This window comes from Xenopus laevis, chromosome 3S, assembly GCF_017654675.1.
Source record: "Xenopus laevis strain J_2021 chromosome 3S, Xenopus_laevis_v10.1, whole genome shotgun sequence".
In the NCBI taxonomy this organism is placed as follows: Eukaryota; Metazoa; Chordata; class Amphibia; order Anura; family Pipidae; genus Xenopus; species Xenopus laevis.
In genome coordinates, this window is record NC_054376.1 from 8,786,849 (window position 1) to 8,931,027 (window position 144,179).

The following is a 144,179-nucleotide window of genomic DNA, read 5'->3' on the forward strand; positions in this document are numbered from 1 at the left end:
CGATGTTGACAAACAAGCAGATCTCTCCCTGATATGCTCACCTGAAGTTGGCGATATTGCTCTGATCATAATGAAGGGTAAGGGGTGGTAGGATCGCGGGGCTGCATAAACAAACAGATGCGACCATGATCAGACACGATACATTCACTTGGGGGTGCCTAACATTTGGCATCCCAAGGGCTAAAAAAAACTTTCCTTCTCCTTTAAATGGACACTAAGCAGGGCATTTTTGGCCCTTTAGTGCCCATTGTTAATGACCCTTATAAACTCTTGATATCCCTGCAATATTGCTTCAACCAAAAGCTCTTTTCTTTGGTTCAGTACCAAAGAACTTTGGTTTCAGTGTAAAACTGACTGGCAAACATCACACAGTAATCTACCTATGTTACATAATAATGAGCCGATTGAAGTAGAGCTAGAAATGATGGCTTATTAGACCACAGTTATGGTTGTTGTTAGTGTTGGGCCAAGTTAAATGGGTGCCCCAGCAAACCAATGTGTGTCCTCACCCCCTCACATGTGTTCCAACGTGCAGCAGGAGGAGGAATTGTTAAGACTGCTGGCATTTGACATCATACAGGGCCTGAACTATGGGAGCCCTGAACAATGGAACGCTCTATGCATGTGTCTCTTCTGACTATCCCTATTTACTTTGCAGAGGTAGGGGCCCAAAAGAGATCCAGCCCCAGATCAGCGACTATCTCTACATCACTTTAAAAGGGCAACTAAATTCTAAAATAGAATAAGGCTAGGAAGGCTTTATTTTGTATACTAAACATAAACATGAACTTACTGCACCAGAAGCCTAATAAAACAAATGATTTATGCTTTCAAAGTTGGCCACAGGGGGTCACCATCGTGTAACTTTGTTATACATCCCTGCAAGACCAAGACTGTGCACATGCTCAGTGTGATCTGGGCTGCTTAGGGGTCGTCAAAAATGATCAAAACAGGACAAGTCAAATAATATCTGCCAGAAGCAGATACAGCAAGACTGATTAAGAATCAGAATAGTCAGACTGCACTGATTCCTGTGTTGTCATGTAATCTAATGTGGATTTTATAGTTTTTGTACAGACTTTCTCCAATCTTGCTCCATGATCTTTGTCCCTGCAGCTGGAGTTGGAAACAGTAAAGGGGGATGTAAAGGCAAAAATAAAATCCAATACAAATCCCTACACAGTCACCGACTGCTCTACAGGGAAACAAACAAAGCTGCTTGAGTTCTGCATGGCTGGGAAGTAAGGCGGGGGCTCCCCCTGCTGTTCGTAAGTATGATTATTTCCCTGCAGAGCAGTTAGGGACCACCTGACAATTCCTATTCACATCAGTAAATTAAGGGAGAATTTCACTGCATACAGACAGGTTTTTTTCTTACAAAAACGGTACACATTAAAGAAAGTAAAAATGGGATTTTATTTTTTTGTTTTGACATGCCTTTTAAGACATGGTTTTTGGGGGCCCATTATAAACTGTTGGGAAGAAAGGGGAATGACTTTCCTCTTATAATACAATATAAGTAACAAGGGAAATGATTTTGAAATAAACAGCCTTTTATTTCTGCTTTTGTCTCCGTAAATATTTGATTAAAAAGATAACAAGTACAGTACAAACCACAACCATATGTGTGTGTAGCTAAAGCTTTATCCCTATGCCTTCTAGGAATCACCAAATCCCCACAGTTTAGTGCTGAAAGTACTTTTATTAGGCTGTAAAAAGCATTTTTTATAGTTTTGTTTTAATGGATGTTATTAAAGGGATATAACTTGAATGGTCCAAGTAGAACACTTGTGGATATGCTTCAGCACTGTAGCCTTTAATCACGCCGGTAGACTAAGGTTTGAAATGAATTGTACAGGAAACTTAAAATATGGATACCTTTCCTCAACTGTTCTTGGAAAAATTTCCACGAGAACATGGTTTCTGAGTTTTGAGATTGGTTTTGCTCTTGATATCCAAGTCCCTCTTAAAGGCAATAAAGACAGACCTATACAATATGTGCAATAAGGACAGATGATAATGAGACCTTTTCCACTGCCATATATGCTCTGTCATGTTGTGCTGGGTGAAAACAAACAAACAAACAAATTATGACAAACATGTCAAAACAATGTTTATTTCTATAATTGTGTTTAGAATATATGTGTGTATATACCAGATTGTTTATTAGTGCCAGAGTTCTTACCTTTCATTTATTTGTTTGACCTTATTTATATTAATGATGGACATGTTCATTTTTCCACTGTGCTTTTAGCTACACTTGGGGGACCAAAAACTAACAAGCATCATCTCTTTACACTGAATTAAGAGCAAATTCTATAAATTGTCATTATTCATAAACTCAGTTGGCCAGCGATCTAACGTTGCATGAGAGTCAATGGGTTGGATAAATAGTTTTAGGGATAAAGGTTACCCAGTTATAGCTGAACTGCATCTCTACACATAGATCAAGAAGATTTAGGGACATTGAACCCAAACATAAAGATGCCACATTGAGTTCCCTGGTTCACCTTTCAGTGGTAGGTAACAGACTGGGTGATTTTATGGAACGTTTCCATTGGTCCTCGTTATTTATATTTTTTTAATTATTTTCATTTTTCTTCTGACCCTTTCCAGCTTTCAAATGGGGATGGCTGACACCATCTACGCATGCACGCCAAGCGGCACTTTTATGCTTTGCGCGTCACAGTAGAGGAGTGGGCCCCCCCCCCAGTCCGACTCTGATACAATCACTTGGGGGTGCCGAACATTTGGCACCCTCAAATGCACAAAGCCTTTCCTTCTCCTTTAAGAATACTGTACATCCCTGATATTGTTGGACTACAGATCCCAGCATGTTCTTACCGATGAAAATATGTTAAGTACTAAACAATATCTGAGTAAAGTGAGAAACAGTGTGTGGATCCCCTTTAAATAAGAAAATGGCAGGTTTAAGTTAGTTATGTGAATCAATACTGCTCTCTTGTGGCCAAGAAATAAAAGGACCAGACTTGTGTAAAAACAATATAAGGGGATTGTATTTGGCCAAGAGCCTCTCAGTTGGCTGTGTTGGCTTTGCACATTCAATAAATACATGTAACAAGTATTATTGTTAAGTGCTGATTATATGAGGATTCGTAAGAATATCAGCTAGTGCCCCAGGCATCCCATCCAGCCTGGGGACAGAATAACACAGCGTGTGCATTAATTACCCATATACAGCCCAATTTAGTGGTTTTTACCACTTAAAGGGTGTCACGTAACGTGTGACGTATCAGAGACTGGCACAAAACAGGGACACACCACACTCTGTAAATAGGGTTTACACAGGGGCTTTATTACAAATATAAAAAGCAGGGAATTAGCATGTCCCCAATTCCCAATAACACTCCCCGGCCGAATATAAAATATAGAGCTTCCAGTGATGTGAGTCCACAGGTTTCCAACCCCAAAGTCCTCCTTACCCAGTCTCCAAGATACAGACACAAGCAACACAAGCTCAGGGAGTTTCTTCCAATGGTAAGGGGAACAGTTCCTTTGGGTAAATCCACAGAATAACAATAGCTCAAGGGAGTCCAGTTATAAACAATCCTCCAGGTAGGGAGATCCAAACTGTTCAAGGGAGTCTTCCTGCCGCAGCTAGGGTAGATTCCAATGAGGTGCCTGCTGCAGCCAGGGTGCTCCCCAGTTTCAGAAGATGCCCAAAACCAGGAGCTACACACAGGCCCGGACTGGCAATCTGTGGGTTCTGGCAAATGCCAGAGGGGCTGCTATAAGGTGCCTCTGTGTTTGGGCCTCTGTGTGGGCTGATTGGGCCTCAGTGTACCTGAAATGCCAGGGCCTATTTTAATTCTCAGTCCGGACCTGGCTACACATGTAGCTTACTTAGCTGCAACCACACCCGCAACAACCCCCACTTCACAGACCAACACAACTTTGTTTTTGTTAAGGGAGGGATTTTGCCAGACCCCACTGGTATGAACTGGTATGTTATCTACGTAGCTTTAGTGGGGTGGGGGCTGGGTAGTGTTCTGTGCCTTTCCCTGTCCTTTCTATACTGAAAATGTGGGAATTATGGGAAAAATTGCAAGCATAGTCTAATAGCCAAACCACATGTCCTTTTATATTTCAGCATTTGTCACAAAGGGATCCTTTTTTTTTTCTAAATTACACTGTTTACACTGCAAATAATTCACTCTACAATATAAAATGTCATTCCTGAACCAGCAAGTGTATTTAGTTGTAATATTGGTGTGTAGGTGCATCTCAGGTCATTTTGCCTGGTCATGTGATTTCAGAAAAAGCCACTTTAGGCTGTTGTTTCTCCTACTCAATGTAACTGAATGTGTCTCAGTGGGACCTGGATTTTACTATTGAGTGCTGTTCTTAGATCTAACAGGCAGCTGTTAGGGAGCTGTTATCTCGTTACCTTCCCATTGGTCTGTTGTTAGGCTGCTGGGGGAGGGGGAGTGAGAGGGTGATATCACTCCAACCAGTGGCGGAACTACCTCAGGGCCCCCCGGCAGCCTGCGCGCTTCTGAAATGCAGGCCGTACGAAGGGGGGCGGAGGCCCGGCTGCGCGTCATGCACCAGGGCCCGCCCCCCTCTAGTTACGTTACTGACTCCAACTTGCAGTACAGCAGTAAAGAGTGATTGAAGTTTATCAGAGCACAAGTCAAATGACTGGGGGCAGCTGGGAAACTGACAATATGTCTAGCCCCATGTCAGATTTCAAAATTGAATATAAAAAAATCTGTTTGCCCTTTTGAGAAATGGATTTCAGTGCAGAATTCTGCTGGAGCAGCACTTTTAACTGATGTGTTTTGGAAAAAAAACTATATTTTCCATGACAGTATCCCTTTCAACTATTACTCATTAGATCCAAACACCAGGAAAACGTCCCAACTCCCAGCATTCTCCAGCTCATTATCAAAGTGGAAAAGCCTGATAGGAGCTGTAAAATGACGCTGCTAAAATGACACCGACTCTTGCTTCCCTTAGTTTTTCAAATTAGGCATCACAAGTAGTAATGCTCTGGCTTGGCAGGTTCAATTACCCCTCCAGTGGATCACAGGAACGTGGTGGATTTGACTCTCTTCCCTACCAGGGCCGCTTTATTCATAGGGCCAATGGGAAAACTGTCTACTGATATTATGGAGCCCACTGAATTTATGGCAGACTGTTGCCGCTCCCAATGCCCTCCTTCCTACCAGCTGACTCTCGTTGAGAAGGACTGTGTGTAGCCATCTTTAATTTTTCTGCAGCATACAGAGCATATTTTAAACCTATCCACTGATCCTACTGGCACGTATGGAGTTAATGAAGTGATAATTAGACATGTTTCAGTGATCTTACTGACTTACTTAGATTGACGGATTGCGTATTTGCCATTTCTTTGGTGATTATACTGGCACAGCTTGGGTTCATATGCTGATTATCCATTTTCTGTAGCAATTGTACTGGCACATCTGGGATAATGATGCTGATTATTTATTTTCTATAGTATTCCTGGGATTTATATGCCCGTTATCCATTTTATTTAGGGATTAAATTGGCCTCGTTATTCATTTTGTATAGTAATTATACTGGCACATCTGGGTTGTCCTGTAGTAAAATGGGTGTTGTATTAAGGGGTGTGGCCAAAAAAAAACAGGTGTGGCTTTGCCACATCAATTGCCTCCTTGCCCAGGGCCCGCCAAGACCTTAAAAGGTCCCTGGTGCCCAACAGCTTATTTTAAGGTGGCCGAAACATCTTTCCTTTTTTATTTATAAAGGAGTGCCTCCTAGTGATGGACAAATTTGTCCCATTTGGTTTCGCCGAAAAATTCACAAATTTCCCGCAAAATTCACAAAATTAGCGAAACGACAAAAAAAATGCCAAAAAATGAGAAACTCGAAAATTGATACCTGCTCCAATTTTGGACACACGTCCAAAATTTATCGACGCCAGGAGATTCACAAATTTATTCGCCAGCGGCGAAACGTGGAAATTCGCCAGGCAAATGTATTTGTCCATCACTAGTGCCTCCCGCTATAAGAACATTAGAGATGAAAGGAAGAACATAATGAGTGCATGCATTTACTAAGCAAGTGTCCCAGCCATGAGATCAGGCAATAGTCATACACATATTGAGGGGTCCAGGAGTGGGCTTCTGGTGTGGGGAATATAGAACTTAAATGGTTTTAGCCAGGGTCGGACTGGGTCGGCGGGATACCGGGAAAAAAACAGATGGGCCCCAGCCCTCGTGGGCCCCAGCAGCCCAGATCCACTTCCACCTGCCTGCCCCAACCAAAAGAAGAAGTACATGCCGATCGGGGTGGGGGGGTGCTTTATCCGGAGCGGGTTCGTGCAGGCCCCTAAGGTGGCAGCCCTGGTGAACCTGGACCCCCCCCCAGTCCGACACTGGTTTTAACCCCCGATACAACCCCCTGCTACTCTAAATACAACAGAGCCCAGGATCTCCACAGTGTCTGCATAACTTATTACTATATAGGAGTGACCTAATTTTGTGTGTGTTTGTTTTTTTCCATTCTATATTAGAATTAGGAATTAGGCCTTTCCTGCTGTAAGATGAAATGGAGCCATCTTGAATGTTAAAGGCCAACAATAATGATTAAGGTCTGTAGATGGAGCCAGAAGCCTGCATCCACAGTAAGCTGTAGTATATCACAGGTTTGTGTTATTCGTCTATTTGGAATAGTGAAAGCGACATCTGATTGGCTAATAGAGTTTATAGCACAGGAGCCATAGATTAGCCAATATGGTACTTTGTATTTTCATAGCTGCTAAAGGGACTTTCATTAACTTTCGTTAAATGTGTGTCCTTCTATACATGACTTGAGAGAGAGTGTCATTGGCTTTCACAAAATTTTGAATTTGTCAAGAGAATTCTGGGAGTTGTAGTTCTGCAACATTTTGGTGGTGCAACAATGCTATGGAAAGTGTATGTTGTTCAGGGATTGCAGGGCTAGAATAAGTGGGAACATCTGATTAATATTGATGGATTTTAGATGATTTTGATGTAGTATTTCCATCAATGTGTGCAAATAAATGCACCCAGGAAAGTGACTTTTATTACTGTGTCTCTTTAACTAGGTTTTATAACATCTTATACATATGGAGCTCCATCTATATTCTGTGACCTCTGCTTCTCCCGCAGGCCTGGTCCTTGTATAGTCAACATCTCCCAATAGCAAGTAGACTCCTTCAAAGTCATGAATGGTCTCAGCTTGGAGGAATATCTGAGGAAGGACAGTCAGAGAAAGCTCCAGGACTGAACTAATCTTATAACTACTCTTAAAATGCTGAGTAGCTTCACAAAACTTTATAGCCTGGTGCATTATGTAGGTTAGTTTTATTATCATATAGTTTGTGGTTGACAATAATAATATAATAAAGATTTCAGTTAGGGATGCACCGAATCCAGGATTCGGCCTTTATCAGCAGGAGGGAAATCGCTTGACTTTTTTTTTTTCCCACAAAACAAGGAAGTAAAAAATGTTTTCCCCTTTCCACCCCTAAACTGCATATGCAAATTAGGATTGGTATTCAGCCAAACCTTTCACAAAGAATTCAGTGGTTCAGCCGAATCCAAAATAGTAGATTCGGTGCATCCCTAATTTCAGTGTCTATATACAGTAGTCTTACAGATGTTGCTAGACTACAGTTTCCAACATTCTCCAGTATATCAGGAGATGTAGTCCAACCACCATAAAGGATGTTGCACTATAACTCCCATATGTAACAAAAGGCACTACGCAATGTCGGATTGGCCATTGGGATACCAGGAACAGGGCCGGAACAAGGGGTAGGCAGAGTAGGCACGTGCCTAGGGCGCAAAGCTGAGGGGGCGCCAGGCACGTACCTACTCTGTCGCCTACCCCGTGTCTGGTCCCGTCTCTCCCCGACTGCCGCTGGTGTCTTGCGCATAAATGCTCTTCTGGGCATGCGCGCACACATTGCGCGCTGGAACTAAATTTCGCACATGCGGAGTCGAGCGCGCACAGAGCCGGCGCCGTGGCCCGCCAGGTTGGCTAGGGTGCCTGGCCGGGTTAGCACGGCTCTGACCAGGAAAACTCCCGGCGGGCCCAGGTGTCAGTGGTCCCTCTTGCTTCTAACCATTTAGCATTTTTAATTGTCATTCCCTATTTCTTTATGGGAAAAAATGCTTAATAATGGAAGAATATAGTATGCGATACAAAAAAAAGGTTGAATGAGTAGAGGAGGAGGAATAATAGTTTGGAAAGTGGGTCCACGGTCTAAGGTTTTTTGGTGGGCCCATGGTCTCCCAGTCCGACACTGCACCAGGCACAGAGTAACAGCATTTCAAGCTCTTAAGGGAACATGACAAATAGCCTTACAGCCTGTTCAGTGCCCACTGCTGCATTTTTAGCACAATTTAGTGTGCTGCCGTTACAGGTTTCACTAAATAAGACATTACCCCAGGATTATGATGATTAAGATACTGTAGCAAATGATGGGGCTGCTTCAACAGCCTGTGTTCCCTTTGTATTAGCAGTAATTAAACCAAACTCATGAAAGGGAAGACTTTATTATCACATTTATTTAAATAAAACTGCAATACAATCTGTAAATAAATAAAACGGAGTGTCATGTTACCAAGAAAAGAAATACTTTTAAAGGAGAAATAGTATATTCCTACAACTTTTGTACAGTTAGGACACTCCAGACTCTTCCTGGAGTTAAAATATTTGAGTGCATCTGTTTTATTCCCACTACAACAAGGGCTTTTCTTTTTTACTTCTGGCCATCCCCTCCAGCTTACAAGAAGCTTGTAGACTTATTTAAACATCACAGTACCAGTTATTCAGCCATTGTTCCAGCAATATCTAGGACAGCAGATACGTGTTCACCCCTGAAACTCATTCTGGGCTAAAGGAGAAGGAAAGGTTAAGCTATATCAGAAAGGTCTATATAAATACACTAGTAAATCTTTAAAGTAATGTTGCTCTGAGTCCTCTGTCAAAAGAAACACCACATTTCTTTCCTTCTATTGTGTACTCATGGGCATCTGTATCAGACTTCCTGTTTTCAGTTTAAACCTCCAGGGCTAGGGCTTGAGCATGCTCAGTTTGCTCCTCTCTTCCTCTCTCCTCCTTACCTGCTGTAATCTGAGCCCAGTGCTATGAGTGAGCAGGGAGAGACTCAGGCAGGAAGTGATGTCACAGCAAGCTAATATGGCAGTTAATATCCTAAACAAACAGTGTCTAGAGCTGTTTACTCAGATATGGAAAAGCATTCTGAAGAATAAAAATGGTGTTCTAGCTTGCACTGTTGTGGCTAATCTATTGGCAATAAACTGCCTTGGTAGCTTTCCTTCTCCTGGCTTTAAGCATCTAAGGGCATGTTACCCAAATCTCTATTCTGTCCCACAGTTGGGGAACCAATACATCAGATGATCTTCTGGCCTCCTCTCCATAGCTGATGTCTGGCTTTACATCAGCCCTTGCTCTTCAAGGTTCTGCCACCCATACTAAAGACCAAAAGCTTTATAATGGTATTGCTTTATTCAAGAAAAATCTATTATTTTTGTTACATCTCGTACTGAACAGGGTGATTAAAATGCTCCACTTTTGTGTGTGAGGTAGATAAATATATTGCCAGTGCACAACTAATCCCTGCAAAATAGACTCCTTACTAACAAAACAGAAACAGGGAGGGGGTTGTACAGTATATTGGTAATCTAGTTATTTAAATCTCAAGTACCAATCATTTCAGTTTCAATCTCCCTGTTCAGATCAAGAACAAAGTTGCCGACACAGAACAGCTTCACTTTTAAGGTACCATCATTTATGTGAAATACCCTGTGATATTTTATCTTGGCTTCCTTCTATGTTGCCTTGTGGTCATTTTATTGTACAGAGCTAAATATTATGTCCATAAACTGCAATAATAATAATAATAAATAATGCTAAATAATAAATAACGCTAAGTATAACTTGTATTTCTTTTTAAATGTAATCGTAAGATGTTTTCTGGTAGCCCATTCAATACTGTGTTCTTTACATCTTTTGTCTCAGACATCCAATCAGTTATAGCTTCAACAATTGTTATGAGGTGTGTTCCCTGAAAAAGAACAAAGAAAGAAAAGTAAGAGCAATGTTAAAACCAAAGGCGATCGATATGATAAATGATATCTGCTGGTTCCTATCTCCATACATATAGATGGAGCAAACCTTGACATCACACAGAACACACAATACTACATAGTAACATTTGGCCACCTGCAAATTGTTTAGTGAAACTGCTGCAAAAAAAATTGCTGCAACAAAAAAGTCGCTTGTGAAAAAATTGTTGCACATCAAAATAATTTTGACGCCCATTGACTTTAATGCATTTGGACAAAAAAAAGTCACACGTGTAGAAACCGTAGAGCACATAAAAATTGTCGCGTGTCAACATTATTTTGACGCCCATTGACTTCAATACGTTTCACAAATTTTTTTAGCCATTTCACATATTTTTTGGCAAAGCGAAAAGGGACAGATTCACCCATCACTAGCCGCAGCCTGATATTCAACACCAGTAATGCATGTTTGATTAACATTCTTGTTTATTGTTTTGTTATTGTTTATTAAAACAAATAAAACATGACCTTTAGAATAAAAAAGGAGTCACATGGTGGAACATGATGAGCCATAGGTGTTCACTGTAAGTCTGGTTGAATCTTTGGAAATGACCACACCTGGGCAACCTAAATCACCAAATCAATTTAACTGATTTGATGACCTAAGCTTAAAATGCCAATCGCAGCCTCAGGACAATTGTCTGTTCCTTACATCACAGCTTATGGTGTTATACCCATACACAAACATCAGCAACATATCGTATATACTCGAGTATAAGCCGACCCGAGTATAAGCCGAGGTACCTAATTTTACCTACGAAAACTGGGAAAACTTATTGACTCTAGTATAAGCCTAGACACAACTACAGCCCGGTCTCCCAGCAGCGCACATTCTGCCAAAGCAACCCCCCCAGCGATCAACCGGACTTCTTTGCAAAGTTGATGGTGACAGAGAATTGCCAAATGGATTACTGTGTGCATTGTCGCACTGTCCCACTACCATGTGCAGAGGGCGCTGTGTGATATTGCCATCACTGTTAATCCTTCATATAACCAATAGAGGGCGCTGTGTGATATTGCAGTCACTGTTATTCTTTAATATAACCAACAGAGGGCGCTGTGTGATATTGCAGTCACTGTTATTCTTTCATATAACCAACAGAGGGCACTGTGTGATATTGCAGTCACTGTTATTCTTTCATATAACCAACAGAGGGCGCTGTGTGATATTGCAGTCACTGTTAATCTTTCATATAACCAACAGAGGGCGCTGTGTGATATTGCAGTCACTGTTATTCTTTCATATAACCAACAGAGGGCGCTGTGTGATATTGCAGTCACTGTTAATCTTTCATATAACCAACAGAGGGCGCTGTGTGATATTGCAGTCACTGTTATTCTTTCATATAACCAACAGAGGGCGCACTGTTATTCTTTAATATAACCAACAGATGGCGCTGTGTGATATTGCAGTCACTGTTATTCTTTCAAATAACCAACAGAGGGCGCACTGTTATTCTTTCATATAACCAACAGAGGGCGCTGTGTGATATTGCAGTCTCTCCCCAAGTGAACTGTTGGTATAGGAATGATTAAAAGTGACTGCAATCTCAGCTACTGCCCGCTGACCCGAGTATAAGCCGAGGTGGACTTTTTCAGCACATTTTGGATGCTGAAAAACTCGGCTTATACTCGAGTATATATGGTAATTTAACTACAGAGAATTGGCCGACATTCATTAAAATATGCCATTATGATTGGTTAGTACGGATGGGGAATCCCCTGTTATGAGTTTAGATTTACATGGTAATGGGCTCCGAATAAACTTGCCTTTTTTGATATATGGTTGCCTAATATTGGATTTAACACAATATGCCGATGGTTGATTATGATGACTTTTTCCAAATTTGGAACTTTCGAGGCCTACCAGTAGGGATGCACCGAATCCACTATTTTGTATTCGAACCCCTGAATCCTTCGCAAAAGATTTGGCCGAATACCGAACCGAATCCTAATTTGCAGATACAAATTAAGGGTGGGAAGGGGAAAACATTTTTTACTTCCTTGTTTTGCAACAAAAAGCCATGAAATTCCCCTCGCCGCATTAAGATTCGATTCGGTTCGGCCGGGCAGAAGGATTCGGCCGAATCTGAATCCTGCTGAAAAAGGCCGAATCCTGGACTCGGTGAATCCCTACTTACCAGTCCCGCATGTGATGCTCTATTCTTCATTACTAAACAATATAAAATGTAATTCAGCTAAAGCCGCTGGTGGTTAGTGCCCCACGTTAGCAAAACAAAAACAGCATGCTTGGGGGATCCAGGGAAGACAGAATTCTCTATAGATAAGAGGTTTTATTGGACAGTTTTTATCAGGGGAATAACTACAGTGGAGACAAACCCTGTAGCTGCAGGGGGGCCTAGAAGGTATAGGGGCCCCATGAGGCCAACCTCTAAACATTTTGGGGGCCTGAAAAATTATTTGCTGTGGGGCACAGTAATATCTCTTTGTGCCACTGGTTTTAATTTATCATAACCACCATAGTTTATAAAATAAACACAGTGATAGGAAAATATTGGTGTATTTAGTCATAATTTCAAGAATATCTAGGGGAGCAAATATATTTCACCTTAAATCTCACTTTAACTGACCTTCAAGCTGGGCTTTCTGGTGTCAAATGAGATCAAAGAACCATTCTCCATCATATTCACCCTAAATGATGTTTAGCTGAACCCCATCATAGCTGCTTCAAGCACCACAGTTTGGAAACCAGTGCCTTAAAGGAGAACTAACCCCTAACAATGTATATAGCTTAAAATGCCATATTTTATATACTGAACTTATTGCACCAGCCTGAAGTTTCAGCTTGTCAATAGCAGCAATGATCCAGGACTTCAAACTTGTCACAGGGGGTCACCATCTTGGAAAGTGTCTGTGACACTCACATGCTCAGTGGGCTCTGATTGGCTGTTGAGAAGCTAAGCTTAGGGCTCGTCACTAATTATCCAGCAGAAAATGAGCTTCCCTGGCTGTAATATAAGCTGATGCTACAGGTTTGCTGATTATTAAATTCTGATGCTAATTGCACTGGTTTCTGTGCTGCCATGTAGTAATTATCTGTATTAATTACTAATCAGCCTTATATTGTGACATTTCTATTCTATGTGTACTGTATATTGTGAGTGGGTCCCTAAGCTCAATAAGTGACAGCAGCACAGAGTATGTGCAGTGAATCAGCAGAAAAGAAGATGGGGAGCTACTGGGGCATCTTTGGAGACACAGATCTTTACCGCTAAAGGGCTGTGGTTGCCTTGGGCTGGTACAAAAGCCCAAAACATGATGTGCAACATTTCTATCCTACTTCTTTAGCTAGGCTTTAGTTCTCCTTTAATGTTTGCTACTACGTTGGAATATGCTGTGGTTATCGTTTGCTACATACTTACTACAAAATAACAATCTAAATCTGTCCCTATGTGACCAGTTTAAGAGCACAAAAATTCAACCAGATTCGACTGTACTTCCAGAAAACACAAAGAATAGAAACATCTGATTAAAACCTGCCAAGTTGTAGAGTTACTACTGATCACCTGCCTTTCAGTAGATAAAAAGCTTTTTCATGTTCATACACTGCAGGAGTGTCTCCCGGCACTGTCATACTAGACCCCCAGGGGCCAGTGAATACAGAGCTATTATAAACACAGGCATAAATCACTAACTTGTAAGCAGCAGGGCAGAGACAACACAAATGTAGCTCATAAATCACACTCCAGCAGGCTTCCCCAGATAACCCTGGGCCACAAGTACCTGTATCCTTGGAATGCATGAATTCTATTTGTCTCGCCTTATTCTGGGATTCCTTTATATAGCTTTCTACAAACTATGAACACAGTTGTTTTTACACAGGACAGTTCTGACCCAGGACAGATGGGTCAGACACTCCTACAATATTTGATGGGTGATGGGTCAGACACTCCTCCAATAAATGATGGGTGATGGGTCAGACTCTCCTCCAATATATGATGAGTGATGGGTCAGGCACTCCTCCAATATATATGAGGTGATGGGTCAGACATTCGTCCAGTATATGCTGGGTGATGGGTAAGACACTCCTCCAATATATGAGGGGTGATGGGTCAAACACTCCTCCAATATATGATGGGTGATTGGTCAGACACTCCTCCAATATATGATGGGTCAGACACTCCTACAATATTTGACGGGTGATTGGTCAAACACTCCTCCAATATAATTTCACGAGAGTTGAGAACAGAGAGGACGCTGAAGCAGAGTTACTGCTGGTGTGCAAATTTATTGTCCACACGGATAATAAATTTGCACACCAGCAGTAACTCTGCTTCAGCGTCCTGTCTGTTCTCAACTCTCGTGAAATTATATTACTAAATTTTGGTGCCGGGACGGAGCACCAGTGAGACAGCTATAGGACCAGCTATACTCTCCACCGTGTATATATCTACTATTTGTGACTCTTCCAATATATGATGGGTGATGGCTCAGACACTCCTCCAATATATGATGAGTGATCGGTCAGACTCTCCTCCAATATATAATGAGTAATGGGTCAGATACTCCTCCAATATATGAGGGGTGATGGGTCAGACATTCCTCCAATATATGATGGGTGATGGATCAGACACTCCTCCAATATATGAGGGGTGATGGGTCAGATACTCCTCCAATATATGATAGGTGATGGGTCAGACACTCCTCCAATATATGATGGGTGATGCGTCAGACTCTCCTCCAATATATGATGGGTGATGGGTCAGACATTCTTACAATATATGATGGGTGATGGGTCAGACACTCCTCCAATATATGATGGGTGATGGGTCAGACATTCCTCCAATATATGAGGGGTGATGGGTCAGACATTCCTCCAATATATGATGGGTGATGGGTAAGACACTCTTCCAATATATGAGGGGTGATGGGTCAGACACTCCTCCAATATATGATGGGTCAGACACTCCTCCAATATATGATGGGTGATGGGTCAGACACTCCTCCAATATATGATGGGTGATGTGTCAGACTCTCCTCCAATATATGATGGGTGATGGGTCAGACATTCCTCCAATATATGATGGTTGATGGGTCAGACACTCCTCCAATATATGATGGGTGATGGGTCAGACACTCCTCCAATATATGATGGGTGATGTGTCAGACTCTCCTCCAAATATGATGGGTGATGGGTCAGACATCACTCCAATATATGATGGGTGATGGGTCAGACATTCCTCCAATATATGATGGGTGATGGGTCAGACACTCCTCCAATATATGAGGGGTGATGGGTCAGAAATTCCTCCAATATATGATGGGCGATGGGTCAGACACTCATCCAACATATGAATTAAGGGCAATGGCACACATTTGACCCATTTTAACATTTGACCCTAACTTAGCTCTAATCACTTCTAAAGCTTTAAATAAGGTGCAATGAAGCGTAGGGATGGGTGAATTTTTTCGCCTCGTTTCCCCGAAAAAATTACGCCCATAGACTTGTATGGCGCCGTGCGTATGTATTCTTGTTTCCTAGGGGTATAATACTGTACATTGAACTAGCTCTGTATTTATCCTTCTGTGTGTTCTGGGGCATTATACATGCAGTTGGCCCTATATTCATCCTACCATGTAATATGGGGTATATTGTACATGGAACTGCCACCGTTTTTGTTATGTGTCCTGGGGTATTATGCATTAAACTGGCACTCAATTTATCATGCCATGTGTTGTATGTATTTGTGGAATTACCACAACATATAAATCCTGCCATGTGTTCTGGGGTATATGAAATTGCCCCTGGGTACCAACAATTTATTTGTATAGAGAATGCCTTTAATTCAGACTCCCCAAACACAAACATCACTTGATGACAGAAGGAATAATGGAGAATGCAAAACATAGGGAAATACTAGTTGAAAAAAAAGAGAATCTTGAGCATACTCTGTTTTAGTAGGGCAATTACCCTAAAGGTATGGCCAAGGGGTTTACAAATAAAAGGTTGAATGTTCTTTAATGGTCCTTGATAATGTTCTATATCAAAATTAAGGTGCACAAACTGTGAATGATGGCTGAAAACTACTAGTAGTAGTAGTTTTAATTCACATTTCATTCCAACAATCAAGCAGTGTTGCATAAAAAAAACTCCTTATTGTTGCTAATAAGTATTTGAAAAGGTTTTTCTTTTACTTTATTGTATGATTTTTAACTGGTAGCATCATGTATCCCTTTCGCAATGCCTGCAGCTGCATTGTAAAAAAAAAAAAAAAAAAAAGAGAGATATATATATACATGCAGGGCATAGTTTAAGACTCTGTCAGCTGCAGATACAATTTAAGATAAATACTGAGCACTGACCTTCCTACAGTGGAGCCAACTATTTCCAGCACTGTATATATATACATATATATATATCTATATATATATATATATATATATATATATATATATATATATATATATATATATATATATATATATATATATATGAGGTCTCAGTAGTTCTTGGTCAGTCATGCAGTTGAGGAATATTTTAGAATGGAAAGCATCTAGATATGCCAGACGCAACCCTAACAAATACCTAACTGCATTACCAAGCATTGTTTTGGCAATAACAGTATTCTGAAAAATATTATCTTGGGGTAGTCCATGCCCAGTGGCATAGTGGTATCCCAGTTAGGAGCTGCAAGCTACCTACTTGCATCCATGCCTTTATTTGAGGAGCAGTGTGGCTGATACATCATGGCTGATACATTAGATAGGTACAAGAAGGGGTTGGATGGTGTTTAGCAAGTGAGGGAATACAGGGATATGGGAGATAGCTCATAGTACCAGTTGATCCAGGGGCTGGTACGATTGCCATCTTGGAGTCAGGAAGGGGGAATTCGTAGTTTGTATTTAGTGGAAGGTCTGTCGGGTATGAACCTACTGAATGATTCCTGTACTGTGTGTATTGAAGGCTGCAGTTCCTAGAAAGAAGTGGTTCTGTAGAGATGCTTGGGGCAAACTCACTAACCTGCGGAGTTGCGCTAGCGCAGCCTTCGTCGCACTTAGCCAGGCGAATCCGAAGTTGCGCTCAGGGAGGCGAAAGGTGGCGAAGTTGCGCTAGCGTTAATTCCTCAAGCAAAGCAAAGTTATGCTAGTGATGCCTAGTTTGCATACGGCGCCAAGTTAAAGTACAATGGTATATGGCGAAGTAACGAAATGACGTCACACTGACGAATTTGCGCTAGCATTAGCCGCTTTGCGCTTTAGTGAATTTAGTGTCTCATAAATATTGGAGGAGGCCGGTTAGCAAGCTGAGATGAATAGATGTTTGACAGTTGACACTACAATATAAATATCCGATCTATGTAAAAATAAAAAAAGAGCTTTCTGTATAATAGCATCAATTATGCACGTTGGCTGCGAGTGCATAAATTATAAAGCCATAGGAAGCCTTACTGATTCAACACTTTCAGATTTCTTTTATCAAGCCTCATGAGGGAACACTGATACTTTGATAAAGAGGCATCAAGCACCTTTGTCTCAGCTGAGTTCTGCCAGACATGTATATCCCTCTTCTGCTACTGCATGAGATCTAATACGCATTTAGTTGCGTGTGGCGCTACAGGAGTCCTGTGCTATATGGGAGAGCAGGTTCACTTTAATATGGCGTGCCTCCACCTAAGTCAGGACAGGCTGAACTGTAATAACCCTCCCTGGGAACTTCTCTGATGCGCAATACACAGACACAGTGGAACGGCAGGACACTATTCCTTTAAATTACAATGATACAGGCAGCCTGTCAGTCAGGAGCAACTTCACTCAAATAACACAGCTGGTGATCTCTGAGCTGCTGAAGGGAATCCCCACTTATGTGGCAGTTGCTTCAAAGTCCTCCCTTTGGTTTTCTGTGCCCTGAGAAGAGCACGCTTTGTTCTTCAGAGCCCTGACAAGGACCCCCTTTCCTTCCGCACCCTAAAGAGAGCGCACTTTTCTGCCACTGGGGTTCCCCACTAAGTTTTCCACACACAAACTCTGGGAGTAAGTACACTGTACTGCACTGTACTCTGCTGATTCTATTTCCCAGCAGCCCCTTCTTTCTCCCACTTCCTTCCTGTCAGCTCACAGAGGGTAGGGCTCCTCCCCCTCCTTACACAGAAACAATACAGAGGAGAGACAAGTGTACACAGCTCAACTACATATGTATCACAGATATCTGTTTCAAAAAGCCATGTGCATGTTGTGTATGTACTGTACATGTATTTGGTTATATAATATCTGAGATATACTCACAATTCCCTGACCTGTACAAGTCAGCCTGTAATCTTGTGCCTTTTTATGGTCCCATATCTCCTCAGTGGCTTCTAATATCCTTATCATTTAACCTAGGGGGAATACATTAGCCCTTCTAATACATGAGTGATACTCCAAGTTTTCTGACCTTTAAAATTCAGGGTACATTACCCCTTATAATACATGAGTGATACTCAGAATTCCCTGTATAACTCAGCCTGCAGCCTTGTGTCTTTATATGGTCACATAACCCCTCAGTGACTTCTAATATCCTTATCATTTACAGTAGGGGGTACATTATCCCTTATAATACATGAGTGATACTCAGAGTTCCCTGTATAACTCAGCCTGCAGCCTTGTGCCTTTATATGGTCACAGAACAACCCCTCAGTGACTTCTAATATCCTTATCATTTACAGTAGGGGGTACATTATCCCTTATAATACATGAGTGATACTCTGAGTTCCTTGTATAACTCAGCCTGCAGCCTTGTGCCTTTATATGGTCACAGAACAACCCCTCAGTGACTTCTAATATCCTTATCATTTACAGTAGGGGGTACATTACCCCTTTACAGTATTATTACCCCTTATAATACATGAGTGATACTCAGAGTTCCCTGTATAACTCAGCCTGCAGCATTGTGCCTTTATATGGTCACAGAACAACCCCTCAGTGACTTCTAATATCCTTATCATTTACAGTAGGGGGTACATTATCCCTTATAATACATGAGTGATACTTCTAATATCCTTATCATTTACAGTAGGGGGGTACATTACCCCTTCTAATACATGAGTGATACTCAGAGTTCCCTGTATAACTCAGCCTGCAGTCTTGTACCTTTATATGGTCACAGAACAGCCCCTCAGTGACTTCTAATATCCTTATCATTTACAGTAGGGGGGTACATTATCCCTTATAATACATGAGTGATACTCAGAGTTCCCTGTATAACTCAGCCTGTAGCCTTGTGCCTTTATATGGTCACAGAACCCCTCAGTGAATTCTAATATCCTTATCATTTACAGTAGGGGGTACATTATCCCTTATAATACATGAGTGATACTCAGAGTTCCCTGTATAACTCAGCCTGCAGCCTTGTGCCTTTATATGGTCACAGAACCCCTCAGTGACTTCTAATATCCTTATCATTTACAGTAGGGGGTACATTATCCCTTATAATACATGAGTGATACTCAAGAGTTCCCTGTATAACTCAGCCTGCAGCCTTGTGCCTTTATATGGTCACAGAACAACCCCTCAGTGACTTCTAATATCCTTATCATTTACAGTAGAGGGTACATTATCCCTTATAATACATGAGTGATACTCAGAGTTCCCTGTATAACTCAGCCTGCAGCCTTGTGCCTTTATATGGTCACAGAACCCCTCAGTGACCTCTAATATCCTTATCATTTACAGTAGGGGGTACATTATCCCTTATAATACATGAGTGATACTCAGAGTTCCCTGTATAACTCAGCCTGCAGCCTTGTGCCTTTATATGGTCACAGAACCCCTCAGTGACCTCGAATATCCTTATCATTTACAGTAGGGGGTACATTATCCCTTATAATACAACTTGGTTTGTTGTATAACTCTGTAATGATAATCATTGATGATGCCTAATACCATAAGGAGTACAATTTACACTGTGTATATATTCCAAAATTCTAGGACTTGGATAATGGGATGAGATAGAGGCATAGCTGCCGCATCAGTTTGTCCAATCACAAACAAGATATCCAGCAAGACAAAGCATGAGTGGGGTCCTCTTATCCAACTAATAATTGTGCCTTTTATGCTCCCAGAGGAGATGCTTAGTTGGTTAAGTGCTCCATCGTCAGGTAGGGGGGTGACACTAGATCCAAATATCCAGTTAAAGAAGCTGGAAGTTCTTCTCTCAAGGTTACATCTGTTTCTTCACTACACATCCATTCCTATATGAGAAAGAGCAATGATAAAGGCAAGCAAACATTTCTCTATGCCAAGGTTCAGTTTGTTATACTGTTCTGTGAAGTGTCATATTCAGTAGTTCTGTTTTAGGTTTTAAAGGGCAAGTCTGCCTAAAAATTTGCCTAATAAAAGAAAACATTATTCTAAGCAACTTTGCAACATACATTCATTACACATTTTCTATGGTTTTTAAGTTATTCGTATTGCTATTAAAATCAGGGTTTGCCTGTCCCTTTCTATTCTCTTCACTGATGTCTAAGACTGTTGATACAAAGACAAGGCAGCTGATTAACAGGCCTGTCTTGGCTGGGGGAACCAAGAACACTGTTCAAAAAGTAACAACTGGGAGTTAAATTCGGAGAACTAAAGAAGTAGGTAGAAATGTTGTACATTATGTTTTGTGCTTCTGTACCAGCCCAAGGCAACCACAGCCTTTTAGCAGTAAAGATCGGTGTCTCCAAAGATGCCCCAGTAGCTCCCCATCTTCTTTTCTGCTGATTCACTGCACATGCTCTGTGCTGCCGTCACTTACTGAGCTTAGGGACCCACTCACAATATACAGTACACATAGAATAGAAATGTCACAATATAAGGCTGATTAGTAATTAATACACATAATTACTACATGGCAGCACAGAAACCAGTGCAATTAGCATCAGAATTTAATAATCAGCCCTGTAGCATCAGCTTATATTATAGGCCAACCTCATTTTCTGCTGGATAATTAGTGACGACCCTTAATATAAAATTGATGAGAGCGTTATTCCAAGCAATTTTGTAATTTACATTTATTATTTATTTTCTTTTTATTCCAAGATATTAAGGGATACATGTGCTGTTAATATGAATGAATTTTGTTCCAACAGCGCCACCTGCTGGTCAGTTTCTGACCAGTCTGACCACCAAGTAGTCAAGGAAGTTGTCAGGAGAAGATAAGAGGCTGCTTTGATCTTTTTCTCCGTAGGAAAGTTTTGAGAAAGGGTTCTAATTGTTTTCCTAAGCAGAAGAACATCAGAGCAGCCTCTTTCCAGGGCCGGATTTACATAATGGGCGCCCCTAGGCCCACTGCCCTTTATTCGTGCAAATTTTCAGCAATGGGGCTTGGTGCATGGGAAGTTTAAAAATGAGTTTAATAAATGAGTCAGAAACTGACCAGCAGGTGGCAAAACAAAATTCATTCATATTAACAGCACATGTATCCCTTAATATATTGGAATAAAAAAATAAATAAATAATGAATGTAAATTACAAAATTGCTTAGAATAGCACTCTCATAAATTTAACATTCACTTATTTTAAAGGTTTACTTATCCTTTAAGCCAATGCTGCTTTCAATATCAATTGTTTTTACAAATAACTTTAAAGCACTGAAAATGTATAATGAATGTATATTGCAAAGTTGCTTAGAATTATGTTTTCTTTTTTGGGGGTTGACTTACCCTTTAAATTCAACAAACACACTGAAAATGCCAATGTTTATTTCTCAATTACTTATTGAGAACTGATACCGACATCTTAGGCCTATAGTGATTAGGTCATGGCAAAATGGTACCCGACTGGCTCAGAAATGTTTAAAGTGAAAACTGAAATATTATTAATAAATAGTATTATTAACATGAAGGGGCAGATTTATCAAAGGTTGAGGTGAATTTTCGAATGAAAAAGAAATTCAAATTTAGTTTTTTGTGTACTTCGACTAGGGAATAGTCAAAATTCGATTCGCATTTGAAAAAAATTAAAAATTCGAATTTTGAAATTTATTGTGTACTGTCTCTTTAAAAAATCGAATTCGACCATTCGCCATCTAAAACCTCAAATACGATCGAATACGTTATTAATTGGATTCGTATGATTTGAATTTGGCCGAATACGGACCTATTCGATCAAAAAAAAAAACTTTGACTTATTTTCGGTTGGTAAAATATGCCCCGAAATGCTCTGTGTAGAAAACAATGCTCCTTTGTGCTGTTCTATAATATTATAGGGTTTATATGATCATTATTGATAAAACCTGACAATTATTCAAATATAGGGTTTTTATCCTTGATCTTCAGTCTATTCTAGACCTGATTTTACAGGTCCATTTTTTAAAAATATACATGTTAATCCTCATAATTGATTCATCTCCGTGTCTTTCACTGCACTAATTTGCAGTTGCTGTTGGAAAGGGATAATCAGACATCTGTCGCCGGCACAGAATTTTTATGTGAAAACGGCCCTAGCTCATTATAACGTGCAGCACAACATAAAAAAAAAAAAAAAAAACTTTAAATGAGATGTTGCGGCAACCGTTGCCAAGTCAGGAAGTCCCTCTTGGCAACAGAGCTGATAGGGAGAGCACTCGCATCTCTGCCACTTTAATCGGATTTGCCAATTAGTCATAAAAGGTGAAGCAACACATTCTGGAATATAATTATGACTTTGGCATTCAGAAGGCTATGGAAGATTGATTTAATTACTGGTTTAACTCTCTTTGCTTTATCTAGGCTTACCTAAACCTCGTTTTATGTCGAGACATTCATTCACTTCATATTCAGTGCTAGGATACGAGATATTTTTCTGCTCCCAGTAACCATCTTGTTGGGCTGCTCACTAATTAGTCTGAATGTACCTGCGAACATGAATGCAATACGGGTAAAGGGAAGTTAAAGGAGAACTAAACCCTAAAAATGAATATGGCTAAAAATGTCTTTTTTATATATTAAACAAATTGCTCCAGCCTAAAGTTTCAGCTTGTCAATAGCAGCAATGATCCAGGACTTCAAACCTGTCACAGGGGGTCACCATCTTGGAAAGTGTCTGTGACACTCACATGCTCAGTGGGCTCTGATTGGCTGTTGAGAAGCTAAGCTTAGGGCTCGTCACTAATTATCCAGCAGAAAATGAGCTTCCCCTGTAATATAAGCTGCCATGTAGTAATTATCTGTATTAATTACTAATCAGCCTTATATTGTGACATTTCTATTCTATGTGTACTGTATATTGTGAGTGGGTCCCTAAGCTCAGTAAGTGACAGCAGCACAGAGCATGTGCAGTGAATCAGCAGAAAAGAAGATGGGGAGCTACTGGGGCATCTTTGGAGACACAGATCTTTACTGCTAAAGGGCTGTGGTTGCCTTGGGCTGGTACACAAGCACAAAACATAATGTACAACATTTCTAGCTACTTCTTTAGTTAAGTTTTAGTTCTCCTTTAAAGGTGAACCAGCCCTTTAACCAACAAATAATCTACAGTGTATAATAAATGACCTATCAAACTGGCATATACATTCCGTATCAGTATGTGTTGCCCTTTTACATCTGACCCTTTGAGCCACCATTTTGTCATGGTCTATGTGTCACTCACTGATCACCTGACAGGAAATAATACAGATTTTGTAACAGGAAGTAGTATGAGTGTAAAGACACACTTTGGGGCAAATTCACTAAGCGCCGAAGCGCCGAACGCTAGCGTTAATTCGCTAGCGTTTGGCATTTTCGCTACTGCGCAAATTCACTAAGTTTCGCTAGTGTTACTTCGCACCCTTACGCCTGGCGAATTTTCGCTAGCGACGAAACTACGCAAATTCACTAACTTGCGCAGTGTACTGAACGCTACCTTTTACTCTAGACTTCCTTCGCCACCTCAGACCTGGCGAAGCGCAATAGAGTAGTTAGGGATTGTTTCCAAAAAAGTCAAAATTTTTTCTAAGTCCCAAAAAACGCTGGCGTGTTTTCTACATGATGGCTGATAGGCTGAAAAAGATCGAAAACATTTTTGGGGCTCCCCTCCTTCCCCCCTACATTTCCTGACTCATGGCAACTTACCTATACAGTGGGCACATGTGTAGGGCAAAATAAAATTTTTATTTGCAGATTTGAAGGTTTTCTTGGCATTTGTAGTGCAGATACGTATTCCTCCATTGAAATTTGAATTTCGCGCCGTATGCAAATTAGCCTTCGCTAGCGTAACTTCGCTTTACATAGCGAATCAACGCTAGCGCAACTTCGCAAACTTACGCTACCCCTGAGCGCAACTTCGGATTTTAGTGAATTTGCAGAGCGCTGGCGAAAATTCGCCTGGCGAAGTGCGGCGAAGCTGCGCCTGGCGCAACTTCGCATATTAGTGAATTTGCCCCTTTGTGTGTGGGCTCAGTGCAGGTCCGGACTGAGAATTAAAATAGGCCCTGGCATTTCAGGTACACATAGGCCCAATCAGCCCACACAGAGGCCCAAACAGCCCCACACCAGCCCACTAAATATTGACTTTGTATGGCACCTTATAGCAGCCCCTCTGGCATTTGCCAGAACTAGGGTTGCCACCTTTTCTGGAAAAAAATACCGCCTTCCTATATATTTATCTTTATTCCCTATTAATAACATTGGGATCATATCACTGACCTTCCTATATATTTATCTTTATTCCCTATTAATAACATTGGGATCACTGACCTTCCTATATATTTATCTTTATTCCCTATTAATAACATTGGGATCATATCTCTGGCCTTCCTATATATTTATCTTTATTCCCTATTAATAACATTGGGATCACTGACCTTCCTATATATTTATCTTTATTCCCTATTAATAACATTGGGATCACTGACCTTCCTATATATTTATCTTTATTCCCTATTAATAACATTGGGATCACTGACCTTCCTATATATTTATCTTTATTCCCTATTAATAACATTGGGATCACTGACCTTCCTATATATTTATCTTTATTCCCTATTAATAACATTGGAATCAACCATCATTTTTACCGACCAGGCTGCCAAAATACCGGCCAGGTGGCAACCCTAGCCAGAACCCACAGATTGCCAGTCCGGGCCTGGCTCAGTGCCTCATATTTGCCAGATGGGCAGTCTAAGAGTCTCATTATGGGATTGTCCAATGGCACATGCTATCAGGAAACATATATATTTTTAATGAAAAGTCGTTATTTATATAAAACATTGTTTTACCAATGAGCCGTGGTAGGTGATATATTTTATACTGAACTGCAATTTTCGCTGGGTATAGTTTTCCCTTCAAGGATCTCCTTGTTTGTTGGAAAAGCCGAAACAAACACAAGATACAATTTTTATCCATGAGCTGAATAAAATGGAGCAGAAGCCTTAGCTGAGCAACACCCAAATATACCCGCACAAACACAAAGCCAATAAATCTACAGTAAGAACACTTTACACTGAGCTTCTGGCTTCCTTCCGACCAAGAGAAAGCTTTATGACTTGCACTTCTAGCCCAAGATCTTTTTGATGACAGATCATTTCTGGGAATCCTTCATTTAGCTGAGCTGAGTCCTCTTCTTTTTTGTTTTCGCACACACCGAAAATACATGTGATTCCTTTATAAACACTGTCTTTGCTTAGCAACCCTTAAACCCGCTCCACGAAATCTCCACGGCGACCATAACAAATGGAAACAAATATATTTATTTTATTATATACTATACATATATATATATCTCTATCTGTTTGGAATCACTGCTCAGTTATACAGGCTGCTGTTATTAAATATTTGCTTGGTATGGAATTTTCCTTCTTAAAATGAAGAGATGGCAGCAGTATACAGCAAGCAAATGCAAGACTAATACAGGCCCAGATGACCCAGAATCCTTTTCAGTTGCTTCCAATGAAATGCTAAATTTTGTACTGTGTCCCAGTAAAATTTTCCCTTTGGCCCATAGCTATGTGCTCCCATATTGGATCACAGTCACCTGACATATATAAATCTTGCTCTGCCTACATCGACAGCTCAGCGCACAAGAGGAGCGGGCAGTGATAACATTCACTCACACTTTCCTAGCACAATTTAAATTGCACAAGTAGGGGGTAAAATGCCCCTACATAAATGAGTCCCTTTTGCCTAACTGTGCTGTTCTCTGCAACATTTGCAGAGTACAGATGCGGAAGTGGTATGTGCGCGGGTCCATTTTTTGGAACCTGTACCCGACCCGTACCTGCAACCTGCAATCCGCAACCCGGACCCGCAACCCGCATTCTTACCCGCTTCGACCCACTACCCAACCCGCAAGTCCCTGTCATTGTGAACCGGAAGTGACGTCATTGGAAGTAGGCGTGATCAGAAAAAAAGGCGTAAAACAGGAAGTGCTGTCATTGTAAACCGGAAGTGACTTCATCGGAAGTAGGTCTGATCAGAAAAAATGAGTAAAAATCATTATTGAGAAGACCCGCAAACACGCAGAACCGCCGACCCGCGTCTATACCCGCACCCGGAACTTCTACCCACAACCCACAGGCCCAGGGTACCGGAGGTACCTGACCCGCTGCAGGACTCTATTATGTGTAAGTCATTAATGCTGCAATATTAGGCAGTGCTGCTCAGGCAGCAATGAGCAAAAAGCCACCTCTAGTAAATTTTAAGAGCCAAATTTCCATTTTTTATAATTGCAATTCGGTGTTGTTAGTGCCAAAAGTGCAAGAGTGCTGTCTGCACTAGCAATGCAGCCTCCCCTTGACCTGCTCCAATGCTACAGTTTTACATGTGGGGCGAGAGAGAGGGCAGCATTGGGGCTACTGCCTCAGGCAGCAGTAGCCCCAGGATCGTCCCTCATTGTGGTCCTTAGCATACTTGCACCTATCTATTTAGAAAGGAGCCAATATGCTGCAAAAACAACAGAATAACGGGCCGATTCACAAAAGGCCGTTATTCCTTGACGCACAATTTTTGGCGTTAAAAAAAAACATGTTTATTCAAGGAACGATTCATTAAGGTATTTTTGCATGTGCTAATAGACATATCGCAATCATTAATTCTACTTACCGCATGTCAGTATTCTTATAGAATAGAATTAATCCTAATGCATAATTCACAAACATCTTTTAAGCGATAAAAGCATAAGATAATTACTGTGCACGTTAACACCTCCCAGGAGTAGGCGTTACGAAACAACATCAGATGGATTAATAGGAAGATGTAGAGAGGAGCTGTAGGGCAGAAATGAAAGGCCTTTCGGGGGAATGTAATAAAAGTCGATAACAGAAAAACTATTTGCAATGGGAAAAGTTATGCCTTTGCGCCAATTTAATATAGCTTTTGCGAACCCGGAAACTGTTTAGCGACCACTTCCGACAGTGGAAGAGCGTTTATGAATTTTATAGTTTGCGCCAATGCCCATTAAATGTAATAAAACTTCTTACTGAAAAAGTCGTTATGTTGGCTCCAAATGATTACGACACTTCAAGAACTTCTTAAGAGTGCGCAATTAAAATTCGAAATGCACAATTAAAATTCACAATGCAATAATAGTTTAAGGAACAATATTACATTGAGAGATGTGGATTTTTATTCTTATTGGTGCAAATTGTTTTTCTCTTTGTGACTTTAATTACATTCCCCCCATACATGAGGAGCTGGAGCCTTACCTACAGCCACTAACAAAGTTTCATGGTGCCTTGGGTAGGTCCAGAATGCATTATGTTAAGTGTCATGGAATTCTATCAAGTTTCCCAGGAAAAGGAAAGACTTTAAAAAAAGAGACTTCTACTCAGTCAGTGGCATCCCATAATGTTTTAGGTGCTATAGCAGGGATCCCCAACCTTTTCAACCCGTGAGCAACATTCAGATGTAAAAAGAGTTGGGGAGCAACATAAACCTCAAAAATGTTCCTGGGTGGTTCCAAATATGGGATGTGATTGACTATTGGTAGCCCCTTTGTGGACTGGTAGCCTACAGGAGACTCTGTTTGGCAGTACATCTGGTTTTTATACAATCAAAACTTGCCTCCAAGCCTGGAATTCAAAAATAAGCACCTGCTTTGAGGCCACTGGGAGCAACATCCAAGGGGTTGGGGAGCAACATGTTGCTCACGAGCTACTGGTTGGGGATCACTGTGCTATAGATTGCCCTAATCACGGGTGACAATATCAAATGGCTTAAAATAACGCACAAAATAAAGCATACTATAAAATACCGGACACAATTCACTGAAAATCAACTAAAATCGCTTCTTAAGTCAGACAAGTGAACTTTTAGTGAATCGATCGTTAATTCTAAAAATATAAGAAGTGATGCCATTTTTAAGGCATGCTAAATAACACTCACTTTTCGACCTTTTGTGAATTGGCCCCTAAATGTGCAAATGTGGGGGTGGCCACCTGTCCAGTTTTGAACTGGAGGCTGTTTAAAACCCCCTGGCTGGTTTTAAAGTTTGAAAAACACTGGGTGTAGACAGAAAAGGCATGAGCTCTCCAATTGGATGAGGCAAAATTGGAGAGACTGTTAAAAGGGAGGGAGCAATGGCTGTGAGATGTAAGGGGTCAGGCAGGGCCACTCCTGGCAAAGGGAAATTTGGTTCTTCTAGTGCAGGCAGTGCAATTGCACTCTCTGCATAAATAGCAGTGGGGCAGGTTGGTTTGGGGTGGGTAAGCACTGGGCGGGTACGGAGAGGCGCCATCAGGAGTCAACAATCCCTGAAATGGGAACAAGAGTTTGGTGGGCAGACTGGAGTCCAAAATGGCAAGGGGTGAACAAACAGTGGTGGAGAAGTGGAGGCATTCAGTCAGGACACCATCCCAAGTATTGCCTGGTGCACCAATGCTACTTGCCACCACTCAAGGACTGGGATCTGGATTCAAGAATTGAGAAAACTAACAGACAGGCATATAATCATTGTAAGTACACAGCTTCCCTTGGTGGTAGATCCCTAAAAATTAAGAAAACGTGTAACCAGGGTCTGCTGAATGAAGTGGGTTTCACGTGAGACTGAATATTATAGAATGTTCACACAGAGAGGTTCTTTCTGATAGACTGACAATGCTGTGAACTTTAGAAATGAAAACCCCAAAGTGACAGGCACATCAGCTTCCTAAAACGTAAAGCTGCAAATCTAACTGTCTCCTAAAATATATCTTTGTAGAATCCAACAACAGTCTTTACCTCTCGCATCATGTAGAGAACAAGAATAAAAGCCTACATGCAGAAATCTGTGCCAACATAAATAATTATCTCACTCTGAATAAAACCAAAATAGTCCCAACAGGGATTTTATATGCAGTGATTTTGTAAAAAGAAAAAAGTCAAAATACAGAAATGTCATTAAAATGACAACAGTATTCCAATTAATGTTGGCTTTGGATTAAAAATGGTTACTGTCTATAAAAATGTAGATGAAATGGGTACATACTGTTATTCAGACTGACTTTCTGGATGTTCGTTCCTAAATACGTGGTTGTGCGCTACTAGAGGATTCTAGAGCAGGGGTCCCCAACCTTTCTTACCTGTGAGCCACATTCAATTGTAAAAAGAGTTGGGGAGCAACAAAGCATGAAAAAAGTCCCTGGGGTGCTAAATAAGAGCCGTGATTGACTATTGGTAGCCCCTATGTGAACTGGTAACCTACAGGCGGCTCTGTTTGGCAGTACACCTGATTTCAATGCAACCAAAACTTGCCTCCAAGCCAGGAATTCACAAATAAGCTCCTGCACCCGATGGCTTTGACGTCGGCGCGATGACATCACACGCTTGGCGTGAAAGTTTATAATAAGAGGACGCCAAGGTCACAGGTTCAATGCCTGATTATAGGATTTGTTGGTTGCATTCCTGGGTGTTCCTAAATTCCTTGTATCCTGATTCCTGGAGTTTTAGACCCTGCCTGAACCTTGACTTTGCTCCTTCTCTGCCTGCCTATTAAACTATTGCCTGGAATTGACAAAGTTTACTCCTGATCCCTTTCTGTTTACCACAAACTTGGACTTTAACCAGAGGCTTCCTCCTTGGTCCGTACTTTTCCACTGGGAGCCGATAGGCCCCTGACACATCCATGGGGTTGGAGAGCTTACGAGTCACTGGTTGAGGATCACTGTTCTAGAACAATGGTGCAACCAACATATATTCAGGGTCCCCCTTAAGTCGAGACAAGGTTACAGAAATAGTAAACCATTGCAGTACACGCAACAAATCAATCATTTCAGGAATATCTAGTAAAGTGTTTAACTCTCAGCTCACATCCAAACTGGCCTTCTAGCTGGGCTTTCTGGGTTACCTAAAAGAGCAAAGGAGATGCTGATGAAATCTCACCCTAAAGACTAAGAGCCTTGGGCATGTCACCCCCCTGCGCACACCACTGCCCCAGCACCACAATTTTCAAACCCCTCTCCTAGAACATTAGAACTGCATATTTTGATTCAACACTAGAAATGTGGCCAAAAGCCCATTGGAAATTATACCTCTAAACCTGGTTTGATCGACTTTTGACCTGAATTGAGAAAGCCAGTCGGATGACTGGTGAAACGTCTTCAAGAAAAACAAAGCAAGTCCAGTTGATTTGACTTATTTGTACAGATGTTTGACCTGAACTATTTTATCTGTAATTCCGCAGCCACTGAATTGATTGTTTCAACTAATCAACATCTGGTGTTCCCATTTGGGAGCATATATAGGGAAATGTCCATACCTACTGTGCAGGGATACAGTACCACCAACTGATCCTACTTCATAACTTACAGGTTGATCTGATAGATATGTGCAATTTAGCCATTTATATGTACAGTAGGTGGACAAACAGAACTAATAGCCATAGCCAACCTTATACATTGAATTTGGATCATTTTGTATGTACCCCCCTAGACTTAACAATACACCAACATAGTAAAATAGTAAGTAACATAGCAAGTTAGGTTGAAAAAAGACACACGTCCATCAAGTTCAACCTTTTAACTCTATTTTAACCTGCCTAACTGCCAGTTGATCCAGAGGAAGGCAAAACCCCCATCTGAAGCCTCTCCAATTTGCCTCAGAGGGGGGAATTCCTTCCTGACTCCAAGATGCAATGGGACCAGTCCCTGGATCAATTTGTACTATGAGCTATCTTCCATATCCCTGTATTCCCTCTAGGGATGCACCGAATCCACTATTTTGGATTAGGCCGAACCACCGAATCCTTTGTAAAAGATTCGTCCGAATACCGAACCCGAATCCTAATTTGCATATGCAAATTAGGGGTGGGAAGGGGAAAACATTTTTTACTTCCTTGTTTCGTGACAAAAAGTCAAGCAATTTTCCTCCCTGACCCTAATTTGCATATGCAAATGCAAATTAGGATTCGGTTCGGCCGGGCAGAAGGATTCGGCCAATCCTGCTGAAAAAGGCCGAATCCCGAACCGAATCCTGGATTCGGTGCATCCCTAATTCCCTCACTAATGTATCAGCCTGTACCACTGATTCAGGGAGAGAATTCCACATCTTCACAGCTCTCACTGTAAAAAGCACCTTCCGAATTTTTAGGCGGAACCTCCTTTCTTCCAATCGGAATGGGTGACCTTGTGTCAGCTGGAAAGACCAACTGGTAAATAAAGTATTAGAGAGATTATTATATGATTCAGGGGCAGGACTGGGCCGGTGGGACACCAGGAAAAAACCCGGTGGTCCAACGGCTCTTGTGGGCCCCTCCAGCCCAGATCTGCACACAGATTTGCACAATTCTTCCTGCCACGACCTCCCTTTTACGGGTGGTCGCCACAAAACAGCGTGTGCGCAAAAATGCGGCCCCCCAGTCCGACCCTGATATGATACCTTTATATATTTATACATACATACAGTTATCATATCACCCCTTAAGCGTCTCTTCTCCAGCGTTAACAACCCCAACTTGGCCAGTCTTTCCTCATAGCTAAGATTTTCCATAACTGTATGGCATAGCCTAACATCAGGTGGGACCTGTGAAAATAGTGAATGTCTCCTACTCTGTTTGGCTGTCATCCTGTTACCACAGGCAGATGATTAACTGTCACCTTAGCATACCAATGAGCTGCCTGTCAGTCACAGCAGGTGTCCGCCAATACCTATGACATCTCTGTACACTAGGGAAACTAATGTGCTTGCCACCAACAGCAGCTAATCATCAATTAAAGTGGAAATCGTTCCAATGTGGAAAATAGATAAATCCAAAACCGAGCGGTAAAGAAGGTTTTGATAAATGAACCCCCATGGTGTTCTGGGTAACACAGTGAAACACATCAAACATTTATTTATTACAATAAAGGGTAGTCAGGAACCAAGTCTGTTGATAAGTTGTCAATAGACCCACCTAAAATTTCCACAACCAGAGGTAAGAATTAAAAATAAGACCTTCATTAATAGGTGCAGGCATCAATTCACTAGCGAAACAGACCGTCGCTAGCGTTCGTTAGCACTACCGCCAGGTGACTTTTCACTCTGGCAAAAGGTCGTCACGCAAATTCATTGAAGGGCGGATTTTACTGTATATTACCTCTTTCGCCAGATTTCACTTTGCCACCTCAGACCAGGCGAAGTGCTAAAAGAAGCTACATCTTCCTCAATATTCTGTCACTTACATCATATTCGGTCTGCCGAAAATGCATTAAAGTTCAACTATTCTTTTTTTAAGCGGAATTGCCTGCAAAAGTCCTAATATACTTTTTTGGGGGTAACCAGTTTTCTCCAGACATTTGATAACATATGGAACATTCATGTTACAGTGGGCTCATGTGTAGGGCATTATATTAACTCTCTTGTCTTTATTAAGGTTCCCTGGACATGTGCAATAAAAAGTGGTAACTTCAGGCATTTGCACCAACATTTATAATAAAGACGTCCATACAACTTTAAATTACCCGCTCTATGCTAATTGAACAGCAAGATCACAAGTGAATTTTCGATAGACACACCTTTGCTATGAAATGTTCTCACTGTCGAAGTAATGATATGGAAAAGTCGCCAGCGTTCGGTGCCCAGCTTTGCATATTAGTGAATTGGCGTAGTCCTACCGCATTTGCACCTGCCGAAGTGGTGCGAGATATGCGAAACCGACGCTGGCGACAATTTGCCCGTTAGTGAATCTGCCCACAAGTCTCTTTGAACCCATGATTCTGTGCTATTACTTCTGGCTATTCAGTAGAACAAACAAGGCACAATTATTTCAGTGTATCCTTAAAGCCGACAACGGGTGCTCCGAGTTAACTATTATTTGCTCGCTTGTTTGTTTTTATTTTCTTTCCTATATTATTCTTGCTTCCTTTGGGGAAACATTTCCATGGAAACAAGGCTATCGCTGAGTATAAAGTCGCATCAGTATGCGGGAAAGTCTCACATTCTACAAAAACCTCATGAGACGTCTCCATGGAATTGTCACCAGCAAAGCTGCCATTCTGTGTTGTCTCCTCATCGATCTGCCCATCTCCGATCAATAAATCCCATTTATAATGCTTTTTATGAGTGCCATCCAAGCTCCTCTTGGCTACATTTTACATTATGGACAAGATGGTAATTAGCTTTCTAGCATGGTGACTGTATTAAATAAAATAAAAATGTTGAATAAATCATGACTTTACTATAATTGTGCAACATTTTCAAAGAGAACCCCCGAACTCTTTCAGGCAGCAACCTCTATTCCTGCTGCTGTTTTTTTAAGGCCAATTCTATGATATAAATATATATCTGCAATGGTATAGACATGGTATAGACACAATACAGGTCCAAAACAATGGGGCTGCCCATTTATTGGCTGGTTGACTGGATATATCATGTCTTCCTGACATGGCCAACATCCTCAAGGGGAGGCCTCACCAATAGGCCTCACATATAGAAGTTAAATGATTTTTTTCATCCGACAAGTGGTTCTAAAATAACTTTCCTTTGATTACTAGTGCAAGAAGATCCTCTAAGGAAGTGGTTCAATGTCAGCCTCAAGATTTAGGGTGAATTTTGCCATTTGCTCGTCTAGATACAGCTGAAGGCCTTGGTTGAAAATCAATTAAGGTGATATTTTGGGTGAAAGTTGTCCAGAGTATTTTTTGGAACTATGGCTGATACTCCAATGTTTCCTTATATCTATGACCTTCTTATATATTATGGAATCCATTACAGTAGGGGCCTGAACTGAAGAAAGTCCAATCCATACAAGTGGTTTATGGATTATAAGGTTTACTAGTTCAATAGCATAATCGATTATGATTACCGTGTAGTTATGGGGCTTGCAAATGTTACAATTCAATCCAACATAGAATGGTGAATATGGTACTTTAGATATTCAAAGTTATGTATAATATTTAAAATTTCTATACTAATGGCTTGACGAACCAAGAACAGGGAGCCGGGTGTATACAGAGTAGAGGAGCCGGGTGTATACAGAGTAGACATGAATCCTATTGGGAGGATCCTTTTGCATTAAGTGGACCACTGGTCCTGGAGAATTGGGGGCAATGTTTTTGTAAGTATGCATCGCTGACATTGTTGGACAATAACTCCTAGCTAGTGATGTGCGAATCTGTCCCATTTCACTTCGCCAAAACATTTGCAAAACTGTTAAAAAAATTAGCAAAATGGCAAAATTTCGCCAAACGCATTGAAATCAATGGGTATTTTGCAAAAAATTTTCTCACTCCAAATGCATTAAAGTCATTGGACATTTTTTCTTATGGCAACTTTTTTTTCCAAATGCATTAAAGTAAATAGGGTTTTTTTCTCATGGTGACTTTTTTTGTCCTAATGCATTAAAGTCAATGGGCATTTTTTCTTAAGGCGACTTTCTTTCTCCAAATGCATTTAAGTCAACGAGTGTTTTTTCTTATGAGCGAAAGAGTTTGCGCATTGCAATTTCGCTGCAAAACCATGCCTGGCAATTAAATTCGTTCATCACTACTCCTAGCATGCTTTAACGCTTGATGATCTGTTATTATTATTATTATTCTGTCAGTTGCAGGTTGATATCAGCTTCCTTAAAGGGATACTGTCATGGGAAAAAATGTTTTTTTCAAAATGAATCAGTTAATAGTGCTGCTCCAGCAGAATTCTGCACTGAAATCCATTTCTCAAAAGAGCAAATAGATTTTTTTATATTCAATTTTGAAATCTGAAATGGGGCTAGACACATTTTCAATTACCCAGCTGCCCCAAGTCATGTGACTTGTGCTCTGATAAACTTCAATCACTCTTTACTGCTGTACTGCAAGTTGGAGTGATATCACCCCCTCCCTTTTCCCCCCCCAGCAGCCAAAGAAAAGAACAATGGGAAGGTAACCAGATAACAGCTCCCTAACACAAGATAACAGCTGCCTGGTAGATCTAAGAACAACACTCAATAGTAAAATCCAGGTCCCACTGAGACACATTCAGTTACATTGAGAAGGAAAAACAGCAGCCTGTCAGAAAGCATTTCTCTCCTAAAGTGCAGGTACGAGTCACATGACCAGGGGCAGCTGGGAAATTGACAAAATGTCTAGCACCATGTCAGATTTCAAAATTGAATATAAAAAAATCTGTTTGCTCTTTTGGGAAATGGATTTCAGTGCAGAATTCTGCTGGACTATTAACTGATTCATTTTGAAAAAAAATTTTTTCCCATGACAGTATCCCTTTAACGATTTGCAACGATACTCCCAAATCCATTTCTCTTGGAAAGGGTTAACTCAGCTCTCGTTTTCATAGAAGAGACCGACTTGCAAATAGCTGAAATTTCACTTTAATCAGCAATTGCTATTTTTTTGATCTTTATAAAAAAAAAACCATATATCATTGAGGCCCATTAAAAACTCATTATTAGGTTTCTGTTTTTTTTAATCCATTTATACTGAACATATTCTTTTTACTGGCGAGTGGAAATTGATTTTGACTGAGAATTACATATGAGATACAATCACTCTCTCTCAATCGTGAATATGTTAATCTGCCATTGAAATAAATGATGATACTTTTATGTTAAATTCATTTTATATCATTTTTAGTTGAAATGTGGTGCAGTGTATGAAATCGTTACTGAATAACAATAAAGTCAGTATAGTCAGTGGGGACTTACTAACATCCATGGTATTGTACATTTCACTAGCTGCACCTAGCAACCAATCAGTTTTTTATTTTGATCAATCTGGTATACGTCAGAAAATTGAAGCAAGCATCTGATTGGGTGGAATGGTATACAGTAGCCCCATTGTCTTCATACTTCACCCGCCCCTATAGTGCAAGGGAGCTCTGCCAATGGCACAAAATTTGCTCCTGGTATTTTTAAGTAGGGATGCACCGAATCCACTATTTTGGATGCGGCTGAACCCCCGAATCGGCTGAATTCCCGAACTGAATTCGAACCCTAATTTGCATATGCAAATTAGGGGTGGGAAGGGGAAATTTTTTTACTTCCTTGTTTTCTGACAAAAAGTCACGCAATTTCCACCCCGCCCCTAATTTGCATATGCCCGTGAACTCCAATGCCCTGAATCTGCACTGAGGGATGAGTAAAGAGTTAGGGGCATCTACCAGGGGTAACAACTACGCTGGGGGGAGCAGGGAGGGGGGTCTTTGTAGGGTAGGGGGGTAAGGTTTTTCCATTAAGGGTTTAGTTCACTTTTAACTCTATTTTAATCTGCCTAACTGCTAGTTGAAAAAATAAAACCATCTGAAGCCTCTCCAATTTGCCTCAGAGGGGGAAAAATTCCTTCCTGACTCCAAAATGGCAATGGGACCAGTCCCTGGATCAACTTGTACTATGAGCTATCTTCCATAACCCTGTATTCCCTCACTCCCATGGGTGGGGGCAAAGGGGGCCATCGGTTCCCAAGATTAGCCCCCTGTTGGAAACCATTCTAAACCCTAAAAATTCTAAGAACTAAACTCTAAAAACGAATGTGGCTAAAAATGCCATGTTTTATATAGTGAACTTATTGCAGGAGCCTAAAGTTTCAGCTTGTCAATAGCAGCAATGATCCAGGACTTCAAACTTGTCACAGGGGGTCACCATCTTGGAAAGTGTCTGTGACACTCACATGCTCAGTGGGCTCTGATTGGCTGTTGAGAAGCTAAGCTTAGGGCTCATCACTAATTATCCAGCAGAAAATGAGCTTCCCTGGCTGTAATATAAGCTGATGCTAAGAAGATGGGGAGCTACTGGGGCATCTTTGGAGACACAGATCTTTACTGCTAAAGGGCTGTGGTTGCCTTGGGCTGGTGCAGAAGCTCAAAACATAATGAACAACATTTCCAGCTAATTCTTTAGTTAAGCTTTAGTTCCCTTTTAAAATGAATATAATTTACAAAGCAGTCCAGCTCTTAATGGTATAAACTGTAACATACAGAAATATACCTGAATTTAAATGTAACCTTTATTTGTAATGAGCTCTATGCAACCCTGCCTTCATCATTATACATCGACATACCTGTAGTGATGGGCGAATAAATTTGCCTAGCACGAATTCACGGCAAATTTCTCCCACGAAAATTCGCCGGCGTCAATTTCTGATTTTTTCGTGAGTTCGAATTGCTAGATTTTCATAGTGAAAGCATTCAAATTGCTAGATTTTAGTGAAAACGTTAGAATTGCTCGATTTTATAGTGAAAACATTCACATTGCTCGTTTTTTTTGTGAAAACGTTCAAATTTCACGTTTTTTTCGTGAAAACCTTAGAATTTTACTATTTTTTGCGTGAATTTTCCGATTTCACTTTCGCAAATTTTTCGCAGTTTTGTGAATTTTGCGGGAAATTCGCAAATTTTTCGGCAAAGTGAAACGGGAGGAATTCGCCCATCACTACATACCTGTAATTCCTCCCCCCCTTGTGTAATGAAGAAGAAATCCAATATTTCCAAGATAATGATCCAGTCCTGATATTTAAGGTTATAAAGCAGATGCCTGTAGCTCATATTATTCAAGCAGAACTTTGCTTTCAGTTTGCTAACTGAACAACAAATATAAATTCTATCTACTGATTAGGTGAGACTGAACTAGGACATACTCTCCTTATATGCTGTGCAAAGAAAAGATAACAAACTGACAGAGCCACAGCTGAATACAGTATATTTCTCACTGGCAACCAGTTGATGCCTCTGGAGTGGTGAATCCCAGATTTAAAGCAGATACAGTATCTTATGATCTGATTAAGACCCCCCAGCTTTCAATGAAATTATGCTCTAAGCCTAAAAGGGCCCAAACTGTGAACCATCTGCCCCTCAACTGTATGAAAAAAAAAATCTGTTCTTCAGCTTGAAAAAAATAAATAAATAAAGAGGAAGACCACAGTGAGCTATTTAGACCTGCTGTGCAGAAATATCCCTTTATACAATCACAGTTACGCATTCATTGTGGGAATCTATATATATATATATATATATATATATATATATATATATATATATATATATATATATATATATATATATATACAGTGAACAAACAAGCCGCACTCCAAGGACTTCATTTTGAAAAATAAAGGTGAAGTTTTATTCTCAACGTTTCGACTCATTAACTGGGGCCGAAAGGAGCCGGAAAGTTGAGAATAAAACTTCACCTTTATTTTTCAAAATGAAGTCCTTGGAGTGCGGCTTGTTTGTCCACTGTATACTAATGTGTTGACCAGCACCCAGGCAACTGTGGATTGCACCAGCACTGTTTGTTTGTAACTCCTGACGAAGATCCCTGTGAGGGATCGAAACGTTGAGTGGAATAAAGCACAACTTATCTGCACTGAAAACAACCTGTGAGTGTCGCTCTTTTTCGCAAATATATATATATACAGTATATATATATAGATATATAGATATAGATATAGTCAGAGTATACAATGTTCAAAGTGGACCAGCACACCAAATCTTCAATCAGAAAAAGGTTTATTTCAACATCACTCACGTGTCCAACGTTTCGGCCCACATTAGGGCCTTAGTCCCTAATGTGGGCCGAAACGTTGGACACGTGAGTGATGTTGAAATAAACCTTTTTCTGATTGAAGATTTGGTGTGCTGGTCCACTTTGAACATTGTATACTCTGACTGACCAAGCACCCACCTTGACTAATAAGGAAGGAGTGCAGGTACTTTGTGAAAAAATATATATATATATATATATATATATATATATATATATATATATATATATGTTTTAAAAAAAACTAGTGGTGAGCATAACTTTCCCTTGTTTGTTATAGTTATACTGGAGCAGTGACCAGCTCCATGTTGTAGCTCCCACCCTTCCCAGCTATAGTCAGGTGATCCCACTGGTGTCTAATAAAAGGGCAGCCAAGTTTGGGAGTTTTACTTTGAAAGCAGCAAGTTAAGTTGCAGGTAAAACTTAGACCTTTGTAAAATGTATAATGAAGCAATAGAATTCTTAATGAATCAGATGAAAATTAAGCATAGGACTGGCCAGATATGGCCAGTCCAAATGTTATCCTTGTAAACGGTGAGTTCTAATGTCATCAGTTATAAGCGGTATAAACGGGGGGCCACATGGGACATAACTGTTCAGTGAGTTTGTAATTGATCCTCAGATTCAAAAGTAACAGTTATGACCCATGTGGCCCTCCCCTCAAGTTGCTGATTGGTTACTGCCTGGTAACCAATCAGTGGAAACCAAGAGAGCTGAAAAGCAGGAAGTAGTGTTCAGGCTATTATGTTACACATCCAGTCACTCCAGCCTTTATTATACATTACATTTTTGCCTAACTAACTATATTAGATACATTTTTTATTTTGCACATCTATTTACCCAGTTTTTATTTTTAAACTGAACAATTCCTTTAGCTCTTCATAATATGCAGAATAATGCGGGGATTGTAGTTGAGTAACACTGATATGGAAGGTTTATATCCTCTTTAAATATAATTCTTCTAGGGCCAAACACATCCATCCTCTGCCCGAAAGGCCTTCCTTTCCCTCGAGCACATCTGCAATGCTCATAAGTAAACACTTAAGCTCATTGTGTTAGTTTGGACCAGATCCCCCTAAAGTCAGAGACTCTATCAGCAGACTAGAGCACTAGGGGCTTACAGCAGCAGAAGGAGGGGGCCAGGGAACTGTAACTGTTAGGGGCAGATTTACCAAAGGTCGCGGTAAATTTTCAAATTCCAAAAATTTTAATTTCAAGCTATTTTTTGTGTACTTCGACTAGGGAATACTCCTAATTCAATTTGAAAAGAATTTGAAAATGTGAATATCGAAATTTATCATATAATGTCTCTTTAAAAATGCGACCGACTATTTACCGTCTAAAACCTGCCGAATTGCTGTTTTAGCCTATGGGGGACCTCTTAGAACCTATTTGGAGTCGATTGGTGGACTTTGAAAAATCAAAGTTTTTTTGGGGAAAAAATTTCATTAGAATCCGATCGTATGCGCCATTACTTCGATTCGATTTTGGCCAAATATGGACCTATTCGGCCAAAAAAAAGACTTCATTTTGGTTGGTCTTTTTGAATTCGATTTTCTAAGTTTTTCAAATTCGAAATTCGACCCTTGATAAATATGCCCCTTAATGTAGCATAGGAGAAATAAATGGCAGTGTGTTGGGAGTTTCCTTAAATGAGAAGGATCTAGGGGTCTTTGTAGATAACAAGTTGTCTAATTCTGGGCAGTGTCATTCTGTGGCTACTAAAGCAAATAAAGTTCTGTCTTGTATAAAAAAGGGCATTAACTCAAGGGATGAAAACATAATTATGTCTCTTTATAGGTCCCTGGTGAGGCCTCATCTGGAGTATGGGGGCAGTTTTGGACTCCAGTCCTTAAGAGGGATATAAATGAGCTGGAGAGACTGCAGAGACTAAGTGCAACTAAACTGGTTAGAGGGAGGGAAGAGTTAAATTATGAGGGGAGACTGACAAGGTTGGGGTTGTTTTCTCTGGAAAAAAGGCGCTTGCGAGGGGACATGATTAGACTTTACAAGTACATTAGAGGACATTATAGACAAATAGCAGGGGACCTTTTTACCCATAAAGAGGATCACCGTACCAGAGGCCTCCCCTTTAGACTAGAAGAAAAGAACTTTCATTTGAAGCAACGTAGGGGGTTCTTCTCAGTCAGGACAGTGAGGTTGGGGAATGCACTGCCGGGTGATGTTGTGATGCTGATTCAGTTAATGACTATAAGAGGGACTTGGATGATTTTTTGGACAGACATAATATCAAAGGCTATTGTGATACTAAGCTCTATAGTTAGTATAGGTATGGTATAGAATTTAATTAAAAGTAGGGAGGGGTGTATGTATGGATGCTGGGTTTTCATTTGGAGGGGTTGAACTTGATGGACTTTGTCTTTTTTTCAACCCAATTTAACTATGTAACTATGTAAATATGAGTTACTAATACACAATAATGTATTAAAAATGAAAAATGAATGTTATTTCTCATTTAGCAGGGATCTTCCAGGTCTATGATAGCTCTTCTGTGTTTTCATTCTATGTACAGGTATCTGGAAACCCGGTATCCAGAAAGATCCAAATTACAGAAAGGCCATCTCCCACAGACTTCATTTTATTCAAATAATCCAATAATGATTTCCATTTTCTGTGTAATAATAAAACAGTAGCTTGTACTTGATCCCAACTAAGATATAATTAATCCTTATTGGAGGCAAAACCAGCCTATTGGGTTTATTTAATGTTTACATGATTTTCTAGTAGACTTAAGGTATGAAGATCCAAATTATAGAAAGATCTGTTATCTGGAAAGCCCCAGGTCCTGAGTATTCTGAATAACAGGTCCCATACCTGTACTGTATACAGGGGCATAACTGGAAGCAAAGCTGCAGGGGCCCCATGAGGCCTAATTCATACACAATTCAATAAAATAGGTCAAATTTTAGACATTTCTGGAGCCTGAAAAATAATTTACCTTAGGGCCCAGAAATATCTAATTATGCCACAGCGGAAAAACTGTATTTTACTTAAACCAACAATCGACCGGTTATTTGGGGGAACAGAGATGGAGAGCGATAAAGGGAACAGACTAAAATAAAATTACCGTGCAGCATAATGTTAATTGTCACGTTTGCTTCCCAAGAGGCTGTGCAGCTGCTCTCATTGAGTTCTAGGCAAGCAGAAATAATTGAATTCTCGGGAGCCAAGGTAAGGCAGATAATTGTAACCCTGCAATACTAAGACTTCCCCTTCTGTGCCGATTCTCTACAAAAATACAACATTTTGCAACAAATCAACAAGCTATTTGCCTGCTTTGTGAATATGATGACAGAAGGGGAAATCATTCACATGCTCATTGCTGCCTGTAATCTTCTCTTAATCCTCATCTCTTCTCATTCTATTTCCTGCCTGTGCTTTCCTTGTGCAAGTCATACATGTGTCACCGGGTCAGGGCTATAGAAATCTGCTTTCTTTTTAAAACCAGCATTAGACCTACATGGGTAATGCAAGAAGTCGTTTATTTAAGGTGACTAGGCATTGTTCGTGGACGGCTGAATGGTCGTGACTAATCCTTAAAGGGATACCATCATGGGAAAAAAATGTTTATTTTTGAAAAACGCATCAGTTAATAGTGCTGCTCCACCAGAATTCTGCACCGAAATCCATTTCTCTAAAGAACAAACTGATTTTTTTATTTTTAATTTTGAAATCTGACATATTGTCAGTTTTCCAGCTGCCCCCAGTCATGTGACTGCTCTGATAAGCTTCAGATCAACAAAAGCAGCAGCACTCTGGTAATTTGCCAGGTCATCTTCCTTCTCTTTAATATCCTTCTTTTTAGGAGTTCTAAGCTGTAGAAGTTACATTCTAAAAGTGTTTCGCAATTTAAGATGATATCACATATAGGGGCAAATTAACTAAGTGGCGAAAATTCACCATCGACGGCTTTGCCAGATGAAAATTCGCTCAGACAACGCTAATTCAATAACATGCAAAGTTGCGTCCAAGTCGCCGAACACAGGCGAAGTTGCGCAAGCGTTAATTCGGCAAGCAAAGCGAAGTTACGCTAGCGTTGGCTAATTTGCATACGGACGGAAAGTTAAAGTTGAATAGACGTATATGTTGCAGCCAATACATTACATTACAAAAGTCCAGGGAAACTTAATAAAATAAAATAAAGTTGTTATATTGCCCTACACATGAGCCCAGTGTATAGTTTATGTGCCATATGTTAGGAAATGTAGAGGGAAGCGGGTTACCCCCAAAAAAAATTACGCATTTTGGCAGCCTATCACCCTGAAAAAAGGAAAAGACCCAGCGTTATTTTGGGACTTTTTTTTTTTTCAACTACATTTTGAGGAACTCCTATCTACTCTATAGAGTATAGATTGACGCCCATAGACTTTAATGGGCGTCGGCAACATTTTGCGGCAGCAAATTTTTGATGAAACGAAACGGGTCAAATTCACCCATCCCTAAAGTCCATCAATATCAGGGTCAAGGCAACACTTTTTTGAAAAGCTTCATTCAGACGAAATAGTCATGCATATAAAAATTGTTGATTGCGTCAAAATTATTTTGATACCCATTGACTTCAATGCGTTTTGCAAATTTTTCACCATTTGGTGAATTTCGCACAGATTAGCCCTATCACTAGTTAGTAGGCCAATAATACAAATATGTAAATGAAGTAACTAGATACATGGGCACCGCCCAGCAACTAGGGAGATAAGGAAGTGTAGGGATTTAAAGGGACATACTAAACCTATGGGTCCCTACAGTAGTTTACAATGGTATAAATAATAAACGTGCATTCTATTAAAACCTATTTAAAAAAGATAATTCAGCAAGTACCGTTATAGGATCTATTCTTCGAAATGCTTGGGACCTAAGTTTTTTGGATAAGGGATCTTTCTGTAATTTTGATCACCACACCTTAAGGCTACTAAAAACTTTTCAACATTAAGGGGCAGATTTATCAATGGTCAAATTGAAAATTTGAATTTTCACTTTTTTTATGGCCAAAACTCTCAAATTTGACTAGTAAGTTATCCAAATTCGGTTTGAGTTTTTTTTTAGAAAATTCAAATTAGATTTTTGAGATTTATCATGCTCTGGGCCTTTAAGAATTTTAATTTGACTATTTGCCACCCAAAACCTGCCGAATTGCTGTTTGCAGCCTTCATGACATTCAAGTTTTTTTCAGAGAAAAACTAATCGAGTTTGATCTAATTAGATTCAAATTCGATTCGAGTTTTCATGTCGTTTCAATTTGTCCGACTTTGATAATTTGATTTCAATAATAAATTTCGATTGGTCGAATTTTGAATTGATGGGAGTTTATGGGAGTTTAAAAAAACAAACTCACATGAATTAGAAATTTGACCCTTCCTAAATGTACCTCTATGGGGCAGATTTATTGAGGGTGGAATAGTAAATTAGAATTGCCGAATTTTTTTTTTTTTGGTCAAAACTCTCAAATTCGAATTGGGAATAATCCAAACTCAATTCAAATTTCAATTAGAATATTGAGATTTAAAAAACCTTGACCTCTGGAACAATTCGAATTCGATTTTTCGCTACCTAAAACCTGCCGAGTTCATGTATAATTCAATGGGAGATGTCCGAGACCCATTTGAAGATCTTAATAGACTTCCTGACATTCGATTTTTTTTTCGGGGAAAAAACACTCGATTCAAGTCGAATTCTATGCGAGTTTTCATGTCAGTAATATTTGTTTGAGTTTTAGGCATACAAATTTTTTCTTAAAGGGGACCCGTTATCCGAAAAAATTATTCCAAATCCTATTTTATCACGTTAGTCAAGCAATATTAACTTGAATTACACTATATACATTATTTGAATCTTGTTTCCTTCAGTCTGAAAATTCATAATTATAAGAAGCAGGCAGGAGCCATTTTGTGGACATTGTTATTAAGACAAGTCTTGTATCATCTCAGAATCTTGTTTATGCAACAGAATGGGGGACCTGATGTCCATCCCCATGTACTGGCTACACAATTAAAAAGAGAACGGGGGAATGTATGGATTGGAGAGTAGTGACATCTAGGAAGTGCTGAATGGAAAGTGAAAGTAACTAATGCATAGAGGAGGGGAAGACAATATTTGATTGACAGCTGAGATTTTTAAATGTGTTTGCAACAGTTATGAATGCTTTAATAAAAAAAAAGAATTTGGATTTCACGTTTAATTTGAAAAGGACTTTTATTATACAGCTTTTTATGTCTGGATGACAGGTCCCCTTTAAATAACCTCCCAATAGAATTTCGAGTATATAAAAAAAATTCACATGAATTTGAAATTTGACATTTGATTAATGGGCCTCCAAATAAACCCACTACGATTGTTTTGGCACAAATATGGACTCATGCAACTTAGCTCCTATCAAGTTATAATGTATTTTTTTTATATATAACATTATTACTATTATATTTATATTATTGACACTTTGGAAAATGGCCTTCCTGTAATTTAGAGCTTTCTGGATTTTGAGTCTGAATACCTGTGTAATACAAAGTGCCATAGGGCTAAATGCACCCCTAGGGGCTCATTTATCAAGGGTCGAATTTCGAATTTGAAAAACGTTGAAACTCAAATTCAAAAAGACCAACCGAAAGCAAGTCAAATTTTTTTTCCGGGGCGAATAGGTCCGTTTTCGATCGAATAAGTCCGTATTCGGCCGAAGTCGAATCGCACGAATCAAAGTAATAGCGCATTCGATCGAATACGAATCAAAGTTTTTCCCAATAAAAACGTTGATTTTTCAAAGTCCACCAATTGACTCCAAATCAGTTCTAAGAAGTCCCCCATAAGCTAAAACAGCAATTCGGCAGGTTTTAGATGGTAAATGATCGAAGTCGAATTTTAAAGAGACAGTACATGATAAATTTCGATATTCTAATTTTCCAATTTTTTCCCAATTTAAATCTAATTTGGACTATTCCCTAGTCCAAGTACACAAAAAATAGCTAGAAAATTCCCCTCGACCTTTGATAAATCTGCCCCCTACAGCTATGAAATTGGTAGATCCGTTAAAAGCAACAAAAATGGTTAATTTGGGAATTTTAGTTCGTTGTCAATATTTTATTTATTTCATCTTATATTTGCAATCAGTGATAGGAATTAATGAAATGGCATTCAAGGAATGAATGAGACTCAAACCATCTGATTTTTCACAGACCAGCTAAGACCCTCATATATACAAGGGCCTAAGGCGATCCCACGTCAGCGGAGATTAACAACAGTAAATCAATTGGAGCACAGCCATAGAAAATCTGTACAAATATATTCAGCTTTCGGTAATCCTGAAATGAGCCAGAGACTGGCCTGGAATGATAAACATATGCGTAAAGACGTTTAGCAGCAACGCACTGGATTCATGATAGAAGGATCTTTTATAAATACATCTATGGGATCTCTTATCCAGAAACCCATAATGCAGAGCGGTCTGAACTGTAGCAATGCTTTTAGTTACCCTTTAAAAAGGCAATTCTTTATTTTCACTGATTGCTTTATCTCTGTAACAATAAGAACCTTATACTTGAAGCTGCATAAATCCATGTTGATGGCACAGCAATCCTATTAAGGGTTTTTTTTTTATGTTCTCTATTATCGTTAAGGATCGATGCTCCACATTTCATAAGGGCCACTTTCATAAAGGGACTACTACAACCTTTTAACATATACAGGTATGGAACCTATTATCCAGAATGCTCGGGACCTGGTGTTTTCCGGATAAGAGATATTTCCATAATTTGGATCTTCATACCTTAACTGTACTAGAAAATCATGTAAATGTTAAATAAAACCAACAGGCTTCCAGTAAGGGGGCATATTTCTACTGTTTCGTATCACCAAAAAATTTGCGAATTTCCCGCAAAATAGCGAAAAATTTGCGAAACATTGTGTCAATTTTAACACCGGCGTCAATGGGCGTCCTAATAATGTTGATGTGCAACGGTTTTGACGTGAGCAATTTTTCTGACACATGTCCAAAATGTTTTTGACGCCGGCAAATTTTCACGGGAGTATCGCTAATTTATTTGCCCGCGGAAAAACGCGAATCCACGTCTGCAGAATTTATTCGCCCATCATTAGGCATATTCAATAAAGGGCGTATTTTCGCCAGCAACCACTTCGCCACACTCCGCAACACTTCCCCTGGCACAAATTTGTTACCTGTACGCTAATTGACTAAAATGAGATGTTGCGTCTCAGCAGCCAAACGTTGGCGAATTTCTGTTAGCGTTACTTTGGGTGGGCAAGGATTTCATAATATTTTTTTTTAGCTAGCAGTCTTGCGCTTAGGTTAATTTGAATAGGGCGGATACCTAAAAGTTGTATGGACGTTTTTATTAGTGATGTTGGTGACAAAAGAGATCCTCTAATGCCCTAAAAAAAAAATTCACACATAAATCTTTAATCGTTCGGACTTTTGAAAGTAATCCCGCTTTAAAATGAGAAAAATCGCCAGCGTTTTTTGCAACTTTAATGCATTTCCGGCAGACAGGATACGATTAGTGATGGGCGAATTTATTCGAATTTGCGCGATTCTCCGCCAGCGATTAAATTCGCGAAACGCCCTATAAAATTCGCCGGCGGCAAAAAAAAAAATTCGCCAGCGTCGAAAAAAACGGACGCCGGCGTCAAAAACTAGACGCCGGCACTGTTTTGCAAATTTTTCGCCGTTTTGCAAATTTCGCAGGAAATTCGTGAATTTGCTGGCGAATCGAAACGTCGCAAATTCGCCGATCACTAGATACGATGTCATGAGATTGAGGAGGATGTTGCTTCGTGTTATCAGTTCGCCCCGGTCTGCGGTGGAGAAGTAAACTCTGTCGAAAGAGGTAACTTTCAGTAAAATTCGCTTCATAGTGAGTTTGCAGAGTAACAACCAATCGCCAGAGAAAAAGTCGCCTGGCGATAAGGTCCTCTACGCTTGTTAGTGAATAGGTGATGAACCTGCGAATTTCTGGCAAATTGTCAGTTGTTTAGTGAATCGCCAACCGCCATAGCGCTGCACACCGACCCACCCATTTGATGTCACTGTCCCGCCCACAATGCCATCATTCCGCCCCGTGATGTCATCGGCCCGCCCCCTGCCCAGAGCTCACCACCGTCCCTACTGTTGACCTCCCTACCTCTGCCACCACCCTCTTCCTCTGAGCATCTGACTATGAACATCTCTGGTCACCTTGAAAATAGATGGAGCTGTGCTGTTTGGTAAAATGCCACCCAGACTAGCGCCACGTCATAGCTCCGCTCCTGATGTTATGACTCACCCCCACCGCATCACGGACCCGCCCCCATTACGTTGCAGCTCCTATACTATAATTTAGTATGTTGCTATTTAAATAACAGACTGGGATACAATTCATATTTTCCCCCCTCGTCTAATTTTGGAGCTCTGTGTATAAAAGACACCTATGTAGCACATTTTAATAACTGCTCTGCTGTTTCCTTGATTCATTTACACCTTTTCCAATAACAGGTTAGTAGAATGAATACCCCCCCCCCCACGTCTCCGTTCGCATTTTCACATGTTTCAGACTTCAGACACATTTTACGCCCCCATATCTCAGAATCAGAATGAGATGCAAGTGCTGCAGAAGCAGTTTTTTTTTTATTTTTCACACCAACCTTTTCCAGAAATGAAGCAAAAAAAAGGCCAGTTTTAAGAAGATTGCTATTTGTGAACGAGAGAGATACAGAAAAGAAGCCAAATAATGCCGGAACGGGAGCAACACGTGAATTTCCAAAAGGCCAGCTATAAAATGCAATAAATAGATTTTTCTCTTTTTCACTCTGTTGCCCTGGGATACCATAAAAAAAACTCTCATGTCTTCTACAAAAGGATAAAAGCTTTACATATAACAATGAGTTCATGAGGGTATTTATTCTCATTACCTTTCTTTAGTTTTGTTGATTTATGTTTTTTCAGCTAGGTAATTATTATTTTAAGGGCACATAACCCAAAAATAATATTTTGCCTCATGAAAATCTACTAAACAAAAACAATTAGGTATGGGACCTGTTATCCAAAATGCTCTGGGTTTTCTTGATAAGGGATCTTTTTGTAATTTGTATCTGTATACTATGGGGGTTATTTACTATACTCCAAATGCAAAAATCACGAAAAATTTGTGTTTTTTTTTTTTTAAATAAAATCTGACTTTTATAAAAAAAATCCCAAATTTTTCTGAATTTATTAAACCCCGAGGATGGAAAAGTCAGAATCTGAAAATCCGGACCTGTCGAGGTTGCATATAAGTCAATGGGAGAAGTCCCAATGATTTTTTGATGTGCGCTGGGTTGTTGGCAATACCCCGAAGTTTTCTGGTAAAATTCGGAGTTTTCGGGTGAAAAATCTGAAAAAATCGTGGAAATCAGATGAAAAATCTGAAAAAAATATTGAAAATCGGATGAAAAACCTGAAAAAAACGTGAAAATCAGATGAAGAATCGGAAAAAATCGTGAAAATCAGATTTTTTCCAGCAAACAAAATGTTTGGGAAAGTGTATTAATAAATAAGCCCTGTACAGATTTGCTCTGCGTTTTTTTTTCCAGAAAATATTGAGATAAAATTGGACTTTGATAAATAACCCCCTTAGTGTCTACTAAAATATAATTGATAATTGATAATTGTTTTTCCTCCAATAAGGATTAATTATATCTTAGTTAGGATTAAGTACAAGCTATTGTTTTATTATTATAGAGAAAAAGGAAATCATTTTTAAAAACATTTGTTCATTTGCTTAAAATGAAGTCTATGGGAGACGGCCTTCCCATAATTCAGAGCTTTCTCAGAATTTTCTAAATTATGGCCAATGGCCACAGAACAGCAGTCCTAAAGCTATTTCTAAAGATAAAGGCCTCCACCCTTGCTATACAGGTTTGGGATATGTTATCTGGAAACCCATTATCCAGAAAGCTCCAAATTAAAGAAAGGATATCTCCCAAATGGACATTTTATCCAAACCATACACATTTGTTAAAAGGATTTTCTTTTTTCTTTGTACAGGTATGGGAGCCGTTATTCGAAAACCCATTATCCAGAAAGCATTGAATTCCAGAATTTTACCAAATAATCCAGATTTTTTAAAAAGATTTCCTTTTTCCTTGTCATAATAAAACAGTACCTTGTACTAAGCCAAACTTAGATATAACTGATTCTCATTGGAAGGAAACCCAGCAAATTGGGTTTATTTCATGTTGACATTAATTTATAGTAGAGTTAAGGTATGAAGAACCAAATTACAGCAATAACCGTTAAGCAGAAAACCCCAGATCCCGAGCATTCTGAAAAACAGGTTCCGTACCTGTAAAAATAAAATATTACCTTGTACTTGGTCCCAACTAAGATATAATTGATCCTTAATCTAAGCAAAACCAGGCTATCGGGTTTATTTCATGTTTTCATGAGTTTATAGTGGATCCAAACTACAAAATTATCCCCCAGGTCATGAGCATTTAGGGTTGTCACCTTTTCTGGAAAAAAATACCAACCTTCCTATATGTTTAACTTTTTTCCCTATTAATAACATTGGGATCAACCGTCATTTTTACCGGCCAGGTGGCAACCCTATGAGCAGACCCGGACTGGCAATCTGTGGGTTCTGGCAAATGCCAGAGAAAGTCAGTATTTAGTGGGCTGGTGGGGACTGTTTGGGCTTTTGTGTACCTGAAATGCCAGGGTCTATTTTAATTCTCAGTCCAGACCTGCCTATGAGTATTCTGGTTAACAGATCCCACACATGTACTTGCTTGCTAATTAAGCCAATAGGTCATCTGCCTTCATACACTTTTTCTCACTAATGAAAATTGCATTTTTAAAATTGTTTCCACATATTGAAGGCATTGGTAAACACCTAGTTAAAGGGATACTGTCATGGGGAAAATAAAAATTAAAAAATGAATCAGTTAATAGTGCTGCTCCAGCAGAATTCTGCACTGAAATCCATTTCTCAAAAGAGCAAACAGATTTTTCTTTATATTCAATTTTGAAATCTGACATGGGGCTAGACATATTGTCAATTTCCCAGCTGCCCCAAGTCATGTGACTTGTACTCTGATAAACTTCAATCACTCTTTACTGCTGTACTGCAAGTTGGAGTGATATCACCCCCCTCCCTTTCCCCCCCCCAGCTGCCTAACAACAGAACAATGGGAATGTAACCAGATAGCAGCTCCCTAACACAAGAGAACAGCTGCCTGGTAGATCTAAGAACAACACTCAATAGTAAAAACCCATGTCCCACTGAGACACATTCAGTTACATTGAGAAGGAAAAACAGCAGCCTGCCAGAAAGCATTTCTCTCCTGAAGTGCAGGCATAAGTCACATGACCAGGGGCAGCTGGGAAATTGACAAAATGCCTAGCCCCATATCAGATTTCAAAATTGAATATAAAAAAATCTGTTTGCTCTTTTGAGAAACGGATTTCAGTGCAGAATTCTGCTGGACCAGCACTATTAACTGATTCATTTTGAAAAAAAATTTTTTCCCCATGACAGTATCCCTTTAAAGTAACACAGGGCTCGTCATTCACATAAGGAACATTCCCTGCAAATTGCTGCAGGCACTGGCTTCTGTTTCAAGCCTTACAGTCCTGACTTATGCAAAAGCTATTCTCGTTCCGTAAATCACAGGGCTTTGTGAGAAGAGGGAAAGCTGAATACTTCCAAGGGAAGCATTTATAACAAGTAGCAGAGGGCCATGAGATTTTATTTCTCCAATTTATTTATTTTTTTTAATCAAGAGGAAGAAATTCTGGTTGCATTTTATTGTACATAATCCACTTCAGGAAGGAAATCTTGACTTTATGAAATGAATCAAGCTCTTACTTTGTTGTTAATGATTACAAAACTGGCTGCTTAAAATACCCTAGGAGGATAAAACGAGACTGAATGGTGAATTTAAAAAATGAAAATGAAATGCCATAGTATATTAAAGAACTTCAATTTAAGGGTACTTTATTTTATTTATTAACTTTCAAAGCCTCCTTGTTCCATCCACAGAATTTTCTTGTCTGACCCACTTTTTGAGTTGAATATTCTCTGCCTGTTTTACCCCTATAAGCAATAGGAAAGAAATCCACGGCACACAGGCTGCTGCAAGCAAGGAACCCCTTGCACGTTTAATGCGGAAGTGAGCAACGTTTCGGGGTCACGCCCCTTTGTCAAGCCTTGCTTGCAGGAGCCTGTGTGCCGTGGATTTCTTTCCTATTGGATTCTACTGTGAGGTGGCCGAACCTCTACCACTGAGCACCAGACTTCGCATCTCTACACTGGGTGTGCGAGAGCCAGCTATTGTTTTATTACCCCTATAAGCAGCCATCAGGGGGTGCTTGAGGTAAAGGCTCCCTGCCCCTTCCTCATCACTGCCATTAGTATATTTCAGTTCTGTTGTCTGCTAAAAGGATAAACCTTTAAAATAAGTGAATGTAAAATTGATGGGGGTGATATTCTAAGCACTTTTGGAACGTACATTCATTATTTATTTTTTTTAAATTCCAAGATATTAAAGAATACATGTACTGATAACAGGAAGGAATTCTGTTAAACCATCGCCACCTGTTGGTCTTTCTCTGACCAGTCTGACCACCAAGTAGTCAAGGAAGTTGTCAGGAGAAAGAAAGAGGCTGCTCTGATGTTCTTCTGCTTAGGAAAGATTTGAGAAAGGTTTCTGATTGTTTTCCTAAGCAGAAGAACATCAGACCAGTCTCCGGTGTTGTGTACTATATATTGTGAGTGGGTCCCTAAGCTCAGTAAGTGACAGCAGCACAGAGCATGTGCAGTGAATCAGCAGAAAAGAAGATGGGGAGCTACTGGGGCATCTTTGGAGACACAGATCTTTACTGCTAAAGGGCTGTGGTTGCCTTGGGCTGGTACAGAAGCACAAAACATCATGTACAACATTTCTAGCTACTTCTTTAGTTAGGCTTTACTTCTCCTTTAACAGAATCAGCCATCACAAAAACACCCGCCAGTGCATTCCACAACCTCACTGTCTTCACTGTGAAGAACCATCAACGCTGCTTCTTTTGGTGCAGTGAATAGTGATCCATTTTAAGGGAAAAAAGATCCCCTGCCATTTGTCTAGAATTCTCTCTAATGTACTTAAAAAGACTAATTATGTCCTCTCACAAGTGTCTTTTTCCAGAGAGACCAACCCCAACCTTGATAATCTACCCTCATAATTTAAGTCTTCCCTCCCTCTAACCAGTTTAGTTGCACTTAGTCTCTGCTCTCACTCCAGCTCATTTATATCCCTCTTAAAGACTGGAGTCCAAAACTGCCCCCCATACTCCAGGTGAGGCCTTACCAGGGACCTATAAAGAGGCAGAATCAGGGTCAGACTGGGCTGGCGGGAAACCGGGAAAAAACCCGGTGGGCCACGGCCCTCGTCGGCCCTGGTCCTAGATTGGCTCCAAACAAAAAAAAAATTGTGTGGTGCAGTGTGCTCGCCACTAGCGCATGCATTCATGCATGTGCGCGGTGCGTCTGCCTTCCGCATATGTGCACGGCACGCCGGCTTTTGCTCATGCACGCAGGGGCCCCCGGGGTTCATAACCCGGTGGGCCCCAACTGCGCCAGTCCGACGCTGGGCATAATTATGATTTCATGTCAAGTTAATGCCCTTTTTTATGCAAGACAGAAGTTTATTTGCTTTAGTAGCCAAAGAATGACACTGCCCAGAATTAGACAACTTGTTATCTACAAAAACCCCAGATCCGTCTCCGTTAAGGAAACCCCCAACACACTGCCATTTAGGGCAAAGACACACAATTAGATTGGGGGAAATTTAGTCACCCGGCGATAAATCAGCTCTTCTTCAGGGCAACTTATTGCCCCGAACTGCCTCCCGCTGGCTAGTATCTAAATGGCCGGCAGGATGAGTTTCCTCATGAGGCAACTTTGGGCGACTTCGGAAAACGAAGCACATCGATTCCCATCCCGCCAGGGATTTGCATTCTAGCCGACGGGAGGCAGTTCGGAGAGATTAGTCGCCCCGAAGAAGAGGAGGTTTGTTGCTGGGCTACTAATCTCCCCAAATCTGAGCGTGTGTCTCTGCCCTTAGTGCACTGTATAACTTTCATATCCAAAGTGCATAACCTTGTATTTAACATTGAACCTCAGTTTTCCAATTAAGTTAAATCACTGTGCAAAGTGGCAGCATCTTGCATGGAACATTTAGTTCTGCACAATTTTCTATTATCACCTAAAATAGAAACAGCCCTTTCAATGCCCACCTCCACGTCATTAAAAAAACAAGTTAATAAGCAAAGGGCCAAGGACAGAGAGTTAATGTCCATTAGTCACAGCTCACCTGTAACGGGAAAGCCTGACACACAGTTTGACATTATTTTACTGCAATGGGCTCCTTTGTGTTTGAGAGATCCCAGGAATCTGGTGCTTCAAGAGAACCATTCATTTAGTTATATACAGTCAGTTTCTGTCCTGCACTCACTCAAAGGCATCCCAGCAGGATGGGTTTTCCTCTGTTTATAGAAATAGTCAAACAAAAAAGAAGTGAAACCACACAACCACTGATTTGGAGCAATAGACTGACCTTGTATTTTCATAAGTGAATGTGTGTTTTTGTTATGTGCCAGTGGGGAGAAAAATAAATTGAACTCTTCCAACCTAATGCCCTGTAGCAAACTAATCATTAGAGGCCTCAGAATGAATGTTCCAAACAACATACAATATTATAGCTTTAAAGAACCGTAGAAAGGAACATACAGTTGGGTACTGTTAATAAAGATAGTTGGTGTTAATGGGGATTTAAATATCGTGTATCAACCATGGGTTGTCTTAATATTTCTAGGTTGCAATTCTTTAGCACATACAGGTATGGGACCTGTTATCCAGAATGCTCGGGACCTGGGGTTTTCCGGATAACGGATCTTTCCATAATTTGGGTCTTCATACCTTAAGTCTACTATAAATTAATTTAAACATTAAATAAACCCGATAGGCTGGTTTTGCTTCCAATGAGGATTAATTATATCTTAGTTGGGATCAAGTACAAGCTACTGTTTTATTATTACAGAGAAAAAGGAAATCATTTTTAAAAATGTAGATTATTTGGATAAAATGGAGTCTATGGGAGACAGCCATTCCGTAATTCGGAGCTTTCTGGATATCGGGTTTCCGGATAAGGGATCCTATACCTGTATCAGTACTAAAGGATTCTGTGTGCTGTAGTTCAACAATAATTTTTAAAAAGATCAAGGAAAGGTGGAAACTTGTTCTTTATGTAAGTCACCCTGATTTAAGCCTCCCTCACCCAGTCACCCGGAGTAATAGGTCCATAACCCACTGTCAGTAATTTGCAACCAAAACACATCTTACCAATCAATTTATATGCATGAAATCATCACCCAAACTCCTTAGATGTACATTCAAAGCAGTGAAGCTGTGGACATGGCAGGCGAATGGAGTCATAAAAAGTGGTTGGGTAGGAATAGTTAAAGGGGAAGTCAAGTCTAAAATAGAATAATGCTAGAAATGCTGTATTTTGTATACTAAACATAAACATGAACTTACTGCACCACAAGCCTAATCAAACAAATGATTTATGCTTTCAAAGTTGGCCACAGGGGGTCACCATCTTGTAACTTTGTTATACATCTTTGCAAGACCAAGACTGTGCACATGCTCAGTGTGATCTGGGCTGCTTAGGGATCATCATAAATTATCAAAACAGCACAAGTCAAATAATATCTGCCAGAAGCCGATACAACAAGACTGATTAATAATCAGAATATACAGACTGCACTGGGTCCTGTGTTGTCATGTAATCTAATGTGGATTTTATAGTTTTTGTATTGTTTAATATAAACTTTCTCCAACTCTGCAGAACCAGTGGCTGCAGCAAAATAATCCTCCAAATTGAATCCCAGTTTATCTGTTTAAATCTGGCTCCATGATCTTTGTCCCTGCAGCTGGAGTTGGAAACAGTAAAGGGGATGTAAAGGCAAAAATAAAATCCAATACAAATCGATACACAGTCGCCGACTGCTCTACTGGGAAACAAACAAAGCTGCTTGAGTTTTTCATGGCTGGGAAGTAAGGCTCCCCCTGCTATTCATAAGTATGATTGTTTCCCTGCAGAGCAGTTAGGGACCGTCTAACAATTCCTATCCACAGCAGTAAATGAAGGGAGAATTTCACGGCATACAGTCAGGTTTCTTATAAAAACGGTACAGATTTTTTTAATTAAAGTATGTTGGAGATAGGTTTCTTTTTCATTAAAGAAAGTAAAAATGGGATTTTATTTTTTTGCCTTTACATGCCCTTTAAGATGTGACCAGATTTCTTTGGAGGTCTGAGGTACGCAACGGAAAAATATTTGCAGCGATAACATCCAGAAACATATAGTCAAATTTACCGCTCTTTAGTAAACGGACAGAATCCCTTTAAACTTTTCCTTGCACTCAGTCAATGTCTCCTATACACTCCATACCAACTAAAATCTAAATGCATTTTCATATATTATCTGCTTGTATATTAGGTTTAGTACCATAAAAAACTAAAGACAGATACCACAATGGGCCAAACATTTTATGTTATCGTATAGGGCTGTCGTTTCTACTTGAAGTGCAAACTTTTGACATCCAACATGTCCACCTGAATGATGGACCTTACCTACTCCTACACTGAGGGGCAGATTTATCAAGGGTCGAATTTCGAATACAAAAAAAACCTTCAAAATTCAAATAAGATAAGACCAACCGAAATTCATAAAAAAAAAATCAACGTTTTTTTTCTGGTGAGTAGGCCGTTTTTGTTCAAATTCGAATTGCTCGAATCAAAGTAACATCGTATTCGATCGAATTCGATTAGAAGTTTTTTCTAAAAAAACCTTTGATTTTTCAATGTCCACCAATTCACTCCAAATAGGTTCTAGGAGGTCCCCAGTACAGGGCAGATTTATCAAAGGTCGAGGTGAATTTCTGAATGAAAAAATTTCGAATTTCAAGCTATTTTTTGTGTACTTTGACTAGCGAATAGTCCGAATTCGATTTGAATTTGAATAAGTCGTTAAAAATTCGACTTCGACCATTCGCCATCTAAAACCTGCCGAATTGCTGTTTTAGCCTGTGGGGGACCTCCTAGAACCCACTTGGAGTCAATTGGTGGAATTTGAAAAATCGAAGTTTTTTGGGGGAAAAAACTTTGAATCGTATCCGATCGAATGCACTATTCCTTCGATTCGAAACTTCGACTTCATTCAGTTGGTCTTTTTGAATTCGAATTTCGACGTTTTTTTCAATTCGAAATTCGACCATTGATAAATATGCCCCTAAATGATAAATTTTGATATTTTGAAATTTGGACTATTCCCTAGTCGGAGTACACAAAAAATAGCTCGAAAATTCTAATTTTTTTTTTAATTCGAATTTTCACTTTAACCCTTGATAAATCTGCCCTTTGAAAGTTGTTGCCCCGGGCAATTTGTGTTAGCAATGGGCAAAATACAGCAAAATGCACATAATATGAGTAATGTCTTGGCCAGGGAATAAATTAGAACTTTCAGCAGTAGATACATATGACTGAGCTGCTGTATTTCTGCACAATACCAGCAGCCATACAACACTAAATAAAGCGCTGTCAGTCTTACGTTTATTTTTGAAAGCCAATGTATGAATGAGGCCTTTTCTCATGATCCTAATGAACTACAGGCCTTATGGAAGCAATTTCTGCAATCCTAATGGGTGCACAATGCTCAATCAGTCTATAGTTTACATCAATATAGTAAAATAAACATCTCAGAGATCAATAAACAACATCCAGTCTTGTAAGAATCCAGCCCTTAACCCTCAAATACAACATTGCTTTTCTCATACACTAGTTAAGAAAGAAGCCAGTTGTAAAGGCAATACTCAGAACAAAAAGGTACAGTGCTTTTTCCAAATGGAAAATTTGAACCCCCTGCTTGGAAAGAAAACGATGTCCGTGGTAAACATTTAGCCCTCCAGCTTCAGCTAAACGTAAATTCATAGAATCCACTCCAGACAGCCGTTTGTGGGATGCTTGCAGTTGTATCAAATAGTGATGGGCGAATTTATTGGGCAGGCACAAATTTGCGCTGAATGTCTACGTTTCGCTGATGATGAATACATTTGCAAAATCGCTGTGAAAATTCACCGGCAGTGACAATTTAGACAGCGGCGGCAATTAAAGGGCAAAAAAAAAACAAATTTCGAGCTATTTTTGTGTACTTCGACTAGGGAATAATCCAAATTTGATTTTGAAAAAAATGTTGAAAATTTGAATATCAAAATTTATCATGTACTGTCTCTTTAAAAATTCAACCTCGACCATTCACCATCTAAAACCTTCTGAATTGCTGTTTTAGCCTATGGGGGACCTCCTAGAACCTATTTGTGGTGAATTTCTGCGTTTCGCTGACGACAAATTTCACCAGCAGCGACATTTTAGACGCCGGCGGCAATTAAACTTTGACTTAAGGGCAGATTTATGAAAGGTCAAGGTGAACCTATTTGGATTCAATTGTGGACTTTGAAAAATCAAAGTTTTTTGGGGAAAAACTTCTATTCGAATTCGATCGGATGCGCTATTACTTAGATTCATACGATTCGAATTCGGCCGAATACAAGCCAATTCGATCGAAAACGGACCTATTCGGCCAAAAAAACCTTGGACTTAATTTCGGTTGGTCTTCTTGAATTCAAATTCGAAGTTTTTCAAATTCGAAATTTGAACCTTGATAAATATGCCCCTTAGACTTTAATGCGCGGCAAATGTCGCCAGTGTCGGAATTGTCGGCAACGTCAATTTTGATGCCCATGAATTGACGCCAGCGTCAAAATTTGCGCTTCGCAAACGGGACAAATTCGCCCATCACTAGTATCAAACCATCATTAGCCAACAAGAGCATATTTTAAGTAGCATCCAATTGTGAGGACTTAAAGGGGAACTATGGCAAAAATTAAAATTGACACAAGCTTTGTCATACTGAAATAAGAAACTTTCTAAATGCAATCAATTAAATATTCTGCATCATTTCTGAAATAATCAAGTTTATCTTCACTATCCCTCTCTCAGCATCTGTTTCTCTTCATTCTGTCTTCATGCAGCAGTTGGGTGTCAGATATTCATTAATAGTTAGATCCAATATATCTTATAGGAGGAGCTTCCTTTCCTAGCAGATGTATTAGAGCTCACTCAAATAACTAATTCTAGTACAAACAAAATCTAACAAAATAACTGCCTTTTGCACAAATCCTGCATGTAGAGAGACATGATGTCTGGTGATTTTAATAGAGTGAGCTCTAATACATCTTCTAGGCAAAAGGAAGCCCCCCTATAAGATATATTGGATCTAAATATCAATGATTATCTGACACCCAACTGCTGCATGAAGACAGAATGAAGAGAAACAGATGCTGAGAGAGGGATAGTGAAGATAAACTTGATTATCTCAGAAACAGTACAGAATTTTTAATGGATTGCATTTAAAAAGTTTCTTATTTCAGTATGCTGAAGCTTATATTAAATATTGCTATTTGGAAAAGTTACCCTTTAATGGGTTATTTGCTATACCACAGAATGGGTTGGGCGTAAAAACACACCCCTTATTGATCATAGGTAGAGGGGAGCTGCCTCCCCAGTTATAAATGAAACCTAAAACACCCACAGAACATGATGATAACTTCCATCAACAACCTGAAGCCACACATCAAAGATGAGTCCATCTGCTTTATGAGCAGCTGGTCACTTTAAGAGTGATAGGCGAATTTGCCGAAAAATTTGCGAAACGGTGCCGGCGTCCTTTTTTTGGCGAAAATGGGCTGGCGTCCAAAATACGGACGCCAGTGTCCATTTTTTTCTGACGCCGTCGAATTTTCGCGGCCGTTTCGCAGATTTATTTTCATGCCTGGCGAATAAATTCACCCATCACTACACTTTAATAAATAATAGAAATAATGGAAATGCAAACCTTTTATGTCGTGTTCTTTCCAGCCTTTCATTCCTCCAGTCCTTTAATCTTGGTGACTGCCATTAAGTGTTGCAAAGCTTCTGATGATCTTGATAATAAACAATTAATTCCATTGTGGTATTATTTCTGGGTGTCTCCTCTTAATCCTGGTAGATTCCTTTTGACCATTTAGAGTTGGTTTTTGAACCCCAATACCTAAACCAGCTTGTTTCATTCCAAAGTTGTCTCCCCCAGAGAATTTCTTTTAAACATTTGACAGATTTGATTAAAATCAAAGCAAAATCCTCTTTTTGGTGTACACTGTTCTTTGAATGCTACAAACAAAATATAAGTGAATTCTGTTGCATGAAAACAAGTCAGCAAAACATGAAAAACTGATTGAATAAAGGTTTTCAGCAAAATAATTTGTTTTTTTGCACTAAAGATGATGTTTTACTGTGCAGTTAAAAAATAATCTGCCTTTAATCTTATAAATACAACAGTAGCCAAATTCTTATTTCTACAGAAGCAAATTTCCCTTCGAAAAACCTAAAAAGAGAAGTATTAAAAAACGGAGTTTCTGTAACATCAAATTTTAATAAAGTATTTTGTAAAGAAATATATCGTTAATAAATTAAGGCTCACATATATTTTATATATATATATATATATATATAATATATATATATATAACCATACAATATTTTCTCAGAGAAAACAAAAATATTTCCTGCTAAATTCAAGAGCACCAAATTCACTGCACATACTATAAAAAAAAAAACAGAACATTGTTTACCAGTAGTGTAATTTCAGAATATATGTTCATATCGGTGATGAAATATATCGTGAAAATACAGTACAAAAAAAAAAAATGCAAAGTCCATTAAAATATTTTTCTGGTACATTTTGCGCAGGAGTGACCTATTTTCCTTTCAGTCATTATATAAAAGTATATTGTATAATGTTTTCTTCCTGAATCGACCTACAGTTTCTTTTTTTTCAGCATTAAAAAATAAACATTCTGTATTCCAGTAAGGAATAAACCTTTCACTCCTCAGACTCCTGACGGTTATAAAATTAGAATCATGAGCTGAAATACTGAAAAAAATAGTAACAAAATGTGTTCCAAGAGCAAATACTGTTCACTCGCTACCGTCAGAGGACATTCATAGATTCTCTATATTAAAGTGTAGAACCCCTTGTTCAGTTTTAGTTTTTGTATTGGTAGGGGATTGGTTCTACAGATCTGTTTCCCTATTGGTGTCCAGACAAAGAGCATAGAGGGACTTTCTGAGGTCTACATTGCTCTTGGCTTTGAGGTTAGTTTTTTCTAAAGAGCCAGTGCCATTATTGATGCCTTCAATGTTCTCCAAGTGTACAACAGACTTGCTGAGGGAGGTTCTGCTTGGACTTCTCTTGAGGTCTCCAGCACAGCTTCCCTGGCGGCTGCTTGATTCCTCATTGAGCATTACCTGTTCCTCTTGGTCAGTTTCTCGGTGATAGAAATAGTTAAAGTTAGAGACAATGACAGGGACTGGCAAAGCAATGGTGAGCACACCAGCAATGGCACACAAAGAACCCACGATTTTACCCCCAACCGTCACTGGTCTCATGTCTCCATACCCAACTGTAGTCATAGTGACTACAGCCCACCAAAAAGCATCTGGGATACTTGAGAAATGAGATTCTGGGTCATCAGCCTCAGCAAAATAAACTGCACTGGAAAAAAGGATAACTCCGATGAAGAGGAAAAATATTAGCAATCCCAGCTCCCTCATGCTGGCTTTCAGTGTCTGCCCCAAGATCTGGAGTCCCTTGGAATGTCTGGAGAGTTTAAATATCCTGAAGACTCTAACTAAGCGGATGACCCTCAGTATGGCCAAAGACATAGCCTGCTGCCCATTGTTAGTCTGTTGATGGGCCAGCTCTGTTCCTAAGGTGATGAAGTAAGGTATGATGGCCACAATATCAATGATGTTCATGATATTTTTAGAGAATTCCGATTTGCTGGGGCAGGCAAAGAACCTGACTAGGAGCTCAAAGGTGAACCAGATGACACAAGTTGTCTCTATAATGAAGAATGGGTCTGTGAGGCCACTGGGTGGGGAAGGATGCTCCTGAGTATCATTCAGCACATTGGACAGCGCTGGGGGTAGTTCATTCTCATCCCTGAACTCAGGCAAGGTCTCCAGGCAGAAGGTGATAATGGAGATGAGAATGACCAACACAGACACTATAGCAATTCCTCTTGCAGAACTGGAGCTCTCAGGGTACTCAAAGATCAGCCATACCTGGCGCTGGAACTCATTGCAAGGAAGGGGCTTCTCCTCGTCTTTGATGAAACCCTCATCCTCCCTGAATCTCTCCATCGCCTCTTCCCCCAGCTCATAAAAGCGGATCTCGTTGGCGAACACATCGATAGAAACGTTGACGGGGCGCCTGATTTTGCCTCCAGACTGGTAGAAGTAAAGGATGCCGTCGAAGCTGGGTCTGTTGCGGTCGAAAAAGTACTCATTCCTCAGGGGGTCGAAGAACCTCATTCTTTTTTCGGGGTCGCCTAACAAAGTATCTGGGAATTGGTTGAGGGTTGACAGCTGAGTCTCGAACCTGAGGCCGGCAATGTTAATGATCACCCTCTGGTTGCTCTCGTGCTCCATAATGCCCAGGTCAAAGTGATGGTCCTCCTCCTCCTCCGGGTGCTGGTGGGAATGTCGCCGGGCATGAGGCTCTTCTTCCTCCAGGCGAATCACTGTTTCTATGTTACACTCCTTGATGGTACTGCTGGGGTGGCTCATGATCATGTCGTTGCTTGGCAAGTGATGGCCCACACCTCCTCCTCCACCTCCTCCTGGTGCTGCTGCTCCTCCTGCTCCTGTTGCTGCTGTTCCTGCTGCTGCTGCTCCTCCTGCTCCTGGTGCTGCTGCTGCTCCTGGTGCTGCTGCTCCTCCTGCCGTTGCTGCTCCTCCTGCTGTTGCTGCTCCTCCTGCTGTTGCTGTTGCTGCTGCTGGGCAGATCCCCGGTGCCTGATGTTGCTGCTGCTTCTGGCTACTCTCCCCACTGTCTCCTTCTTCTTTCCTCCCTTGTCTGTAATCATTCAGCCAAGCTGTTGCCCTGGGGATCTGGAGCAGATCTCTGCTGTTTGTAGAGGCATTGGCTGCATCTTTCCCCGAGCCAACCAGTCCTGGGGCCGCTCCGTTATCCAAACTCAGCAAAGCAATCTCCATTCCGACAGCGGGAAATATTCATCCGTCGCAATCATTGTGCGGGATGTCGCGGATCCTCCTCCCCTCCCGGAGATGTGTGGAGAGGAGGAGGGGGGATAACGGAGAGCAGCGGCAATGGAGACCCTCCAGATGGATAGCGCTGGGCGCGCAGCAATAGCGAGAACTCCGCTCAAAGTGGAAGTAGAGCAGCGCTTGGTGCGCACAAATAACGCCACGAGAGGGAACCCGGATGAGACCAATCGTTATTCCTGACGTCAAAGATGCTGTTTCTCTCCATCCACAGTAAATAATCATCCCTTCCGAGCAGATGCCTTATTCTCCTGTGAGCAATCTGTTCCTCTGTCTACAGCTTCTCTGGCAAACACACTAACACACACACTAACACACACACTGACACACACACTAACACACACACTGACACACACACTGACACACACACTGACACACACTGATACACTCACTGACACACACACTCACTGAGACACAGACACACACTCACTGACACACACACTGATACACTGACACACACACACACTGATACACTGACACACACACACACTGATACACTGACACACACACACACTGATACACTGACACACACACACACACTGACACACACACTCACTGAGACACAGACACACACTCACTGACACACACACTGATACACTGACACACACACACACTGATACACTGACACACACACACACTGATACACTGACACACACACACACTGATACACTGACACACACACACACACTGACACACACACTCACTGAGACACACTGACACACACACTGACACACACACACACACTGACACACACACTCACTGACACACACTGACACACACTGACACACACACACACACACACACACTGACACACACACACACACTGACACACACACTCACTGACACACACTGACACACACACTCACTGACACACACTGACACACACACACACACACTGACACACACACTCACTGAGACGCAGACACACTGAGAACCAGACACACACTCACTGACACACACTGACACACACACTCACTGAGACACACTGACACACACACTGACACACACACACACTGACACACACTGACACACACACTCACTAGAGACACACACACTCACAACACACTGACACAACCACAACACACTGACACACACACACACTACCACACAACACACACACCACTGAGACCACTCACTGACACACACACACACACTGACACACCACACTCACTGAGACGCAGACACACTGAGACAACAGACACACTCACTGACACACACTGACATCACACACTCACTGAAACACACTGACACCACACACTGACACACACACTCACTGACCACACACTAACACACACAACTGACACACACACTGACAAACACACACACACACACTCACTGAGACAACACTGACACACACACTGACCACACACACTGACACACACACACACACACACACCACCACTGACACACACACACACACACACTGACACACACACTCACTGACACACACTGACACACACTGACACACACTGACACACACTGACACACACACACACACACACTGACACACACACACACCACACTGACAACCACACACTCACGACAACACACTGACACACACACTCACTGACCACACTCACTTGACACCACTGACACACACACTGACACACACACACACACTGACACACACTGACACACTGAGACACAACACACACTCACTGGACAACACACTGACACACACACTCACTGAGACACACTGCAGACACACACACACACACTGACACACACTACACACAACACTCACTGACACACTGACACACACACACACACACACTCACGAGACGCAGACACACTCAGAACACACTCACTGACACACACACCACTGAAACACACTGACACACACACACACACACACACACACGACACACACACTCACTACACACACTGACACACACACTCACTGACACACACTGACACACACACACTGACACCACACACTCACTGACACACACACACACACACACTACACACCACACACACTGACACACACACTCCACTGACACACACACACACAACTACACACACACACACTGACACACCACTGACACACACACACACACACACACTGAACCACCACAACACACACTGACACACCACACACTGACACACACACACACACTGACACACAACACACACACACACACACTGACACACACACTCACTGACACACACTGACACACATGACACCACACACACACACACTGACACACACACACACACTACACACACACTCACTGACACACACTGACACACACACTCACTGACACACACTACACACACACTCACTGACACACACTCACTACACACTGACACACACACGACACTAAAACACACCACACACACACACACACACACACACACTGACACACCACACACTAGACGCAGACACCACTGAACACAGACACACACTCACTGACCACACACACACCACACTGACACACACTGACACACACACACTCACTCACTACACACACTGACCCAACACCACTGACACACACACACCACACACTGACACACGACACTCACTGAACACACTGACACAACACTGACACACACACACACACATGACACAACACTCACACACACACACTCACTGAGACACACTGACACACACACTGACACACCACACTACACACACACACACCACTGACACAACCACTTAGACGCAGAACAACTAACACAGACACACTCACTTGACACACACTGACACACACACTCACTGAAAACACACTGACACAACACCACTGACACACACACTCACACACACACTACACACACACTGACACACACACCACAACACTGACACACACTCACACACCACACACTTGAGACACACTGACACACACACTGACACACACCACTGACACACCACACACACACACTGACACACACACACACACACCACATCAATGACACCACACACACACTGACACACACACTCACTGACACTCACTGACACACACTGACACACACTGACACACACTGACACACACTGATACACACACACACACACTGACACACACACACACACTGACACACACACTCACTGACACACACTGACACACACACTCACTGACACACACTGACACACACACTCACTGAGACACACACTCACTGACACACACACTGACACACACACACACACACTGACACACACACTGACACACACACACACACTGACACACACACTCACTGAGACGCAGACACACTGAGACACAGACACACACTCACTGACACACACTGACACACACACTCACTGAGACACACTGACACACACACTGACACACACACACACACTGACACACACTGACACACACACTCACTGAGACACACTGACACACACACTGACACACACACTGACACACACACACACTGACACACACACTCACTGAGATGCAGACACACTGAGACACAGACACACTCACTGACACACACTGACACACACACACACACTGACACACACACTCACTGAAACACACTGACACACACACTGACACACACACGCACACTGACACACACACTCACTGACACACACTGACACACACACTCACTGACACACACTGACACACACACTCACTGAGACACACACTCACTGACACACACTGACACACACACTGACACACACACACACTGACACACACACACTGACACACACACACACTGACACACACTGACACACACACACTCACTGACACACACTGACACACACACTCACTGAGACAAACTGACACACACACTCACTGACACACTGACACACACACTCACTGAGACACACTGACACACACACTGACACACACACTGACACACACTGACACACACACTCACTGAGACACACTGACACACACACTGACACACACACTGACACACACACACACACTGACACACACACCACTGAACGCAGACACCACTGAGACACAGACACACCACTCACTGGACACACACTGACACACACACAACTCACTACACACACTGACACAACACACTCACTGAGACACACACTCACTGACACACACTACACACACACTAACACACACACACTGACACACACACACTCACACACACACACTACACACACACACTGACACACACACACTGACACACACACACACTGACACACACACATGACACACCACACACACACACACTGACACCACACACACCACTGACACACACTGACACACCACACACTGAACAACACTGACAACACACACTCACTGACACACTGACACACACACTCACTGACCACACTACACACACACACTAGACACACACACTGCACACACACTGACCACACACACTCACTGACACACTGACACACAACACTGAACACACACCACGACACACACACACACACTGACACACACACTCACTGAGACGCAGACACACTGAGACACAGACACACACTCACTGACACACACTGACACACACACACTCACTGACACACACTGACACACACACTCACTGAGACACACACTCACTGACACACTCACTGACACACACACTGACACACACACACTGACACACACACTCACTGACACACACACTGACACACACACACTGACACACACACTGACACACACACACTCACTGACACACACTGACACACACACTCACTGACACACACTGACACACACACTGACACACACACACTCACTGACACACACTGACACACACACTCACTGACACACACTGACACACACACTGACACACACACTCACTGACACACACTGACACACACACTGACACACACACACTCACTGATACACTGACACACACTGATACACTCACTGACACACACACTCACTGAGACACAGACACAGACACACACTCACTGACACACACTGACACACACACTGACACACACACACTGACACACACTGACACACACACTGACACACACACACTCACTGACACACACTGACACACACACTCACTGACACACACTGACACACACACTGACACACACACACTCACTGACACACACTGACTACACACACTGACACACACACTGACACACACCACTCACTGACACACACTGGACAACACACACTGACACACACCACACACACACTGACACACACAACCAACTGAACACACTGACACACACACTGGACACACACACACTTACACCACACACACACTACACACCACACACACACACTGACACACACACTACTGACACACACTACACACACTGACACACACTGACACACACTGAACACACACGACACACACACTGACACACACACAACACACACCACTGACACACACACACACACCACTGACACACACACTCACTGACACACACTACACACACACTCACACTGAACACACAGACACACACAACTGACACACACAACACACACACACTGACACACACACACACACACACTGACACACACACTCACTGACACACACTGACACACACACTCACTGAGACACACACTCACTGACACACTGACACACACACTGACACACACACACACACACACACACTGACACACACACTCACTGACACACACACTGACACACACACACACACTGACACACACACTCACTGAGATGCAGACACACTGAGACACAGACACACACTCACTGACACACACTGACACACACACTCACTGAGACACACTGACACACACACTGACACACACACACACACTGACACACACTGACACACACACTCACTGAGACACACTGACACACACACTGACACACACACTGACACACACACACACACTGACACACACACTCACTGAGACGCAGACACACTGAGACACAACCACACTCACTGACACACACTGACACACACACTCACTGAAACACACTGACACACACACTGACACACACACTCACTGACACACACTGACACACACACTGACACACACACACACACACACTGACACACACTGACACACACACTCACTGAGACACACTGACACACACACTGACACACACACTGACACACACAACACACCACACACACTGACACACACACTGACACACACACACACACACACACACACTGACACCACACACTCACTACACACAACACACACTGACACACACTACACACACACTGAACACACAACACACACACACACACACCACACACACACACACACACACTCACTGACACACACTGACACACACACTCATCACTGACACACACTGACACACACACTCACTGAGACACACACTCACGCGACACCACACACTGACACACACACACACACCATGACACACACACTGACACACACACTGACACACACACACACACTGACACACACACTCACTGAGACGCAACACACTGAGACACAACACACCACCACTGACAACACACTACACCACACTCAACTGACACACACGACACAACACACTCACTAGACACACACTCACTGACACACACTGACACACACACTGACACACACACACTGACACACACACTCACTGACACACACACTGACACACACACACTGACACACACACTGACACACACACACTCACTGACACACACTGACACACCACACCACTACACACACTGACCACACACTGACACACACACACTCACTGACACTGACACACTGACTCACTGACACACACTACACACACACTGACCACACACACTCACTGACACACATGACCACACACCAACTGAACACACACACACTCAACTGATACACTGACACACACTGATACACTCACTGACACACCACACTCAACTGAGACACAAGACACAGACACACACTACTGACACACCACTGACACACACACTGACACACACACACCACACACACACGACACTGACACACACTGACACACACACTGACACACACCACACTCACTGACACACACTACACACCCACACTCACTGACACACACACACACACTGACACACACTCACACCACACACACACACACCACACTCACTGACCACACACTGACACACACACACCACACACACTCCACTGACACCACACTACACACACACGACACACACACACACACACACACACAACTCACTGACGACACACACACTGACCACACACACACGACACCACACACACACACACACACACACACACTGACACACACACTCACTGACACACACTGACACACACTGAACACACACACACACCACACACACACTGACACAACCACTGACACACACACACACACACACTGACACACACACACTGACACACACACTCACTGACACACACTGACACACACACTCACTGAGACACACACTGACACACACACACTGACACACACACACACACACACTGACACCACACACACACACACACTACACACACACTCACTGACACACACTGACACACACACTCACTGAGACACACACTCACTGACACACTGACACACACACTGACACAACACACACACACACACAACACTGACACACACACTCACTGACCACACCACACTGACACCACACTACACCACCACTGACACAACAACACTCACTGAGATGCAGACACACTGAGACACAGACACACAAACCTCACTGGACACCACACTGACACACACACTCACTGAGACACCACTGGACACACACACTGACAGCACACACACACACTGACACACACTGACACCACACACTCACTTGAGACACACTGACACACACACTGCACACACACTGACCACCACACACACACAACTGACACTACACACTTCACTGAGACGCAGACACACGTTGAGACGACAGGACACACTCACTGGACCACACACTGACACACACACTCACTGAAACACACTGACACGCACACCACTGACACACCCGACTCACCTGACACACACTTTGACACCACACACTGGACACACACACACACACACACTGACACCACCACTGGACACACACACTACACTGAAGACACACTGGACAACACACAACTGACACACACCACCTGACACACACACACACAGCACCTGACACCAACACCAACTCGACACACACACTGACACACACACACACCACACTGACACACACACTCACTGACACACACTGACACACACACTCACTGACACACACTGACACCACACACTCACTGAGACCACACACTCACTGCACACACACACTGAACACACACACACACACACTGACACACACACACACACTGACACACACACTCACTGAGACGCAGACACACTGAGACACAGACACACACTCACTGACACACACTGACACACACACTCACTGAGACACACTGACACACACACAACACACACACACACACACACACACCACACTGACACACCACCTCACTAGACACACTGACACACACACACACACACCACTGACACACACACACACGACACACACACTCACTGACACACTAGACACACTGAGACAACAGACACACTCACTGCACACACACACCACTGAAACACACTGACACACACACTGACACACACACACACACTGACACACACACTCACTGAACACACACTGACACACAACATCACTGACACACACTGACACACACCTCACTGACACTCACACACACACTACAACCACACACTGACCACACACACCACACACACTGACACACACACTCCACTGACACACACACACTGACACACACACTGACACACACACACACACACACTCACTACACACACTGACACACACACACTCACTGACACACAACTGACACACACCTCACTGAACACACACTCACACACACACTGACACACAACTCACACACACTTGACACACACACTCACTGAGACACACTGACACCACACACTGACACACACACACACACTGACACACACTGACACACACACTCACACACACTGACACACACACTGACACACACAACACACCACACACACACACTCACTGAGACGCAGACACACTGAGACACAGACACACACTCACTGACACACACTGACACACACTCACTGACAGCACACTACACACACCACTGACACACACACACACACTGACACACACACTCACACACACTGACACACACTGACACACACACACACACACACTGACACACACACTCACACAACACTGACCACCACACAACATCACTACACACACTGGACACACACTGACACACACCCACTGACACACACACACACACACTGACACACACCACTCACTGACACACACTACCACACACACTCACTGACACAACTTGACACACACACTCACTGAGACACACACTCACTGGCACACACTGACACCACACACTGACACACACACACACACACACACACTACACACACACTCACTGACACACAGCACACCACGACACACACGACACACACACACCACTGACACACACACACAACCAACTCACACACACACTCACTGACACACACTGACACACACACTGCACCACACACACACTGACACACACACTCACTGACACACACACTGACACATGACACACACTGACACACACACACTCACTGACACACACGACACACACCTCACTGACACACACTACACACACCACTACACACACAACCACTGACACACACTGACACACACACACTACACACACACTGACACACACTGACACACACACTCACTGACACACCACTACACACACACTGTCACACACACTCACGACACACACTACCACACACACTGACACACACACACTCACTGATACACTACACACACTGATACACTCACTGACACACACACTCACTGAGACACAGACACACACTCACTGACACACACTGACACACACACTGACACACACACTCACACACACACACTGACACACACTTCACTGACACACACACTGACACACACACACACACACTGACACACAACCACTGACTACCACACTGACACACACACTGACACACACACACTGACACACACCACACTCACTGACACACAACTGACACACAACCACTCACTGATACAACTGACACACACTATACACTCACTGACACACACACTCACTGAACACAGACACACTGAGACACAGACACACACTCACTGACACACACTGACACACACACTCACTGAGACACACACTCACTGACACACACTGACACACACACACACACTGACACACACTCACTGACACACACACTGACACACACACACACACTGACACACACACTCACTGACACACACTGACACACACACTGACACACACACACTCTGAACACTGACCACACACTGAACACTCACTGACACACACACTCATTGACCACACACACACTGATACACTCACTGACACACACACTCACTGAGACACAGACACACACACACACTACACACACTACACAGACACTACACACACACACACCACACTCACTGACACACACACTACTCACTGACACACACTGACACACACTACACACACACACTGACACACACTACACACACACACTACACACACTCACACACACACTGAACACTGCACACACACTCACTGACACTGAACACTCACTGACCACACTGACACACACACTCACTGACAGACACACAGACACACACACACTGCACACACACTGAACACCACACACACACACTGACACAACACTGACAACACACACACACTGACACACACACTCACTGACACACACTACACACACACTCACTACACACACTGACACACACCACTGGACACACACACACAGACACAGACACAACACACACACTGCACACACACTCACTGACACACACTCACTCACACACACTACACACAACACTCACACACACCACACTCACTGACACACACACTGATACACTCACTGACACACACACCACTCACTGACACTAGACACACTGACACACACTGACACACACTCACTGACACACACTGACACACACCAACTGACACACACTGACACACACACTGAACACACACCACACCACTGACACACACACACACACACTGACACACACACACACACTGACACACACTGACACACACACTCACTGACACACACTGACACACACACTGACACACACACACTGACACACACACACTCACTGACACACACACACACACTGACACACACACTGACACACACACACTCACTGATACACTGACACACACTGATACACTCACTGACACACACACTCACTGACACACACACACTGATACACTCACTGACACACACACTCACTGAGACACAGACACACTGAGACACAGACACACACTCACTGACACCACACTGACACACACACACACACTGACACACACACTCACTGACAAACACACTCACTGACACACACACTGACACACACTGACACACACACTCACTGACACACACTGACACTGACACACACACTGACACACACACACACACACACACGCTGACACATTCACACTGACACACAGACTGACTGACACACACTGACACACACACACTGACACACACACACACTGACACACACACTCACTGACACACACACACTCTGACACACACACTGACACACACACACACTGACACACATACTCACTGACACACACACTGACACACAGACTGACTGACACACACACACACTGACACACACACTCACTGACACACACACTCACTGACACACACACTCACTGACACACACTCACTGACACACACACTCACTGACACACACACTCACTGACACACACTGAGACACACACTCACTGACACACACACACACAGACACACACACACACTCACTGATACACACAGACACACACACACACTGAGATACACACACACACACACTCACTGACACACACATTCACTAGCCTCCTCTCTTTCTCTCTCCTCCTTACACACTAGCTGCCCCCCATAAACTTACAATCGGTCTGTATGCTCTCTATTTCACACACACATACAACACATACAGTTGTTTTCTCTTATGCTTTCCATTTTTTCTCTCATTCCTCAAACCCATGCCTCTTTCTTCTCTCCATTTGCCTCACGCTGCCATTAAAAGAAGTCCCTCTCACTTTCCTCTCTGTTCCTTCTTTCCTACTTTCCTTCCTTTTTCCTTCTCCCCACCTCTCTCCCGTCCTTCCTTCCTTCCTTCCTTCCTTCCTTCTACCTACCTACCTTCCTTTTTCCTTCTCCCTCCCTCCATCCCTCTCCCCCTTCCTTCCATCCTTCCTTTCCCTTCCCTCTCTCCTTTTCTCAGTTTTTTTGTCTCCCGTAATCTCTCCCCCAGGCTTTTTCCTCTAATAATCCATGTGCACAAAGCAGACATATAATGAGTGTTGCGTATCCCAGCATGCAGCGTTCACTAGAGATTTATTATTACAGATGAGCAGGACAATACATCTCCTTGACTGTGCAACATTCTGGACTCTGTTATTTTCAGATTTAATTTCTGAGGAGTTGATGCAGTCGGTTGTCTATAGGGGGGGGGGCTAATGGTTTAGTGAAGCAATGCAAGGTATTTATATGCTGCCCCTGTTTGTACATTCAGATGCATAGAGGTGTGGAACAGAGGGTTAGACACTACTGAATTAATATCACATGGGTCATGGCAAAAGTATGTTATTACTAAAACATATTTCTACATTCATGTGGATAGTTCATGAATGATAAAAATAAAGGTTTACAATTAAAAATCCGAATAAGTACAATGCAGTATAACATTTTAATACTGTTATGTGTAAGTTGTCAGCCCCCCAACCTCAATATAACTTGAATTAACTGGGACCAGACAAACATCTGCTGGGGAATAGCCACGGACCCATTTAATTTCGCCAAAAATTAGTCGCCGGTGAAATGTGACTTGCGACAACATATAAGTCTATGGGCGTCATTTCTGCGGCAAAACAAGGTGAAAAAATTCGCCAATCCCTACTGGGGAGTACTATAGTTCCAGTTTTTCTTTCCACCAAGTGGCTGTTTTTAAAGTAACATTACACCATCCCAAGGCTGACGGTTAACGTTTTGGCTAAAGGTTAAAGTTTTGGCTAACTGGAAGGTGCTTAACGTGTGCCCCCATTTTCTTGCCCTTTAAGCCTCTCCCAAAAATCAAGAAGATGATCTTGGGTAGGCCCCCTATATCACCCCTATTCACAAGGCCCACTGACCAACACCAACACAACAAACCACACAAATATCTTTAATCCCACACACCATTCAGTGCTTGAACTCACTCCTCATGATGTACACACTGTTACCCTTTCAGAAAATTGCTTCAGTTTGAAGCACATGCAGAAAAAAAACTTCCTCACCATTCCCCAATTCCCCAAAATCTCAGAGGTTACAATCTCAGCGGCTCGTCTCTTGTCTTTGTATCTGTAGAGATGAAGAAAAAAAAAAAGATTTCACATGACTGATTATTGGTTGAATTGGGTCATTTTGGAGCATTTAATCGATTCTCAAAACTTGGAATGTTACGCCACAGATATTACCTACGACAAAGAACAGGGAGGCACATTACTACCGATTTGTTCACCTCTTATTGATTAATTGATTAATTACAGAATATTATAATTATGAATGCACCGAATCCAGGATTCGGTTCGGGATTCGGCCTTTTTCAGCAGGATTCGGATTCAGCCGAATCCTTCTGCCCAGCCCCCCCCGAATCCAAATCCTAATTTGCATATGCAAATTAGGGGCGGGGAGGGAAATCACATGATTTAACAAAACTAGGAAGTAAAAAAAATGTCCCCTTCCCACCCCTAATTTGCATATGTGGCTGATTCGGCTGAATCTTTTGTGAAGGATTCGGGGGTTCGGCCGAATCCAAAATAGTGTATTTCGTGCATCCCTTATTATAATGCAACAGATGTGACATTTGCAACCACGTAATATAATCAATAAATCGCATTCACTTAAAAATATGAGGAATGAGTCCGAATGACCTTAGACCTGTTCCCTAAGGGGATGGAATAAACAGGTAGATCATATAGACCAAGATCGTAGGCAAAGAAGGCAAAGGTTTAGTTTGCAGCAGAGTGTGCCCCAAAATGAGACAGAAGGGCTTCTTTAAGGGAAAGATACTTATGCAAATATATCATACCTGAGGCCCAGAGGATTCCGAGCAGGGGCATGAGGCCCTAATTCATATACGTATTTTAATAAATATTTGTAAAACAAGTCAACCTGTAGACATTTTGGGGGCCTGAAAAATGATTGGCTGCGGGGCCCAGTAATATGTAGTTACACCACTGATTCAGAGCACTAGTAAAGATGGATGAAGAATACTCTATAATTATGTCTACAATGGATATCAAATCAAATAGCAACAGAACAAGAGTTTTATGGCATTTTTAGAATTCGAGGCCACGTTTATTTCCCCTTTATACACATATAAACAGCTCCAATTGTAGTATAATTTATACAAGGCCAAACTGCACAGTAATCTCACGCTTAAATAACAGGGAGAAGACTGAATCGGCTGGCAAAGTAATATCGTCTCCAAGACAACGATACTTGTCTCGGCCCTTCCATCCCTGTCCCCATAGTTTGCGCAGGCGCTGCTTACACGCCTCCAACTGAGCACATGACACAGGCAGCGACTAGTGATGGGCGAATTATTCCCGAAAAATTTGTAAAACGCATTAAAGTTAAAGGACGTCCGAAAAATTTTGATGCGCTCGAATATTTTGACGCACGGCCCAATTTTTTTGATGCGCCCGATATTTCGCCACAGTTTCAAGAATTTATTCGCCGGTGGCGAAACGCGGATTCGCGCCTGGTGAATTTATTCACCCATCACTGCCAGTGACATAACTATATAACATGGGCCTGCCCATTCACCTCAGGACAAGTGCCACATATTCTCTCCTAACTGCCAGGCTTCATGTCACACGCTTGGTAAACCAGTGGGCCATTTCTAATGAAATTTGTGATTTCTCTTTCCCCCTTCATGTGGAAAGAGAGAAAGAAGGAATTGATTGCTTTTAAAGGACTAAAGCCTAACTAAAGAAGTAGGTAGAAATGTTGTACATGATGTTTTGAGCTTCTGTACCAGCCCAAGGCAACCACAGCCCTTTAGCAGTAAAGATCTGTGTCTCCAAAGATGCCCCAGTAGCTCCCCATCTTCTTTTCTGCTGATTCACTGCACATGCTCTGTGCTGCTGTCACTTACTAAGCTTAGGGAGCCACTCACAATATACAGTACACATAGAATAGAAATGTCACAATATAAGACTGATTAGTAATTAATACAGATAATTACTACATGGCAGCACAGAAACCAGTGCAATTAGCATCAGAATTGAATAATCAGCAAACCTGTAGCATCAGCTTATATTACAGCCAGGGAAGCTCATTTTCTGCTGGATAATTAGTGACGAGCCCCAAGCTTAGCTTCTCAACAGCCAATCAGAGCCCACTGAGCATGTGAGTGTCACAGACACTTTCCAAGATGGTGACCCCCTGTGACAAGTTTGAAGTCCTGGATCATTGCTGCTATTAAGAATGTGAACATTTAGGCTGGTGCAATAGGTTCATTGTATAATATATATATAGATATATATATATTTTTTTTTTTTTTTTAAGCCATATTCATTTTTAGTTAAGTTTAGTTCTCCTTTAAGGGTAAGAGAGATGGAAGCATGTTTAAAAAAAGCTAAGCAGATGTCATTGCCATTGAATGTTTAAAATTGGCGTGGGAAAGAGTATTTTCCGCAGCAAGGTTTGAATTTCCCATGAGATTATATAGTGGACTGTATTATCAAGCATATCAAATCTAATTTCTTTTCCCAGCCAAAGAAAATAGAAAAAAAAAAGGTTAATTTGATTCTACCTAAAGCATGCTTCCTTTCATTTAGCTGAAAAGTATAATTGAAAATAAGTCACCTTACTCACTGGTATATGTAGCTGTAATTGTATAACTGTAATTGTATTACTGTAATTGTATTACTTGTCATTATTATTATGAGGATAACTTGTCATTATTATTATAAGAAGAGAATAGAAGTGCTGCTATTACAATAGGTGGCACCACTTAGTGAACCAGTTCCACTGTGAGTAAAATTTAAATTGAAAATAAAATTTAAATGCAAGAGAATTCTCCAGTGAGAATCATCCTTACTGGCGCAGAGCCTTAGTGGTTTCCAACATCATATATGGAATTATGGAGCCAATATTGGTCTGTTTGGGGGTTCAGAGCTAGAAACATATATGCAGGAATGAGAGCTCTCTGTTATGACTGTCTCTTTAACATCCATCATTAGGGTTGCTGGACTACAGCTTCCACTTTATACTTTATAAAATGCTGAAAGTTTTAGTTCCGTGACATTCCCTAAAGGCACAGTTGGGCATTGGGCAGCTTTATGGAGGATTGAGTAGTGATAAGCGAATTCGCCAGCCATGGATTTGTGGCAAAATTCCACATTTCGCCATGCGCAAATTTTTTAGCGAAACTGCAGCAAAAATTTGCAGCGGAAAAAATTTGCTGAGAAAAAACGCCCATAAGAAAAAAAAACCCATTGACTTTAATGTATTTGGACAAAAAAAATCACCATAAGAAAAAACGCCCATTGACTTTAATGCATTAGGACAAAAAGTCGCTGTAAGAAAAAATGACCATTGACTTTAATGCATTAGGACAAAAAAGTCGCCGTAAGAAAAAACGACCATTGAGTTTAATGCATTAGGACAAAAAATTCGCCATAAGAAAAAACAACCATAGACTTTAATGCATTAGGACAAAAAAGTCGCCATAAGAAAAAACGACCATTGACTTTAATGCATTAGGACAAAAAAGTCGCCATAAGAAAAAACGACCATTGACTTTAATGCATTAGGACAAAAAAGTCGCCATAAGAAAAAACAACCATAGACTTTAATGCATTAGGACAAAAAAGTCGCCATAAGAAAAAACGACCATTGACTTTAATGCATTAGGACAAAAAAGTCGCCATAAGAAAAAACGACCATTGACTTTAATGCATTAGGACAAAAAAGTCGCCATAAGAAAAAACGACCATTGACTTCAATGCATTAGGACAAAAAAGTCGCCATAAGAAAAAACGACCATTGACTTCAATGCATTAGGACAAAAAAGTCGCCATAAGAAAAAACGCCCATTGAGTTTAATGCATTAGGACAAAAAATTCGCCATAAGAAAAAAACAACCATAGACTTTAATGCATTTGGACAAAAAAGTCGCCATAAGAAAAAACGACCATTGACTTTAATGCATTTGGACAAAAAAGTCGCCATAAGAAAAAACGACCATTGACTTTAATGCATTAGGACAAAAAATTTGCCATAAGAAAAAAACAACCATAGACTTTAATGCATTAGGACAAAAAAGTCGCCATAAGAAAAAACGACCATTGAGTTTAATGCATTAGGACAAAAAATTCGCCATAAGAAAAAAACAACCATAGACTTTAATGCATTAGGACAAAAAAGTCGCCATAAGAAAAAACGACCATTGAGTTTAATGCATTAGGACAAAAAATTCGCCATAAGAAAAAACGACCATTGACTTTAATGCATTAGCCCAAAATATTCATAAGAAAAAACGACCATTGACTTTAATGCATTTGGACAAAAAAGTCGCCATAAGAAAAAACGCTCCTTGACTTTAATGCATTAGGACAAAAAAGTCGCCATAAGAAAAAACGCTCCTTGACTTTAATGCATTAGGACAAAAAAGTCGCCATAAGAAAAAAACAACCATAGACTTTAATGCATTAGGACAAAAAAGTCGCCATAAGAAAAAACAACCATTATTGATTTATTGATTGAAAATGCGTTTCACAAATTTTTCGCAGTTTCACAAATTTTCCGGCGAAACGGGACAGATTGGCTCATCACTAGCAGGTTCGGACTGGGGGGCCCGGGGCCCACCGGGACAGCTGGTCCAGGGCCCCCCGCCGCTCTGTGTGCCGCTCGGTGTGCACGCAAGAACGTGAGCGGCGTTTCTCTGTGCGCATGCGCGAGTGGTGTTTTTTTGTGCGCATGCGCGAGTGGTGTTCCTTTGTGCGCATGTGCGAGCGGTGTTCCTTTGTGCGCATGTTTGAGCGGCGAAGCGCCGAAAACTTTTTTTTTTTTTTTAATTTAATTTTGGGAGAGGGGGACTGGCCCGGCGGGGGCCCACCGGGTTCTTTCCCGGTATCCCGCCGGGCCAGTCCGACACTGATCACTAGAGTTGAGCCTTGGGTTGGAAACAAATTCACAAACACATAAAGATGTAAAAGGTCATGGACAAATTCCTATTTGAGGATCATTACTGACCCAACAAGAACAATTCTCTGGGCTTGGAAAGCGCAACGACCATAATTCCAGGGAAAACGGATTTACAAATAAATCAACTACATCACTTTTCTAATCTGAGAATAGCTTGGCCAGCCACGTCTCCTGGTGATTCAGGCCACATACAGTGTATCGCTCCCCCCCCCTAAGCTGCCTGAGTTCCGGAGGGTGATCCCAATTGTATTTTTTTTTTTTTGCTTGTTAGGATTAAATTCATCATCATGCACAAATCACTAACAACATCTGGGTAGAATCTCTTATTACCAAGAAACAGAGCAGAAATCATTCATTTGATGAATTACTGGAACACGCTGATTTCTGCAGTCCAACAACCTTCAGCTCCTGTTAAATAGCTGCAGAATAAACCCACTGTAAATAAATACATTAATCATGGGTAGTGCACATCCCAGCTGTCCTTCTGTTGTTGAGTAAATTTACCCAAAAGTGAGTGTTTCAGTTACAGTATATGTGTATACAAATTCAGGATTTACTGTATTCAAATTAATTCATTTTAGGGTAGGACTACACGAACGATTTCGGTGTGATCCAACGCGCTGCAACAAAACGCCTCGTATGCGACAGAATTAAGGTAAGAGATAGAATTGTCGGATGGTGTTGCAGCGTTGATCGCGCCAAAATCGTGTAGTTTGTGTAGTCCTACCCTAATTCATTCCAGTAATTGTGTTGCTTTTGTTAGAATCAGTTACACTGTATCTGAATTAGTGTTAAAATATCTCCTAGGAAAGGGAGCCCCCAAAAGGTGTATCAGACCTGACACTTAGGCGGTTATTTACTAAACTCCGAATGCACAAATCACAAAAAAAGTGTTGTGTTAATTTTTTTATGAAGTCAAACTTTAAAAAAAATCACAAATTTTTCAGAATTTATTAAACCCCCGAGGATGGAAAATCTAAATTAGAAAATTCGGCATCTCAGACCTGTCGAGGTTGCATATAAGTCAAAGGGAGAAGTCCCAATGATTTTTTTGTGCGCTGGGTTTCGTGCAATACCCAGAAGTTTTCCGACAAAAATCGGGTAAAAAATCAGAAAAATTTAGAAAAAATGGGAAAAATTTGAAACTCCGAATGCAAAAATCCCGAAAAATTTGTGATTTTTTTATTTTATTATAAAATTGTCGCAATGATTTTTTGATGTGCGCTGGGTTTCGTGCAATACCCCAAAATTTTTGGAGTTTTCTGGTTAAAAGTAGTGATGGGTGAATTTATTCACCAAATGCGAATTTGCGCGATTCGCCGCCGGTGAATAAATTTGCAAGCAGGCGCAAAAATTTGCAGGCGAAAACTCGCCACCATCAAAAAAAATGGACGTCGGCATATAAAAAAAAAAAAACGAGACGCCGGCGCCGATTCGCTAATTTCTCGGCGAAACGGAGCAAATTCGCCCATCACTAATTAAAAGTCTGAAAAAATTGCGAAAAAAAGTCAAGAAAATCTGATTTGTTTGTAGCAGAAAATATTTAGATAAATTGATTTTCGTGAAAGTTCCCTTTAACACAAGTAAAAGCTTCTGTTAAAAGGAACCTATATATTAACTTTTAGAATGCCTTCTTCTCATTCTTTCCAGTTTTCAAATGGGGTCACTGACCCCCATCTACAAAACAGGTCTACGAGGCTGCAAATGTATGGTTATTGGTACTTTTTATTACACATCATTCTATTCAGGCCCTCTCCTATTCATATTTCAGTCTCTCATTCAGATCAATGCATGGTTGCTAGGGGAATTTGTACCCTGGCAACCAGATTGCTGAAATTGCAAACTGGAAAGCTGCTCAATAAAAAGCAAAATAATAAAAAACAAACGTAACAAAATATGAAAACTAGTTGCAATTTGTCTCATAATATCTCATCATACAAATATAGATCATACAAAAACTAAAAAAAAATTAAAGTACACAACTTCAAGTTGTACAGGTATGGGACCTGTTATCCAGAATGCTTGGGACCTGGGGTTTTCTGGATAACAGATCTTTCTGTAATTTGGATGTTTATACCGTAAGTCTACATGTAAACATTAAATAAACCCAATAGGCTGGTTTTGCTTCCAATAAGGATTAATTACATCTTAGTTTGGGTCAAATACAAGCAACTGTTTTATTATTACAGAGGAAAGGGAAATATTTTTTTTTTTAAAATTTGGATTATTTGGTTAAAATGGAGTCTATAGGAGACAACCTTTCCATAATTCTGAGCTTTCTGGAGAATGGGTTTCTGGATAATGGATCTCATACCTGTACATTTTTGGGATATGTTTGTCCAGCAACATTTGGGTATTCTGAAAAAGGCTGTGTTTGAATGATTTCCTTTTTACTGTGTTTATTAATACAATACCCTAATCATTTTATAATTTGCACCATCTCTCTCTCTATTATAGAATTCGCGTCTCTATTATAGAGAGAGAGAGAGAGATGCTAACACCAATGCTCTCTGATTTTGTTTGCACTAAGTATGGCAAACGGACATTAGGCAAGCTGATGGCACCAGTGATGGGCGAATCTGTCTCGTTTCACTTAGTCGAAAAACTTGCGAATTTCCCGCGAAGAGGCGAGAAATTAGCGAAACTCGAATTTTGACGCCAGCGTCAATTTTGACACCTGTGTCAATTCAAAACAATTTTGATGCTCGCATCAATTCACGACAATTTTGACGCTCGCGTTAAGTTCAATGTCGTCCGAATAATGTTGACGCCTGACAGTTTTGATGCGATCGATTATTCCCACGCACGTCTAGATTTTTTTTTTACTCCGGTGAATTTTCGTTGGCTGCATGTAGAAATTCGATGCGAATTCGTGCCTGCCGAATTTATTCGCCCATCACTAGATGACTAGACACCATGTTTGGATTGGATCTCTCTAACTTAAAGGGATATCATGTCATGGGGAAAAAAATTTTTTTACCAAATGAATCAGTTAATAGTGCTACTCCAGAAGAATTCTGCACTGAAATCCATTTCTCAAAAGAGCAAACAGATTTTTTTATATTCAATTTTGAAATCTGACATGTCGCTAGACATTTTGTCAATTTCCCAGCTGCCCCAAGTCATGTGACTTGTGCTCTGATAAACTTCAATCACTCTTTACTGCTGTACTGCAAGTTGGAGTGATATCACCCCCTCCCTTTTTCCCCCCAGCAGCCAAACAAAAGAACAATGGGAAGGTAACCAGATAACAGCTCCCTAACACAAGATAACAGCTGCCTGGTAGATCTAAGCACAACACTCAATAGTAAAATCCAGTTCCCACTGAGACACATTCAGTTACATTGAGAAGGAAAAACAGCAGCCTGCCAGAAAGCATTTCTCTCCTAAAGTGCAGGCACAAGTCACATGACCAGGGGCAGTTGGGAAATTGACAAAATGTCTAGCCCCATATCAGATTTCAAAATTGAATATAAAAAAATCTGTTTGCTCTTTTGAGAAATGGATTTCAGTGAAGAATTCTGCTGGAGTAGCACTATTGACTGATGTGTTTTGAAAAAAACATGTTTTTCAGTGACATGAACTGCATTTAATTTCACATGCAGGTTGTTCCATCCATTTAGGCATCTGAATGCAGAAAGCCCAGAGCCTGACAATGTTCATTAGACTGTTGATGTTAGAATTGTCATTGGCCGTGGAGTGGAAACACATTGTTGCCTAGCAAACAGCACATGCCTCAAACACAACAGAGCCACGGGATCTTGGAACAGGACAACCCATTCTGTCTAACAGGCACTTTCTCCCTATTGTGGGAAGAATCCGTCTGGCAGGGACAAGCACTAGTGATTCGGCCGGCCATTGACTTTAACGACAGCGTGTGACCCGGGCGTCAATTTTCACGTTTCACGATTATTTTGCGAATTTTTCAGCGAAGCGAAAAGGTAGAAATTCACCCATCGCCAGTTGCCACCTTTCCGGATTTCACCCAGACAGCAAGGTTTTTCCAAATTAGGAAATCCGAAAAGGACATTGAAGTGAATGACATGGTGATCAGCCAATCGCTGATTGCCATGTCATCAGTCCCACCCCTGAATCACCCGCCCCCCAATGTCATCGGCCTGCCCCACCCCCACGTCACTGGCACGCCTCCTACCCGTTTGCGCACAAAAAAAGATGGCATCATAGAGAGCATCAAAGTGGGGGAGGGAGTTAATGGGTGCTGTGTTGGTTAAGGAAAAAAGTAGCCCATGCTAACATATGGCAAGACTCTGTACCTTTTAATTATTTCCATTATGGAATTGTCTGCGCCTTTCAATCTCACATGATTAAAGGGATTCTGTCATGATTTTTATGATGTCGTTTTTATTTGTAAATTACATTGTTTACACTGGAAATAATTCACGCTACAATATAAAATTTCATCCCTGAACCAGCAAGTGTATTTTTTTAGTTGTAATATTGGTGTGTAGGTGCATCTCAGGTCATTTTGCCTGGTCATGTGCTTTCAGAAAGAGCCAGCACTTTAGGATGGAACTGTTTTCTGGCAGGCTGTTGTTTCTCCTACTCAATGTAACTAAATGTGTCGCAGTGGGACCTGGATTTTACTATTGAGTGTTGTTCTTAGATCTACCAGGCAGCTGTTATCTTGTGTCAGGGAGCTGCTATCTGGTTACCTTCCTATTGTTCTTTTGTTTGGCTGCTGGGGGGGGGGAAAGGGAGGGGGGTGATATCACTCCAACTTGCAGTACAGCAGTAAAGAGTGACTGAAGTTTATCAGAGAACAAGTCACATGACTGGGGGCAGCTGGGAAATTGACAATATGTCTAGCCCCATGTCAGATTTCAAAATTGAATATAAAAAAATCAGTTTGCTCTTTTGAGAAATGGATTTCAGTGCAGAATTCTGCTGGAGCAGCTCTATTAACTGATGTGTTTTGAAAAAAAAAAACATGTTTTCCCATGACAGTATCCCTTTAAACTAGGCCAGAGTAATGAAAGAACAATTCTGGGTATTAAATAACACTCTGTTTTTCTTTTCCCCAAAGCTTACAGTTATTAGAACATTTGTCAGCATTGACTGCCTAAAACAAAAAAAAAACTATTGCCAATTGATTTCCATGGAAGAAAAAGATCCCTGTAAATCTACACGGAGATGGCTGGATGACGGCAAAATCAATTGTCTTCAGGGGACACCAAATTCTCCAGGGCTCAGTTAAATAGAGATTGTCTGGTATTACAGATTTGGACTAATCAAGGAAACCAGTGCGGAACTTGGGAATTTGTCACTGGAGGAATGGATGGATAGCACTCTGCTGAAATACCACAATTAAATGTGTTTTTGCTGTTAGGTTTTATCAGTATTATTATGAAGCACATTGTGATTTCTTAAGGGGATACACCAACTACTGTAGCAGTTTAATAAACCTTGTTATAAAAACTGACGTGCTGAAAACTCCCTGTAAATGTCTAAATATATTGGGTATCCCCTCTTCAAGGGGAGCTGCTGAGTGCATATAAATTAGGGATGCACCGAATCCGGTTCGGGATTAGGCCTTTTTCAGCAGGATTCGGCCGAATCCTTCTGCCAGGCCGAACCGAATCCTCATTTGCATATGCAAATTAGGGACAGGGAGGGAAACTGCATGACTTTTGTCATAAAACAAGGAAGTAAAAAATGTTTTCCCCTTCCCAGCCCTAATTTGCATATGCAAATTAGGATTTGGATTGGTATTCAACCGAATCTTTCACAAAGGATTCGGGGGGTTCCAAGGATTCCAAGGGGAGCTGCTGAGTGCACATAAATTAGGGATGCACCGAATCCAGGATTTGGTTCGGGATTCGGCCTTTTTCAGCAGGATTCGGATTCGGCCGAATCCTTCTGCCAGGCTGAACCGAATCCTCATTTGCATATGCAAATTAGGGACAGGGAGGGAAATTGCATGACTTTTGTCATAAAACAAGGAAGTAAAAAATGTTTTCCCTCTTCCCAGCCCTAATTTGCATATGTAAATTAGGATTTGGATTGGTATTCAACCGAATCTTTCACAAAGGATTCGGGGGATTCCAAGGGGAGCTGCTGAGTGCATATAAATTAGGGATGCACCGAATCCAGGATTCGGTTCGGGATTCGGCCTTTTTCAGCAGGATTCGGATTCGGCCGAATCCTTCTGCCAGGCTGAACCGAATCCTCATTTGCATATGCAAATTAGGGACAGGGAGGGAAATTGCATGACTTTTGTCATAAAACAAGGAAGTAAAAAATGTTTTCCCTCTTCCCATCCCTAATTTGCATATGTAAATTAGGATCCGGATTAGGTTCAGTATTCGACCGAATCTTTAACAAAGGATTCGGGGGTTTGGCCGAATCCAAAATAGTGGATTCGGTGCATCCTTAATATAAATACTGTATGTAGTGGACTATTATAATACATTTTGTGGAATGTATGTAGTTCTAGTCAGGGCCATAATTTCTAAATATAGGCACCAAGCTTTAGGGTGGTGATAGTGGCAACTTTAGGAGACAGTGCCTGTATAGAAAATAATACTAATAAATCCAGCATCGGAGCTAAAAGGAGGTACCCCCTCTTAAAAGGTCAGCATAACAGGAACAGGGGTACACAGATGTCCAGTTCCTTTGGCAGCACCAGAGTTGACTACAGCCAAGTGTCTAGTACAGGGATCCCCAACCTTTTGGACCCGTGAGCAACATTCAGAAGTAAAAGGAGTTGTGGAGCAACAGTAGCATGAAAAATGTTCTTGGGGTGCCAAAGAAAGTGCTGTGATTGGCCATTTGGTAGCCCTATGGGGATTATCAACCTACATTGAGACTCTGTTTGGCAGTACAGCTGGTTTTTATGCAACCAAAACTTGCCTCCAAGCCTGCAATTCAACAATAAACACCTGCTTTGAGGCTCCTGGGAGCAACATCCAAGGGGTTGGAGAGCAACATGTTGCTCACGAGCTACTGGTTGGGGACCACTGGTCTAGTAGTATCCCGTAGATCAGTGATCCCCAACCAGTAGCTCATGAGCAACTCGTTGCTCACCAACCCCTTGGATGTTGCTCCCAGTAGTTTCAAACCAGGTGCTTATTTTTGAATTCCTGGTTTGGAGTCAAGTTTTGGCTGCATAAAAACAGGTCAAACAGAGCCTCCTGTATGATTCTAGTCCACATGGGGCTACCAATACTCAACCACAGCCCTTATTTGGCATCTCCAGGAACCTTTTTCATGCTTGTGTTGCTCCCCAACTCTTTTTACATTTGAATGTGGCTCACGGGTAAAAAGAGGTTTGGGACCCCTGCCATAGATCAATCAGCAGGTAGTAGTTACTTGTCTCCTGTTTGAGAGCATTTGGTATGAGTTACCCACCCCATACCCTAATCTATCCATACCAGGTGACCTTGTGTCAGCACAAAATAGCAGCTCTCATTACAGATTTGGCCTTTGCATAGTAATACTCACTTTTGCTGTAATATGTAGTTGAGAAGGTGCCTGTGACCGGGGTGAAGTAGCTCTCCCCTCCTAAATTTTTCTGGTTTTCACGCCTCTAGACACTTCATCAGAGGATGTTTAGTCTCTCCACTTGCCAGTAGTCTCTGTGAAACAGACGGAGAGTGGCTGCCGTGGCAGTTAAATCATAAAAATGTACATTCTATCACAAATCACAAGCCGACAATGGACATAAAGTTCCCCAAGCAAGTAGTAAATGGCTACATGTCGTGGCAAATGTTTCAGCTGACACTCATCTGTACAGGAGAACAAGGCTGGATAATAATTCCAGAAAATGACGATACAGGTATGGGCAGTGTCGGACTGGGATGCCAGGGGCCCACCAGAAAACCTTAAACTGAGGGCCCACTTTACAAACTATTATTCCTCCTCTCCTCAATCTCTTTATTCTCCTAGTCTTTTATCTCTACATACTATACTCTATTCTTCCATTATTAAGCCCCTTAAAGAAATACAGAAATGGTCATGAAATAATAGGGATGCACCGAATCCAGGATTCGGCCTTTTTTCAGCAGGATTCGGACAAATCCTTCTGCCTGGCCGAACCGAATCCGAACCCTAATTTGCATATGAAAATTAGGGGTTGGGAGGGAAATCACGTGACTTTTTGTGGCAAAACAAGGAAGTAAAATTTTTTTCCCCTTCGCACTCCTAATTTGCATTTGCAAATTAGGGTTCAAATTCGGTTTGGCCGAATCCTTCACAAAGGATTTGGGGGTTCGGCTGAATCCAAAATAGTGGATTCGGTGCATCCCTATGAAATAAGCCAAATGTTTAGCAGCATGAGGGGCCACTGACACCTGGGCCCACCGGGAGTTTTGCTGGTATCCCGGTGGGCCAGTCCGACACTGGGTATGGGACCTGTTATTAAGAATACTGGGGACCTGGGGTTTTCCAGATAACAAATTTTTCTGTAATTTGGATCTTCATACATTAAGTCTTTTATAAATTGAAGATTGATGCATTTTGAAAAAAACATGTTTTCCCATGACAGTATCCCTTTAAGCTAAAATGGAGTTTATTGGAATTCCAAGCCATGGGTATTCCTCTGTAGCAAGTACAACTTACCAGAAATAGGCTCTATCCAGCGCCGGATTTCTTTTCCGGCCGCCCCTAGGCCACGCGGTCCGACCAGGCGGCTGCGCGGTCCTAGTGCCCGCCTTCCCAGCTGGTGTAGTTGAACGGGGACGCGAACGTCCCCATATTGCGGCTGGGCGGCATGCCGCCCCTATTTTTTGCCGCCCTAGGCCCGGGCATATGCGGCCTTGCCGCAAATCCGGGCCTGGCTCTATCATCTTGCTTGTAAAGAGATACCAAATTGCCATGTAGCCTGCAGAGATTCCATACAAATTTGTAATCATGGGGACTCCCATGTTCTAAATCAGCTCAGCCGCAACAGCCTCCTAAGTGTCCTTATGTCCTGCACATGGAAACACTATACAGTTGTGCCAGGAGAGGTATTCCCCCTGTACTAAGCACCCCCTAACTGACACTGCGTCTGGTATTCGCAAACATCTGAAGTCTGTTTCTCTTCCACAATTATATAAATATCTCTTTCTCTGGAGCGGACAGGATCATGGAACTCCATATTCCCACTGGGAGGGGATAACTTACCATAAAAGGGAATCTGCACATTATTAGGTTGATTTGTTATTAATGTTTATTATGTCCTCAGCAATACTCCAAAAATAAAAAAAAAATTTATTACGAGGGTAATCATGTTTCCTCTGGGCATATTGTAATTTAGGCAGTGTCAGACAATTTGTTATCTAATAAACATTATGTAATTTAATATGTCACGTCAACCACAGACCTACTGAGATAAATGTTGTCAGCAGTCCCTGATGTTAGGCTACTGTCAGTCAGTTGCCCGGTGCACGGTGACGAAGGGACCCTCCTACTGCAATTAGATAAGGAATCACTGGCACTCAAAGGGCAGGTGCAAGCAGGGACAAACCTTTGCATTTTGGGCCACCCGGACCCTTTATTAAGGCTTGATAAAGGGCCCGGGTAGTCCCGTGTGCTAATAAAAGGCAAGGGCTTGTCCCTGCTTACACCTGCCCTTTAAGTGCCAGTGATTCCTTATCTACCCGTATCCTCTAGTGACATCAGTTTCAGACTTAAAGTACAGGAAGATTAGCAGCTGTTATAAATGGCTGGAGATCAGGGCTGTATTTAGGGCAAGGCCAGACGTGGCGTTTTTACGTTGCGTTTTTAAAAAAACTCAGTCGGGTGTAAATACGCATAAACTGCACTACCACGGAAACTAATAGGAAACACAATATGGCAATTCTCACAGGGCGCTTGCAAGACGAAATCCGCCACTGGAAGCCAGTATTGGCATTTTTCGGCAGAAACGACAATACGTCAAGAAACAACCAAATCAGTAGACTTGACGGGATTTGCAAGTTTGAAACCACACTTTACGTAAATACGCAGCGTATTTTAAATATGGCGTCCAAATTCTCGCGAGATAAATGATGCCTATACGTTTTTACGGTGTATTAGGCTGGTGACGTAATTACGTTGCGTGTTGACGATCATTCCTGCTCCATTTTGCATGTAAATATTTAATAATATTTTCTGTTTCTAGCCAGCGGAATTAATGAGAAGTGCATGTTGGGAAAAGAAACCTACGCTCTGAAAAACGCATAAAAAATAAAAGCATGTTGACGGTCGCGTGTGGTTTCAGTGGCATATTTACGGCCAACGGAGCTTTTTTAAAAACGCACCACGTCTGGCCTTGCCCTTCCAAATAGCCAATCACAGCCCTTATTTGACTTTTTCATGCTTGTCGAAAAAGCATTGTCGAAGTGCAATTTTGTGTGCCAACAGTACAGGTATAGGATCCGTTATCTAGAAACCCGTTATCCAGAAAGCTCAGAATTATGGAATGGCCGTCTCCCATTGACTTTTTTTTTTTTAAAATGATTTCATTTTTCTGTGTAATAATAAAATAGTAGCTTGTACTAAGATATAATTAATCCTTATTGGAAGCAAAACCAGCCAATGGGGTTTAATCAATGTATAAATGAATTTCTAGCAGACTTAAGGGTATGAAGATCCAAATTTCAGAAAGATCCATTATCTGGAAAATCCCAGCTTCTGAGCATTCGGGATAGCAGGTGCCATACCTGTACCTGTACAATCAGTGGCGATCCTGGCCCCTCCTCCGCCTGAGGCAGCAGCAGTTGCTGCTGCCCCCCCCTCCCCCGGAAATTCGCTCTTAAAGTACCAGGAGCAGCATTTTTGCTGCCCCTGGTACCCAGTGGGGCGCTGCCGCCTGAGGCGACAGCCTCAACTCGCCTCATTGGCGAAGCACCCCTGTGTACAATCAAACTTTTAAAGGGCAGATATAGATATATGCCATTTAGGTGTACAACACTACAAACTATTCATTCAAAGGGGTTGTTCACCTTTGAGTTAACTTTTAGAATGACATAAGGAGGGACATTCTGAGTCAATTTGTACTGGATTTTATTATTTTGCAGTTTCAGAAATTTGGTTGCTGGGGTCAAATTTTTCCTAGCAGCCATGCGTTGATTTAGGAGAATAGGAGAGGGCCTGAATAGAAAGATGAGTAATAAAAACATTTAGGGGCAGATTTATCAAGGGTCGAAGTGAATTCGAGGGAATTTTCTAAGTAAATAAATTCGAAATTCAAAGTAATTTTTTGGATACTTCGACCATCGAATAAATTCGCCCATCACTTCACAGCAGACAAAACTGTCAGAGTAGGCAGGATTGTCAATGGTTGATTCCTTTGCCCTGGAAAAAAAAAATAATTTGTGCAGTTTTGCTTTAAAAAGGTACTGACACCAGGAATTAACCTTTTTTCTATCTATCATTAGTGATGGGAGAATTTGGGGCGTTTAGATTCGCCATAAAATGTGTGAATTTCCCGTGAAATACGCGAAACGTCTTCTCGTATTTTACACCAGCGTCTGTTTTTGATGCCTGCGTCCGTTTTTTACGGAAGCCGGCGTCAGTTTTTGGCAAAATTGCGCCGGCGTCCAAAAAAACGGACACTGGCGTCCATTTTTTTTTGACACAGGCAAATTTCATGGCGGTGGTGAATCTCGGGAATTCGCTGCAAATTCACGCCTGGCGAATAAATTCGCCCATCACTATCCATCTATATATACTTGTATATAAGTATTTGTCAGATGCTTTTACATTACCTTTCTTACCCCCATGTTCCTGTAAGGTGGGGGCTGCCATATTTGTGCAGCAGGAGTCCGTTAGCATTAGAAACTTTAACTGACAGTCACGTTGGCAAAACAGTCAGATTTAGGAAATTCAACTAACCATTACTTCTTAATAAAGAATGGTGGGATAGAAACAGTAATGAAAAACTAAAATTGCATTGAGGAGAGGCGGATATTAAATAAATAAATAGTATAATAATCAGTGTTCTGAAAAGAAATGGGCTACTAATAAGGGGCATGAGGCACTAGGCTAACTTGCCACAGATAATTATAACATTTACGGTACCACTAATCAAATAGCAGAGTGCCAGCATATAATGTGTTAAATCCTATTTAAAGGGGCATACATTTAGTTTGATCCAACAGGCCCAGGAATTATAGGGAAACACTGCATTATGGGTGAGATTTGCACACTGCTCTTGCACTCATCAATGACCCCTTTTAACTTACAGCCTGCTATGAAGGTTGAACTATGAATGGGAGCTATAGTTCAGCAACATCTAAGAAGGAGTTCTAAAGCAACACCGCACAAGCTGCCCAGGGTCAGTGAGAATCCTCCCTGCTCGGTTTGCACTTTTATTTCTTGGTTCAATAATAGCAATTGCCGAAGGCTTTAAAGGGGTTGTTCACCTTCAAATAAACTGTTAGTATGATGTAGAGAGGGATAGTTTGAGACAATTTGCAATTGGTTTTCATTTTTTATTATTTGTGGTTTTTGAGTTATTTAAGCAACTCTCCAGATTGCAGTTTCATCAGTCTGGTTGCTAGGGTACAAATCACCCTAGCAACCATACACTGAATTAAATGGGAGACTGGAATATGAATAGGAGAGACCTGTATAGAAAGACAAGTTATAGAAAGTAACAATTAGTGATGTGCGAATTTGTCCCGTTTCACTTCGCCACGAATTTCACAAATTTCCCACAAAATTTGCGTAACAGGCAGAAAATTTGCAAAATGACGATTTTGATGCCGGCATCAATGGGCGTCCATTAATTGTCGCCGGCGTCCTAAACTGTCACCGGCGACGATTCAATTCGCCGGCGGCGAAACACCCAAATTCGTACCTGGTCAATAAATTCGCCCATCACTAATAGCAATACATTTGTAGCCTTATGCTGGCCATTTACGTAGAGATCCAATCATTTGGCGATTTCGCCAAACTAGCGGATCCCTCCCCGATATGCCCACATTGAGGTGCGATATCGGTATAATCTAATCATGGGCCCAACGATCGGATCATAATGCTGCCAATACGGGCGGTCAGATCGTGGGACCGCATCTACGAAGCCGTGATCCACCGGGATTTTTAACCCTGCCCGATCGACATCTGCCCGACTTTCGGGGGGGCCAAGAATCTGCCAACTCGTTCTGTCGGCAGCTTTTATTGGCCCGTCTGTGGCCAGCTTTAGAGGGCACTTGTTTTTAGATGGAGTCAGTGACCCTCATTTGAAAGCTGTCAAATAATTCAAAAACTATAAAATATAAATAATGAAGACCAACTGAAAAGTTGCTTAGAATTGGCTATAATATAACATACTAAAAGTGCATTTTATGGGCGGAACACCTTTATAAAGGGATCCTGTCATCGGAAAACATGTTTTTTTCAAAACGCATCAGTTAATAGTGCGACTCCAGCAGAATTCTGCACTGAAATCCATTTCTCAAAGGAGCAAACAGATTTTTTATATTCAATTTTGAAATCTGACATGGGGCTAGACATTTTGTCAATTTCCCAGCTGCCCCTGGTCATGTGACTTTTGCCTGCACTTTAGGAGAGAAATGCTTTCTGGCAGGCTGCTGTTTTTCCTTCTCAATGTAACTGAATGTGTCTCAGTGGGACATGGGTTTTTACTATTGAGTGTTGTTCTTAGATCTACCAGGCAGCTGTTATCTTGTGTTAGGGAGCTGCTATCTGGTTACCTTCCCATTGTTCTGTTGTTTGGCTAATGCGGGGGGGGGGGGGAAAGGGAGGGGGGTGATATCACTCCAACTTGCAGTACAGCAGTAAAGAGTGATTGAAGTTTATCAGAGCACAAGTCACATGACTTGGGGCAGCTGGGAAATTGACAATATGTCTAGCCCCATGTCAGATTTCAAAATTGAATATAAAAAAATCTGTTTGCTCTTTTTAGAAATAGATTTCAGTGCAGAATTCTGCTGGAGCAGCACTATTAACTGATTCATTTTGAAAAAAATGTTTTCCCCATGACAGTATCCCTTTAACCAATATTTATATATCTCTGAGCACTATATATACGCCCTTATAAATTCTGGCTACAGAATAATATTGTAATACAGGCCCTGGGCCCACCAGGAGAGCCTCCAGCACCCATAAAAACATTTCCAGTGTGACCCCTGCAATACTCTTATAAGACATAGAGAAGAAGATGACATTCTTGGATACCAGGTATATAAAAACACACTGCTGTTCATTTCCTATTCGAAACATAATGATTTATTAACAAGCAGAGAATGGGAGAAAATTAAAACCTCAACTGACAATACCATTGCCTTTATCGGCTAACAAGGGTATCACTGACCTCTGGTCCCTGCGGTTTCATTTTTCTTCATTCTGTTGCTGTTAATAAAACATTGTGTTGTACCGTGTCTGAGGGCATCCAGCACCCAACTGGTTATAATCCCCCCCTTCCCATCAACAGCAGCAGCCGCCTTGTAATACTTTGTGAAGGGAATTTTAAATAAATTTGAAGAACACTGCATTCACCTCGCTCATGCCAAGATCAATGGTCTTTCATGAACCAAGAGTTCAGATGTTTGTATTTACACATATGTGCGAATTGTTTTTCGAAAATGCGGAAAATTTGAAAATAACGACCATTGACTTTAATTCATTTGGAGAAAAAAAGTCGCCATAAGAAAAAACACCCATTGGGGCAAATTCACTAAGATTCGAAGTTGCACCAGGCGCAACTTCGCCGCACTTCGCCAGGCATAGTTTTGCCAGCGCTCCGCAAATTCACTAAAATCCGAAGTTGCGCACAGGGGTAGAGTAAGGTTGCGAAGTTGCGCTAGCGTTGATTCGCTATGTAAAGCGAAGTTACGCTAGCGAAGGCTAATTTGCATACGGCGCGAAATTCAAATTTCAATGGAGGAATACGTATCAGCACTACAAATGCCTAGAAAACCTTCAAATCATCAAATAAAAATTTTATTTTGCCCTACACATGTGCCCACTGTCTAGGTAAGTTGCCATGAGTTAGGAAATGTAGGGGGGAAGGAGGGGAGCCCCAAAAAAAATTTCCATCTTTTTCAGCCTATCACCCATAATGTAGAAAACATGCCAGCGTTTTTTGGGACTTAGAAAAAATTTTGACTTTTTTTGAAACAATCCCTATCTACTCTATTGCGCTTCGCCAGGTCTGAGGTGGCGAAGGAAGTCTAGCGTAAAAGGTAGCGTTCAGTACACTGCGCAAGTTAGTGAATTTGCGTAGTTACGTCGCTAGCGAAAATTCACCTGGCGTAAGGGTGCGAAGTAACAGTAGCGAAACGACGCCAGCGTTCGTTAGTGAATTTGCGCAGTAACGAAAATGCCAAACGCTAGCGAATTAACGCTAGCGTTCGGCGCTTCGGCGCTTAGTGAATTTGCCCCATTGACTTTAATGCATTAGGACAAAAAAAAATTGGCATAATAAAAAACCCCTATTAAGGGCAGAGACACACGGTCAGATTTGGGGAGATTAGTTGTCTGCTGACAAATCTCCTCTTCTTCGGGGCGACTAATCTCTCCAAACTGCCTTCCCGCCGGCTAGAATCAAAATCGACGCGGGATGGAAATCGCTGTGTTTCATTTTCGGAAGTCACCCAAAGTTTCCTCGTGAGGCAACTTCGGGCGACTTCGGAAAACAAAGCGCTCTGAGTGCCATTCCGTCGGCAAATTTCATTCTAGCCGGCAGGAAGGCAATTCGGGGAGATTAGTCGCCCCGAAGAAGAGGAGATTTGTTGCCAGAGCGACTAAATCTCCCGGAATCTTAGCGTGTGCCCTGACCCTAAAGGGCTACTATCATAAACAAACGGTCTAATCTTTTCAAATAAGTTAGTAACCCATAGCAAGCAGTCAACAGGTAGAGCTAACTGGTCAGCTGTCCACAGGCCGGATTTGCAAATGGGGCGTCCCTAGGCCGTCTCCACTCATCGCCCCCTTATGCATCCCCCTCTCTGTCTTTCCTTCCCACATCGTCCTTCCCTTCAGCATTCTTCTCCCCGTCTCCTTGCGCCTGCACTTATATACGTATATTCAAGACGTGTGCATGCAAATATACGTGCAGGCGCAAGGAGACGGGGAGGACGACGTAGAGGTGACATGGAAGGGGAACAACTTTGCTTGAATGCGCCTGGGCGCCATGCCGCCATGCCGCCCCTGAATTCATGGCGCCGTAAGCCCGGGCCTTTGTGGCCTTGCCACAAATCCGGACCTGGCTATAAACGTTTTATTGGCTGTGATGAGTTAATTGATGTTGGCAAACGTTCTGCAGTTTGGAACAGTCCCACCACTGGGAATATACAGTCATGGTGTGTCATTTCTATTTACGATTTTTGATCCAGAGACTAGTCTGTCATTTTGGAGTCAGGAAAGAATTGCAAATTGGAAAAACTGGAGAGACTTCAATGGGGTTCTTTGCCTTCCTCTGAATCAACTGGCAGTTAGGCAGGTTACATATAGACTTAAGGTTGAATTTGATGGATGTGTTTCTTTTTTCAACCTAACATACTTACTTACTTTCTAAGTTACAACTATGATTATAGGAACCATACTTTCCTGCTGCACCCATCTTACAGGTAGAAGCTATAGGAAGAAAAGAACCAATGTTCAACTCGTATAATCATGGAAAACAAGAAGACAAGATGGAGAGCAAAGTTCTTTTCTTCAGGTGACTTAAAAAAGGCATTGTGGGGAGATTAGTCGCCCGAAGAAGAGGCAATTTGTCGCTGGGCTATTAATCTCCCCCAAATAGCATTGTGTGTATCTACCCTTAGAGTAGGGTTGCCTTCTTATATATTTATAATTAATAACATTGGGATCAACCCTTATTTTTACCGGCCAGGTGGCAACCCTACCTTAGAGTGAGAGGTGATAAATTGTTCACTGAACTCTCCAGGGACAATGCCTTCCAGGGGTCCCCAACCTTTTTTTTACCTTTGAGCCACATTCAAATATAAAAAGAGTTGGGGAGCAACACAAACATGAAAAAGTCCCTTGGGGTGCCAAATAAGGGTTGTGATTGGCTATTTTGGTAACCCCTATGTTGACAGGCAGCCAACAAGGGGCTCTACTTGGCACTATACTTAGTTTTTATGCAATTAAAACTTGCTTTCAAGCTTGAAATTCAAAAATAAGCACCTGCTTTGAGTACCCTGAGAGCAACATCCAAAGGGTTGGAGAGCAACATGTTGCTCGCCAGCTACTGGTTGGGGATCACTGTATGAATGCTAGAAGATCCTCCAATGAGAATTCTGCCTGCTCTAAAATATTTTTAAAAAAATATGCATAATATCAGAGCCAGTGGCCAGTGATTGCATGAGTTTGTTTTCTGCAGTTTTATAAAATCTAAAGCCCCAAAAAGAAGCAGCCAATACTAGTTACTCTACGAATAAATAGCAATATCTTTCACTGAAGAACACTGACCTCTGGTGGTCACAGTGTTGAATGACTGTTTCCCACTGCAGATAAGAAGCAGCGTCTCGGGGCCCTTGTACTTGGTTATAGATGAGAGGCCAAGTACTTATCAGATTTGCTCATATCTAGTGATTGGCAAATAAATTCGACAAGCTCGAATTTGCGGCCAATTTCCGCGTTTCGCCGCAGGACAATAAATTCGCCGGCGTCAAAAATTTTTGGACCATCGCGTCTCAACATTATTCGGACCATTGACTAACGCCACAGTCAAAATTGCCGTGAGCATCAGAATCTGAAGGGTGTCAAAACGCAGGCATTAAAATTCGCATTTCACAAATTTCGCGGAAAATTCGCAAATTTTTTAGGAAAGCAAAACGGGACAGAAACCTACTAAGTGGATTCACACACAGAGGTTCATCTACTACACATGTTATAGACTGCAATGATGTTGCACATAGCAACTGACCAGTAATTAGTCTCAATCAGTCTACTGCCAGGGCCATATTTTACTATACTGGCACTCAAGGGTAGCTATAGAGAAGTCTCTGGGTGCCTATAGTGGGAGCCCTGCCTGCTGTAAGTTAGAGAATGACAGCAAAGACTGGATGCAATTAGAAAACTGCACTTAGCACCTATGTTGAACTATGCTAGAAGTTGTAAGTTAATAAAAAAGAAAAAAAGGAAAATATTTAAGAAAAAAAAAACCAGTGATGGCACCACTGACAATTATTGCTGCACAGAATACACAGTAGATAACAGATAAGTACTACTATAGTTTATATAAACAAGCTGCTGTGTAGCCATGGGGGCAGCCATTCAAGCACAGGATACACAGTAGATAACAGATAAGTACTACTATAGTTTATATAAACAAGCTGCTGTGTAGCCATGGGGGCAGCCATTCAAGCACAGGATACACAGTAGATAACAGATAAGTACTACTATAGTTTATATAAACAAGCTGCTGTGTAGCCATGGGGGCAGCCATTCAAGCACAGGATACACAGTAGATAACAGATGAGTACTACTATAGTTTATATTAACAAGCTGCTGTGTAGCCATGGGGGCAGCCATTCAAAGCTGAAAAAGGAGAAAAGGCACAGGATACACAGATAATCTCTATAGTATACAATGAGATTCTTCCAAAATGATCTGTTATCTGCTGTGTATCCTGTGCTTGAATGGCTGCCCCCATGGTGACACTCACATGCTCAGTGGGCTCTGATTGGCTGTTGAGAAGCTAAGCTTAGGGCTCGTCACTAATTATCCAGCAGAAAATGAGCTTCCCTGGCTGTAATATAAGCTGATGCTACAGGTTTGCTGATTATTAAATTCTGATGCTAATTACACTGGTTTCTGTGCTGCCATGTAGTAATTATGTGTATTAATTACTAATCAGCCTTATATTGTGACATTTCTATTCTATGTGTACTGTATATTGTGAGTGGCTCCCTAAGCTCAGTAAGTGACAGCAGCACAGAGCATGTGCAGTGAATCAGCAGAAAAGAAGATGAGGAGCTACTGGGGCATCTTTGGAGACACAGATCTTTACTGCTAAAGGGCTGTGGTTGCCTTGGGCTGGTACAGAAGCACAACAACATTTCTACCTACTTCTTTAGTTAATCTTTAGTTCTTCTTTAACCCCCCCCCCCCCAGTTATTCTTTTACCTAACTTGCACATGTGCTGGGGAGTAGTAGGGGGATATGGCCTGGTGGGACGGAAATGTCCTTCCAAAATTTAGAGAGCCCCGTGCACCATTGTTACTCCACTGAGTAGAGATTATTAGTAAATTGATTAATTTGGTTAGAAATCATTTGTAAGGAAGGTTTATATATATATATATATATATATATATATAGATAGATAGATAGATAGATAGATAGATAGATAGATAGATAGATAGATAGATAGATAGATAGATAGAGATATATATAGATATATATATAGATATATATATATATATATGTAGTTGCCACCTTTTTTTTTTGGTGAAAATGGGCAGGGGGTGGGCTGGTGATGAAGGGGGCAGGGTGGGTGACATGGGGAGGCCGGTGGGACTGATGATGTGCCGATCAGCGATTGGCTGATCGCCTTGTCATTCACTTCAATGTCCTGTCCAGATTTCAGGGCAGCCCTTCCAAAAACCGGCCTATCCGGGTGCAATCCAGACAGTGGCAACCCTATTAATATACCCTTTAACTTATGCCTGCAAACTTTCATTTTTGAGGAAAGTAATGTAATTGTTGGAAGGTTACGAATACTTTTTTATTTTTTTTTATTTTAAATGATTGTTTCCAGCGACGTAACTGGATATTACTGGGCCCATATTATACCAGGAGAACTAGGAGAGTGGGAGACATAAGCAAGTTAAGCTCAGTCAGAACAAACTACACAACTGCATTTTATAAACCAATATATTACATCTGTCCAACTTGTGTAAAGCAATAAAAAAGGGGGCGGTAGTTACGTGTCAGTATTTTATAATCCTTAATCCAAGTGCAAAATCCAATTACATTAACATCTTCAAATTTACAGCCAAAGGACAAATATAAGACTCAGATTCCATGTGAAAGTGATGAAAACGAACGTGATATTATTTGTAGGGATGGGCGAATTTGACCCATTTCGTTTCGCCAAAAATTCACCGCCGACGAAATGTCGCTGACACCCATTAAAGTCTATGGGTGTCAAAATAATTTTGTCCCGCGTCTTTTTTTTTTTTTATATTTTGACACACGCCGCCATACAAGTCTATGGGCATCAATTTTGCAGCGAAACAAGGTGAAAAAATTCGCCCATCCCTAATTATTTGTAATTTGTGGGGGGTATTACAAAAACTAAAGTAACTGAAGTGAACTTTTATTAAGTGACCACTAGAGGTCATTAACAGTCTAATTTTAATGGCCCGTTGAATTGGGAAAGCAGAAGTACAACTACAACTATGCAGAGCTATTGACTTAAATATGAATTTACTTAATGGAATAAATCTAGCCTCTCTGTTAGTGTTGGGCCACGTTTCGCCGCCGGTGAATAAATGTGCAAAACTGCAGCGAAAGTTCGCCGGCGTATGCTTTTTTGGACACTGGCGCATTTTCACAGGAGAATGTGCACCGGCATCCAAAAAAGGACGCCGGCATCCAAAAACAGACGCCGGCGGCAAAAACGAGACACTGGCGGTGTTTCTCAAATTTTTTGCCATTTCACAGGAAATTTGTGAATTTTTCGGTAAAGCGAAACGGGACAAATTCGCCCATCACTACTCTCTGCTCCTTCTGATTTCAGGGATATTCAAGGTGCCAAACCCTGTGCTTTTTAGGTTAAGGCAGTGGCAGCCATATAAGTACATGAGTATGGCCCCCTCATTTCCGCATGTTCACATAGGTGTCCCCCCTTCTACTCTCTGCTAAACCCTGCTCTTTTGGGTGTCCATAATTTACATAAACATGTATTGATTTAGGTGCAGCCATGAAGCTCAACAGATTTTGTAAAACCCCATTTTTATATACAGGAGGACTAGTCAAGCTATTGCCTTTCTGCAGTACTGCTGTCCTCTTCCAATAGATCAGTATCCAGGGGTGCCAGGTTGGCGGTTTTCCAGCCAAATTGGGCTACTAATTTAAAGCCCGGGCTGGTTTTGAAAGTACAAACTAGCCAAGGTACAAATTTGGGCTACTTTTTGGGTCTTTGGCTGGTTTGTACTTTGAAAACCAGCCAAAGTCTTTTCTTGCCCTAATTTGCCAAGCCTGTGTCTCCCAATGCATGCTGGGTAATGTAGTTTTTGTTTAACAATTGTAAGACTACAATACCCAGCATGCAATGGGACTGACTTGTGTTTAAGTCAGGAGTTACCAGATTTTGGGCTCTGTACCCCACTCTCCCATCCCTCTTCAGCATTCCCTCGTTTTCCAGTGATAATTTCAGACAATTATGAGGCAAAAATCTGCTGGCCACCAAAATGTCTAGAGGTTGAGCTGTTTTACCAATATTTATTGAAATTGTATATGTATTAGGGTCTCATGGGCCCCTGTACCATTTGGGTCCCCCTCTGTAGTTACGTCCATGGTGAAGGGCAAATCTGGTGTATTTTCACATATATTCATTTATTTTTAAAGGATGAGTAAACCTTTAAAGTAAGTGAATGTAAAATTGATGAGAGTGCTATTCTAAGCACTTTTGTAATATCAATTCATCATTTATTTTCTTTTTATTCCAAGATATTAAGGGATACATGTGCTGTTAATATGAATGAATTTTGTTCCAACAGTGCCACCTGCTGGTCAGTTTCTGACCAGTCTGACCACCAAGTAGTCAAGGAAGTTGTCAGGAGAAAGAAAGAGGCTGCTCTGATGTTCTTCTGCTTAGGAAAGAAGTGAGAATGTTTTTGAATTGTTTTCCTAAGCAGAAGAACATCAGAGCAGCCTCTTTCTTACTCCTGACAACTTCCTTGACTACTTGGTGGTCAGACTGGTCAGAAACTGAACTTTTGCCACAAATTCGCGCCTGGCGAATAAATTCGCCCATCACTAATCTCTACAGAAATAGGAGGTGCAGTGAGGCAATTAGGGGTCCTTGATGCAATTAAAGGAGAAGGAAATGTCTTTTGACTTGGGGGTGCCAAAAGTTAGGCACCCCTACGTGATGTACTTACCTGAAACCCCTTCCAGCGAGCACCAAGGAGAGATCGTCTTCCCGCTTCTTCTATCTTCAAATTTCCCGGGGCAGACGCATGTGCAGTAGAACTAAACAGCCGACTTTTTCGTTAAAGTTCAGCTTTTCACGCTAATGCACATTCAGAGCCACGACAAAAAAAAGAAGCCAGAAGACGATCGCTCCGTGGTGCTTGCTGGAAGGAGCACCGGCCCAGGGTTTCAGGGAAGTACATGTGATCACTTGGGGGGTGCCTAACTTTTAGCACCCCCAAGTTAAAATACTTGTCCTTCTCCTTTAAGCCCTCACTGTTCTCTGTAAAACAAACGCAGCAGGGCAGGCTCCATTTACATACAAGTAAGTCAGTTGAAAAATGTGTCCAGAAGGCAAGTAGGTGTTTTTGTGTCAGAAAGATCCGGCAGAGCAGCAGAAAAACAACAACATTTGAACGGAGGAATGGAATCAAAAATTCTTGCCCACAGTACGTAAAAACAACGTGCAAATGTGCCAACACTGCTGTTCGGTGCTAATATCAGAGCCTTTTCCTGCAATCACTGGGAGCTCAGGCCCATAGAAGGTACTCAGGGAGGTAAAGTAATAAAAGTGACAACATTAGCACTAGGTTATGGCTTAGATCTCCAACAGCATCACTTTCTGCCGACTGTCAGACATATACTAAAATAAGGGTTGCCACCTGTTCGGATTTCACCTGGACAGCCTGATGTTTGGAAAGGCAGTCAGGGTGAAAAGTGGCAAATTAGGAAATCTGGACAGGCCATTGACGTTAATGACATGGCAACCAGAAAATTGCTTATCGCCATGTCATCAGTCCTGCCCCTGATGTCATCTTCCCCGCCACCTCTTATGTCACTGGTCCACCCGAGGTAAATCCGCTCCCCCTGACGTCATCCACCCGCCCCCTGACATCATCCGCCCACCCTGACTTATCCGCCCGCCCCTGCCCCTTTTCCCCAATCAGAAAAGGTGGCAACCTTAATTAACATAAACCTTACATAGTTTTGCAGGGTTGCTTCAACAAACATAGCAGGCAGAATACTTATTAAAGGATTCTCTCCCAAAAACTGCTTCACTGGCTCGTAAGAACCTGGGGAAATGTTTCACTGGAGGCCCTCCTCTGCTTCCAGCCCAATTACCCTGTCTTGGCACCTAAAAGACCCTTTAGAAACCAAAGTAAATTTACAGACTGGAAACAGCTGGAGAAAATAGGGAAAAAAGAGAGCAAGAGAAAATATGGGAGTAGTGTAAAATAGGGAAACTTGTTAAAAAGAGGTTGGAAGGAGACCAAAGACAAATAGAAAAAGAGAAGAAACATATAAAGAAGTCGAGAAAAACAGAAGAAGGAAGAGGAGCACAAGAGACAAAGTAAGATGAGGACACAGGGTCGGACTGGGGGGCCTACGAGAGCCGGGGCCCACTGAGTTTTTCCCGGCACAGGGGCTCACTGGGTTTTTTTCTCGGCGCTGGCCCAGTCCGACCCTGTGAGGACAGCAGAAAATGCCAGAGAAGATAACATACGGTGAGAATAATGAGAAAGCATGTGGGCGAAAAGAGTAGTGGAAAGGATTTTCCAAGTGGACCAAATCAATTCCAGCAATAACTGCATCCTAACGCTCTACTGAGAAGCCAAACTCCATTCCAACAATGACAACATGATAAAACTTTACTGAGGTTTCATAGAGAAGCCAACTCCATTCCAACAATGAATCCATCATATGGCTAACAAGAGCCATCAAATATGTGTATGAAAATATTTCTTTGTGTTGTTATAGGCTTGGGAGACAATGTCAACGGTAAGACACATCCTTCTTCACTTTCCTTTAGAATGTTGCTCTATGTTTAAAGGGGAAACCATCAAACCATTTACAAGGGAAGGGAGCATTGTGGTTCTAACCCAATATAAATACAGCTGTTATTTGCTAATGAAAGACTAATCAAGAAATATTTTGCTTTGCCTTATCCTTTGTCTCTTCTTTTTATTTCTGTTATCAGAACAGGTTCTTGGTTCTTCATGGAGCATGAGTGTAAATCAAGTTGCCCTTCTCTAAAAGGTTATGTTGAGATTCTCTATGTCAGGGATCCCCAACCTTTTGAACCCTTGAGTAACATTCAGAAGTAAAAGGAGTTGGGGAGCAACACTAGCATGAAAAATGTTCTTGGGGTGCCAAATAATTGCTGTGATTGGCCATTTGGTAGCCCCTATGTGGATTGTCAACCTATATTGAGATTCTGTTTGGCAGTACATCTGGTTTTTATACAACCAACACTTGCCTCTAAGCCTGGAATTCAAAAATAAGCTCCTGCTTTGAGGCCATTGGGAGCAACATCCAAGGGGTTGGAGAGCAACATGTTGCTCACGAGCTACTGGTTGGGGATCACTGCTCTATGTCAATAAGAAACCTAATATAGGGAACCGGCCATGTGCTGCCTTTCAAGATGCCAGTTCGATGCCATCACTGTTCCAAAAGAAATGATGGGTGAGACAATGGGCTGCATTGAAACGGATTCCAGTAATAACTTACCTTTGAGCTGTAGTCTTCAGGCCTTTGTGTTTGGGCCTTTTTGCTGTCCAAGGTTTAGGTAGGCTGGTTTTAGCAAATACATGAAAATATAGACTTTTCTATAGTTTTAGGAATATTCAAGAATGTAAATAAAGTGTTCACCCTAACTGAGCTCAGGACCACAATTCAAGAACCACTGCTTTAGAGACACTTTTTCAACCCTTTTGCCATGGTACCCAAAGTATATTGTTAGTTCTAAATAGCAGAGATGCAACAGGACCCATTTTGAATGGTGGTTCCAAAATGTGCCATGCTTAGACCTTACCTTTCCAACAGTAGAAATGTCATATGAGTTGCTGTTCATCATTGTCACATGGACAGTATACGACTGGTCCACCAGGATACCGGGAAAACTTCTGGTGGGCCCAGGTGTCAGTTCCATGTTGCCTTGTATGCCTGTATCTTGGTCTTTCATTTTTTCTGTATTAAAACAAAGAACAGAAATGGAGAAAAGGCTAAATGATTGTATACAGTATAGAGAAGTATGATAGAGACTATGAGTGTTATGTATAAAGGATACAGAGTTTGCCCATGGGTAGAAACTCATAGCTACCAATCAGCAGGTAGGTCATAGCTACCAATCAGCAGGTAGAATTTATTGATTTAAAAGCAAGCGTCATATTGGTTGCTTTGGTTTACTGCTCCTGTGCAAATTGTTTTCTCATCCCACTTATTACATATGGAGGATGAGAATAAAGATGTTCAGTGAGGAGAGTGGGCTTTGGTTTTTGGCAGTGGTCCCCAACCAGTGGCTCCGGAGCAGCATGTTCCTCACCTCACCAACCTCTTGCATGTTGTTCCCAGTGTCCCAGGTGCTCATCTATGAATTTCGGAAGTTTTGGTTGTCTAAAAAACAGATGTTCTGCTAAACAGAGCCTCCTGCTGGCTGTCTGTTCACATAGCCCTAACAAATAGCCTATCACGGCCCTCTTTGGTACCCCACCCCCACTCCAGGAACATGTTTCATGCTTGTTCTGTTCCCCAACTCTCTTTACATTTGAATGTGGCTCTCAGGTAAAAAAAGGTTGAGGACCCCTGCTCATGGACAACTTCAACCACACCTCCCTGTAATATGTGTAAGTATATACAAGCCCAAAAAATAATCTGGTGGTAGAGGGACTTCTGTAATTGCCATAGGCAATATGTGTATTTCGTGTACTTGAAATGACAGGGTCTATTTTAAATCTCAGTCAAGGCATGTGTATATTTACTCATTCTGGCTAGGGTTGCTACCTGTCCGGATTTCACCCGGAAAGCCCGGCTTTTGGAAGGGCTGCCTGAGTGAAAAGTTCCAGTTCGGATTTCCAAATTATAGAATTATGTCTTAGTTTGGCTCAAGTACAAGGCTCTGTTTTATTATAACAGAGAAAAAGGAAATAATTTTTAATAATTTTGAGTCTATGGGAGGCGACCTTTCCGTAATTTGGAACTTTCTGGATAATAGGTTTCTGAATAACGGATCCCATACTTGTACAAGGAACTATTCTATTAATACAGAGAAAAAGGACATAATTTAAAAAAATTTGGTTTATTTGGATAAAATGGAGTCTATGGGAGACAGCCATTCAGAACTTTCGGGATAACGGGTTTCCAGATAACGGATCCCATACCTGTATTAGAAAAAATAAAGGATTTCCTATATCCAGCCTATAAATGTTGTGGCTTGTGAGAAGGCATATATTAAATACAGTATAGCATTGAGAGCACAGCAAGTCAGCTGCAGGAAAACATGGAAAAACCAAAAATATGAATATACAGAGAAGCACATAAAGGCTGCCATCTCGGCAAATCCACTGTTAAACAAAGCTAAGAGCAATTATTCCCCTAATTGTACCTTTCAATAAAAGAAATGTCACTTGTCAGTAAAAGAAGGCGCATTATTACTCAGCTCCCACAAGGAACATATTTTTTTTTCAAGCAGCAAAAGAAAAACCGGTTTCTATAATATTTTTAGCTCTTTTATGATGGGAGTCAATTTGCCACAGTTCTTCAACTCTCTACTGGCTTGTGCATCATTTCTTTGTATCCCCTTCCTATTTCAGTTGCTTTTAATTAAACTGAGAAAAGAAGTTACAATTAGTGATGGGCGAATTTATTTGGCAGTCGCAAATTCGCGGTGAACTTCCACGGTTCGCCGAAAATTTGCCTGCGTTGGTGACAATTAAACCCACGCCCATTGACTTTAATGCACATCAAATAGTCAATCTATTTTTCGACAAAGCTAAATGGGACAAATACGCCCATCACTAGTTACAATTCCAAGATAAGGCCATGAATTCAGGGAGAGATGGAAAATATACCCCCTTTTTGGCTTCGGCTCATTCAGTTAAACATACACAATTCCACAACCTGAAAGGAAACCATGATAGTCTGCCTGTGCTCGCAGGAACTATTTCCCCATGCAGTTAGGCTCACAGAGGGATCAAACTCCTCCCTCACCTTTTTCCATCATGAAGTGATGGATTGTGGGATTTGAAGTCCTTCTGCTTTCCAGAAAATCTGTGTTCCACCGTGGGTTGGCACATTTGCCATTGGTTACACCTGGGAAAAGGAAGTAGGCCAGTGACATCAGGGGGTGTGTCAATGATTTTGGGAACAGCCACTATGTTATTTTGGAATGAAGTCAAGATGTGTTACTTGCATTAGGCATAATTTGGTGCATTTCTGTCCAACGTTGCACTGAAAGACCAGGGGCCCACCAAGCGGCCATGTCAGGACCCTCACCTGCACAACCCCCCCATTAATGGTCCCCTGTCCAAAATGCAACCCCCTCCAATGGCCCCCTGCCCCAGGTCCACAACCCCCTAAACAGCCCCCTGTCCAAAATTCAACCCCATCCAACAGCTTCCTGCCCTGCATGTACCTTTCTTTCTGCCAAACGTAAAGCAGCGGATCTCGGCCAGCAGGGTCCACCTGTTTTTTTCCCGGTGTCCCGTCAACCCAGTCTGACCCTATTTCTGTCCAGTTTCCACAATGAACCCTAAAGCCCACTGAAACCTGGGCTGTCCGGTTTACAGATGGATTAGTGGCAACCTAGCACCACTCACTATGGAAAGCAGCGCGGCTTCAAGTCTGAAATCTAAATGGTTATGGCTGCCTGGGTGTAACATAGTAATATAGTAAGTTAGGTTGAAAAAAGACACACATCCATCAAGTTCAACCTTAAGTCTGTATATAACCTGCCTAACTGCCAGTTGATCCAGAGGAAGGCAAAAAACCCTATCTGAAGCCTCTCCAATTTGCCTTTCTGACTCCAAAATGGGACCAGTCCCTGGATCAACTTGTACTATAATCCATCTTCCATAACCCTGTATTCCCTCACTTGCTAAACACCATCCAACCCCTTCTTATACCTATCTAATGTATCAGTCTGTACCACTGATTCAGGGAGAAAATTCCACATCCCCTTCCCAACAAACCCCTTCCCAATATTTAGCCGGAACCTCTTTTCTTCTAATCGGAATTGGTGACCTTGTGTCAGCTGAAAAGACCTACTGGTATATAAAGCATTAGAGAGATTATTATATGATCCTTATATATTTATACATAGTTATCATATCACCCCTTAAGCGCCTCTTCTCCAGCGAAAATATCCCCAACTTGGCCAGTCTTTCCTCATAGCTAAGATTTTCCCTTTACCAGCTTAGTTGCCCTTCTCTGTACCCTCTTTAATACAATAATGTCCTGTTTGAGTGATGGAGACCAAAACTGTACGGCATATTCTAGATGGGGCCTTACCAGTGCTCTATACAGTGGGAGAATAACGCCCTCGGCCCACGAATCTTTGCCCCTTTTAATAATAGGCCTGTGAACATTCTGATGCTTTTGGCAAAAGTTAATTTTTATACTCACTCTCTTAAAATCAATTATGTACAGTCAAAAACAGCTATTGAAAGGCATTTACACCACAGTCCCACTTCATTTATTCTACCCAAAATATATAAATCATAACGACAAGAAGTTATAGGTTAAACTGTTATATTTTAGGCTGAGAATTGGAGTTTGTGGATTGGATTATACAAAAGAAAACATTTGCCATGACTAATTTTGCCGTGTCTGGGGTTCTAATGAATGTGCTTCTCTGACTGGGTCTATTTACATGGTAAGCTGGCCGAATTTACAGGGAAGCTGGCATGTATAAAGCGAGGGAAAAGAGCCAGTTCTTGAAATAAAAATAATCATGAATAAAGTCATTTGTCAGCAGGACAAGCAGGAGGCAGACTGGATATTGGATGCGTAAAAGGGGGGCCCAGATGTTCCGGGAGCCAAACAAGCTCAGTGTTTATTCAGTCTGGGTATTAGGAAAACCTTACTGTGAGGTATCTGTTCCTCCATGAAGGTCCCTTCCAGTGTTTTGCTTGACTCATAAGGCAGCGATGAGATAATAACGTCAATCCTGGAAAAGATTACAAAGATAACAAGGATTTTATGTGTGCCGAATAAATATATATACTGTGTGGTACGAGTTGAAGAAAGGGGAACTTGACATTTGAATAGAGACGTTTCACTTAAGTGGAATAGAAAATGCGGTGACCTTACCTACAACTGTGCATGAAGTGTTTCAACCGAGCCAATTAAAGATGCTTTTAGCCATATATTAATAGGAGATTCAATCAATCTAAGCCCGAAAAGGGAAAATGAAAAGGAAATCAAAACATTGTTTCTCAATGGTTAATTATCGTGCATCTATAATTGAGCTTTTGATTAACTTATGGAAAGAATTTGGGCTGCGTGGGATACATTTATGGAGGGTTTAGATGCTTGAGATCATGGGAAAAGTGTTCTTAACTGTGTAACATTGTGTACCACAGCAGACAATGAGCAAATTAATCATCAATGCCATTTGGCCCAGGTGCAGGTGGAGCTAAAATGCGTGTGTAGGTTATTTTGGGCCAAAATCCATTCCGTGTCCCTGCGCCCAGGCCAACGCTGTGATTCCAGGTGCAGGCACATCAGAAGACTCTTAGGCAGGTGGCAAATGGGGAGATTAGTCGCCAAATGATAAATCTTTGCTGCTGCGGCGACTAATCTCCCCAAAATGCCAGCAGCAAGAATTTGAATCGCCGGTAGGATCGCATTCACGACGCTTTGTTTTACAAAATTGACAGAAGTTTCCTTACGAGGCAACTTCAATAAATGAAGCAACACAACTGTGATTCCACAGGCCATTCACACTCTTGCTGTTGGGAAAGCATTTCGGGGAGATTAGTCGCCCGCAGCAGCAAAGAATAAATTCACTTGGCGACTAATTTCCCGTGTGCCTCCAGTCTTAGGAGCTTAGGAGCCAAGCTTAGTCTTGCTGCTGTGTAGCCATGGGGCAGCCATTCAAGCACAGGATACACAGTAGATAACAGATAAGTACTACTATAGTTTATATAAACAAGCTGCTGTGTAGCCATGGGGGCAGCCATTCAAGCACAGGATACACAGTAGATAACAGATAAGTACTACTATAGTTTATATAAACAAGCTGCTGTGTAGCCATGGGGGCAGCCATTCAAGCACAGGATACACAGTAGATAACAGATAAGTACTACTATAGTTTATATAAATAAGCTGCTGTGTAGCCATGGGGGCAGCCATTCAAGTACAGGATACACAGTAGATAACAGATAACTACTACTATAGTTTATATAAACAAGCTGCTGTGTAGCCATGGGGCAGCCATTCAAGCACAGGATACACAGTAGATAACAGATAAGTACTACTATAGTTTATATAAACAAGCTGCTGTGGAACCATGGGGCAGCCATTCAAGCACAGGATACACAGTAGATAACAGATAAGTACTACTATAGTTTATATAAACAAGCTGCTGTGTAGCCATGGGGGCAGCCATTCAAGCACAGGATACACAGTAGATAACAGATAAGTACTACTATAGTTTATATAAACAAGCTACTGTATAGCCATGGGGGCAGCCATTCAAGCACAGGATACACAGTAGATAACAGATAAGTACTACTATAGTTTATATAAACAAGCTGCTGTGTAGCCATGGGGGCAGCCATTCAAGCACAGGATACACAATAGATAACAGATAAGTACTACTATAGTTTATATAAACAAGCTGCTGTGTAGCCATGGGGGCAGCCATTCAAGCACAGGATACACAGTAGATAACAGATAAGTAATACTATAGTTTATATAAACAAGTTGCTGTGTGGCCATGGGGGCAGCCATTCAAGCACAGGATACACAATAGATAACAGATAAGTACTACTATAGTTTATATAAACAAGCTGCTGTGTAGCCATGGGGGCAGCCATTCAAGCACAGGATACACAGTAGATAACAGATAAGTACTACTATAGTTTATATAAACAAGCTGCTGTGTAGCCATGGGGGCAGCCATTCAAGCACAGGATACACAGTAGATAACAGATAAGTACCACTATAGTTTATATAAACAAGCTGCTGTGTAGCCATGGGGGCAGCCATTCAAGCACAGGATACACAGTAGATAACAGATAAGTACTACTATAGTTTATATAAACAAGCTGCTGTGTAGCCATGGGGGCAGCCATTCAAGCACAGGATACACAGTAGACAACAGATAAGTACTACTATAGTTTATATAAACAAGCTGCTGTGTAGCCATGGGGGCAGCCATTCAAGCACAGGATACACAGTAGATAACAGATAAGTACCCCTATAGTTTATATAAACAAGCTGCTGTGTAGCCATGGGGGCAGCCATTCAAGCACAGGATACACAGTAGATAACAGATAAGTACCACTATAGTTTATATAAACAAGCTGCTGTGTAGCCATGGGGGCAGCCATTCAAGCACAGGATACACAGTAGATAACAGATAAGTACTACTATAGTTTATATAAACAAGCTGCTGTGTAGCCATGGGGGCAGCCATTCAAAGCTGAAAATGCACAGGATATGCAGCAGTAGTATACAATGGGATTCTTTAGAACTTATCTGTTATCTACTGATTATCCCGAGCTTGAATAGCTGCCCCCATGGCTACAAAGCAGTTTGTTTATATAAACTATAGTAGTGTTTTACCAGTGCAGGGCAACATTACTATTATATTGTCATTCATTTACAGCACTTTTATATGTTGGTGTAACTGTTCCTTTGAAGAGTCAAAATTCAGATTTTTACATTGGAATGTTGGCTCTTCTAGTGCAGAGAGCACAATTTCTATACAATATATATATAAATAACTGGTATTACGTAGGACAAGAACATTTTTTCTATGAAACAAAAATGCACTATACCTGACATTTTCAGCGTCTTCTTGGATGAAAGTCTATGCTCTTTGGGTCAAGCCCACCATCCAGGAAACATTCCTTTGAATGAAAAACAGCACAAGTGATATCATAGTGTGATTATCTTTACTGAAAATGGGTATAGACCTTGCTCAAAGGAAGCTGGCACAAAAAGACTAATGCTCACTCACTTATTATTACTGATTACTTACGGATTATTTCTACTTACTCAATGAAGCAGCACCCAAAAATATGCCAAAATATACCGACTGGCTTAGTTTTACAGCCTCACCTTGAGCAAGATCTATCAATGTCACCACGCTGGGACATGCTTTCTTTTTTGGCTGCAGGGCTCCCATCAGAGGTTATCCCAATTATTATTAGCAATTGTTCTCCTGGGCCTACTGCACAGATGGCTCTGCCAACAAATAGAATGGAGCCCTGTTAAAAAAAATGGCAACAAATGTACATACCGTAATTGCCTTGGTCGCTCCCATTATGTCAAAATATTTCAACCACAACCCGTCCTCTCACCCACAAGCCTTGCCTTTTTGTGATCCAAAACTCACACTTTTGAATCTCTTGTGGCCCCATCTTCAACCAAACCCCTTGTACCCCTGATCAGCAGTTTCATAATAAAACAAGGGGCAATTCCATTTATAATGGCAAGGAAAATGCAGTGCCAATTTCTTCCATAATAAGCCCAGAACACACTGTAGAATAAATGCAATGACAATTTTATCTCCCAAGCATTTAGCAGGATAATGCTGGTTCCAGACATGACATGGGCATTGTCAATCTCTGGACCCTCCCTCCATTTACCCACAACCTTTAATAAACACACTTACACATTTCCTTTTATTAACATATGAGTTAACTTTAAATCTCCTAACATTTCCTAACCAAATAATCTTAAACAACTATTCAGTGGAATCTCCCCGACCCCATTAGCCGCTGAAGGCTGCTCTTGTTGAGATCCACTTTCCAAGCACCCCTCCAAATCCTGTGGCTATTCCTTTTGTCCTTTCCCTCTCCTTTTAACAGTGTCCAGTCACCATCACCCCGAGCCTCAGACCTACCCAACTTCCGCCATAATTAACTCAAACCCCTTTAATCTTTAGCTGCGACTATAAAAGACCCCGGCCCGTCTTATCCCAATCTAGGGCGGGTTGGTGGGGTTGATTTACAAAATTGCGCCGACTCTTCTTTGCGCTCTATACCTCAAGCCCGTGCTCCACCCCTTGAACTACATTTCCCACAAACCCTTTCTTCCGTCATCCGGGTCCCACTTCCTTGCCCTGTCATGTCCCTGTCCTTCCATTCCATTTCAGTCCCCATGGTCCTGCTGTGTTGGCCCTCATGGGCCCCTGCCGGCCCAGACCCTAAACTACCGAGCCTCAAAACAAAAAATGAGGTTCGATTTTGGGCATACTTAAGCAGCAAGAAAACATATACTGTATAGGGCCAATTGTTTTTCAAATACATGGCAAATGTATTTAAATATGTAGGTGAAAAATAGGGATGCACCGAATCCACTTTTTGGGATTCAGACGAATCCCCGAATCGTTTGTGAAAGATTCGACCAAATACCGAACAAAATCCTAATTTACATATGCAAATTAGGACTGGGAAAAGAAAAAGTGGAAAAAAAATATTTTACTTCCTTGTTTTGTGACCAAAAGTCATGTGATCAGGGTCGGACTGGGCTGGCGAGACACCGGGAAAAAACCCTGTGGGCTCCAGGAGCTCAACTGGGAGGGCCAGAGGGGGGGTCCCTGTGGTCCCCGGGTCCCCCAGTCCGACCCTGCATGTGATTTCCATCCCGCCACAAATTTACATATGCAAATTAGGATTTGCATTTAGTTCAGCCAGGCACAAAGATCTGGCTGAAAAAGGACAAATCCTGGCGAAATCCTGAATGGAATCCTAGATTTGGTGCATCTCTAGTTCAAAACAATTTCTAGCATGCATCTATCCCAGTGCAGCCAGTACCATTTGCCTTGGAGCACATCATCCATTTATTATTGCACTGGATACACATTATGGTAAGTGTTTTCCTTGGCTCCCAGTAATAGCACAGTTTATATCCACTGACTTCAGTTAACTAGAAACCCTTTCACTCTCTGTTTTTTGTTTTTTCTTCTATTTATTCAGATTGGGTTCCACGGGGTTTATTGTCAGGAATATAAACACAAGCTAAACATGATTGGCTCCACGGGGATTTGTTTTGTGTTTGAAAGCAAATTATCAAGGACATCAGACAGATTGAAAGACAAATTTAATTACTCAAATTGCTTCGGAATTTAGAATTGGAAATGACTACACTTGTTTAACATGCTGAATGTTTTCACTGATGTTCTAGGAAATGCAAAAAAAACAACACAATGCCACAACGCCACTACAAAAAGTTAGAATATCTGTGTTTTTTGTACAGTTTAAGCTATAGCAATCCAATCAGATATGTGCTTTTTTTAGTAGTGATGGGCGAATTAATTTGCCAGGCGCGAATTCGCAAAATTGCAGCGAAAATTCGCTGGCGAGTTTTTTGACGCCGGAGACAATTAATGGACGCCCATTGACTTTAATTTGCGCCAAATCACCGTTGTCGGAATTGTTACGGGATGCTAGTGTCAAAATTTGTGTTTTACGAATTTTCCGCCGTTTCGCGAATTTTGCAGGAAATTGTTTTCGCCAAAGCGAATCGGGACAAATTCGTCCATCACTATTGACTAGTAAATGCTACTTGTTGAGTAGCCTAAACCTAAAATCTTACCCTAAAATGGTGCTGCGGCCAATGATGAGTGGCACCAACCCCGCTATTGGGGATAAGGATGCCATTTTGATCTATGGATTGACCAGACAGGGGGTGATGCAGGTGATGACAGGGGAGGAACCATTTTATTTAGGGGCCAGGCTGGTGATGTCATAAGATGAAGTTATGACATATCAGGTCAATGTTTCGTCAAAACTGAGCATTTATTCTGGCCTGTGCACACAAAAATATTTTTGTGCGCATAGTCGAGAAGGAATTAGAGGGAACATTGGTCCTGTCCACATTCAGATTTCTTTAAACCAGACAGGTACTGTACTTTTAACCCGGAACACCCAAAGGGGCACATTTACTAAGCTCGAGTGAAGGATTCGAAATAAAAAAACGTAGTATTTTTTGGGTACTTCGACCACCAGACTAGTACGACCTTCGACTACGATTCGTACGATTCGAACTAAAAATCGTTCGACTATTCGACCATTCGATAGTCAGAGTACTGTCTCTTTAAAAAAAACTTCGACTACATACTTCGGCAGTTTAAACCTACCGAGGTACAATGTTAGCTTATGGGGACCTTCCCCATCACTTTTCTAAGGATTTTTTGATCGAAGGAAAATCCTTCCATCGATCGATTAAAATCCTTCGAATCGTTCGATTCAAAGGATTTCATCGTTCGATCAAACGATTTTTCCTTCGATCGTTCAATTGTAGGATTTGCGGTAAATCCTTCGAATTCGATATTTTCAATTCGATTTTTAAATTCGAGGGTTTATTAACCCTCTATATTCGACCCTTAGTAAATGTGCCCCATAGTGTTTGGTTCAATACCAGACTTTGATAAATATGCCTCCCCATCTTTTTTTTTATTATATTGGTCCTTTAAAATGTGAAAGTGCATTCATTGACTATCAACAAAGATCAAGTTCATTCAGGGAGCGTGGAAAAAAAAAATCCGTATGTGGTTTTCATGTAATCACACACCATGTTTCAGCTACTGACTGCTCATTCAGTATGAGATTTAAGTCTGTTTTCTGAAAGGTTTTACCAGCCTTGACCTGGAAGCTGAATGTTAAAATCAGGGTTTGTCAGTGTGTGTCTCAGAGCAGCCAATCTCCTCTAGTATCACACAGGCTTTTAGGACTTTCAGTACAAAGAACTGGTCTTTACATAAAGACCTCAAAAAACCAACACAGGCTGGGAAAATCCTTCTAGTGCTATTAAAACTGGTTAAAGTTTGATAATGACATATGTTGAATAATGGCCTCAGAGATGACTCCATGAGCAAAAAATGATCCTGGCATTATGATAGCACCCCTATGAATATGTGTGTATGTATTTGGGAGAAACAACATACCTGTTCCAGAAGTCTGTAGGTTGCATCTGCTGCAAGACAAAATAATAATGCATTAAAGGGATCCTGTCATCAGAAAACATGTTTTTTTCAATACACATCAGTTAATAGTGCTACTCCAGCAGAATTCTGCACTGAAATCCATTTCTCAAAAGGGCAAACAGATTTTTTTATATTCAATTTTGAAATCTGACATGGGGCTAGACATTTTGTCAATTTCCCAGCTGCCCCAAGTCATGTGACTTGTGACTGCACTTTAGGATAGAAATGCTTTCTGGCAGGCTGCTGTTTTTCCTTCTCAATGTAACTGAATGTGTCTCAGTGGGACATGGGTTTTTACTCTTGAGTGTTGTTCTTAGATCTACCAGGCACCTGTTATCTTGTGTTAGGGAGCTGCTATCTGGTTACCTTCCCATTGTTCTTTTGTTTGGCTGCTGGGAAGGGAGGGAGGTGATATCACTCCAACTTGCAGTACAGCAGTAAAGAGTGATTGAAGTTTATCAGAGCACAAGTCACATGACCAGGGGCAGCTGTGAAATTGACAATATGTCTAGCCCCATGTCAGATTTCAAAATTGAATATAAAAAAATGTTTGCTCTTTTGAGAAATGGATTTCAGTGCAGAATTCTGTTGGAGCAGCACTATTAACTGATTCATTTAGAAAAATACTTGTTTTCCCATGACAGTATCCCTTTAAGTAGTTAAACCCCATGCCCCCCATATAGCTCAAAAGGAGGAATAATTATGCTTCTTAATGTCACAATACTCACTACGCAAAAAAAGATTCATTTACAAAGCACAAGGGCTCTAAGAGGAGCAAAATGACACCCCTTTATGCTAATTTCCTCAGCACATGAATAAAGCTGCACTCTGTACCTTGCAGCACATTTGAAATCCAGTGCCTGCTGCAGAGCGCAAACTGGAGGGGGGAATGCAACCCCTGAATGCCATTAAACCTTGGGAGGTGTTAAAATCAACCCCTACGTTCACCCCTCGTGCAGCTCTGTATTCAGTGGGAAAGATCCTTGAGCTCCATGGTGGAACCCAAGGACCAGTGCCTTTGGACAATCATGATGGGGAAAGGGTTCAAAGTTTGAAAAGTATGGCTGATTGCATGGGTTTTAGGCACCATTTGTAAATGAGCCCTCTAATATCTGTGTAACCAAAGAAGATAAAAGTAGATAAAGATTTAGGGATGAAAAGATATAGACTTACCCATCCAGAAAAACAAACCGTAGAGCACTTCTTCCAATAGATCTTTCTCTTTCTTCTTTCTTTCTCTTTCTTTCTTTCTTTCTTTCTTTCTTTCTTTCTTTCTTTCTTTCTTTCTTTCTTTCTTTCTTTTTCTTTCTTTCTTTCTTTCTTTCTTTTTCTTTCTTTTCATGTTGCCTTCCCTTGTAATCATTTATTTTTCATTCATTTCTAATTACCTATTGGGCATTTAGATGAAGTGTAACTTGATTTTAATAGAGGCATGCACCTAATCAACCCAACTGTTGCACCTTCAGAACACGGCACAACTGGAGATCATGCCATTGATAGATGATATTTACATATATTATGCCACTGAGACCTGCTAAAAGAGACACATGCAGACAATCTTGCCATTCTAGAAGGATATTAAAGGCATACTCATATTGAAGAGATAAGATTGCGATACGATCATATTTAGTGCCTTAATGTTGAAAACATAATGAATTGCTTGATATACCACTTTAGGAAATGAGGAAAATGGTTCGTTTGGGTCTTACCCATCATATTGTAAAAAGGAGTTTGATACTTTCAACCTTTTAACTCACTGCCCAAAGGTCTTTCAAGAATGGGCTGAATAGTAGAGTCATTTGCACTCAGTGCACGGTGAAGGTTGTAAAAAAACTAAGTCCAGTGCAAACCACAGACCACCTCCTGCCCCAGAAGAGCTTACAATCTGAGGTCCCTTTCATATATACACCCATGTGGTCAGGTTTATCAGGAAACAATTACCCTGCCTGTAAGTATTTGGAGTGTAGGAGGAAACCAGAGGAACCCAACCCAACCCTATACTGATTTGATTACCGTAGCTACTGAATGACCGTGTTTGGACAGGGGTAAAACAGCAGCTAAAATTGAGCCAGGTTTTAATTATTCATCTTCAAGTACAAGATAAATGCCGGTTTCCCAAAAAAAAGCTTAATGATATTTCATAAGTATTATAACATATATGGAGTGTTTGGTTACATCTCAAGACATATTTCTATTCCCAGAGAGATTTGACAAACATCATTTTGCATAGATTTCCTTAGACTGTCCTCCTGTTTAAGACGTGACCATCAGAACGTAATACGGAATCCTTACTGTAAATTGACCCCTTTGTACAAGAGGTACAACCTATTATTCAGTTGCTTTCTTCTGTCTTTAAATGATTTGCAATATTATAATACATTTTTTTGCCTCCTTCATGCATAAATTTTGTATTTCTAAGAAATAAAACCCTTAAAATGACCTGTCATTTTGTCAACCATTGCTTATATTGTTAAAGGGATACTGTCATGGGAAAAATTTTTTTTTCAAAATGAATCAGTTAATAGCGCTGCTCCAGCAGAATTCTGCACTGAAATCCATTTCTCAAAAGAGCAAACAGATTTTTTTATATTCAATTTTGAAATCTGACATGGGGCGAGACATTTCGTCAATTTCCCAGCTGCCCCAAGTCATGTGACTTGTGCTCTGATAAACTTCAATCACACTTTACTGCTGTACTGCAAGTTGGAGTGATATCACCCCCCTCCCTTTCCCCCCAGCAGCCAAACAAAAGAACAATGGGAAGGTAACCAGATAGCAGCTCCCTAACACAAGATAACAGCTGCCTGGTAGATCTAAGAACAATACTCAAGAGTAAAAACCCATGTCCCACTGAGACACATTCAGTTACATTGAGAAGGAAAAACAGCAGCCTGCCAGAAAGCATTTCTATCCTAAAGTGCAGTCACAAGTCACATGACCAGGGTCAGCTGGGAAATTGACAAAATGTCTAGCCCCATGTCAGATTTCAAAATTGAATATAAAAAAATCTGTTTGCTCTTTTGAGAAATGGATTTCAGTGCAGAATTCTACTGGAGCAGCACTATTAACTAATTCATTTTGAAAAAAAAAATTTTTCCCATGACAGTATCCCTTTAAAAGAGAACTAAACCCTAAAAATGAATATGGTTAAAAATGCCATATTTTATTTAGTGAACTTATTGCACCAGCCTAAAGTTTCAGCTTTCAATAGCAGCAATGATCCAGGACTTCAAACTTACAGGGGGTCACCATCTTGGAAAGTGTCTGTGACACTCACATGCTCAGTGGGCTCTGATTGGCTGTTGAGAAGCTAAGCTTAGGGGTCGTCACTAATTATCCAGCAGAAAATGAGCTTCCCTGGCTGTAATATAAGCTGATGCTACAGGTTTGCTGATTATTCAATTCTGATGCTAATTGCACTGGTTTCTGTGCTGCCATGTAGTAATTATCTGTATTAATTACTAATCGGCCTTATATTGTAACATTTCTATTCTATGTGTACTGTATATTGTGAGTGGGTCACTAAGTTCAGTAAGTGACAGCAGCACAGAGCATGTGCAGTGAATCAGCAGAAAAGAAGATGGGGAGCTACTGGGGCATCTTTGGAGACACAGATCTTTACTGCTAAAGGGCTGTGGTTGCCTTGGGCTGGTACAGAAGCACAAAACATCATGTCCAATATTTCTAGCTACTTCTTTAGTTACGTTTTGGTTCTTCTTTAATTATAGTTTCATGATTGCCTAGAACAGTAAATAATACATATTCATCCAGAAACAGACCTTCAGACTAGGCTTTCATATATATATATATATATATATATATATATATATATATATATATATATATATATATATATATATATATATATATATATATATATATATATATATATATATATATATATATATATATATATATATAAATGTTCCTTGATAAAGGCCCTAATGTGGGCCGAAACGTTGGACACGTGAGTGATGATTCAATAAAATTCACTTTGATTGAACTATTTGGAGTGTGGATCCATTTTGAAGATTATATATATATACACAACAGATTACCATTCTACCCAATAATCACCCTAACTAGCTTTTAGGCTGGGCTGCTCTATACCCCCCAATGAAAGACTTAATGGAAGGCAGGGACCCTTAATATTATTGAGAAACAGTTGTAATGACATTGTAATTCTACTACAAGATGAATACCCTTCATTTACATAGGGTCTACGTTACCTTTCATTTGCAGTTGTACATCTGACCAACAGAGGCGCTAAGTGTGTATGTATACTACTGCCAGATGCTGTAACTCCTATGTTTATTGCCTGAAGAAGCGGGTCTGAGCCCGTGAAACGCGTTGTACTGATTGGAGTTCGTTAATAAATTTTGACTGCTTAATTACAGTCGTTTTGTGTCTGCTTGGAGGAGGTAAGTCCACTACTGCCTCCTCTGATTACCAAGTTTTTGTTTTTTAACTCGTTTATATCCTTTTATTCTTTTGGCGCCTCTGTTCTTTTTATACAATCTGACCATTATTGTTCAATGTAAATATTTGTAAATTTACCCAGGACATTTTCTGGTCACAGAGACCCTTTAAGCTGGGGGCCCAAAAAAATCCCCTTTTCTGAAATGCAATAACATCTACCTTGTGTGCAACAAAGGAGAGAAACAGTGGGAAATGAAACATTATACAATGACACACAGGTTTGTCACATTATTTGGTTGCAAATGTTACATTATGGTTTTGGCAGCAGGGGCAGATTCACTAGCCAGTGAAAAGTCGCCATCGACTGCTTCACACCCATCGCTACACTTCGCCTGGCAAAATGGGGGTCGGCGACATTTTGCTGGCGGTGAATTTTTGGCGAAACGGGTCAAATTTGCCCAAGCCTAGTGGCGACTTTTCGCTAGTGTTACTTCGGCAATGCGAGCAATTCAAAGCAAAGATGCGCTTGCGTTCATTTCTGCCTAGCGCAAATTCTTGCACTCAGGCTCATTTGCATACGGTGGGAAATTAAAGTTGAATGGACGTCTTTATATTATATGTTGCAGCAAATACATTACATTTCCACTGTTGATTACACAAGTCCAGGGAACCTTAATAAAGACAAGAGAGTTAATATAATGCCCTACACATGAGGCCACTGTAAAATGAATGTTCCATATGTTAGAAAATGTATATATGATGTAACAGAAGATTGAAGAAGATCTATGCACTTCGCCTGGTCTGAGCTGACGAAGGCAACGATGGCAAAAGAGGCAACGTTCAGTAAAATCCGCATTTTAGTGAATTTGTAACGTCCATTTGCCAGAGCGAATTGTCGCCTGGTGATAGAGAGCGAATGAGCGCTGGCGCCTATCCCTTTCGCTAGCGTTAGTGAATTGTCATGTAGTAGTAATAGCGTTGGTCGAATTGTCGCCATCGTTTGCCACTTCGCCTCTTTAGTAAATCTACCCCTAATATGTTATCCTCATTTCCCTTTAGGTTGCCCTTCCAAGTTAATCTAGAAGACCAAAACATTTCCAACATTTCACCCTAATTGGACTCAAACCTAAGCCCCCCCTATGGCAGCCTACGCTAAGCATCTCTATATTGAATATTCCCATTATATTATACAGTTACCCATTTGTATGCAGCATGAGTGGACTTGTGTTCTTGAAATACAGTTGCGCTATTGAAAAGAGAAATCGTAGCTCTCCGTACATTGTGCTGATCCGTTTCACTTGAAACCAAAAGCCTTTAATATTGCAGCCTCAGGAAATCTCAGCACATTGCTGACTCAGCACTGGAGCACCTCTCAGTTAACCCCAGAGTATCTGCTCTGAGGCTGAAGGGCCAACTGAAGACACAAAGCAAAAGAATCCTTCCACCTCTCCCTAGTTTTCTATACTCTCTAAAGGGCAGAAGAATAAAGTATATTGGCTCCCAGCCACCTCTGTGCACCTGAGCTTAGTCCACTTCAACATGAATGTCTGGCAGCAAAGAAACCTTAGGTTTCTCATGGTCCACGAATGGCTAGAAGTAGTGATGGGCAAATTTGTCCTGTTTCTAGTGATGGGCGAATAAACTCGCCTGGCACAAATCGGCAGTGAATTTCAGCATTACGCCGCCGGCGAATAAATTAGCGAATCTCGCGCAAAAATTAGCCGGTGAAATTTTGCCACCATCCAAAAATTCTGGACTCAAGTCCGAAAAGTAGCTTGCGTCAAAACTATTCAGACGCTCAATGACTTTAACGCCTTTTTTTCATGATTTTTTCATGAAGCTTTCCAATTCTCACGATTTTTTTTTGTGAATTTTTCACCGTTTTTTTTGGCTTTCGGCGAAGCACAATGGGAGAAATTCGCCCATCATTTCACTGCGCCAAAAAATGGTGAAAAATTCTCAAAACGCATTGAGGTCAATGGGCGTCAAAATTATTTTGAAGCAGGTCAATTTCACTGCCTGTAAAAAATTTTATATGCGCGTCCAAATGCATTAAATTCAATGGGCGTTTTGAATTTTTTTTTTGATGCGCCAGATTTATCGCCGGTACTTTTTTGTCGCAGTTTTGCAAATTTATTCGGCATTGGTGAAATGCAGAAATTCACCGTGAATTCGCAACTGCCAAATTTAATCGCCCATTACTAGCTACAAGCGTTCTATCAGATCTATCATATCCTACGGTCCATTGATTTACTGAGTGCCTAAACTTGTCTTAATTCTCTTTCTTGAATAATGTAGAATTTAAGATATTTTTTTTTGTATTAGCTTTTAACTTCGGCAATTATTTGGCTTTGGTTTTGCTAAAAGCACTGTATTTTGCTGAAGCAGAGGTTTGCTTGCTGCTTCTTACCAGCACTTTGTACCCTCTAGGGAAGGGCTGCAGCAATAAGAACCAAGCCTGGAAGCCCTCACTGACATTTCCATCTAACCAAAGTACAGTATCATGATAAAATATACTCTGAAATGATCTATGGAGCCGTTTCAGTATCGAAATAATATGGGAGATTATTAAACTGTATACTTCTTTATTCAATAACAACTAACCTTTAGAGCTCAGCTTTCAACTAATCTGCTGGATCAGTGATACTATTTCATGAGGTTTCCAAAAAGAGAAAGGATTACAGGTAGTGATGGGCGAATAAGTTCGCCAGGCGAGGATTTCTGCATTTGTAAATAAGAAATCCACGAAACTGTCTAGAAAATTCGCGGCTCAAAATCTGCTGCGTCAAAAAAATTTGGACGCCCATTGACTTTAATGCATTTGGACAAAACAGGCACACGTATTGACACTGAAATTGAAGCGCGTCAAAATAGTTTGGACGCCCGTTGACTTTAAAAAATGTTGCCGTCTTGCGAATTGTTTGGCGAAACGGGACAAATTCCCCATCGCTAATCACAGGTAGAATAAACAGTCCAACATAATGCGCCACTGGGTCTTCAACACTAAGGGGGTTATTTATCAAAATCCGAATTTATCTCAATATTTTCTGCTACAAACTCCGATCAAATCCATTCGGGGTTTTTCTGCTTATTTATTATTACATTTTCCTAAAAATTAGCTTGGCGGGAAAAAACAAACAAATTTTTTCGTATATTTTATCTGATTTTTCACCCGAAAACTTCGGGGTATTGCACAAAAGCCAGAGCACATCAAAAAATCATTGAGACTTCTCCCATTAACTTATATGCAACCTCGACAGGTCTGAGATGCCGGATTTTCTAATTCAGACTTTTCCATCCTCAGGGTTTGATAAATTCCGAAATTTTCCGTGATTTTTGCATTTAGAGTTTAGTAAATAACCCCCTAGAAGTTGTGGACAATTTACATGACTGTCCCTCTACATCTAGGGGCCGATTCACTAACTTCGAGTGAAGGATTCAAAGTTAAAAAAACTTCGAATTTCGAAGTTTTTTTTTGGGCTACTTCGACCATCGAATGGGCTACTTCGACCTTCGACTACGACTATCGAAGGATTCGAAGTAAAAATCGTTCGACTATTCGACCATTCGATAGTCGAAGTACTGTCTCTTTAGAAAAAAATTTCGACCCCCTAGTTCGCCATCTAAAAGCTACCGAAGTCAATGTTAGCCTATGGGGAAGGTCCCCATAGGCTTGGCTAACTTTTTTTGATCGAAGGATATTCCTTCGATCGTTGGATTTAAATCCTTCGAAAAGTTCGATTAGAAGAATTTAATCGTTCTGCGCTAAATCCTTCGACTTCGATATTCGAAGTCGAAGGATTTTAGTTCCTAGTCGAATATCGAGGGTTAATTAACCCTTGATATTCGACCCTTTGTGAATCAGCCCCTAAGAGTAATAGGCACAAAACAGATTACTACAAGTACAGTGGGTCCTTTGGATCCACAGAATCTCACAGTCACATTGGTCCCACGTCTTCAAACATGGAGACACAGAACCTCCCGTTCCAATGCAGACCATTGATAAAAGTATCCTTGGACACAAACTCGAGCGCTCTGTAGATGCAAATCATTTTAGTGTGGGTCCCCAAACTCCTGGCTGGCCCCAACTTGAAAAATGGATGTGCACCTCTTTGCAAAGTTCTACCAGAGTGACTGACACAGTGATGCTTATATATTTATGTCGCATTGTTAGTATCTAAAGAGCCCTAACCAAATGTTACATCTCAAAAGGTTACATGGCCCCAAAAGAGTCCAAAAACGATTTGCAAAGAGTGTTGATGAGACCCTAGACTTTGGGGCAGATTTAATAAAGAGCGAAGTGGCTAACGCTAGTGACTTTTCGCCACCGTTGCCACCTGCAGGGACATCGCTGATTTACTAACAGTCGCAGGCGCCAGCGAAAAAGATCGTTGCTAGCGGTCATTCGCAGTCTATCGCCAGGCGACTTTTCGCTTTAGCAAATGGACGTTACTCCACAAATTCACTAAAATTCAGATTTTACTGAACGTTACCTCTTTCGCCACAGTTGCCTTCGCCACCTCAGACCAGGCGTAAAGTAGCTAAAAGTCACTTACATCATATCCTGTGAGCCGCAAATGCATCAAATTCCAAAAAACGCTGGTGACTTTTCCTTTTTTCAGCGGAATAGCCTGCAAAAGTCCTAACTTCAATTTTTTTTGGGTAACCGGTTTTCCCATACATTTTCAAACACATGGAACATTAATTTTACAGTGGGCTCATGTGTTGGGCATTAGAATAACTCTCTTGTCTTTATTAAGGTTCCCTGGACCTGTGTTTTTAAAAGTGAAATTTGTAAGCATTTGCACCAACATTTAACATAAAGACATCCATAATAACTTTAAATTTCCCGCCATCTGCAAATTGTCCCAAGCGCAAGATCACTCGCGCATCTTCGCTACGAAATGCTCGCACTGCCGAAGTACCTCTGATGAAAAGTCGCCAGCGTTCGGCGCCCAGGACGAAACTCCGCACATTAGTGAATTGGTGTAGTCTGAGAGCATTTGCGCCTGGCGAAGTGTTTTTCGATGGGTGCGAGATGCTGGCGGAAATTCGTCACTTAGTAAATCTGCCATAAAATTACTGTGGACAGTTCCATTTTTGGAGTGAGAAAGGAAAATTTTCTGGGGCAAACTGAAATTCTTTCCTTTGTGCCCTTATTTCATTGCCTACTACAATATACTGTATATTTAACCTTACTGAACCTTGGAATTATTTTCTGGAAAATTTCGGTGCCCCTTTTAAATCCCGATGTTCTTAATTGATCTTTGCTTCTATAACTACATAATTCTGTTAATAGGAGAAGTTCCTGATTCCCAGCAGAGGAAAGCAAAATAATGGTGCACTGCCCATCCCCAGACCTTCAATCAGCAATGAGCGCAGAATTATTGATTAGTACTGAAAATGGAAGTTGAATGCTGAGATAATGGGACTCCTGTGTGTGTATTTGTTCTTGCTGCCTGTGCATAACATTCACTTAGACCTGTGTAAATGGCCTCAACGCTTTACTATTAAATAACTATAGCCCTCCACTCTGCTTGCATTTATTGTAAGCTGCATTTGCTCTAAAACTGGATACGGTTCATACGGCCTTTAGCTGCATTCTTTAAATACAGAGTCCTTTACAAAACCGGCTTACTTAAGGTTGACGATTCTCTTCATTAAGTATAGATGTTCATTTGATTAATCTGTAAGAAAATGGCCTTCTCTGCTAAAAGAGAGTATTTTCTACAAACAAATGTAGCCAGATGTCTGCCAAAGGGATAAACCTGACCATGCCAGATAATTGGTGCAGTCTGAATTCCTGTAGTGAAGATTGTCTGACTTTCTACACTCCAGATCCCCCCATACATCCCCCAGATGTCCTCTGCCAGTGGGATCCTACGATATGCAAGATGGACGTGCACATTTACTCGTGGGCGAAAATCGCCAGCGACGGTTTCGCACCCATCGTAACACTTTGCCTGGCAAAAATTTGCTCACACAAAGCTAACTTACTATAATGCAAAGTTTCGTTCTGGGCGTCGGAATTTTCGCTATCATTACTTCGGCAATGCGAGCAAATCAATTCGAAGAAACGCTAGCAATCAATTCTGCCTAGCGCAACTTTGCTAGAGGTTTTGCGCTCAGATTAATTTGCATACAGCGGGGAATTTAAAGTTGAATGCGCGTCTTCATGTTGCATCTAATACATTACATTTACACTGATAACTAGACATGCCAAGGGAACCCTAATAAAATCAATTGAGTTGACAGAGTGAAATAATGTTGCATATGTTATAAAATGTATGGGGGAAACCGGTTATACAAAAAAAAATTTAAACACTTTTGCAGCCTATCAATGGAAAAAAAGGATAAGATGTTTTTCCACTCCAAAAATATGATGTAAGTAACTGAAGATTGAGGACGTTCTATGCACTCCATTGCACTTCACCGCAAGTCTGAGCAAGTCTGGTGAAAGAGGTAACGTTCAATAAAATTTGCATCTTAGTGAATTTGTGGAGTAACGTCCATTCGCCAGAGCGAAAAGTCGACTCCCGTTATAGTGCGAATCACCGCTTGCGTCTATCTCCTTCGCTAGCGAAGTGACGCTTGCGCCCATTAGTAAACTGGCAAAGTCCCTGAAAGTGGTAATGCTGGTGAATTGACACTTGCGTTAGCCACTTCGCCCTCGAGTAAATCTGCCCCATAGTGAGAATATATAACAATTGTTATACATTATTATAAGCATTATTTTCCCCCACCCTTCTGATGCCCAGGTCAAATGCCTTCCCTGCCCTACTCTAAACCAGTCCTGGATACCAAAAGATCCGTTGTAGACTTCTCATTCTAAGAGAGATCTGTTGTAGACTTCTCATTCTAGACAAGCATTTAAATCTCCTTTGTCCATCACTGAACATTCAATGCGGAGATGTAAAAGGAGGTCACAGAAAAGTCTTTGGACATGCATTAATTGGGCAGAAGAGGGGGCGGACATGGGATTGTGCATACAGCGAAATCACTCTAAATTACTGAGACCCCACAGAAAAGTCTATTTTAGTCCTCCAAAACAACTGTAAGATTTAAAATAAAAAAATCTAAAAATGTATATATTTTTCAGGCATTCGACTCTGGATTAAAGTGGATTAAGCTCCTCATGAGCAGGACCTGAATGTTATTATTAAAATTCAGGTCCAGCCCACGAGGAGCTTAATCCAGCTCTCTCAACACTTACACAGCACAAGCAAGGTATTATCATTAAGGCAATCCTTATGGCTATTCATGCAGCCTCTGGTTACCAGCAAGTTCTACTTAGATAAGCAGAATCCCAACGACTTCATCAGTTCAAAGCTTAAATCAATATTAAAGAATAGCATTTTTGAACCAGATGAGGAATATCAGATATAGAACCATTGATGTAACTGTGACTCTCGAACACATATTTAATATTAAGGTGCACATACAGCAGAGCCCAAGATAGGATGGGACAGGACCACTAGGATGTCTACTGTATGGTACATTCCCTCATACTGTTTTACCTTTTGCAGGTCAGGATGGGGTAGACTGCACATGCCTGATCGATGATTTTTAATGACCCCTAAGATTAGCTTCTCAATAGCAGCCCTGAATACACTGAGCATATGCAGTGCTACTGCCACTCTAGAAATGGCCTAACAGGATCCAAATTTGTGAGTTCCTGAGGAATTTGAAGGCCTGGATCATTACTTTTATAGGGCTGCTGAACCTCTGGGCTGATACCAGGGTCGGACTGGGCCCACAAGCCCAGATCCGGACCCAGATCTGAAGCTTTTTCCTGCCGCAACCTCCCTTTGTCGGGCGGTCGCAACAAAAACATTGCACATACACACACAGCATGCTGGCTCAGCAAGGGGGGCCCTTGGACAGCAGCCCCGGTGGGCCCTGGGCTCCCCAGTCCGACCCTGGATGATATAGTAAGTCCAGTATATGAAATACAGCCATATTTATTTTTATGTTAGGCATCTTATCAACTAGACCAGGGGACTCCAACCATTGTCGGACTGGCCAGGCAGGACACCGGAAAAAAACTCAGTGGGCCCCGACCCACATGGGCCCCAGCTGGGCCAGACCCCCTCTCCTGTTTCTCGATGGGGCGCCTTGTGTGCATATGCACAGAGGGCACCATGTTCGCATGCGCGGCATGGGGGTGGCGCACACAGTAGGGGGACGGGGGGCCCTGGACTGCAGTCCCAGTGGGCCCTGGGCCCCCCAGTTCGACCCTGACTCTAACCTTTTTTAACCGTGAGCCACATTCAAATGTAAAAGCAACACAAGAATGGCAAATGTTCCTGGGGGTATCAAATATAGGATATGTTTAGCTATTTTGTAGCTCTTTATGGATAGGCAGCCTACAGGGGGCTCTGTTAGACAGTACACATTGTTTTTATCCAACCAAACTTGCCGCCAAGCCAAGAATTCAAAAATAAGAACCTGCTATGAGGCCACTGGGAGCAACATCCAATGGGGTTGGTGAGCAACATGTTAGATAATAGTAAAAATAATAATAGTAAAGATAATAGTAAAAAAAATATAAATGTAAATTCATATACAGAAATGTGTCTTCCTTCAAAGAATTAGGACTGCTGAAGGATTTTTGTCATCGTTCCATGGGGGGGGGCAGCTTTTCTATCGAGCAATAAATCCATAGACTGAAATGTAATTTAGAAATATTAATTCTCACCTACTAACAGTTCTATGATTACCTAACCACATCTTGTTTATAAGGAGACATGACTAAGTAGTGTTAAAACACAAGGCGCTCCTTATCAAAGAGAAACAGAGGATTAATTTATCAACGAAGGTAGAAAATATCTCCATTCCATCCATTTCTTTTTGCTGTTCTGCTGAGCTTTGCTATTCAACTTTTGTTGAATAGCAACAAAAAATGTTTTCAAATATGGTTTCTATTATTGCTTAGCAGGAAGGAATCCTGATGCAGAGGATCAGATAAATGAGATTATGAGCACTGCAAAGCATCAGCGGATTTACCAGGATACCTGGCGGGTACCTGTGATATGAAAAAAAAGAGAGACGCCAGAAATATTGGGGATTAAGGGGTCTGCAAGGGATTACATAAAATATGGATGTCCTGTTGTTGTACAACAGAGGGAGGACATGCCTGTGCCTTTCAGATCCCCCTTAAAAGATAAGTAAACCTTTAAAATAAGTGAATGTAAAATTGATGAAGGTGTTATTTTAAGCACTTTTATCATTTACATTCATTATTTATTTTCCAAGACATTAAGGGATACATGTGCTGTAAATATGAATGAATTTTATTCCAACAGCACCACCTGCTGGTCAGTTTCTGATCAGTCTGACCACCAAGTAGTCAAGGAAGTTGTCAGGAGAAAGAAAGAGGCTGCTCTGATGTTCTTCTGCTTAGGAAAGATTTGAGAAAGGTTTCTAATTGTTTTCCTAAGCAGAAGAACATCAGAGCAGCCTCTTTCTTTCTCCTGACAACTTCCTTGACTACTTGGTGGTCAGACTAGTGGGAAACTGATCAGCAGGTGGCGCTGTTGGAACAAAATCCATACATATTAACAGCACATGTATCTCATAATACCTTGGAATAGAAAGAAAATAAATAATGAATAAAAATGACAAAATTGCTTAGAATAGCAACCTCGTCAGTTTTATATTCACTTATTTTTAAGGTTTACTTATCCTTTAACCCAATATTACCAATGTAATGCTTGTAATTTTGCCAACCTCTTTCTTCCTATTGGGGAGCAAAATGCCCTGGATAAAATACCAGCCCTACTCCATAATCTCAAGCAACTCTTAATGGATTGCTAGGGTGCTGTCATTTTTACACAGTCCAAGAAACTAAAGAAGCTGCTGGACTTGAATCATAAGACAAATACTTCAGAGCCTTTCACAATCGATCCAACATTGCAGTGTCCCCTGGACAACAATGTCATATTAACACAGCACAGTAACAATATCACATAGAGTTGAACGAAACAGCTAAAATTCTGTAAAATCAGGCTTTTCAAACAGTTTGAAGACCACTATCTGAGCAGTCCTGGAGAAAGTAACATTGCTTCCAAATGAAAGAACATAAGTTCCATCCTGACCCCAATATCATATTATCCCCTCTCAATAATGAATGGCTCCATTAAAATGATCATTACTAGGTTTGCCTTTTCCTTTCTTGGAAAACATCAAATCCCTTTTTAAACCAATATGCCCCTCGGGGCAGATTTACTAAAAGGCGAAGTGGCCGTCGCTAGAGAAAATTCGGCAGAAATCCCATCCGCTGGGACATTGACAATTTACTAACAGGCGTAGGGGACAATTCACTAGCAAAAGAGTACATCGTACATTGGTGGTGCCAACTAAGGGCTGTGATTGGCTATTTGGTAGCCCCTATGTGGACTGTCAACCTAGAGGAGACTCTGTTTGGAAGTACACCTGGTTGTTATGCAATTAAAACTTGCCTCCAAACCAAGAATCCAATAATAAGCACCTGCTTTGAGGACACTGGGAGCAACATCCAAAGGGTTGGGTTAGCAACTTGTTGCTCAAGAGCCACTAGTTGGGGATCACTGGAGTCCTAAAAAACTTCTCTGATCTTCTAACATAGCATTTTTTCATTGTACACTCCTTGAGGGTGGGGCAAGGTACTTGGGGTGCAGGCATATAGGCACTTCCATAGTGCATGCATCTCATACATGTAGACTGAGGGGTTATTTATAAATGCACTTGCAAGAGCTCTAAAATGGAAGTGATGCAAATAGATTCATTAGGGCCCTTGCACCCAAACTTGCTCCTGCACTTCCACATAGTTGTCAATGTGTCTATTCTACCTTTTCTAATAAATGGTGCCCAACTGGGACTACTGATACTGGGGAACCATCACCTTTGTATTAGCTCCAGGGTTTCTGAAATGGGTTGTATCAATAGCCACACCAGACTTGCATCTTGTTAATCAAGCTCTTTGATTAGAGCAAGGCTCCTCAAACAGTGGCTCAGGAGTAACATGTTGCTCTCCAACCTTTTGGATGTTGCACCCAGTGGCCTCAAAGCAGATGCTTATTTTTTCATTCTTGGCTTGGCGGCAAGTTTTGGTTACATAAAAAACAGATTTTCTGCCAAACAGAGACTCTTGTAGGTTGCCTGTCCATATAGCGGCTATCAATAGCCAATCATGGCCCTCATTTGGCACCCTCAGGAACTTTTTACATGGTTGTGTTGCTCCCCAACTCTTTTTACAATTGAATTTGGCTCACAGGTTAAAAAAGGTTGGGGATCCCTGCATTAGAGGAACCTATGAAGCTCTGAACATTAGTGATGGGCGAATTTGCGCCGTTTCGCTTCGCCGAAAAATTTGCGAATTTCGCACGAAATTCGCGAAACGGCGAAAAATTCGCGAAACGGCGCCGGCGTCTCGTTTTTGACGCCAGCGCCCGTTTTTGATGCAGGCGTCCGTTTTTTCGAAAAAAAATTTTTGACGTCGCGAATTTATTCGCCTGCCGCGAATCGCGCAAATTCGCCGCGAATTCGCGCCTGGCGAATAAATTCGCCCATCACTACTGAACATGCATGCGACTATGACCCATGGGTATAATCCAGTTAGACGGCACATTAGATAAAAGTCCACAGGACTTTCCCCTTCAGCTATGACCCATTTGCTAAGAGTCTACATTTAACGTTTGCCATCACATGCACGATACCAAACAGCCAGCTCCAGTCCAATGACTGTAACAGTTTTTAATGTTTTTTTTCCTTCCCTTTGAATATTTCATGAGCACATTTAGTTAGGCTGTTTTCAGTATTGTGTCTCCAGATATTTCAGCAAAGATGGCGGATGCGCAGAATGGCTTCCTGTCTATTCATCACTTCTGTGCTAGATGTGAGAAGGCAAAGGCTAGAAACACTCTGTGACAGCTGCAGCATTAGTAAATGTGAATGGAGGCAATTTCCTAGCAATGGAGGCAATTATTCCCCACTCTTCCCAGCAGGGTAGTCATCAAATGGATATACCTGGAATTTGTATCAGCAGTAGAAGCAAAACAAGATAATGCTAACCTACTGCTCCCGGCAATACCATTGGTCCTAAAGAAATAATTCCAATATATGTGTTACCACCCAAAACATGTTGGTAATGCATTTTGGGGCTCATTTCCAATTGCTAGAGGAAGGGTAGGAAGCAAGCAACTAGAATCACTGGGAAGGGGGTTTCCTAATAACTTGGATCCACTTCTTTTCCTTCTCCTTTAAAAAATACTTCAAACCAGGTAAACTAAAGCAAATGTTGGAAATATTTAGACCAGTGATCCCCAACCAGTAGCTTGTGAGCAACAAGTTGCTCCCCAACCCCTTGGATGTTGCTCCCAGTGGCCTCAAAGCAGGTGCTTATTTTTGAATTCCAGGCTTGGAGGCAAGTTTTGGTTGTATAAAAACCAGGTACCCTGCCAAATAGAGACTCCTGTAGACTGCCAATCCACAAAGGGGCTACCAATAGCCAATCACAATCCTTATTGGCACCACCAAGGAACATTTTTAATGCTTGTGTTGCTCCCAAATCTGAATTTTGCTCACGGGTGAAAAGGATTGGGGACCCCTGATTTAGATCGTAATAAAACCGGCTGTGGATCCTTACAGTTACAATATCAACCACTGCAGTCATCCCTTGAACATACAACCAGAATAAGGACCATACAAGTAATTTGCATGCCCAATTACATTTTCATCTGCACTCTGATTAGGCCAGGACAGGGGTCCCCAACCTTTTTAGTACCGTGAGCCACATTCAAATGTGAAAAAAAAAGAGTTGGGGAGCAAAACAGGCATGATAAAATTTCCTGGTGATGCCAAATAAGGGCAGTGATTGGCTATTTGATAGCCCTTATTTGCACTGGCACACTACAGGAGTCTCTGTTTGGAGGCAACCAAAACTTGCCTCCTAGCCTTGAATTTCAAAAATAAGCACCTGCTTTGAGCCAACTGGGAGCAACATCCAAGGGGTTGGTCAGCAACATGTTGCTCACGAGCCACTGGTTGGGGATCACAGGGCTAGTGGGTTCTTTGGGTCCCACAGTGGGAAAACCTACACATTGAAGAGCCTACCTGTACTATTGCCTTGAAAACAGCAGAAAATGAAAATTCATTCATCTGAAGAGCTTGATATATCACAGGCTAATGTCAAGATGGAAAATCCCCCCCACCCCTGTTAAACCCAGCACTGCACATATGAATGCATTGGATTATTTAGAGGAGGGCCTGCAACCTTCTCTACCCACTCAATAACAAGGCTCACTATTCTAGGCTAGCTGGGCTCAGCTAAGCACCCGTCCCTCTGTATTTGGATTGTGGGTTTGACATTTAAAGCCCTGTGTAAGCAGAATTTAAGAACATTTGAAGCCACACACAGAGCGCTGGCCATTCATGCCTATCACATGGCATTTATATACACCAATACACATGACATTGGTAAATATATATCTCAGAGTCTAATAAAGGAACTTTAACCCATTCTCATCTTGATTCAATTCTCCTATTGTTATTCTTATGAAACAGGCATAAATTATATCTTATTTTGTAGTGGCGAGGTCACAAAGGCCAGGGCCTAGGGCGGCAAATGATTTTGGGCGGCCGCACTTCCGATGGGCGCTAGGACAACGCAGCCTAGGGTCACCCGGGATCCGAATCCGGCCCTGCCCAGAGCACAATAAGCATGTTCAATGCCACTGACACTCACAAACAAAATCCAAGATGGGGAGTTCCTGCTTTAACTTTCCTGGCCTGGATCATAACTGTTATAGAAATTCTGAATCTTCAGGCTGGTGTATATGAAATATGGCATTTCTAGTGATATTTCATTTCAGGATTTAATTCTCCTTTAACTGGCTTTTAGACTAGGCTCTCAGCTTTTGTTGAATACATGGGCAACACTTGTTCCCTGGTGCATGGTTAATTAATTAAGGGTCATTTGTGGAAAAAAAACAAAAAAGTCAGCAACCAAGGCACTTGATTCCCAAAAATGTATATATGTCCCAAGCAAATTAGAAATAGGAAACTGTGTATACTTACAGAAGATTTTCATTCTTCTAAATCCTACATATCTACCAGTATTAAAGATACCCCTGAAAGTCATAGTGTATGAAAGGAATTGTTGGATTTTAGTCACTGTTACACATATTGAGATGGAACCTGCAACCTTTGACACCTAATACCCTACTTCTAGCTTTGAAGGGACACAGGATACAGAGTGTCTGGGCTCAGCAGGATAAAATATCACTCAACAACAAAAAGTAAAATAAAACAACCTGTATGGTGGAAGTGTAGGAACCTGCAATATGCCATAACTGACAATTCAAAAGTAATAAAAGCATGAAGGTGGTGGAGCAATAAAGCAGGACATGTTTAAAAATGACATATTTACATATAAAATGACCATTTGGAAAGGACAGTATAGTGAGCCTGGAGCTTAGCTTCAAATAACCACTCCAGTCCAGAAGGAAATGGGAACGTGAGAACTGGTTTAATACCAATGGTCAAGATAAGGTGCATTCAGGTGCATTCAGTCATGGCATCTGATCAATTAGTGGTTTTTTACAGTGAGAGCTGTGAATATGTGGAATTGTCTCCCTGAATCAGTGGTACAGGCTGATACATTAGATAGGTATAAGAAGGGGTTGGATGGTGTTTAGCAAGTGAGTGAATACAGGGATATGGGAGATAGCTCATAGTACAAGTTGATCCAGGGACTGGTCCCATTGCCATTTTGGAGTCAGGAAGGAATTTTTACCCCTCTGAGGCAAATTGGAGAGGCTTTAGATGGGTTTTTCTTTGCCTTCCTCTGGATCAACTGGCAGTTAGTCAGGTTATATAAAGACTTAAAAGGTTGAACTTGATGGACGAGAGTCTTTTTTCAGCCTAATTTACTATGTTAGAGAGAAATGCCAGAAATTACAAAGTTTATTGCAGACAATATGCACAACAAGAAGCCCAGAATAAGGCAAACAAAGGTGCACAGGCAGCAACATGACATCAGGTATTAACCCACCACTTATTCAGACATGTTAAACAGTAGGGATGTAGCGAACTGCCGATTTGGTGTTCGCGAACGCCGTTCGCGAACACCGGCAAAAAATGCGAACGTTCGCGAACAGTTTGCGAACTTCGAACACCCGCTAAAATCGTTCGAATCGAACGATCGAAGGATTTTAATCGTTCGATCGAACGATCGAAGCATTCGATCGAATGCTTTCCATTCGATCGAATGCTTACAATCATTCGAACGAATGGAAATCGTTCGATTTTTAGCGGTCGAAGGAATTCGAATGGTCGAACGATTTGTATTCGAATCAAACGCGAACTCAAAATGCGAACGTCGCGCGACGTTCGCGAACATTCGGCGGACGCGAACGGTCGAAGTTCGCGCGAACAGTTCGCTACATCCCTATTAAACTGTAAACATTGGCCATACCATTTGTTGAGGTATATCATGAAAATTGTAGTTGAAAAACATATACGGTCACCTTATAAAAGCGTGTAAAGCTGTAAACATTGGCCAAATCACATGTTCAAGTATATCAGGAAATGTTGCATTGAAAAACATAACGTTCACCAGTCAAAAGCAGTAGTACATAGTTACATAGTAAGTTAGGTTGAAAAAAATACACACGTCCATCAAGTTCAACCTTAAGTCTATAGTTAACCTGCCTAACTGCCAGTTGATCCAGAGGAAGGAAGGAAGCCTCTCCAATTTGCCTCAAAGGGGAAAAAATTCCTTCCTGACTCCAAAATGGCAATGGGACCAGTCCCTGGATCAACTTGTACTATGAGCTATCTCCCATATCCCTGTATTTCCTCACTTGCTAAACACCATCCAACCCCTTCTTATACCTATCTAATGTATCAGCCTGTACCACTGATTCAGGGAGACAATTCCACATCTTCACAGCTCTCACTGTAACAAACCCCTTCCCAATATTTAGCTTGAACCTCCTTCTAAATGGAATGGGTGACCTTGTGTCAGCTGGAAAGACCTACTGGTAAATAAAGCATTAGAGAGATTATTATATGATCCCCTTATATATTTATACATAGTTATCATATCACCTAGAAAGGTCTGGGAGGAACACAATTAGATGCACTGGCTCTACTTTACTAAAACTCAGACAGAAACATCAATGCGGCTTGAATGACACCAGAAAGCCTTGAGTGGCATCAACACAGTGGTACAAAAAAAGACTTCTATGGAATCAACACAATCACACAATGCTGCATTGTGGGTAAAAAAAAAAACAGAAATCTCCCAGTAGGCCCTTCTGTTGTTGATTCCTATCAGTTCTTTGTTACTGTATATACCTTAGTACCATACAATATAAATGCTTTCATCGTTGTTACTATCGGACCCAGATTTCAGGTTCTCTGGTGGGCCCTAGGAGGCCCAGTTCAAAACTGGATAATACACTTTGTAAATGATCCCCTGTGTCTGTTACTATATGAGATCTGATGTCAACTGCCGCATATGTCTAATGTTTTTATGAGTCGAAGTAGGTCAGAACCTTGATTTACGCATTCAAACTACTGCTTGTTAAATAGATGGGAAATTAGAATCTATGCCAATCTATCGATCTGAAAATATGACTATAGCAACAAATAAGCATTTAGCTTTGATCCGTCTATTGTTATTCTTATTGTTATTAGTTACTGCCCTTGGGCAAATTTGCCTGGTGTTAGTAAGTTAGCCCCACTAGTGTTCTCTGGGGATCCCTGTACTTGTCTATCTGTTATTGCACAATCAGCAAAAGGAAACAGCAAATGATCTAAGTCACAAGGGAAGACTGAAAGTGCTGTTGTAAGGTTATTAGCGGTACAAGATGATGATGATGATGATGATGATGAAGCATTATTTAAAAGATATACTCTTTCATGCTGATACGTCTCTGATCCTTTTTAAACACAACATTTGGCTAGACTTTGGTTGATCACTTAATATTTTCACTTTCAGAGTAACCATTTAAAAGAAAATGTTATCCATTTGATTTAGATTTTTCAGTTTGATCTTGACCTTCATACTATACTTCAAACTATGGGGCAAATTCACTAAGATTCGTAGCTGCGCCAGGCGTAACTTTTCCACACTTCGACAGGCGTAGTTTCGCCAGCGCTCCGCAAATTCACTAAAATCCAAAGTTGCGCTCAGGGGTAGCTTAAGGTTGCGAAGTTGCGCTAGCGTTGATTCGCTAAGAGAAGCGAAGTTACGCTAGCGATGGTTAATTTGCATACGGCGCCAAATTCAAATTTCAATGGAGGAATACGTACAATCACTACAAATGCCTGGGAAACCTTCAAAACATCAAATAAAATTGCCCTACACATGTGCCCACTGTATAGTTAAGTTGCCATGAGTTAGGAAATGTAGGGGGGAAGGAGGGGAGCCCCACATTTTTTTTCAATCTTTTTCAGCCTATCACCCATAATATAGAAAAAACACCAGCGTTTTTTGGGACTTAGAAAAAATTTGAACTTTTTTTGAAGCAATCCCTATCTACTCTATTGTGCTTCGCCTGGTCTGAGGTGGCGAAGGAAGTCTAGCGTAAAAGGTAGGGTTCAGAACAATGCGCGTTAGTGAATTTGCATAGTTACGTCCGTTGCGCAAATTCGCCAGGCGTAAGGGTGCGAAGTAACACTAGCGAAGTTACGCCAGCGTTCATTAGTGAATTTGCGAAGTAACAAAAATGACCAACGCTAGCGAATTGAAATTAGCGTAAGGCGCTTCGGCGCATAGTGAATTTGCCCCTTTGCATTTACATTTTAGTACGAATTCAGCTTTGAGGGCCAATCTATTAATCGTTTATTTTCCATTCTGGAACAACTTGTTCCAGTGTGGAAAGAAATTGTCAATTTCTGAGGAGCATTTTGTCAGGAGCTTTTGGGGAAAATATTGATCTGCTAAGAATCCTTCTAGATTGACTAATGAGTCCGTCCTACAGTGATTTACTATGAAAACCTTTATGAACACCCAATGAACTCCTTCAACCTCATATGAATGCATCCCACATGTTCCTAGGCTAAATTATATTTACAAAGATGAAATTATTTTGGAAATTCAGGGACCATTTAATTTATACAGGACTTTTTTGTGTTTCTTTCATCGATAGCTGATAAATCTGATTTTTGTTTTAAAAACTTTATGAACACTTAGGGGCCCATTCACCAAGCTCGGGTGAATGAATAGAGGGAAAAAGCTCGAATTTCGAGTGCTCCTCGACTATCGAATTGACATAAATTCGCCTTAGTAGAATGATTCGAATAGATCGACTATTTGCCCATTTTGGAAATTGAATAACTATTTTATTTATAGAGGTTTTTCCATTGCTTCTGGCCCTACCTACTAACAGTCCACAAACTACAAAAGTCTTTGGATAACCTGTCACTCACAGTTGGATCTTTACAAGACTGATAATACATTTTAAATTTTACATAGTATTTTTTTTTTTTAAGCAGAATTAATTTTAATACATAGAAATGTGCAAGCATCACTTTGCTTGTTCCCGTATTAAGGGGCTTGTTTTGTTAAAAAATTAAAGGGTTCTTTATGAAGAATTGTGTAAAGATATTTTTTGAGATTACCTTAGAAAAACATTGTATTGAATTAAAATCACTTTCCAACTCATCAGGTTCAGAAATCTAACAGCCATTAGAACTGGACCGTTCAGAGCAGTTAATTCAATTCAGGCAAACTGATATATTGATCTGGTTTGATAAATGTCTCAAATCACTAAACACTCCCATGCATAATTGAAAAAAAAAAATCAAACTCCTAGAAACCCTTCAGGCTTATCCAGTCCAAAGTGAAAATCTGTCCCAAAATGTCATAATGTACCTGGTTTGAGACAGTCCAATTAAACTTTACTTTTTTTTAAGGGGCAGGGTTTAAAGGTATCAATAAAAAGATGCAGAGTAGGGATGACAAACTATTGTCTCCAGGATTATTCCACATTTCTGAAAAACAATTGGCTAAAAGGCTGCAGTGTATTTCTTATCTTCAGCATCCTCAAGAGTATCTTCATTATGACTCAAGATTTTCATGCATCCAGGTCATGGTATATCTAGTATAAGTAATTCTAAAACCACTGGACTTGCTGAGCAATCATTGAAGACGTTTCACTACTCATCCGAGCATCTTCTTAACTTCAACTGACTGGTGTGGGAAGTCCTCAACATATAAACTCTGCCACTAATCCAATCACAATGGCAATTGTAACTTTTCAAAGAGGTGACATCTGAAACTCCTCTGAAATTTTGGAGGGTATTACTTACTGGAAAAAGTTACAAGGAGGTAACATTAAAGGATAAGTAAACCTTTAAAATAAGTGAATATAAAACTGACGAGGTTGCTATTCTAAGCAATTTTATATTTTAAATTCATTATTTATTTTCTTTCTATTCCAAGATATTAAGGGATACATGTGCTGTTAATATGAATGAATTTTGTTCCAACAGCGCCACCTGCTGGTCAGTTTCTGACCATCAAGTAGTCAAGGAAGTTGTCAAGAGAAAGAAAGAGGCTGCTCTGATGTTCTTCTGCTTAGGAAAGATTTGAGAAAGGTTTCTACTTTTTTTCCTTCCTAAGCAGAAGAACATCAGAGCAGCCTCTTTCTTTCTCCTGACAACTTCCTTGACTACTTGGTGGTCAGACTGGTCAGAAACTGACCAGCAGGTGGCGCTGTTGGAACAAAATTCATTCATATTAACAGCACATGTATCCCTTAATATCTTGGAATAAAAAGAAAATAAATAATTAATGTAAATGACAAAAGTGCTTAGAATAGCACTCTCATCAATTTTACATTCACTTGTTTTAAAGGTTTACTTATCCTTCAATTCACTCCTAGATTCCGTGCAGGAAATATGTTTTCAGTTCACTTTAATCTGATCTTTGCATAATGAAAACATATGGGGTTGCACTTTATGCAACAACGTCTTACAGCAGAAACAAAATCAGCAGGTCTGAGCAGAAGGACCATTTAAGAAACAGAACACCTTTAGTAACATAAAGCAAAGTCCATTCATGTCAAGGTGGAGAAACCATCCCTGAACAGAGGCGGGGGCCTTCGACACCACTTGTCTGCTACATACAATGCTGTTCTAACATCTATACCCCGGCAGTTTCAGAACATTTCACACATCCATTCATGCAACTCTCACAAGTAACACCTGTTTCTAGGAGTTGCATGACACGTTGGTAATCCTATCACAGTAATTACAAAGCAACCTCAACCTCTGTGAATTTCAGATGTCATCTCTCCGAACAGTTACAATGTGCCATTGTGATTGGATTAGTGGAAGAGTTTATATGCCGAGAATTTCCCACACCAGTCAGTTGAACTGAAGAAGCTGCTCGGATGAGTAGTGAAACGTCTTCATTGATTACTCAGCAAGTCCAGTTGTTGTAAGATTTACCTATACTAGTTATATTCATTATCTTGCCCCAAATGAGCTTGCTTGTCTTTCTCTCTTTTACAATGTTTATCATACTGACCTGTGGTTCCCAAACTGTGGAACTGCCCACCCTCCCAAGAAGGGCATGAAGTAGTGACAGGGTGAGATTTGGAGGAACGCCGATTTATTGCTGTATAAACAGTTTAATTCCTCACTACGGCTCACTTGCATTTTTATAAGAAGAAGATGGGTATAGGTTATTTGTGTTCTTACTCTTATTCACCAAATTATTTGTAATTATATGAAAGAATAGAATACGGTTTCCCTTTCAAAGTATAATGATATGTAAAGCTTTAGAAATAAAGCATAGATAACAAAACAGTGCCCCAGTAGCCAAATAATTAGAAAACACTTGAAAAGCTTCACCCAGCTACCATATCACTCGTTTATCTCTGCAAGATAAGTGGAAAAAAAACCCAGGTTTATTGTTTTCATCCATAATTGATGATCATAATGATCCTTTAACCCATGGATCCTCTTAACGTCTCCAAGAAACATGAGTGGCCAAACGGAGATACTAATTATTTGCATTTCCCATGGATAACCTTCTGCAAAAGTTCTGCATCAGAAATATAACCCTGGAAAGTGTTTTTCTAAATGCCCTTTGACTCACGCAACTCAAACCCATAACATACCAGCGGTATCTTTAGCTTTGACGAAATAGGTCATTCATAAATAAAGACATAAAAATGAATTTAGGAAGCAAGAAAATATTTAGGCTATATGCCATATTGCAGGGGAGTCACAATTTTTGGACCCCTTAAAAAAAGCACTGGTTAAAAGGTTTAATTGACTAAAAAAACCAAGTTCTTCATTAAATCTCCTCAACATGGGATAATAGGTGGTACTGCACCAAGAACCTTGTTGCCTTTATTAATTGATGAGATTTGCTGTACTGCTCAGGCAAGGCAAAGAGAAGTCTTATTTTGTTGACTTCAGTAGAAATAATTGCCCCAGTGGCCAAATCATGCGAAAGAACTGGTAGAACTTGTTTTTTGTAACAGTTTCTACTGTAGACTTGAGCACATATTGTAGACTTGATACATATTGACTAAAGCCCAGGACAAGCAGCAAATGCATGCTGAAGCTTTGGTCAAGTAGGTTAAATAGCATGTAAAGACAAAAAAAAAAAAAAATCCCATTTTTACTTTTTTTTAATGAAAAAGAAACCTATCTCCAATATACTTTAATTAAAAAATGTGCACCATTTTTATAAAAAAAACCTGACTGTATGCAGTGAAATTCTTCCTTCATTTACTGCTGTGGATAGGAATTGTCAGATGGTCCCTAACTGCTCTGGAGGGAAACAATCATACTTATGAACAGCAGGGGGAGCCCCCGCCTTAATTCTCAGCCATGCAGAACTCAAGCAGCTTTGTTTGTTTCCCTGTTTTGATCATTTATGATGATCCCTAAGCAGCCCAGATCACACTGAGCATGTGCACAGTCCTGGTCTTGCAAAGATGTTTAACAAAGTTATAAGATGGTGACCCCCTGTGGCCAACTTTGAAAGCATAAATCATTTGTTTGATTAGGCTTGTGGTGCAGTAAGTTTATGTTTAGTATACAAAATACAGTAGGGATGGACGATTTTTTTCTTCTTGTTTAGCCGCAAAAATGACGCCAATAGACTTGTATGGTGTTGTGCGCCCAAAAAAAAAAAAGACGTGTGTCAAAAAAAATTTGCCGGGTGACACATTTTTTTTACGCCCATAGACTTTAATGGGCATCGGCGACATTTCTTTTTTTTTTTTCTTTTTTTTTGCCGAAATGGGTCAAATTCGCCCATCCCTAAAATACAGCATTTCTAGACTTATTCTATTTTAGACTTTCCTTTTCCTTTAATGAGGCTTGACTTCACATTGGGAGTCCAACTTCAAATTATACCACAATAACAAAATTGCTATGCACAGATAGGAGATACTCAATGACAACTTTATGGGTATCCAGCATTCCAAATAAATGGCTACATACGGTTTCCTTTGTTTTCTATAGGACATATGATAGTACTGTTATTGTTTGTGTGTGAAGCTC

At 41.3% G+C, this 144,179-nt stretch overlaps 1 protein-coding gene across 2 annotated transcripts; it reads right to left on the bottom strand.

Annotated features, from left to right (window-relative positions):
- Positions 1-9,833: 9,833 nt before the first annotated feature.
- Positions 9,834-118,557, bottom strand: LOC108712590 (potassium voltage-gated channel subfamily A member 1-like). Of its 2 annotated transcripts, XR_001935006.2 has the most exons (11): positions 118,419-118,557; positions 117,207-117,235; positions 113,092-113,163; positions 110,396-110,474; positions 110,170-110,252; positions 108,296-108,397; positions 106,122-106,276; positions 88,736-88,869; positions 76,354-76,417; positions 59,901-60,214; positions 9,834-10,066 (listed from the first exon to the last, which is right to left on the bottom strand). XR_001935006.2 is itself a non-coding variant. In XM_041587980.1 (3 exons), the coding sequence occupies exons 1-2, from the start codon at positions 63,101-63,103 to the stop codon at positions 61,118-61,120; spliced, it is 1,833 nt and encodes a 610-aa protein (XP_041443914.1). In that variant the 5' UTR covers positions 63,104-63,501; the 3' UTR covers positions 9,834-10,066; positions 59,901-61,117. The 2 variants fall into 2 exon arrangements, 1 of the variants encoding a protein (XP_041443914.1); XM_041587980.1 differs by lacking the exons at positions 76,354-76,417; positions 88,736-88,869; positions 106,122-106,276; ... (4 more) ...; positions 117,207-117,235; positions 118,419-118,557 and adding an exon at positions 62,890-63,501 and having other exon boundaries at positions 59,901-62,736.
- Positions 118,558-144,179: the final 25,622 nt, after the last annotated feature.

Bases quoted from the DNA above. Each gene is read 5' to 3' on its own strand.
- LOC108712590 (XM_041587980.1), bottom strand. From the start codon at position 63,103: ATGGAGATTGCTTTGCTGAGTTTGGATAACGGAGCGGCCCCAGGACTG. The intron at 62,737-62,889 runs GCCCAGCAGCAG...CAGGAGGAGCAG, and splicing joins ACATCAGGCACCGGGGATCT to CAGCACCAGGAGGAGGTGGA.